The sequence below is a fragment of the Schistocerca americana genome, chromosome 3, assembly GCF_021461395.2.
Source record: "Schistocerca americana isolate TAMUIC-IGC-003095 chromosome 3, iqSchAmer2.1, whole genome shotgun sequence".
Taxonomy (NCBI): Eukaryota; Metazoa; Arthropoda; class Insecta; order Orthoptera; family Acrididae; genus Schistocerca; species Schistocerca americana.
Window position 1 is genome coordinate 483,745,160 of NC_060121.1, and position 144,179 is coordinate 483,889,338.

Sequence of the window (144,179 nt, forward strand, 5' to 3'; positions counted from 1 at the left end):
TTACATTTAAGTAAATAAGAGCAGATATATGACTACTTCTCAGAAGATTCACAAAGAAATACGATCCTGGCCGGATGTCGCCAAGTGTAACGTCCCCAGCAGAAATTGTTTAAGTGGAAATGGACCCAAGTGTAACCTCCTCACACAAAAAATGTTAAATAATAATGAAAAATGTAGCCAAGCGTAACCTCCCCACAAAAATAAAAAAAAATGATAATTGACCATAAACCTCACAATAATATTGATTAAATAATGAACCATGAACCAAATGTAACCTCTCAACAGAAATAATAATATCTGGTAAATTTTATAAGGACAGCAGCGCTGACCTTCGGCCCTGTATTCTGAATAAAAAAGCAAAAATTCTTGCCTCAGTAAAAGACTGCAAATATATCTGCACTTGATTATACATTCTTCGACACAGCTTCGTGCAATGCTGGGGTATATATATTTTTTGATTCTTGGAAGTAATGATAATGCATTGGAGATTGAAATGAATGCTTTTCTTTAAAAGAGTTACTTTATATTATAAAAATTATTATTGGGGCATTTCTTCTGAACAAATTAAATTACAGTTAACATACATTATTAATTATGCGCAAGGCTGCTTCTTTACCTTCTACAACAATACTCATCCTCCAGAACCCTGACCAGAGTCGCGCGCAGAGCACACAGCCGATGCATGCCGACTCCCGCAGACTACAACCGTCCACTCGCTACTACAGCCGACCGACTACTACTGTATCCGACTGACTACTACTGTCGACTCGCGCAGACTAGTACTGTTGACTCGCGCAGACTAGCGACAAGCAACAACTAACAATAAACTACTCTCTGGTCAGAGATTCTGTCATGCTTCGCCCATCGCCGGCGAGGCATACACCTTACAAGCATAATTTTGATCTATGCTTTGTAACAACTAATGAGAAGACACTACCTCTTCAAAGTACTCGTTTTGTATTATAAGACTCCTTCACAGCCAACACCACCAATCTTGATTGAATTGGGACAATCGTCCCACTCACACGAACTTTTCCACGACCTAAATGGAACTTTTTTCTTTTTGGTCATCAGTCTACTGACTGGTTTGATGCGGCCCGCAACGAATTCCTTTCCTGTGCTAACCTCTTCATCTCAGAGTAGCACTTGCAACCTACGTCCTCAATTATTTACTTGACCTATTCCAATCTCTGTCTTCCTCTACAGTTTTTGCACTCTACAGCTCCCTTTTGTACCATGGAAGTCATTCCCTCATGTCTTAGCAGATGTCCTATCATCCTGTCCCTTCTCCTTATCAGTGTTTTCCACATATTCCTTTTCCTCTCCGATTCTGCGTAGAACCTCCTCATTCCTTACCTTATAGTCCACCTAATTTTCAACATTCGTCTATAGCACCACATCTCAAATGCTTCGATTCTCTTCTGTTCCGGTTTTCCCACAGTCCATGTTTCACTGCCATACAATGCTATACTTCAGACGTACATCCTCAGAAATTTCTTCCTCAAATTAAGGCCGGTATTTGATATTATTAGATTTCCCTTCCCAGAAATGCCTTTTTTGTCATAGCGAGTCTGCTTTTGATGTCCTTCTTGCTCCGTCCGTCATTGGTTATTTTACTGCCTAGGTAGCAGAATTCCTTAACTTCATTGACTTCGTGACCATCAATCCTTATGTTAAGTTTCTCGCTGTTCTCATTTCTACTACTTCTCATTACGTTCGTCTTTCTCCGATTTACTCTCAAACCATACTGTGTACTCATTAGACTGTTCATTCCGTTCAGCAGATCATTTAATTCTTCTTCACTTTCACTCAGGATAGCAATGTCATCAGCGAATCGTATCATTGATATCCTTTCACCTTGTATTTTAATTCCACTCCTGAACCTTTCTTTTATTTCCATCCTTGCTTCCTCGATGTACAGATTGAAGAGTAGGGGCGAAAGGCTACAGCCTTGTCTTACACCATTCTTAATACGAGCACTTCGTTCTTGATCGTCCACTCTTATTATTCCTTCTTGGTTGTTGTACTATTGTATATGACCCGTCTATCCCTGTAGCTTACCCCCACCTTTTTCAGAATCTCGAACAGCTTGCACCATTTTATATTGTCGAACGCTTTTTCCAGGTCAACAAATCCCATGAAAGTGTCTTGATTTTTCTTTAGCCTTGCTTCCATTATTAGCCGTAACGTCAGAATTGCCTTTCTCGTCCCTTTACATTTCCTAAAGCCAAACTGATCGTCACCTAGCGCATTCTCAATTTTCTTTTCCATTCTTCTGTATATTATTCTTGTAAGCAGCTTCGATGCATGAGCTGTTAAGCTGATTGTGCGATAATTCTCGCACTTGTGAGCTCTTGCCGTCTTCGGAATTGTGTGGATGATGCTTTTCCGAAAGTCAGATGGTATGTCGCCAGACTCATATATTCTACACACCAACGTGAATAGTCGTTTTGTTGCCACTTCCCCCAATGATTTTAGAAATTCTGATGGAATGTTATCTATCCCTTCTGCCTTATTTGACCGTAAGTCCTCCAAAGCTCTTTTAAATTCCGATTCTAATACTGGATCCCCTATCTCTTCTAGATCGACTGTTTCTTCTGCTATCACATCAGACAAATCTTCACCCTCATAGAGGCTTTCAATGTATTCTTTCCACCTATCTGCTCTCGCCTCTGCATTTAACAGTGGAATTCCCGTTGCACTCTTAATGTTACCACCGTTGCTTTTAATGTCACCAAAGGTTGTTTTGACTTTCCTGTATGCTGAGTCTGTCCTTCCGACAATCATATCTTTTTCGATGTATTCACATTTTTCCTGCAGCCATTTCGTCTTCCTTCCCTGCACTTCCTGTTTTTTTCATTCCTCAGCGACTTGTATTTCTGTATTCCTGATTTTCCCGGAACATGTTTATACTTCCTCCTTTCATCAATCAACTGAAGTATTTCTTCTGTTACCCATGGTTTCTTCGCAGCTACCTTCTTTGTACCTATGTTTTCCTTCCCAACTTCTGTGATGGCCCTTTTTAGAGATGTCCATTCCTCTTCAACTGTACTGCCTACTGCGCTATTCCTTATTGCTGTATCTATAGCGTTAGAGAACTTCATACGTATCTCGTCATTCCTTAGTACTTCCGTATCCCACTTCTTTGCGTATTGATTCTTCCTGACTAATGGTTGGTTGTTCCGGGGAACGAGACCAGACAGCGAGGTCATCGGTCTCATCGGATTAGGGAAGGAGGGGGAAGGAATTCGGCCGTGCCCTTTGAAAGGAACCATCCCGGCATTTGCCTGGAGCGATTTAGGGAAATCACGGAAAACCTAAATCAGGATGGCCGGACGCGGGATTGAACCGTCGTCCTCCCGAATGCGAGTCCAGTGTCTAACCACTGCGCCACCTCGCTCGGTTCCTGACTAATGTCTTGAACTTCAGTCTACTCTTCATCATTACTATATTGTGATCTGAGTCTATATCTGCTCCTGGGTACGCCTTACAACCCAGTATCTGATTTCGGAATCTCTGTCTGACCATGATGTAATCTAATTGACATCTTCCCGTATCTGCCGGCCCTTTCCAAGTATACCTCCTCCTCTTGTGATTCTTGAACAGGGTATTCGCTATTACTAGCTGAAACTTGTTACAGAACCCAATTAGTCTTCTCCTCTTTCATTCCTTGTCCCAAGCCCATATTCTCCTGTAACCTTTTCTTCTACTCCTTCCCCTACAACTGCACCGAGCGAGGTGGCGCAGTGGTTAGCACACTGGACTCGCATTCGGGAGGACGACGGTTCAATCCCGTCTCCAGCCATCCTGATTTAGGTTTTCTGTGATTTCCCTAAATCGTTTCAGGCAAATGCCGGGATGGTTCCTTTGAAAGGGCACGGCCGATTTCCTTCCCCATCCTTCCCTAACCCGAGTTTGCGCTCCGTCTCTAATGATCTCGTTGTCGACGGGACGTTAAAACAACACTAACCTAACCTAACCTACAACTGCATTCCAGTCGCCCACGACTATCAGATTTTCGTCCCCCTTTACATACTGCATTACCCTTTCATTATCCTCATACACTTTCTCTATCTGTTCATCTTCAGCTTGCGACGTCGGCATGTATACTTGAACTATCGTTGTCGGTGTTGGTCTGCTGTCGATTCTGATTAGAACAACCCGGTCACTGAACTGTTCACAGTAGCACACCCTCTGCCCTACCTTCCTATTCATAACGAATCCTACACCTGTTATACCATTTTCTGCTGCTGTTGATATTACCCAATACTCATCTGACCAGAAATCCTTGTCTTCCTTCCACTTCACTTCACTGACCCCTACTATATCTAGATTGAGCCTTTGCATTTCCCTTTTCAGATTTTCTAGTTTCCCTACGACGTTAAAGCTTCTGACATTCCACGCCCCACTCGTAGAACGTTATCGTTTCGTAGATTATTCAATCTTTTTCTCATGGTAACATCCCCCTTGGCAGTCCCCTCCCGGAGATCCGAGTAGGGGACTATTCCGGAATCTTTTACCAATGGAGATATCATCACGACACTTCTTCAATTACAGGCCACATGTCCTGTGGATACACGTTACGTGTCTTTAATGCAGTGGTTTCCATTGCCTTCTGCATCCTCATGTCGTTGATCATTGCTGATTCTTCTGCCTTTAGGGTCAATTTCGCACCCCTAGGACAAGAGAGTGCCCTGAACCTCTATCCGCTCCTCCGCCCTATTTGACAAGGCCGTTGGCAGAATAAGGCTGACTTCTTATGCCGGAAGTCTTCTGCCGCCAGTACTGATTATTTATCAAATTTTAGGTAGTGGCGGGGATCGAACCCGGGACCGAAGACGTTTTGATTATGAATCAACGACGCTACCACTAGACCACGGGTAATATAGAAAATCAAAGTGGAACGTGTTTGCTAAAAATCTGGACAGATCTTGTGGTTGGGTTCCCCAAACAGAAAATAACTATGAGAGGCTTGTTGGCGCTGGTGTAGCAAGCAATCAAGGCGATCTCTGTGGGTTACCACGAGCAGTATGTTCCAGTTTGGAATGAAAATAACAAAAAGCAATACGACGAATTTGTAAAAAGTAGTGTCCCAGATTTAGCGGATAATCTATTACATAACTTCGATACCAACAGACGTACTATGTTTATAGAAATTATTGAGTCTATCAATTTTCAAGCACGAAGGGGAGAAGCATGATCATTCCTGAAGATGTTGGGTTGAAACAAAATAAAATTAAAGAACAACTCTCATATTTTCGGTAATACGATTGCCTCACAGTTGATGACTACCCAGAGCACCAAGGGGTAAAACTTGTGCAAGACACTTTAGATATAGACTTGCATCGCTAGAAACAGAAACACTAATGGGCAATCTGATTTCTCAAGAAATTTATTTGTATCTGAAATTTCTAGTGTTCATAAAAACATAAAACTCCCAGATTTCTCTTGAATTGTAGGAACAACGAAAACGTGGCTGTCGTAATTTTTCTTTGATATTATGGTATCTAGTTCAATTCCAGAAAAAATGAAGAAGGCAAAGATCTTAGCAATACTCTAACCAACTGAGTCATCAGATCTGTCAAAGGACTTTCGCTCAGTTGCACTATCGAGCACTTTAAACTCATTGGAATAATTCTGTAAGTCGGATTAGTCAGTGATCTTTCTGAACCTTCCTACCGAGAAATCTGGATTGCGACCACGAGGGAGCTCCGCTGACTAGGTTTTCATCAATAACAACATTCATTGAACCAGGTTGCCAAATGAAGTAGAAAACACCAGTTGCTTTCGTTGATCTACGTGCAGCCTGTGACGCGGTTTGACGGTATGGGCTGCTTTATAAATTATTATTACCTATTTCATTTACTGTAACTACAATAAATGTAATGAATAATGGCTTACTCCAGAGATCCGCCCTCGTTCCTCTCTTAATATCTGATATTCCTCCAGCACAGTCCAGAAAGTTTGGCTATGTGAATGATTGGGCAATAGCTACCCAAGGCAAAGTCTTCGAAACAACTGAAGAAATCCTAGCTTCTGAGCTCAACGTCTTAAGTCAAAACTTCCGTAAATCGAATTTACAGCCTAACTCAAATAAAAAGAGGTTGCATGTTTTTATCTGTCCAATAGATGGGCACACAGCCCTAGATGTGTATTTTGAGAGAACAAACTTCATCGTAATATCCACCAGAAACACATTTGGATCATGTCTAATTGGACAGATTCTTTTAGGAGCTCTTGACTCGAACATATGCTAAGCACAAAAGCAGAAATAATATTCTTTATGAACTCTGTGGCACTAATTGGGTATTGTCAACAGATACTCTTCGAGTATCGGCACTTGGGCTGGTATATTGAATAGCAAAGTACTCTGCATCTGTCTGGCTTATTAGTCATATATTTAAAAGATTCATGTACCACTTAACGTATCCATGCTCATCTTTACTGGGCCAATACGATCTACTCCAAGATATTGTTTACCTGTCATGAATCACACTCCAGCTCCTTGTATCAGATGTAAGAGTGCACTAGTATGTGAATACTAGAAGACTCGTGATAACACCGACCTTCCAGTGTTAAATCTAATTTTCACTATCATGTCACTGTGGTGCTGAACGGCAGACAGTTGCTCTTGTTGTATAAAAATGTCCTGCAAGTGCCCACACTGTTGCTTTCGAAGATTTCCTGACAGTGACGAATGGAGTGATAAACGCTATAAAGGATTTTGATATTCCTCTAGCTATTGTCATTTGTATTATATTATGCTGAAGGTCTTTGTTGAAGTATTAATATATAGTAGGTAATAATCTTTGTATAAAACCTTAAACGTGGCTGCAATTCAGCGACTGTACGACAGTAAAATCGTAGAGTTCGAAACTATCAGACATCTAGTTGCAAATGCAGATTTATTAGAAGCCTTGACTTAGGTTTCAATAATTGTAAAATTATCTTCTTCAGAAGGTGTAATGGACCCTAAAAGTTGCATTAGTGGTTACAAAAATATTTTAAACATAGCAAAGAGGTAACAACTGCATAAAAAAAACTTGTAAGATAAGCATACTCACTTCTTACATGACATGGGATAAAGTACGCTGAAGAAAACCAAATAGCTTTTGTCACATGAGACATTCATTAATGTAACAAGTGAATATGGTTATCTTACAGCTTTCGGCATCAGCTGTTACTTCCTTGATTTGTTTAAAATATTTTGGTAGCCACTACTGTAACTTTTAGAGTCCATTACATAATCATCGAAAGCTCGGTCAAGTGTTACAATAAAATTGAGTTTGCAACTGGTTTCAACCTCTCCAAATTTCACCGTTGTGTATTTATAGCTATTCTTCTGATTCAAAAACTGTTAATGTATTTGATACGATAGATAAATAAATTAATTAATGTATTGGATGCAGTGCAGAGTTCACCTGCACAGCACACAATATTAAATGAAGTCAGTGCCCTACATAGGGCTAAGGAAAATTAAGAGAGGAGATTTCAAAGCATAGTGCTACTGCGTAAGTGTACGGCACAGGTTCCTGAGAATCAAATAATACTCTTACAAATTGCCCCAGACATGCTTGTTTCTTCTCATTTAATAATAAAGAGGATCCCTATGCAATCAAAACTGACAGACATCAGAGATCAGTGTTAGTTTCAAGAGAAGTTTTTCTACGTTCCTATTGATTAATGCTAGCTGAATATTTGCAAGCTTTTATCCTTCAGATAAATTTAATTAGTACATCGATCCTTACAAGGGTAAACACAAATATTAAAAATGTAGCCATGACTTGTAAGTAAGGATAATATATTTGATGCACAAGAGATGAAAGAAGTATCAAGACTTGAAACCCAACCCTGGTAGACCTAACTCAGATGATGACTGAACTGGCTTAAAACGGATTCACAGCTAACAGTGTAAGTCTTAATATCATGAAGACTCAACTTACGCAACAATGACATTTTAATACCAGGATTAGACACTGACGGATGAATGAAGCATAATGTGTAAAAGTCCTTGGATTCCAGACGGATTACAAGTTAACATGAAGTCCACACGTCGATAAAGTAATCAAGAAACTTAGGTCAGCATGATGTGTCCTTACAAGCGTCTTATATGTTTTGACATAAAGACAATAGCGCTGGCTTAGTTTGAATTTTTTCATTCACTGTTGTTCTACCAGATTATTTTCTTGGAAAGCGCGCCTGAAGTAAATAAAGTAGTTGTTTATCAGAAGCGAAAGCGAACAGAATGAGATTTCCACTCTGCAGAGGATTGTGCGCTGATATGAAACTTCCTGGCAGATTAAAACTATGTGCTTGGCCGAGACTCGAACTCGGGACCTTTGCCTTTCGCGGGCAAGTGCTCTACCATCTGAGCTACCCAAACACGACTCACGCCCCGTCCTCACAGCCTTACTTCTGCCACTACCTCGTCTCCTACCTTCCAAACTTTACATAAGCTCTCCTGCGAACGTTGCAGAACTAGCACTCCTGAAAGAAATGATATTACGGAGACATGGCTTAGCCACAGCCTGGGGGATGTTTCCAGGATGAGATTTTCACTTTACAGCGGAGTGTGCGTTGATATGAAACTTCCTGGCAGATTAATACTGTGTGCCGCACCGAGACTCGAAGGAGAGCTTCTGTAAAGTTTGGAAGGTTGGAGACGAGGTACTGGCAGGAGTAAGGCTGTGAGGAGGGGGCGTGAGTAGTGCTTGGGTAGCTCAGATGGTAGAGCACTTGCCCGCTAAAGGCAAAGGTTCCGAGTTCGAGTCTCGGTCCGGCACACAGTTTTAATCTGCCAGGAAGTTTCAGTAAGTATGTTGTGTAAAGTAGATAACCGTGCATTTTACAATAACCCATTTGAGGATCTTGGAATTCGTAAACTCACATCCCAATATATTTAGCCGTTAATGATTTTTGTGGCTGATAATAAAAGACAGTTTTCACTGAACTTTGATTCACACAGTCACAATAAAAGACACAAAAATAATTTTCATATAGACTTTACTTCCTTTTACAGGGTCAAAACGCAGTTACTTTCTATGGTGGTAAGATATACGTAATGAAATTGAGAAACCCTACGAATTCAAAAGAAATTTCAATGATTTATGATTACCTGGCATTGTTAGTGTTGCAAGAGGCGATCTTTAACGGTGCAGCTGTCTTCTTTTGGGAAAACTTGTCATTTACCAAGATCGTAAGGAAGGACACAACGGTTATTAGTTTCAACCAGTGAACTGACCACTTTCAGATCACATAACAGCAATGTGTACATCGATTACTAAATCTGAGACGCTTTTTCACAATCATGTTTACAATTTAAAACTCAGAAAGTTCTCCAAAAGAAGACTGGAACACTAAATTTAAAAGCACGTATGGTGACTTCGCTTTAGCAGGATGCAACTGAACGACGACACAGTATCAATATAGACGATATATAATCTCAGAAAAAAGAATATGATGTTTGTTATTTCTTAAGTGTTTAATCTGTCTGCTGATGGACTGCTATGTGATTAGATGCCCATGTATGAGATGTTTCGTTTAATAGCAATAAAACAGTATTCACAGTTTATACCTACGTAGTGTTTCATATCGCATGAGTGCTGCTGTGGATTACCTACTCATACTTCACTGGCCACTCTTTCTACAAGTTATCTAAATATCTTGACTCAGGGAATGAAAAGTTCTGTTACCAACATGGCAAGTGGAAATGTTTGTTATGGAGCCGAATGCTAAATAATAATGCACTATAAATGATAATGCACTATATTTTTGGATGTAGAAATTGTCTTCTTTGAAAATACCATTGTAATCAAGTAAACATTAAACTTCTATTAGCAGATAAACAACAACTCTACAATGAATCTGAGAAGGCAACAACTTTCTCAGAGTAGCATCTTCTTTACCAATTAACTCAAATTTAGATGACATAAGCGTCTATAACATTAAGAGGTATAGTGGGAGTGTGTTATTAATTCAGTATACAGATAAAGTTTGTATAAAGTCTTCTTTGTCTTATGTTATATCTATAACTTGAATTGTTCCACAACCCTGAAGGTTCACCTTCATGATGGGGTCCATGGAACACTATGAATTTTTTTCTGAAGTGTCGAATAAAATAATAAAAAAGAACATCTAGAACACTTTGATGAATAGATAAACTATATGTACAGGGTGTTAGATGCAGCTATTTCAATTGATAATTGAGGACAGTGCACTGAACAACATTACATCACTGTTTATGTCATCTACAGGCTAATAATTATAGCTACTACGATTGAAGATTTATTAAATTCGTTTGCTGTTATAATACCCTCATAATTGTAGTGAGCGGTTATATTTTGTGCATACATTTGCGGTGATTTTTGGGACAATCAGTTTCCAGTAATTTTTGTGTTGCTTCTTTCGGATGTGTAATTCACGTCATAAGTTTCAGGGAGCCACGGCATTAAATTTCCGAACCATTAAAACCTTGAGTGGCACAATTTGCACACAGAACACTGACTATAACATTTGATGTAGAGATCTTAAACGAGTGGTCTTGCTGACTGTACATTTGCAACTATGTAAGTCTTGTGGCTACCACCATAACAAAAAGTGCATCTGTTTGTACCATTTACTATTATTTAATCTTATAGGTTATAAGGTGTATTACACTGATTTATGTGACTAACCTGTGCGGCCCTCAGAGGTTATATTTTCATATGCAGGCGCCATATCATTATTATTATTATAATCATTATGATAATTTTTGGTAAATGCGTTTGCTGACGACGCCATTACTGGAATACGTTGAGGCACGTTTTCCTCCAACTGATGTGTTCGCATGCTATTGTACCCCTTTCATATCAAAGGTAGTTGGCTGTAAATGACCTCAGTTTTCTTGAATTATATTGACACGGTTATTCCGTGAAATCTTACTGGCCACTTCATTAGCAGTAATCTATTACTTCATGCTGTAATTGATCTTGTTATTACTTATGTTAATGAGTCTCTTACTTTCCTCAAACTTAAAACTGGCAGTTGGCCATTAGTGTAAATAAAGGGTTACGTGACTATAACTTGCTGTGGTACCTCTCTGCCTGAGATAACCATTATTATGATCCTTGTTCAAATGGTGCTTCCAAAAATTATAATTCTGTACTTTTATCTTTAAGATAGAGAAATAGGTACCCTTATTACTGTGATACGTTTGATGAGGGCCTTAAAGCCATGTCAGAGGCGGTATAGCTGCGTTATGGCGACTTGTCCTTGTAGCTGAATGTAATTAGTTGTCATGGTATTATACCTAAAATTTGTCAGTCAGTCTAAAGATAGAGTTGTATGATCATGAGTGCTGGAGACAAATTGTCTCTTCAATCTGTACGTTAACATTTTAATGAATGTTTTGGCTAACGAGTTATATAATAATGGCTCCAACCTTGCAATACCGATACAGACTATATACACTGAAGAGCCAAAGAAACTGGTACACCCGTCTAAGATCGTGTAGGGGCCCAGCGAACACGCAGAAGTGCCGTAGCACAACCTGACATAGACTCGAAAAAAGTCTGAAGTAGTGCTGGAGGAAACTGACAGCATGAATCCTGCAGGTCTGTCCATAAATCCGTAAGAGTACGAGGGGGTGGAGATCTCTTCTGAAACGCACGTTGCAAGGCATCCGACGTACGCTCAATAATGTTCATGTGTGGGGAATTTGGTAGCCAGTGGAAGTGTTTAAACTTAGAAGAGTGTTCCTGGAGCCTCTCTGCAGCAATTCAGGACGTCTGGGGTGTCGCATTGTCCTGCTGGAATTGCCAACGTCCGTCGGAATGCACAATGGGCATGAATAGATGCAGGTGATCAGACAGGATTCTTACGTACGTGTCACCTGTCAGTGTCATATCTAGACGTATCAGGGGTCCCTTATCACTCCAGCTGCACCCGCCCCTCACCATTACGGAGCCTCCACCAGCTTGAACAGGACCCGGCTGACATGCATGATCCATGGATTCATCAGATTGTCTCCATACCCGTGCACGTCCATCCGCTCGATGCAATTTCAAACGAGACTCGTCCGACCAGGCAACATGTTTCCAGTCAACCAAAGTCCAGTGTCGGTTTCGACGGGCCCAGGCGAGGCGTAAGGCTTTGTGTCGTGCAGTCGTCAAGGGTACACGAGTGGGCCTCCTGCTCCGAAAGCCCATATCGATGATGTTTCGTTGAATGGCTCGCACGCTGACACTTGTTGATGGCCCAGCACTGAAATCTGTAGCAAATTGAGGAAGGGTTGCACTTCTGTCACGCTGAACAATTATCTTCAGTCGTCGTTAGTCCCGTTCTCGCATGATCTTCTTCTGGCCTCAGGGACGTCGGAGATCTGATGTTTTGTCGGATTCCTGATATTCACGGTACAACCGTGGAATGGTCGTACGGGAAAATCCCCACTTTATCGCTACCTCTGAGATGCAGTGTCCCGTCGCTCGTGTGCCGACTATATCACCATGTTCAAATTCACTTAAATCTTGATAGCCTGTCATTGAAGCAGCAGTAACCGATCTATCAACTGCTCCAGCCACTTGTTGTCTTATACAGCGTTGCCGACCGCCGCGCCGTATTCTGCTTGTTTACATGTCTCTATATTTGAATACGCATGCCTATACCACTTTCTTTTGCGCTCCAGCGTAGTAATTGTTTTATACTTTGCAACCAGGTTAACCCCGTGTTGTTTTGGGTCAGGGTAATTTTAATTAATATTTTAATGAAGGGTGTTAAATTATGTTTTCAGGATTTAAATTGCCCAGCATCTTACCACTTACCTCACCAATCCCTACTAGATTGAGTATGTTTTAGGTTGATTAGTACTTCCTAGTACGGACGGCACAAACAAGCTATTATTGTGTATTTTCCCCTGGACAGCAGGTCGAGTATTGAAGTGTAGAAGCATGGACTCAAAACGGATAGCCTATACTGACAGGCATACTTCACATCACAGCGTAGTTGTGACTGAGTAAGAAACATCGTGATTTGTTTGCAAGAAGACCGTTAGACGCAGAGAAAAAACAACTGACTCACTAAAGTGTATACATATTAAGGTAAGATATCGTTTCTGAGATTACTTGTGTCTGCACCTTAACACCATTGAGATATATTACCATCAGCCGGAACATTGTGACCACCATCCTACTGTCAATATAAGCCCGTCCAGAAGAAAGCAGCGTCACATGGCGAGGGATGGCTGCCAGTCAGACGTAAGCCCGGCGCATGTAATATCAGTGAGCGTACTGTCCGTGCATAGAATGGGGAAGGCACGATATTAATCTGAGTTCGACCGAGGGCAGATTATGGTGGTCCGGAGGCTTGGGACGATCATTTCGGGAACTGCACGACATGACGTTTGTTCGAAGAGTGCTGTGGTGAGTCTCTTCAACAAGTGGAAAAACCAAGGTGAAACCACGTCCAGACCCCGTGGGACTGGGCGGCAATGCCTGATTACAGATATCGGATGCCGTAAGCTGGGCAGACTGGTAAAACAAGACAGGCGGCATACTGTTGCGGAAACAACATCAGATTTTACTGCTGGCCAGAGTGCAAGAATGTCTGAACACACAGTTGCACAGTGAACAAAGGGCCTCCGCATCTGAAGACCCATGCATGTGCCAATGTTAACAACACGGCATCGGCAACTACCACTGAAATGGGCATGCGACCATCGGCACTGGGCGTCGGCACAGTGGCACAGAATCGCATGGTCTGATGACTCCCGATGTCTTCTTCATCATGCCGAGTGGAGGGTGCGAATCTGTCGTCTTCCAGCTCCTTGACATCTGTACCACAGGACGGAGACAAGCTGGCGGAGCGTCCATTATGCTTAGGGAAACATTCATGTGGGGTACCCATGGATCCAGTGGAGGTCGTGTTAAGCCCCCTGACGGCTAAGGAGTATCGTACACTGGCTACAGCACACGTACACTCCTCCATGACGATCACAGTTCCTGACGTCAGTGGCATTTTTCAGCAAGATATTGCGCTGTGTTACAAGGACAAGAGTGTGTTGGAGTGGTTCGGTGAATATAACAGCGTGTTCCAATTGATGTCCTGTGCCGCTGATTCACCAGATATAAACCGGATCGAACACATCTGGAATGTGATTGAATGTAGCATCATAACGCATCGCACCCCACTCCGAAATGTACGGAAATTAGTTACCTTGTGAGTGCAGATGTGGGGGCCAACCCCGTCCAGCGACCTACCAAGACGTCATTGCTTCGATGCCACAACGCGTCCGTGTTATCCGTGCCGGAGGTGGAGATACCGGCTATTAGGTAGGTGATCTTAATGTTCTCGCTCATCAGTGTATACACACAGGGTGAAGTAAAAATGCTGCACTTGGCGGTTGCCATGCGATTCCTCGTCCCAGTTTAAGACAAAAGTGTACCTAGCAAAAATTAGTCCAGCCAGTAGGTTTGGTAGAAATGTGATTTAAAAAACGAAGTTTTGGCTATGTTGTGCGTGCAGAGTGGCCAAGAACAGTTAGCATCAACTCTGCACTGTGGCTGAACAGTCTCTGTAGTTCATTGAAACGAGGCAGTGCCGTGGGGAACGGATATGCAGAGTCGCCGATGTTCGAGTCGCGTTCGTATCAAACTGTTGTTTTGTTAAAGTTTCTAATTGTATCCAATTTACTTCTCCACAATGCGATATATTATGTATTTCTATCTGTTCCTGTTACCTATATTTGAACATTAAGACGTAACATGAACTTCTGACAGACGTAAACAACCACTTTGTTTGGGCCATGACACAAATAAAGCTAATAGAAAATAATAGTGGACAAACTAAGATCATGTGTATCCAATGAGCTACATAAAACACAACAAACAGGTTATATTAGACTGGACGTTACACAATAATTTCATTGTGTACGTTTGAGAACCAGGCTTATCTTCACAGTGCCAGTATATTTGCTGGGCCCTATGCAACTCACGTGCATCCATCATTGCCGAAGCGGCATGCGTGCGAGACATTAGATCGTGTACATCCATGAGTAGAGTACTATAAACTTGTTGTTTTAAGTGTCCCTAAAAAATATAAATCGAATGGATGAAAGTCTGGAGATAGTTGAGGCCGGAATATTGGATCTCCACGACTAATCTACACTACTGGCCATTAAAATTGCTACACCACGCAGATGACGTGCTACAGACGCGAAATTTAACCGACAGGAAGAAGATGCTATGATATGCAAATGATTAGCTTTACAGTGGCGCCGGTGGTGACACCTACAACGTGCTGACATGAGGAACGTTTCCAACCCATTTCTCATACACAGACAGCAGTTGACCGACGTTGCCTGGTGAAACATTGCTGTGATACCTCGTTTAAGGAGGAGAAATGCGTACCATCACGTTTCCGACTTTGATACAGGTCGGATTGTAGCCTATCGCGATTGCGGTTTATCGTATCGCGACATTGCTGCTTGCGTTGGTCGAGATCCAATGACTGTTAGCAGAATCGGTGGGTTCAGGAGGGTAATACGGAACGCTGTGCTGGATCCCAACGGCCTCGTATCACTAGCAGTCGAGATGACAGGCATCTTATCCGCATGGCTGTAACGGATCGTGCAGCCACGTCTCGATCCCTGAGTCAACAGATGGGGACGTTTGCAAGACAACAACCATCTGCACGAACAGTTCGACGACGTCTGCAGCAGCTCGGAGACCATGGCTGCGGTTACCCTTGACGCTGCATCACTCACAGGAGCGCCTGCGATGGTGTACTCAACGGCGAACCTGGGTGCACGAATGGCAAAACGTCGTATTTTCGGATGAATCCAGGTTCTGTTTAGAGCATCATGATGGTCGCATCCGTGATTGGCGACATCGCGGGGAACGCACATTGGAAGCGTATATTCGTCATCGCCATACTGGCGTATCACCCGGTGTGCCATTGGTTACACGTCTCGGTCACCTCTTGTTCGAATTGACGGCACTTTGAACAGTGGACGTTACATCTTAGATGTGTTACGACCCGTGGCTCTACCCTTCATTCTATCCCTGCGAAACCCTACATTTCAGCAGGATAATGCACGACCGCATGTTACAGGTCCTGTACGGGCCTGTCTGGATACAGAAAATGTTCGACTGCTGCCCTGGCCAGCACACTCTCCAGGTGTCTCACCAACTGAAAACGTCTGGTCAATGGTGGCCGTGCAACTGGCTCGTCACAATACGCCAGTCACTACTATTGATGAACTGTGGTATCGTGTTGAAGCTGCTCGGGCAGCTGAACCTGTACACGCCATTCTAGCTCTGTTTGACTCAATGCCCACGTGTATCAAGGCAGTTATTACGGCCAGAGGAGGTTGTTCTGGCTACTGATTTCTCAGGATTTATGCACCCAAATTGCGTGAAAATGTAATCACATGTCAGTTGTAGTATAATATATTTGTCCAATGAAAAATACCCGTTTATCATATGCATTTCTTCTCGGTGTAGCAACTTTAATGGCCAGTAGTGTATATAACTGGAAATGCTGCATTTAAATAGTTTCGCACATTCACTCCGAAGAGTGGCAATTTGATTCCTGTTGCGGGTACTGTCAGCTTCAGTTCTGATAAATCCACGTGACATGTGCAACTCAACTCTTTAGAGATACACGACGATATCAAGATTACTGCATACTGCATACATTGATTCGGAATTATATGTGGTTTTTGTTAAATTTCTTGATCCGCTTGAAGTTGACAGGAGGTTATTACGTCACAGTACTCATATCCCATTCACTCATCGCGATTGGTCCTCTAGCATGGTTCTTTTGGCGAATGCAGAAGTGATCTAAACAAATGCTCAGGTCTTTAAAGTTATGCCCGAGGTAGGTTTTCCGTCCTGTTCCCTTATGGGGATATGCAACACATTCGAAGGGAACGCTGGTCTGCTCAACACCGTTTACAGATCCATAGCGGTGTTCAATTGGCACAAAAGACGATTAAAGATATATTCCCTCTCACTTGCACGTATGTGGGTATCCGGTTAATATTACTTACAACGGCGATGAAGGAACCTCTTTATCTGTAATCGGAGGGGTCACGTCCCTACCAATTTTCCGCGTCGGTGGTGGTATCAAAACCTGCTTTCGAACTGCGAAAAAATTTATCTTTAGCGGATCTTCTCCCACAGGATTCTACAGCTCAGCCAACCCCTGTTATTGAGGATCTCTTAGAGGTAATGCTCATGAATTCCCCCGCTGCCCACGTGTAGGGGCATTAACGCCGTCACTCCCGGGGTTCGTTCCCGGGTATTCCAAACAAACGTCGCAGAACACAAGACGATGATGCAGTTGAGGAGCCTTTTACTTTGACTCGCCCTTCGGGTAGCCCTCTATTGATGGATCCTCTTCTCTGGCTTGAGTATGTGAACGAGGAAGCCATGGGTCCCTCTATCGGGACGCTTCCTGATAAGTCTGTCTCCAAGTCGACTCGTCGGCGCCGCCTATTAAGGAATCTGTTTCAGGACCCCACTTGTCTCCCCTGCTCTATAGGATTGTCTCCGCTTCTCATATTAATACTGCGCCTTCTGTCGTGGTCTCCACGTTACAGCCTCATGATGAGCATAACTAGACTGATTCACAAGGGTAGGAGGATCCCATCGTTACTAACTAAATCTCCATACGCGATCCCCTGTCCATCGGCGAGTGGGGCGCGGATGTCTCTCCCTCTCATTCCGTAACTGCATGACCCATCCACACAAACGCATGAGGTGGCAGCAGTTCCGAGAAGCCACTGTGAACAAGGTACCCAGTTTGAGAGAGTCGCATCGCGGAAGAAGGGAAAACAGAAGATGGAGGAAATGTCCACACATCTCCTCCCTATATTTCGTCCTTTTATTCTGCCGTGGATACTGGATGACGGTTTTGTAATTTTGTAGTTTCTGTTCAAGTTAAGTTGTCTGTACACCATATACTTTCCTCACTTGAATGTTAACAATAAAATGGTTCAAATGGCTCTGAGCACTATGGGACTTAACTACTATGGTCATCAGTCCCCTAGAACTTAGAACTACTTAAACCTAACTAACCTAAGGACATCACACACATCCATGCCTGAGGCAGGATTCGAACCTGCGACCGTAGCGGTCGCGCGGCTCCAGACTGTAGCGCCGAGAACCGCTTGGCCACCTCTGCCGGCGAATGTTAACACTCTTTGTTCCCAACGACGTCTCGCTTCTTTGCGACAGTTTATATATGACTTTGGTGCCAATGTAATTTTTTTACAGAACGTATTATTTGACCAGTTTTCAATTACTAGTTTCTCGATCTTTTTTAGGGTGGCTCCCGAACTTTCTACCGGCACTATCTTGTTTCATAGGAAAGGAATTCCATTACGAGATTTCGAAGTTCTCGATGATGGTAGATGTATAGGATGCATCTTTCATGATCCCACTTTACCTCTTCTCTGTGCCCCTTCTGGCTCTGGTCGTTCTATGGAACGTCCGCGTTCCTACAAAGAGGAAATCACTTAACTACTTCGTAAATCCCCTACAAAGATTCTATTGGTTGGCGATTTTAGTTATGTTCCACGGGCAGTGGAACAGTCACCTAAATTTATTTTTAGTACAAAACTCGATAATTTTGTACGCTCCTTGCACTTACATGATGCATGAGTTTGTCGGTACCCTACTCTTGTCTGATACACTTAGATTACTGTACCTCCAGCCGTCGACTTTTTACTTTTCTGTTTTCTTATGAGAGCTGCTTTTGGACGTTGAAGTGATACCTGCCTGTTTTACTGATCATTGTGCTGTAGCCCTCACATTTAATTACATGGAGCATCCAGTAAAACTGTATTGTCTTCTTCGGATGCTCAATACAGACTATCTACAAGACCATTCTCTTAATGTTGTCATTCAGCAAGTATGGCTCGTTGTTCTCGTGCTGTAGAACTGTACTTGCCTACTGTGGAACGGTGGACACTTCATGGCAAGCCACAAATTCGGAAAGCTGCCATCTGTTTTTCTGGCGTAAGGGTAACAGATGGCCAGCGGACCCAAAAATTTTATTACTCCGTATTACTTCAACTTTATGGTAGCGCTAAACGAGCTCCTCTACGAATTATTAATGTACGGCGAATTAAAGCCAAATTATTACAGTTAAAACAGTTTCAGATGAAACGACTCCAGACAAAATGTCAACCACTTTCCATTTTACAAGATGAACTGACTTCACAATACCATACGGGCGCACAGGAAATGCGTTTGCACTGTAATCCTCGATAACGGCAATGATCGAGTGCCAAAGTCCCAGCGTGACATTTTTAACTACTTTAATGAACTGTAAAATGCCCACATTCTGTTTGAAAGTTTTCCTCACGACTTTTCCCCTCCGCCGAATTGCGTCGTCACCCTCGAATTAAATGACGGTTTTCTGAGATATTTCCACAAGGATGATTACATAATGTTGTTACTGGGTCTCAGTCACGCATGTCGTCAGAACTGGATGGTATTCTTAATGAATTTTATGTTCATTTCCGGTCTCTCATAGGTGACACAATAAAATCGATGATCAGTAAAGTAATACGGGGAGTTTCGATTCCTGTTCTGTTCAACAAGGATAAAATGGTCCTTATCCCGAAATTCGAGGGTCGACCTGATCTTGAACGTTCTCCTAAACTATGACTATAAAATTGTCGCTCAAGCTATAAACCCCCTTGTCTCTCTGAGCTCCTCGACAAAATCACTGGTGTTCGCCAAAGTTATGTTCGCACGATACTAACTTCTGTTATCGAATGTCGAGATGTCGTTTCGGTAACTGCACCCACTAATATCTCGGGGGCCTTTCTTTTTCTCGACTTCCACAAGGCATTTAACAGCGTCAGTCATAGTTTTTTAATTAGTGTGTCAATAGCTTTGGGTTTTACTAACGGCGCATGCCAGGTCCTGGCCAACCTTTCCTCTGGTATCCATGGACAGTAGTTGCGAACTGTCTCCTTATCCCCCAAATTTTGATCCGACATAGTCTACGCAGGGAATCCCCTTATCCATGCCACTCTTCGTTCTGCTCTTAGAGCCCTTGCCGTGAGAATACGTGGCTGGAATATATTGAAGAATGATTCTCAGCCTGCGCTTACGCAGATGATGTTATGGTTTTAGTACGAGATGTCGATGATATTTCCGGGATTATTGTTTTCACCTTTCCGTTCCTGCCGTTGCTAGGCTTTAACCAAGTTGTAATTCCTTGGGCATGGTGGTCTTTCGCCACAAGTCTTTAGGGAGCATAGTAGAATGCAACCCGACCAAAATAACGGGACTTGAGTGGCGAGAGGGTTCGACTCAAGTTCAGAGAGCGATTTAAGGACACGAACGCCGTTACCTTAGCCTCCCTCACCAAGTGCGGATCAGTAAAGAGTATTGCATTGCACTTACCTTCCCGCCTCCCGCTATGATGGCCCACAGACTCAAACAATTCTTATGGCGACGACCCCTCTATCGAGTTCAGTACGTAGTGGTGGCCAGGCCTCGAAGCTAGGAAAACTAGGTCGTCGCGGTATTGAAAGGAAGGCTCGATCTTGTTTGCACCACACATGCCGTAATATGTACAAAGGCACAGTATTCTATTACATGTCGTTTATTTTATTGTCTCCAGACGGTCTGTCTGACTCCTCCCATTAATGTTGGACGGCCTAACCTTAAATTGAGTCATATCCACAAATATTTTATTACTCTCAGTTTCTTAGGTGCTAATATCCTTTCAAAGATGCACCTCACTAACGCCGCGTGGTATTAGCCGAGCGGTCAAAGGCGCTGCAGTCATGGACTTTGCGGCTGGTCCCGGCGGAGGTCCGAGTCCTCCCTCGGGCATGGATGTGTGTGTTTGTCCTTAGGATAATTTAGGTTAAGTAGCGTGCAAGCTTAGGGACTGATGACCGTAGCAGTTAAGTCCCATAAGATTTCACACACATTTGAACATTTTGAACCTCACTATCGGAGACTTATTATCTCATTGATGTCAACCATCTTGCCTCTTCCCTGCTGAAGTAGATTCGCCGTAAACATCCTAGGAAACTGTGTGTACTCCTCTTGGTCTTCCTATATTACTGGTGAAGATTGCTTCGTCCTGGTATAGGGGCATTCATCATTTGATACCGAATGGCGGACGTTCTTTTCGCATAGGCCTTCACGCGACTCATAATTATGACGAGTGTCATCACACTGATACCTTACTTCACAGTCTGGGCTGTTGTGGACGGGATCGTCGACACTTTAATTTATCGAGGGTCTGACTCCGTCTTTTCGGATGAATTCCTTATTTGTCCAGACGTATCCTTTTTTCCTCAGACGAAAACTACATTATTGAAGAGGGAACGACCACGATCCCGTGTCTTCTACCAGTGACTGGAGACTGCGCGTTGGAAGTGGCCGTACTTTCCACATTGTCGAGCGCTTTTTGAAAATATGCTTTTTCTGGTTTATAATGGCTATTGTATTGATTAAGTTTCCTTCTGGCCTCTGATTCCTCCTTGTTTCTAGTGGCCAGTCACATAAAGCCTAGATTTATTCACTTTTCTTCCTTACAAACATTAAATTAAAACTAAAATAAAATATATGTAACACATAGAACCCAAATTTAAAAAAATAAACAATAGGTTGTGAGTTAATTTTCTGGTTACTCAAAATCTTTTTCTCTAATCTTGTTACTAATAATTATTTGTGTTCTGAATTTGGAACTCACATTGCATGATGCTTTGCCTTTGAGCGTCTGAATGTTCGTGAAAGTACAAAGTCCACTTGACAAAAAAAAAGTAAAATAAAAAAAAGGAGACGAAGCAATGCCATGAGGAACGAAAAGGATATGCAGAATCGCCGATGTTCGAGTGCCGAACTTTCTTTTTTGTTAAAGCTTCTAATTCTATCCTATTTACATCTCCACAATGCGGTATCTTATGTATTTCCATCTGTTACTGTTACCTTTATTTGAAGACGCAATACGAACTTCTTACAGACGTAAACGACCACTTTGTTTTGACAAGGACACAAATAAAGCTAACAGAAAATAATAGTGGATAAAGTAACATCGTTTGTATCCAATGAGGCAATTAAAACAGAATAGGTAGGCAACACTAGATTTCACGTTATGCTACGCACAATAATTCCATTCATTACATATGACATCCAGACTTTTCTTCACAGCGCCGGTACGTACATGTACGAGCAATATTCACCATAGAGAAGATGTTCTAAGCGACCACATTACATTTGCAAACACTTCGCCACTCTTTGGACCACATTTTGCTGGACCGCACGCAACACACGTGTATCCACCATTGCCAAAGCGGCATGCACACGAGCCATTAGTTCGTGTACATCAATGGGCGGAATACTATAAACTTGTTCTTTTAAGCGCCCCAAAAACAAAAATCTAGTGGATTAGGGTCTGGAGAACGTTGAATCCAGAACGTTGAATCCAGAACGTCGAATCCAGAACGTTGGCCGCGCGGGATTAGCCGAGTGGTCTAGGGCTCTGCAGTCATGGACTGTGCGGGTGGTCCCGGTGGAGGTTCGAGTCCTCCCTCGGGCATGGGTGTGTGTTTTTGTCCTTAGGATAATTTAGGTTAAGTAGTGTGTAAGCTTAGGGACTGATGACCATAGCAGTTAAGTCCCATAAGATTTCACACACACACACACACACACACACCAGAACGTTGGATCTCCGCGACCACTCCATATCTCTGAAAACGTTCATTTAAGTAGTTACGCACATTCGTCCCAAAGTGTGGCGGTGCACTATCATGCTGTCGGTGTCGAACACCAAGTGGAATGTTTATTAATGCGTCAGGCAAAGTACTGCAAAGAAACGTATGATTCAGGGACACATTCAACTTATCTGGCAATAAGTGACGGCCCAAAAGCACTTGCCGGTCGGAGTGGCCGTGCGGTTCTAGGCGCTACAGTCTGCAACCGCGTGACCGCTACGGTCGCAGGTTCGAATCCTGCCTCGGGCATGGATGTGTGTGATGTCCTTAGGTTAGTTAGGTTTAAGTAGTTCTACGTTCTGGGGGACTGATGACCACAGCAGTTAAGTCCCATAGTGCTCAGAACCATTTTGAACCCAAAAGCACTCCTCTCACGATTCCAGCCCACAGGTTTATGCAATAGCGTGTCTGAAAGCGGCGTTTACAGGTGACATGTGGGTTGCGTTCCGACCAATAGTGTTGTTAAGGAGGAAAGCTAGATTCGTCAGTGCATATCACATCATTAATAAAATCTTTGTTATTTTCTACTTGGTGCAAAAGCCATTCACAAAACTGTACCCCTCGAATGCAGACTTCTGGCTGTGTTAACGTGTGAGAGTCAACGGATGCGGGTCTTCGTCGATCAATACTTCAACAACCAGTCTTTGAGATATCCGGAACTGCCTTGCGATACCACGGGTACTTCGTGAAAGTGACTGATGAACGGTTTCAAGAATCACGTCATATTTCTGTGGAGAACGTCTAGTCCTCGGACCGTCTCTGTCTATTACTCGTGGACGAATATTCCCGCTTTCCCGAAGGCGTTGCTCCAGGTGACGAAAAACATGTTTGATCAAAAATATTTTTTTCAAGTGACTGTCAACTGCGTCAATATACTTGGTAAACGCTGTGCTGTCATCAGTATACATGGTAAATACTGTGCCGGCTTCCAATATGTTTATCCACAACCGGTTTCGGTCGTTGATCATCTTCACAGTGCAAAAATATTGTGACAACTTCACATGTCATGGTTTCATTTTACAGTGTTTTGTGTTTGCTTAAGCCGGTATTATGGCGAGAAGTATGTTTTTATGATGTTTGCAAGTCAGTTATGGCATCTTTTCTGGTTAAACAGCATGTATGACATGTGAAGTTGGCACAATATTTTTACACTGTGAAGATGATTAATGATCGAAACCGGTTGTGAATAAATATATTGTACGACAGAACAGTGTTTACCATGAACTTCTTCAAGTTCTTATTAGGACGGACATCTTTGAGGGCACCGTGCAGCATACGCACGAGCCGCAGCAGAACCTTGGTTATCGGATGCACCCAGTACCAAAGTCATATCGACATATTTATCATTTGCGTACTCCATCGGGAAGCCGCCCAACATGAACTTGACAGGACAAGTTATGGTTGTGGAGTGCGCAATTAATAGACACATGCGTGCAGTTTAATAGATCCGACTGTCATGAGGTATACTATTGTCATGTGATAAAATGATGTCCTATTGATAACTGACAAGAACTAGGGGACCAATAGCTAAAAAATAAAAAAGGAAGTGGACGTGGATTCGGGCCATAGCTTCATGGTGGATGTTTGGTCCTTGGTCCAACAGACAATTCAGTGAACTAGGTAGTGCTGGGTGACACTCGTTCCTCTGTACATTCTGGTGCGCTGCACGATGTGACAGTGCTGCCAGCTCCTCGTTTCCATACATGTGTTTTCAAAATGCATCCGATCTGATTTAGCTAGATAAAATTTTGCGTTGACTCTGGATGAGGACTCGGATGCCGACATCCAAGTGCGGCATTTTTTCTTCACCCTGCGTATGTATATATACGCATTTCTGTACCGTTCATCGAACAGCGATGAAACTCCAACTGCGATGAAGCTTGGATGAATTGTCCACGCGACGGAGATGATTTCTGAATTAGTACAACCATTTTACAACAGATAATGAGTGAGTCTTTCCAACAACGAAACTTTGGCGAGTTTAGCCCAATCATCGAAGACGAAAAGAGGGTGAATACTGAAAAATTTCGTGTAGCTGCAAATTTTTGTGTGGTGGTAGACGGAAGTGTCGTGAACAACATATTAAAAATCCTCACCCGCGGGTGTGAGCGTTGGAGTGGGGACTCTTTACAGGTCACTTTTTCGAGCTGTTCTTGAATAACTCGAAAATGTTTCTCAGCACAAAATTAAGCTATGTTGAGTTTACCACAAAAATTTTTCTATTCCCTTTTTCTCTATAACTAATAGTTTCTGAATTGCAAGGGATGGAGAAATCGCACTACACATTAAAAACTATGTTTCAATGGTACAACATCAATGTTGATTGTTAAATGAAGTTGGTTAAGACCAAATATTAAATGACTGTACCATATCTCAGTAAAGCAGAGCAGTTTTGAGGGATAAGTTGTGGTCTGGGGATGTGTCTAGTGGCAGCAAGGGTGAGCGGGGGTGGAGGTAGAAGTGCGAGCGAAGGCAGGCCACCAGAATACTTCATTCACCTGTGCGTCTGTAGAGCGAGCGAGTCTCTTCTCTCTTTAGGGCATTACGTCGTAGGAAACAACTCCACCCCATTTCAGTCATACCGACCATTCCGCAGCACGCCTTGTAAATTACTGTTGACACAATGCGCAGACACAAACGGAGAGTATTTATTTTACACATACGAAGAAAATCTACATCCGAGGTCTGTTCACAAATTTCGGAACATTCGTAATTTCGCGCCAGTGGAGTGTTGGAGCGAAATGCGGTTGGCATCCCTGCACACACCTGTTTTTAATATGTAACTGCCGGAAGTTTCATTGTTGTATGTCTATTAGTTATTGTTCAGCGAACAGTAAGTAGGACGTTGTGTCACACGGTTCGCGAATTTCGAGATGGCAGAGTTAGAGGAGCAATGCGTCTGCTTTAAATTTTGCACGAAAGTCAAGAAAAACTTTACATAGACACATCAAATGATGCAGGACGCTTACGGTGACGAGTACTTAAGCCGTACTCCGTGTTACGAATGGTCCACACGGTTTACAAATGGCAAGACGGTACTTAAAAATGACCCTTGTGCACGATGCCCTTCGCTGCCTACCGACAAAGCTCATCTCAGGAACGTCAACGAAATCGTGCTTGCCAATCGAAGACTGACTGTCCGAGAGATTGCAGAAGAAGGTAACATTTCCTTTGGATACCGTCATGACACAGCATCTTCGAATGCATCGTGTTGCAACCAAGTTCGTCGCACGGTTCATGAGCCATTACCAGAAATACCTTCGCCTCGGCGTCTGTCAAGAGATTTTGGATTGCGCAAATGGGAAAGAGATGTTCCTTAAGAGAATCACAACTGGTAATGAGACGTGGGTCTGCGGTTGTGATGTTGAGATCAAGGTTCAGTCTTCACAATGGGTCAAAAAAGGTTCTACAAGACCAAGAAAAGATCGTGAGGTCAGGACAAATGTCAAAGCCATGCTGATAGTTTTCTTTGACACTGAAGGATGGAGTTCATCATGAGTTCATTCCGCAGGCAGGAACTGTTAATCGATGGCACTATAGGGACGTGTTGCGAAGCCTGCGAGAAAATGTAAGAAGGAAGCGGTCTGAAATGTGGCGAGGCAATTCATGGCTCATGCATCACGATAATGCACCCGTACATTCATCCCTGTTGGTTGTAACTGTTGCAAAAGCGATGTCACTGAGCTGCCTCGTTCCCCGTACTTTCCAGACCTGGCCCTCGGCTTACTTTTTGGTTATTTCAAAGTTCAAAACCCCGTTGAAAGGGCGAAGATTTGCAACAATAGACGATATATAAGGAAATTTTCAGATGGCGCATCGCGCGAGCCAGCAAGAGGCGTACCAAGACTGCTTCCGAAAGTGGAAGCGGGGTTGGGAGCGGCGTATCAATTGTGGAGGAGAGTATTTCGAAGAAGACAATGCACATTAAGTAAAAGGTAAGCACAGAAAAATTTTGTGGACAAAGTTCCGTAAGTTTTGAACAGATCTCGTAAATCTCCGAACACCACCTGGCGCTGCCAGTTGGGAAACTGATTGTTAGTCATTCTGTACGTCTGTCGTGGCTAGCTTCTGTGAAGGATCAGTTCCCACGCCAAGAGAACTACTCGCTCTTCAGTTTACACACAGGATAATCGACTATACCCTCCCCAGCATTTCCTCTGCAGTTCCCGTAAGTGAGTAGACAAAGTAGCTTCAGTGTGCTCATGTTTAAATAGTGCAATGATTTTCAGTTTATTAAGTGAGTACTTATTTGCCGTAACTGAGAGAGTTTCTGTATAAAATGTATTTCTATAAACAATAACTTCTTGATTTCTAGAGATATGCACCTCTAGAAATGAAGAAGTTATTATTTATAGAAACATATTTTGTATAGAAACTCTCTCAGTTACTGCAAATAAGTACTCACTTAATAAACTGGGAGATCCAGGCCTGACAAAACTCTACCATCTGGTGAGCAAGATGTATGAGACAGGCGAAATACCCGCAGACTTCAAGAAGAATATAATAATTCCAATCCAAACGAAAGCAAGTGTTGACAGATGTAAAAATTACCGAACTATCAGTTTAGTAAGCCACGGCTGCTAAATGCTAACACGAATTCTTTACAGACGAATGGAAAAACTGACTGAAGCCGACCTCGGGGAAGATCAGTTTGGATTCCGTAGAAATGCTGGAACACGTGAGGCAATACTTAACCTACGACTTATATTAGAAGATAGATTAAGGAAAGGCAACCATACGTTTCTAGCATTTGTAGACTTAGAGAAAGCTTTTGACAATTTTGACTGTTATACTCTCTTCCAAATTCTGAAGGTGGTAGGGTCAAAATACAGGTAGCGAAAGGCTATTTACAATTTGCACAGAAACCAGATGGCAGTTATAAGAGTCGAGGGACATGAAAGGGAAGCGGTGGTTGTGAAGGGAGTGAGACAGGGTTGTAGCCTATCCCCGATGTTATTCAACCTGTATATTGAGCAACGAGCAACCAGTGTAGGAAACAGAAGAAAAATTCGCAGTAGGAGTTAAAATCCATGGAGAAGAAATAAAAACTTTGAGGTTCGCCTGTGACATTGTAACTTTGTCAGAGACAGCAAAGGACCCGGAAGAACAACTGAGCGGACTGGACAGTGTCTTGAAATGAGGATATAAGATGAACATCAACAAAAGCAAAACGAGGATAATGGACTGTAGTCGAATTAAATCGGGTGATGCTGCGGCAATTAGATTAGGAAATGAGACGCTTAAAGTAGTAAATGAGTTTTGCTATTTGGGGAGCAAAATAACTGATGATGGTCGAAGTAGAGAGGATATAAAATGTAGACTATCAATGACAAGGAAAGCGTTTCTGAAGAAGAGAAATTTTTTAACATCGTTCATAGATTTAAGTGTCAGGAACTCGTTTCTGAAAGTGTTTGTATGAAGTGTAGCAATGTATGGAAGTGAAACTAGGACGATAACTAGTTTAGTCAAGAAGAGAATAGAAGCTTTCGAAATGTGGTGCTACAGAAGAATGCTGAAGATTAGATGGGTAGATCACATAACTAAAGAGGAGCTATTGAATAGAACTGGAGAGAAGAGAAATTTGTTCAAATGGTTCAAATGTCTCTGAGCACTATGGGATTTAACTTCTGAGGTCATCAGTCCCCTAGAACTTAGAACTACTTAAACCTAAGTAACCTAAGGACATCACACACATCCATGCCCGAGGCAGGATTCGAACCTGCGACCGTAGTGGTCGCGCGGTTCCAGACTGAAGCGCCTAGAACCGCTCGGCCACTCCGGCCGGCAGAGAAATTTGTGGCGCAACTTGAGTAGAAGAAGGGATCGGTTGTTAGGGCATAGTCTGAGGCATCAAGGGATCATTTTTGGAGGGCAGCGTGGAGGATAAAAAACCTAGAGGGAAACCAAGAGATGAAACACTAAACAGTTTCAGAAGGATGTATTTTGCAGTACGTACTGGGAGATGAAGAAGCTTGTACAGGATAGAGTAGCATTGAGAGCTGCATCAAACCAGTCTCAGGACTGAAGACCACAACAGCAACAAACAATAACTGCGAAGCGTTTATCTATAGAGTGATTTTAGTGACCTATGCAATGTTCGCGAGGAAGGAATATGCGGATCGGTAAATGCCAGTTATTGGAAAAGATGGGAACAAACAGCATGTGTGATTCATGCATCTTGCAAAAATGAGTAAACAGAGGTATTTGAATTAAAAGATTATCAAGAGACGCTCTTTTCAGAGGAGCAGCCTTCAACATTAGCTGGAGTGAAATGTATGCGTTCAGTTTAAGAGAAATTTAATTCTAAAACTAGCTCTCTGTTTTGTGCGGAAGCTATTGATGATGAATTATTTTATAAACAAAAGATAAAACACCATAAATAGGGGCGAAAGATTTACGGGTTCGATACTTCAGCTGTGTAGTTTGTGTAGTGGAAAGGAGGCTGAATGGGGAGACACCATCCGAACACGTATCTGCTTTCTTGGGAATCTACGTGCTGCAGATGCAAGACATGACGAGGACTGCTATAGAAAGTTCTTTCTAGGCTCAGCGCCTAAATATAGAAAGAAAAGGACGGCTTGCAAGTGAAGGAATTAATGCATTAATGGAGGAAATATTTAATTACACGCAGGGGAATGACGACTATCAGTTCGTGTTAGACAAATTGTTGGAGCAAGTTTCGAGTACATTAACTGATATATATATATATATATATATACAGTCAATGCTAGACCGAGAAAAAGTATGCTGTTTTCAGCACAATCTACACCAGAAAAGATTGTTGTGTGATTTCGTAGTTTGAATGATGCATGGTATTCTTCGAAGTGTGAAGACAAACGACTAGAACGGGAAAGAATTGCAAAAACAGCTGCCATTATAATCTTGGAAGATATTGAGTCAATGGCAATGATAGTTCTGGTTTCCCATCTTATGACAAATTTTGCAGTAGGACTGAGGAAATTGTATCTCGTACACTCAGTGTCTTCACGGATTGCACTTCAACGCAGAAGAGGGTAAAACAGAAAATTGAAAAGAAGCTGACAACTATATCCCACTCCCTTATTCCTGCCATCGACCGTCGATCATTCATAGCACGTACTCTACATGCTGTCACAGTCTTCATCCACAGGAAGTTTGGATCAGAAAATGTGATAGATCTACTTGCTGGTTTAGGATCAGTGGAACGTATTACGAACCACAACAACTGGAGCTACCAATTGTCTGCCACATTAAACAGCCTGCCCCAAGTGGAATATTGTGTCACTATATAATCGATATTGTCGATTTCAACGTCTGCACCATCGATAGCTGGAATACTTTTCACGACATGGAAGGCATCAAATGCATCACCTCAGTTTCATGTCTCCCATCACCTGAAGAGATACAGAAGCTTGAATCGGCTCCCTCTGCCATAGAAGTAGGCCACCTGGGTGTTACGGAATTTCAGGTATTTGAATATCAGCACGGTCTGAACAAACTCCAGTATACTGCATTCTTAAAAGCTGACGAAGTCAAATCCGGATCTTGCCTCACCGCTTCCAACGACAGTAGCTCCGCTCCAGCAGTCTCTTAGAATTTATTTAAGTCAATATTAATTTTTTGCTTTTATATAAAGCTTCATACAACACTATTTCTTGTTGCTTACTCTACATCTACATCTACATTGATACTCCGCAAGCCACCCAACGGTGTGTGGCGGAGGGCACTTTACGTGCCACTGTCATTACCTCCCTTTCCTGTTCCAGTCGCGTATGGTTCGCGGGAAGAACGACTGTCTGAAAGCCTCCGTGCGCGCTCTAATCTCTCTCATTTTACATTCGTGATCTCCTCGGGAGGTATAAGTAGGGGGAAGCAATATATTCGATACCTCATCCAGAAACGCACCCTCTCGAAACCTGGCGAGCAATCTACACCGCGATGCAGAGCGCCTCTCTTGCAGAGTCTGCCACTTGAGTTTATTAAACATCTCCGTAACGCTTTCACGGTTACCAAATAACCCTGTGACGAAACGCGCCGCTCTTCTTTGGATCTTCTCTATCTCCTCCGTCAGACCGATCTGGTACGGATCCCACACTGATGAGCAATACTCAAGTATAGGTCGAACGAGTGTTTTGTAAGCCACCTCCTTTGTTGATGGACTACATTTTCTAAGGACTCTCCCAATGAATCTCAACCTGGTACCCGCCTTACCAACAATTAATTTTATATGATCATTCCACTTCAAATCGTTCCGCACGCATACTCCCAGATGTTTTACAGAAGTAACTGCTACCAGTGTTTGTTCCGCTATCATATAATCATACAATAAAGGATCCTTCTTTCTATGTATTCGCAATACATTACATTTGTCTATGTTAAGGGTCAGTTGCCACTCCCTGCACCAAGTGCCTATCCGCTGCAGATCTTCCTGCATTTCGCTACAATTTTCTAATGCTGCAACTTCTCTGTATACTACAGCATCATCCGCGAAAAGCCGCATGGAACTTCCGACACTATATACTAAGTCATTTATATATATTGTGAAAAGAAATGGTCCCATAACACTCCCCTGTGGCACGCCAGAGGTTACTTTAACGTCTGTAGACGTCTCTCCATTGATAACAACATGCTGTGTCCTGTTTGCTAAAAACTCTTCAATCCAGCCACACAGCTGGTCTGATATTCCGTAGGCTCTTACTTTGTTTATCAGGCGACAGTGCGGAACTGTATCGAACGCCTTCCGGAAGTCAAGAAAAATAGCATCTACCTGGGAGCCTGTATCTAATACTTTCTGGGTCTCATGAACAAATAAAGCGAGTTGGGTCTCACACGATCGCTGTTTCCGGAATCCATGTTGATTCCTACATAGTAGATTCTGGGTTTCCAGAAATGACATGATACGCGAGCAAAAAACCTGTTCTAAAATTCTGCAAGAGGTCGACGTAAGAGATATAGGTCCATAGTTTTGCGCATCTGCTCGACGACCCTTCTTGAAGACTGGGACTATCTGTGCTCTTTTCCAATCATTTGGAACTCTCCGTTCCTCTAGAGACTTGCAGTACACGGCTGTTAGAAGGGGGGCAAGTTCTTTCGCGTACTCTGTGTAGAATCGAATTGGTATCCCGTCAAGTCCAGTGGATTTTCCTCTATTGAGTGATTCCAGTTGCTTTTCTATTCCTTGGACACTTATTTCGATGTCAGCCATTTTTTCGTTTGTGCGAGGATTTAGAGAAGGAACTGCAGTGCGGTCTTCCTCTGTGAAACAGCTTTGGAAAAAGGTGTTTAGTATTTCAATGCCATCATCATCCCGTAGTGTCTGGATATGCTGTTTCGAGCCACTTACTGATTTAACGTAAGACCAGAACTTCCTAGGATTTTCTGTCAAGTCGGTACATAGAATTTTACTTTCGAATTCAATGAACGCTTCACGCATAGCCCTCCTTACGCTAACTTTGACATCGTTTAGCTTCTGTTTGTCTGAGAGGTTTTGGCTGCGTTTAAACTTGGAGTGGAGCTCTCTTTGCTTTCGCAGTAGTTTCCTAACATTGTTGTTGTACCACGGTGGGTTTTTCCCGTCCCTCACAGTTTTACTCGGCACGTACCTGTCTAAAACGCATTTTACGATTGCCTTGAACTTTTTCCATAAACACTCAACATTGTCAGTGTCGGAACCGAAATTTTCGTTTTGATCTGTTAGGTAGTCTGAAATCTGCCTTCTATTACTCTTGCTAAACAGATAAACCTTCCTCCCTTTTTTTATATTCCTATTAACTTCCATATTCAGGGATGCTGCAACGGCCTTATGATCACTGATTCCCTGTTTGGTTACTTATTTACGGATACAACAATGAATCAATAACTACCTACTGCAGACCGAATGGGACAGAACCGAGGGGAGGGTGGATTGCCCTACCGATGACAACCAAAGATCTAGTACCACCTGTACTGAACAATATCTTTTGTCTATGTTCTGCCGGGTATGGGGGACGCTATGGAGGCCGAAAATCCAGCATTACGTGTTTCATGGTTTGGGGAAAGTGCCGCGGTATTAGTATGAATGATGTACTGTTTCTCGATCTGCAAGATGATGACGATGATGATACAGTTGTTAGCTTTTGACGTGTACCCATTCAAGATATGATGTTACTTCATAATAATTAATGCAGATATTCTGATATTTGTAAGTTCAATGGGCATTAAACATTTGTTTTATGCCATTAAAACACTGTTTTTACTAATTTGTTATGTTTCTACTCCCTGCAACGCGGAAACTATTAGTTCCAAAGGAAAAAATAGGACCTTTTTTGTAAAAAATTTAATGTAGTACAATTTTTACCAAGAAATGTTTTCGATAGAAGCCACGGTTTCCTGGTAGTTCAAGAAAATCGTAAAAATATAACTTTTAAAGGCACTCCCCACCACCACCCCAACGTTGCACCCCACAGGTGGAGATTTTCAGTATGTTCTTCACGACACTCTCCCCCATCACTGTGCAAAAATTTTCGACTACATGAGGTTTTTTCCCTAATTCTCTTTCCTTGACTTAACTAGCGTGCAACTGTGACAGTTTTTGAAGTAGTACATGCATGTTACAACAGGTGCACGCGAGTGTTTTCAACAAGTGTGTGCATTACGAGTTATTTCGCTCCAGTTTGTGTGTATCCGCTGTATGAGTGCGCTGATAAATGACGTAATTGAACTGAAGCAAATACAAACAGCGACATTTGAGCTTTAGTTTGATATAACAAGTGCTGTTGATACTAAATTCCAGTTGCCACTTGGCATTACGTAACAGGTATTACACGTATTTGTTGTAGTCATATAAAGCATTAATGTCGGTGTAAATCAATGATGCCAGCAGAAGACACGCGACTGGTTGATCTATGCCCAAGGAGGAAGAGAACAGCCATCAAGAGCTCCAGAAACAGACGAGCAACCGGGAATCAAGACTGCAAACCATTTGGTTGTGTATTGCTTAAGCCTCTTCCTCTGAAACCGTCATGCAACGCCGAAGCAAGACTGGATACTGTTTGAGTATGCGCTGCTCGATTCAGACGAACACTGCACTCTGATTTACACCTAGGTGTATTCCATTATATCGAGAAATATGGGAGTGTTACAGAAATTATATAGGATTTGGGCTGGAAATCATTAAAAGACAGGCGTTTTTCGTTGCGACGGAATCTTCTCACGAAATTCCAATCACCAACTTCCTCCTGCGAATGTGAAAATATTTTGTTGGCACCGACCTACATAGGGAGGAACGATCACCGTGATAAAGTAAGGGAAATCAGAGCTCGTACGGAAAGATATAAGTGTTCATTCTTTCCGCGCGCTATACGAGATTGGAATAACAGAATTGTGAAGGTGGTTCGATGAACCCTCTGTCAGGCACTCAAATGTGATTTGCAGAGTATCCATGTAGATGTAGATTATGACGCTAATTACTATTATGCTCATGTAAGAGTGGGTACTGAGAAAATGGATAAATTATGTATGTATTGCAATGTCCTCATTTGAGAACGAAACGCCAGGAATGTGCTGTACGGGAGGTAACCTGAAACTGCCACTATTACATTCACCACACTAGCCATTAGCAATGTACGTATCAGATGACGAGAGCCCACCAAAATTGTTCTCGGCGAACATGCCCAAGAACAATTGATGTTTTGAAATGACATCGATCGATGTTCGCAATATTGCATACGAGAATCGAGTGACAACATTCAAAGTACAAGAGAAAATTTATCATCGTACAGGATTACCACTCGCACTGACGAACGCGCAGATCTCAAATTCCTTCAAATTTATGTAACGGGGAACACTGATGAATAAATCGATCAACATTATCCGTTCAAAATGGGCAAAAATTTATTATGTACGCACCGGATGGAAAAAAGTATTGTGTATCCAAAAGCACATCATAAACAAAATTTAATTACAAACACTTTCTTCCTGTGAGTGGCATTGCAATACATGCCGGGTATTAGCTGCTCAAATATAAAAGCAAATTTTATGAGAAGTTTAACAATTATTAAAAATAAAATGCAAATGAAACAAAAGAGCTTTAATTCTGTATTTTGTGATTTTATTTGGCATACAAATCAATGAACAGAGGTAAATGGACCGTGTATGTACCAGTATGAGTGGACATGAAGACAACGGATTTCGCTGGGAAACGACACTACGATCCAGTTTTTCCAAGCAGATGTGGGATAGAGACTCCTTGCATATTTTCTTCGTTGATCAGAACGGTATTTGCACAACTGGTGAGCCACTGTAACGAACTCAGTAGATTTATGACTTAATATAACACAAAATTTCCGATATATATTGTTATCGGTAAACTAAACAGTAGTCAGGAGATGAATACTTTTATAAACTTGACAATAGTGAGGTTTTAGCATTGGAAAAGAGGTCATTGGACAACAGGAACGAAAGTTGCCAGCAAATTATTCATACTGCGAGACCTGACCGATTGGGTTCAGTGATAAACATAGAGCTAAGTCTACTGAATATGGATGGAGGGTCACATAATGTGTCAGACTATGGTTTGAGACTCTATGTGAGGTATCTCAGTGTCTGCTGGTTTGTCACACAGTGTCAGTACAAGGACTATGGCTACCACTTGCAATCATTGCCTCTAATGCCTGCCCGTTATAGATTTGTGCCTTTACACACTAATAAGCCAGTGGCTTGACATGCCTCCTGTGCAAAATACGCAGCAGTGAACATCGTCAACTACAACATGCATTGTCTAGTAGTCAAACGCACCAATTGTCTCGAACTAATAGCTGAGAGAGATGACCTTGAGATTATTTTGTTTTCTTAATCTTAATATATGACGAAAATACGTTAACTGTTTGGGAATAGGTTTCTTAAAAGGTAAGACCAGCTATCTATCTGTCGTTCAAGCTAGATACTTTTTGTGGAAAGAAAAACTCTTTTAATTACATTGCTAGTGCTGTTGTCTGATTGTCATTACAAATTTCATACTCAGGTACGGGTTTTACAGTTAATGAATGTTATTCATATAAATTAGCTTTTATTGATTGACAGAAAAGCACATCGTTACAAGAAAACACGGCCTTCGTCTTGTTAGTAATTCAGAGTATTGTTACATATATGGCTGCCAACGTGTAGGTATTAACAACTTCATCACTAGAGTGTTATCGATACTGAACTACTAGTAGTGGTAATGAAAGGACGTGCGGAGGTAACAGAGATTATACATGTGGCAAATAGAAATTAATGGTAATTAATATGAACGTATACATTAGAAAGGCCAGCTTGTAAATAGGATCTTCAGAAGAAGCCAGTCTTGAGAAATAGAGCAGAGGGTGATTTGTTTGCTCCAGTGCGATAAATTTGACTAACATATCGCGATAGTAACATTAATCTTATAGCTGTCACAAAAACTATTGTTACTCCATTTGTAATGAAAACTATCCTGCAGGTACTACTTAATGTCTATGGACTTGGCATCTGCAATGTCTCCTTGCGAGAATTCCAGAATGGAATCTGGGCTTCCTCACGTCGTAATGAAAGGCTAGAAACAGAGCGCAGAGGTCGCACTCCAACTTCCCGGTCCATACCGACCAGCCTGCTAGGACACTCGCCCATCAAGCAGCCACCTAAGGTGCTATCGAAGTGACTTCCGTCTGGACACTTGCTGTGCGATGCTTGTAGGCTGCTGTCGCAGTAGTAGTACCAGTTACAGTTCGACGTATCTGCGAAAATGCCGCTGGAAGGACACGTGAAGTCTGTTCCTGTCCTAGAACACTCGCCCATCAAGCAGCTACCCACGGTGCTATCGAAGTGGCTTCCGTCTGGACACTGACTGTGCGATGCTTGCAGCGTGCTGTCGCAGTAGTAGTACCAGTTGCAGTTCAACGGATCTGCGAAAAAGCCGATGGACGGGCACGTGAAGTGCGAGCTGCTTCCGGGGCAGACTGTTGTGCACTCTCCCTGTAAACACTCTCCAACCGAGCTGTCGAAATGAGTACCACTCGCACACGTAAGCTGCGTCGCTTCCGAAGCATCGCCAACGCAGTAATAGAAAGAGGCACAATCGGCTGGATCTGCAAAAAAGCCCTGCGACGTGCACTGAAACTTGGTGCAGCTGTGGTTGTAACTGATGAAGTATTCGTCAGCGTTGCAGTACGTCGCTTCTGGTGTCGCTCCTGGGCCACTGCAGTAGTAGTAAACGGAACAGTTATTCGCATGTCCGTAATAATAAGTTCCGTTGCATGTAGAGGGCCCAGGCGACTCATTATTGACTGGACAGTCGGGGGCAATACCTATGCAACTGGTCATGTCAACACCGATTGCAGTACCACTAGGACACTTAGTAACAGTTAAGGTCGGTACACTACCAGCGATGTTACACACAAAGTACACAGACGGATTTTCAGGTGGAAATCCGGCAATGCCATCATTATCACAGGCAAAGGAACAGACGGATGGTTGCTGAGTTTTGCTGCAGTCGCCCTGGCAGGAATCGTAGTAGGTGCCGGCGGGACACGGGCTGACGGTCGACGTGTAGCTGCCGTCGCTGTTCTTCGTGCAGTCCACGTAGTAGCCGCAGTCCGTGGGGTCTGGCAGCCGGCCCTCGGCCCCGCAGATGACTCTCGGTGCAGCCAGTTGGCAGCAGGCGAGCTCTGGAAGTGCCGCCAGCGCCAATAGCTGTTTACGACAGAGAATCTCTTTAGGGACAGCAGGAAATTTCGGAAAAATAAAAGTGCACGGTGACTGGTAAAAGAAGCACAACAACCAATATCACTGTAAGACAAAATTAGCCAAATAACTAAGAATCAACGTAATGGAAGATATAAGGTGCCACTGGAAGCCCAAAGCTCGAACTGCCGTAGCTAAAGTAACTGTCAACAGAAAGAGGAAATTACTATCTGTAAAAGGCAGAAAGAGAACACAGGAGAAAAATACAGAAGTATTTCATCTGGAAGTGGCACTATATCGAGCTGTAAACTGGACATGTGGACAACGAGTAGAAAAAAAGAAAGGAGGTTGGAAGCATTTGAGATGTAGATGTAGAGGAGGCTGGAAAGATTTAGGTAGCTATAAGAGCAAATAAAGACTTACTGGAGAGAGTAGGGGAGAAAAGAAGGCTAATGGAATTTATAAGAGAAAGGAAGAAGAAATCGATTGGTCATGTGTTGCGGTAGGACTGATTCATGGATAAAGCGTTGGAATGATTAATGTGCGGGAGAAGAACGAAAGGACGGAAGGAGATCATACACGATGATAGATGAAATGAAAGGAAATGTAAGCTATGTGGAAATGAGAAGAATAGCAGAAGGCAGAGGAAACCGTGTAAAGACTTCCTTCAGCCAGAACACATTATACTGTTTTACTGTTTATGCTAACAAAAATAAATCATTATTCTCTGGTCTCTAGAATTCATGGAACGAACAGAAAATTGTTTGTACACACATCAAAAAAAGTTCTGCGTCACCTCGGTTCCGAGAGTTCCGGAACCTGTACAGAGATCAACATCATCTCAGCCCTTTTTATTGCTCTTGAATCCCACACATTGCACGGTGTACCACCATACAGCGAGACCTTCAGAGGTGGTGACCCAGACTGCTGTACACACCGGCACCTCTAATACCCAGTAGCACGTTAAGCGCTGTCGGGCTAGGCTAGCACTTGGATGGGTGACCATCCGGTCTGCCGAGCGCTGTTGGCAAGCGGGGTGCACTCAGCTGTTGTGAGGCAGACTGAGGAGCTACTTGATTGAGAAGTAGCGGCTCCAGTCCCGGAAACTGACATATGGCCGGGAGAGTGGTGTGCCGACCACTCCTCCATATCCGCATTCAGTCACGCCTGTGGGCTGGGGATGACACGGCGGCCGGTCGGCGCCTTTGGGCCTTCATGGCCTGTTCGGGAGGAGTTTAGTTTTTTTAATACTTTTTTAAATACGTCAGTGTACCAGACCATAGTATTCTCCCCACTTAAACATAAAATGAACGCATCATGACTTTCCTTGTACTTTTCTCTATGTTCCTTAGTACATACATGTAGATTATTAAATTATTTCTAGCTTTTCAATTAAGCATTAAATTTGTCCTTTAAAAAAGATTCTTGTCGGCAACGGTCTTGCCGCTGTGGATTCACCGGTTCCAGTGAGGTCACCGAAGTTAAGCGCTGTCGGGCGTGGTCGGCACTTGGATGGGAAATCATCCAGGCCGACATGCTCTGTTGCCATTTTTTCGGGGTGGACTCAGCCTCGTGATGCCAATTGAGGATCTACTGACCGAATAGTAGCGGCTTCGGTCAAGAATACCATCATAACGACCAGGAGAGCGGTGTGCTGACCCCACGCCCGTCCTATCCGCATCCTCGACTGAGGATGACACAGCGGTCGGATGGTCCCGGTAGGCCACTCGTGGCCTAAAGACGGGAGTTCTTTAAAGATTCTTGTCAGTTTAATTTTAATATATCAGTGGGTACTCCCATTGAAGTGAGTGCAAAGAGACGTGTCTATTCGACAGGTTGCTTTTATTTTTCAGCATGTTTTAACAAGAGTATCTTGGTCAAGCAAGTGTGCATAAATTTCATATTTTATTTAACTCTGCATAAATTACTAGACATAGAGCAATGTATACGGTCTCAGGGACCCGGGAGCAGTGAGCAACCATGAATCGCTTTAGAGTAGCTCATGGATACGTTTCCTGCAAAGTTTATTTTTAAAACTGATGTATTAATGAGAACTAACACCGAAATTGAACATCCCTTTAAATATTTTGATGATACGAAGAACGGGAAGCGGCTAAGGATGAAACGTGGTATTTCTTGCAACTGCTGCAGCCTTATGATGACCGCCTTTTTAGGACGAAATTTAAATAGACAAATTTATATGTCGTAACCATTTTATTGAAAAATTAAACACAAAAACACAGCATGTCAAATTTACATTGAGGATACAGAAGTCTACAAGACCAATTTTTCTATGAAACTAATCATGCAAACGTCACGCTATAGGTGTATGACTTCTGTCTGCAGCCGCGTTTCCGAACTGTCAACAAAGCCGGAAAATCAACTCAACTGCGCAACTCTTTACAAGCTGAATAGCAGTGTCACAACTTGATTTAACTGCAGTTTCATTAACTGAGTGTCTCTCCTGAAAACAAAAATTTATTTTCATAGTCAAAATGTTGGGAAAATTATTGAGACGTTTATTTCTCTGCTCCCATATGATGAATAATTTCTTCTGTCTTATCGCTTAAAAGCGGACCTTTTTTTTCTTTAAAATAATACTTCTGCATCGGCTACTCGCTGTTCACCTTCCGAATGACAGTAATCTTTGCATAGAATCTATTGTAATGTTGGTGTAAACTGAATTTTTTTCGTTGTGTGCACAATTTTCAAGCATATTAATAGATCACTAAGAATAACAAGACACCACGGCATACAACAAACATATGAACCTGGAATCCTGCGCTGATACGTTGATGTTGACGTGTCTGACCGCTCTGAAACTCGTAACCCGACCATTATATTGGTTTTGATCCTTTTCAAAATAAGTACTCAAAACCGGGGGTGTGGGTCACCAAAAGATGCCAAAGATAATTTATGATTTTATCATCATCATGAAGAACCATCTTTACCTTGGCGTAAACTTAAACTGAGAAAAACAAGTTGCAGGATTTCAAAGAAAATCAACGATATAATTCTCAGCCAGTCGTTGGAAATTTAGTTAATACAATGAAGCCCTGTTCAGTACGATCAAGCCGGCCGGAGTGGCCGAGTGATTCTAGGCGCTACAGTCTGGAACCGCGAGACCACTATGGTTGCAGGTTCGACTCCTGCCTCGGGTATGGATGTGCGTGATGTCCTTAGGTTAGTTAGGCTTAAGTAGTTCTAAGTTCTGTTGGACTGATGACCTCAGAGGTTAAGCCCTGTAGTACTCAGAGCCATTTGAAACATTTTGAGAGTACGATCAACAAGCTCCAAGGAAATAGGCACTGGCTTACAATCAGATAACCCTACCACTGCACCTCCTCAAGAAGACTGTGAGTAGATTTCTATTCAGAAAATTCAAGACTGGCGCGGGGACAGGGAAATAGGCTTTAGCCTTCCCAAGAATACGTTGCACGTAGCGACGGACAGGTCGGAGTATCCTACTTCTGTCCATTGCCTACAGTGTCCCACGCTCCGTGCAAATGTCAACACATTTGCCCTCCGTACAAGTGTCACACCTTGAAAGTGTCACAAACTCGTGTGCACAGGATGACGACTCTCCTACTGGTGATGGGCTGCCCTCTGACGCCACCAGACGAAGCTACGTCTCTCCCCTTCTCTACTTCCCGTCAGCATCTACCCACGGATAACGAACGACTTTCACCCACCTGCGTCTGATGCACTTGCCTCCCTTTCTGTGTCTGACGCTACCTGTGAGCGCACCCCTGATAGTGTTCAACCGAACCGGCCTGGTGAGACGCCTGTCTCGTGGGCGGACTTTCAATAGGGAGCAAGTATACCTTCACGAGATTCACCTTGTATGCATCCCATTCTTTTTCGCCTGTGATGTTATGGACTCAAACGAGCATCGCTTGGTGTGTGATGGTATATACAGCGATGCAAGCCCCTTGATGGAGTCGACTCCCTCCATGTCACAATTATGTGCCCTTCCGAGGATGGCTCCCTGTGCTTCTCTCATGTTTGCATCACCTGTTCTCCTGGTGATGGCAGCGTTCCAGACTTCTCTCATAGCCACGGTCAATGTTAGTATCAGTCAACCCACTTCACAATCTGACCTTACTCTGTGAAATGCTGTATTCTGCGGACGTCAACATCCTCCTTCAGGAGATGGACATTGCAACCTGTTGTGCTCCCCATGGATTTACGGCACACATGTCCCATGCTTCCGCTACAGGTAGTGGGGTGGCGATCCTCTTACATGACAGTATTCATGCTGGTACAGTTGCCTATCTCCCTCATCCGAGAGGTATAGCTCTCACGTTTAGTGGCATCAGGACCACAAAACCTATGCACCATCTGGTTCGGGTCGCTGCTGACTCTCTTCCTGGATCAGCAGGTTGCATTGATCATGCGAGGCGACTTTAACTACACCCAGGCGCCCAAAGACCAGCTGCTGCATCACTCTCTATACGTAGCGCTAACGGCAATTCTCCAGCACCTCAACCTTGTGGACCCTTGAGAGCATTTTCATTGTGATCGTCAAGGGTTTACACGTTTCTCTAGCCACTCTTCCACTAGTCTCGACGAGTTCATATTTCCTGCTGGAGTCTGGCCTGTTGCATTCTCTGACCATGATCCATGTATCTGTACCATGAGTTTCTGTCACCAAAGGGTGTGGCGCGGACAGGACTGTGGAAATTGGACGTGGTTCGTCTTACTTCACTCGAGTGCTGGCAGCTCATCGAGGCCACGTGGATAGCGCGTCGTCTGTCCTGGCGCGGTGGGTCATCTATGCAAAGCCTGCCGTCTGCAAGGTCTTGTTTGGTTACAGAAGGGAGGCCGCGGCGTGGCGGCGACGAACCCAGGATTTCTGCTTGAGGATTTCTACTTCGCCATTCTCTGGGAATGTACTGTGATTCCTTATTAGCTAGAGCGTCAGGCGATGGTGAATTGTGCGAAGGCACAGCTCACGTCCCTCTCTCGACGTCATTTTGAAGGAGCTTTGAGCTTTGGTCAGAATGGGCACACATGATTGGTTAACAGAGGGGCGTCCGTCTGTGTACCGTGTGATAGCAGAATGGCGCCACCATCGGTGGACTTTGATTAATGTTCTTACGGTGGCGATTAGATACCCAACGTGGTTTAGGTTCTGCCCTCCATGAACCTTAGGTTATGATGTACTCTGCACTTCATCACCACCATCCCACCATAACGGTACTCTCTCAACTCTCATTTGGGTCGGTTCCTGACGATGAAATGATGAATCTGCTTGCCAGCGTCACAGAGGACGAAATCCATGATGCTATCCAAGCGGCCTTGACGGCCTCGCACTAAATTTTTCCCGTATGTTTCGTACTCTAACTGCTCCATTGGGATCGGAAATTTGTTGGGACCTTACGTCACCTCTGTTGCAGATCTCGACGGTTTCCTTGACGGTATTCCCATCCATAAGTCTCAGGGTACATCAGGGTATATGCGGTTCCCGCCTTGCCGTTATTCGTCAGCGACACGAAGATCTTTACCCCGCTATTGGCCTCACGGCTTAAACGGACGGCCCGGTACGTGGTTTCCCTTGATCAAACTTCTTTAGGAGGTGACAATAACATACGCACTGTTCTCTGTCGCTATCGGGACTGATTCTTATTCACGCTCGTTGTGGGCGTGGACTTGACTTCAGCGAGGCTTTCGATCGGGTCGATCACGACTACTTGGAAGGGGCGCTCCGGATCATAACACCGTCAACGTCGCGATGCGTCTCCTTCGTGGAGCTACGTCCTGTGTACTCTATGAAGGCCGTCTCACACCTCCCATCTAGATCCGTCGTTCGATGCGTCAAGGCTGCCGGTGCTCTGCACTGTTGTATGTTTTCAGCATGGAACCATTGCTCATCGGTCTCTGTCAACGCCTGTCGGGGACGTCTCTCGGTGGCCATGTAATCAGCTGTACTGCTCATGGAGACGATCTCGTCTTCGTTCTTCATAGTGGTGCTGATTCAGGGAGTGATTGCATAAGTTACCACCAACGGCGAAGTTTCTGGTAGCTGTCTAAACGTCTTAAAATCAAGCGCAATGTCATACTGACGGCGCTGCTCCAATGCGTGTAGCCTCTACTATCTGATGATTAGGACCCGATTTCGCAAGTCACTTGCTGCGCACGATTCCCTTCAGCTTCCGACGCCTACTCAACGTTCACTAGCACTGTGTCTTCTTCAACTGATGCAATATGTAAATGTATATTTGACGTCACGTATTCCCCACGTGGTACAGACACTTCCTGTTCCACCTTTCGTGGCCCACGTCATGAAAGCAGCATTCGTACATATCTTTGCCACGGCTTGCTGTTCAAGATAAAGTACGAGATCCTCACCTCCAACATTGCATGGGCGGTTTAGGTCTCTATTATGTCCCTGACAGAGTAATAGCCCTTTTCGTCAGCTCTGAAATGGTGCTGTGGCGCCGTTCTCTACAGACCTTACCAGCCTGTTGCTGGAGGCCCTTGCAGCACGCTCTCTCTCAGCCCCTGTGAACTTTCAGAGTTCCTTTTACTTCCACCTTTTTTTCCTCGAACTGAGCTACGTCCATACTGTAATATCGCCAATGTGCTTGGCATCCACGAAGGCGATCTATGGCTTCCTTCAGCATCACAGGTTACCGAATCTGTTATAGGGGAAGCATCCTCAGGTCGACTGGCGTGCCGTCTGGCGATCAATATCTGCTCTTATCTTGTCACTGGGGTCCAGTCTGCGTGGTACCTTTCTGACAGTGGGAAATAAGTATGCCGGTCGTGCCTTTACGGGATTCACTTTGTCGCCTGCGATGTTCTGGACACAGACGAGCATCGCCTGGCGTGCGGATCAGCGATAGGTGTCTAGTGTCTAGTTCGTGGGTACGACAGATGCAGGCCCTAGTTACCAGTATGCCACCTACCTCCTCACCTGATCCTCTTTCCGCGGATTTGTGGATACGCAACTCACTACTTGTTTGCTGACGGCGAGAAAAGTCTTTGATTGTTGGCATTTCCTCAATTAACGCCACTGTCTAGTTGTCCGCAATCCCAAATACAGACAATTTTTCTCCAATTTTCGCAGTAGTGCAATAGAGCTGGTATGTTTCAGCAATGAGCAGTTGATGGTGATGATGTTTAGTTTGTGGGGAGCTCAAATGCGCGCTCATCAAAGGCCGTACAAAGCCCCAATTTTTACACAGTCCCTTTTTTCCAAATACAATCTAGTCGCTGTCACGAATGATGATGATGATGATGAAATGGTGAGGGCAACACAAACACCTTGTCCCCGGGCAGAGAAATCCCCAATGCGGCCGAGAATCGAACCCGGGACCCCGTGATCCAGAGACAGTAACATTAGCCACTAGACCACCAACTGCGGACGAGGATTTGACCCATGGCTTTTCCACTCTTAGAACCGCTCAGGTTTCGGGATGTTCTCCCTTGAAACACTATACGTCGTTAGTCTCACCCAGCCGGCAACTTGCCGCGGCCTCCTCATCGCGACGTCGGTTTCCTGCTGTTCGCTGTGCTTTTAATAACAATTAAAAAAGGGAAAAATAAATAAAAAAGCATTGATGTTCTTTGTACCTCCATTCTACATTCCCTACTCTGTCCTTGGTTCCTGGGTGGTGGGAACGGGGAATGGTGACTAGGCCTCGGGTTGCGACTCCTACCCACTTTGCCGCCACCCATCCCTTTGAGCGCCAGGACGGTTCCTTTGACAAAAAAAAAAATCCCAGTTTCGAACTCACCACTGCTCAAATTTCGATTATAAATGATCATCTTTGGCGGACGAAGACTTCCGGCATAAGAAGACACACTCACTCTACCAATGGTCTTGTAAAGAGGGCGAAGGAGCGGACAGCGGTTCAGAGCACTCTCTTGCCCTTACGGTGGGAAACTGCATCTAAAGGCGGAAGAATCAGCAATGTTCAACGGCATGAGGATGCAGAAGGAAATGGACACAACTGCTTTCAGGAAACATAATGTGTATCCATAGGACATGCGGCCTGTAGATGAAAAAGTGTTATGATGATCTCTCCATTGACAAAAGATTCCGGGATAGTGCTCCATTCGGATGTCCTGGACGGGACTGCCAAGGGATAGGTGACCAGGAGGAAAAGGTTGAACGCCAACGAAAGGAAAATGGTCTACGCGGTAGATAATATGAAACGGGAAATGCAAAGATTCAATCTAGATGCAACTGCAGTAGAAGATGATATTACGAGAGTAGTGTTCGTTACGAATAGGAAGGTAGGGCAGAGAGTGTGTTACTATGAACACATTAGTGATAATGTTGATCTCATCATATCAACAGCAGACGAACACCGACAACGACAGTTCAGATACACATTCCGAAGTCGTAAGTTGAAAATGAGGAGACACAGAAAGTATATGAGGATATTTAATGGGTAATTCAAGCTGAAGTTTAAGACATTAGTGAGAAAGAATCGGTACGCAATGAAGTGGGACACCGAAGTATTAAGGAATTACGAGATACGCTTGAAGTTTTCTAATGCCATACATACAGCAATAAGGAATAGCTCAGGAGGCAGTACAGTTGAAGAGGAATGGAAATCTCTGAAAAGGGCAATGCAGAAGTTGGAAGGAAAACGTAGGTACAAAGAAGGTAACTGCGAAGAAACCACTGGTATCAGGAGAAATACTTGAGTTGATCGTTGAACGAAGGAAGTACAAAAATGTTCAGGGAAATTCAGAAGTACAGAAATACAAGTCACTGAGGAAAGACATAAACAGAAAGTGCAGAGACCTTAAGATGGAATGGCCGCATGAAAAATGTGAAGAAATAGAAGAATAATGATTGTTGGAAGGACTGTCTCAGCATATGAGAAAGTCAAAACAGCCTTTGGTGAAACTAAAAGCAAGGGTGGTAACATTAAGAGTGCAACCGGACTTCCACTGTTAAATGCGGAAGAGAGAGTGGATAGGTGGAAAGATTACAGCGAAGGCCTGTATGAGGCGGAAGATTTGTCAGATGTGACAGAAGAAGAAACAGGAGTCGATTTAGAAGAGATGAGGGCTCCAGAATTAGAATCATAATTTAAGAGAGCATTGGAGGACTTAGGATCAAAGAAGGCAGAATTTCTAATATCATTGGAGGAAGTGGAAACAAAACGACTACTCACGTTGATTTATAGAATGTGTGAATCTGGCGCCATGCCAACTGACTTTCGGTAAAATATCATCCACGCAATTCCGAAGTGTGCAAGAGCTGACAGATGCGAGAATTATCGCACACTCAGCTTAACAGCTCATGCATCCAAGTTGCTCACAAGAATAATATACAGAAGAATGGAAAAGAATATTGAGGATGTGCTAGATGACGATCAGTTTGGCTTTAGGAAAGGAAAAGGCACCAGAGAGGCAATTCTGACATTGCGACTGATAACGGAAGCAAGAGTAAAGAAAAATCAAGACACGTTCATAAGATTTGTTTACCGGAGAAGCGTTTGATAATGTAAAATGGTGCAAGATGTTAAATTCGGAGAAAGTTACAGGGCGAGACGGATAATAAACAATATGTACAAGTGTCAAGATGGAATAATAACAGTGGACGACCAAGAACGATTTGCTCGGATTAAAAGGATGTTAGACAGGGATGTAGTCATCCACCCCTATTTTCAATCTGCGTGTAGAAGAAGCAATGAAGAAAATAAAAGAAAGGTTCAGGAGTGGTATTACAATTGAAGGTGAAGGTTCTCTGATGGCATTGCTATCCCGAGTGAAAGTGAAGAATTACAGTATTTGCTGAATGTAGTGATCAGTCTAATGAGTACAGAATACGGATTGAGATTAAATCGAAGGAAGACGAAGGCAATTAGAAGTAGCGGAAATGAGAACAGCGAAAAATTTATGAGGATTCATGCTCACGAAGTGGATGAAGTTAGAGAATTCTGCACCCAGGCAGCGAAATAATCAACGATAGACGGAGCAAGGAGGACATCAAAAGCAGACTAGCACTAGCCAAAAGGAAATGTCTTGCCAAGAGAAATCTACTAGTACCAAAACGTAGGCCTTAAGTTGAGGAAGAAACTTCTGAGAATGTACTGCTGGAGCACAACATTATATGATTGTGAAACATAGACTGTGGGAAAACTGGAACAGAAGAGAATCGAAGTATTGGGATATGGTGCTACAGGCGAATGTAGAAAATTAAGTGGATTGACAAGGTAAGGGATGAGGAAGTTTTGCGCAGAATCAGAGAGGAAAGGAATATGTGGGAAACACTGACAACGAGAAGGGACAGGATTATAGGACATCTGTTAAGACATCACGGGATTACTGCCATGGTACTAGAGGGAGTTGTAGAGGACTAAAACAGTAGACGAAGACAGAGATTGGAACACATCCAAGAAATATCTGAGGACGTAAGTTGCAAGTGCTACTCTGGGATGAAGAGGTAAACACAGTAGAGGAATTTGTGAACGGCCGCATCAAACCAGTTAGAATACTGATGTCCCCCCCCCCCCCCCTCCCAAAAAAGAAAAACTCAGTACGTAAACGGGCATGAAAATGTAACAGTCACTCGGGACTGGAATGTGGTTGTGGGGAAGGAGTGAAAGAAAGACTTACGGGAGAACAATGGCTTGGTACAAGCAACGAGAGAGGAGAAAGAATGATCGAGTTCTGCAATAAATTTCAGCTTCTAATAGCGAATACACTGTTCAAGAATCACAAGAGGGTGAGGTATACATGGAAAATGTCGGGAGATACGGGAAGATTTTAGTTAGATTACATCATGATCAGCAGAGACTCCGAAACCAGATACGCGTACACAGGAGCAGATATAGACTCAGATCACAATGTAGTGGTGATGAAGATTAGGCTCCAGTTTAAGACAATAAACAGGAAGAATCAATGCGCAAAGAAATGGGATACCAAGGTCTGAGGAATGAAGAGATACGCTTGAAGTTATCTAAGGCTGTAGATACTGAGATAAGGAATAGCTCAAGAGGCAGTTCAGTTGAAGAGGAATGGACATCATTAAAAAGGGCACTTGCTGACATTGCAGAGAAATACGTAGGTTCGTGGAAGGTAACTGCGAAGAAACCATGGGTTAACAGAAGAAATACTTCAGCTGATGAAAGAATGAAGTACAAAAAAATGTTTTGGGAAACTCAGGAATACAGAAATACAAGTTTATGAATGAAATAAATGGAAAATGCAAGGAAGATAAGGCGAAATAACTACATGAAAAATGTGAAGAAATCGCAAAGGAAATGATTGTTGGAAAAACTGACTCAGCATACAGTAAGGTCAAGTCACCTGTCAAATTAATTAAAAGCAAAGGTGGTAGGTAACATAAGGGATCCAGTATTAGAATTTAAATGAGCGTTGGAAGACTTCACATCGAATAGGGCAGAAGGGAAGGATAACATTCCATCAGAATTTATAGAAGTGGCAATAAAACGACTATTCACGTTGGTGTGTACAGTGTATGAGTCTCGCAATATACTACGTGTCTCACTTTCGAAATATATCATCCATACAGTTCCGAAATGCGCAAGAGCTGACAAGCGCCAGAATTATCGCACCATTAGCTTAACAGTTCATGCATTCAAGTTGCTGACAAGAGTACTGATCAGAAGAATGGAAAAGAAAGTTCAGGATGTGCTAGACGACGATCAGTGTGGTTTTAGGGAAGATTAAGGGACAAGAGAGGCAGTTCTGACGTTGCGTTTGATAATGGAAGCAAGACTAAAGAAAAGTCAACTCACGTTGATAGGATCTGGCGACCTGGTCATATGTGCAAAATGTTTGAAATTCTGAGGAAAATAGGCATGAACTATAGGGAGAGATGGGTAATATACAACATATACAAGAGGGAACAATGAGAGTGGAAGACCAAGAACGAAGTGCTTGGATTAAAAAGCGTGCAACACAGGGACGCAGTCTTTCACCCCAACAGTTCTGTCTATACTCGAAGAAGCCAGTTGGAAATAGAAGAGAGGTTCAAGAGTGGAACTAAAATTGAAGTTGAAAAGATATCAATAAGATTCGTTGACGACATCGCTACCTCCAGTGAAAGTGAAGAAGAATTACAGGATCTGTTGACTGGAATGAACATTCTGATGAGTACAGACTATGGATTGACAGTAAATCGAAGAAAGACGAAAGTAATGAGAAGTAGAAGATACGAGAACAACGAGAAACTTAACATTAGGGTTGACGGTCACGAAGTAGATGATGTGGAGAAATTCTGCGACCTAGGCAGCAAAATAACGTATGATGGACGGAGCAAGGAGGAAATAAAAGGCGGACTAGCACTGACAAAGAGGGAATTCCTGTCAAAGAAAATACTACTAGTATCAAACATAGGCCTTAATTTGAGGAAGAAATTCCTGAGGTTATACGCTTGGAGCAGAGGAACATGGACAGTGGGGAAACCGGATCAGAAGAGAATCGAAGCATTGAGGTGTGGCGCTACAGACGAATGTTGAAAATTAAGTGGACTGGTAAGGAATGAGGAGGTTCTGGGCCGAATCGGAGAGGGAAGGAATGTGTGGAAAACACTGACAAGGAGAAGGGACAGGATGACGGGACTTCTGTTAAGACATCAGGGAATAACTTCCATGGTACTAGACGGAGTTGTAGGGGATAAAAACTATAGAGGAATTCAGAGACTCGAATACATCCAGCAAATAATTTAGGACGTAGGTTGCAAGTGCTACTGTGATGAAGTGGTTGGCACAGGAGAGAAATTTGCAGCAATCCAAATCAGACTAGCAGTGAGACTTACTGTGGTCGCGCTTGCACAGAGCCCTCGGCGTTGTCGGCGTTATCAGCCATATCCATTTTGGTAAATTTGCCTGTCGCGCCAAGTAAAACTAGAGGTGCGGCAGGCGGGCACACGGGTTTACTCTCTCGGATCTCACGTCATTAAAGCTCTGTGTTGTGCATTCATGCAATGGAGAGCTACATACCAAGGAAATTTTGGGAAGATCATTGGGTTTTGGTTAGATCATGGCGGAGGTAAAGGGTTGAACGTCACCTTTATTGATAAAAATAAACACCACCTAGGGAGTGCGGTCGGCAGGCGGGATTTGTGTCAGGTTCTTGTTTCAGTAGACCAGGCAGACAGATGTTTCAGGTTTTAGGTGTAGGATTCGGTGTTGTTTTATTGCGTAATTAGAAAATTTCTTGCTGTTGGCGTGTATGTACTCACCTAGACACGGCTGGCACATTTACTGATCATGAGGTGCGTAATATAGCGATAAGAGTGTGGTCCATTGTCACGTTGACGATTGTATAGAGCCACAGTGGAATTACACTGACCAGCCAGAACATTATGACGACCGACCTACTACAGATATAAAGCCGTCTAGGCGATAGCAGCCTCAACTGGCGAGGAATGACTTCTGGTCAGACACACGCACGGCGTATGTAGAGTCAGTGAGCGTGCTGTCCGTGAGTAGAATGGGGAAGCGCGCTATCTCTCTGAGTTTGACCGAGAGCTGATTGTGATGGCCCGGAGGCTCGGCACGAGCATTTCGGAAACTGCAAGACTTGTCCGGTGTTCGAGAAGTTCTGTGGTGGGTGTGTTTAACACGTGGCGAAACGAAGGTGAAACACGTTAAAATGTCGTGGGATTGGGCGGCCAGCCCTCATTTCTGATGATGGATGTCATAGGCAGACTGGTAAAACGGGACTGGCGGTGAGCTGTAGCAGAAAAAGCATCAGACTTAAATGCTGGGCAGAGTACAAGTGTGTTTGAACACTCAATGCACCGAACTCTCCTTACGTTGGGCCATCGCAGCCGACGACCCATGCATGTGGCCATGTTAACACCGCGATATCGGCATCAACAACTGAAATGCTCACGTGAACATTGCCACTGGACGTTGGCGCAGTGACAGAATGTTGCGTGGTGTGATGAATCCCGACGCCTTCTTCGTCTTTGAGGGGGGCAATTCTTTCACACCTCTACTGCGGGACAAGCTGGCGGCGAATCCATTAGGCTCTAGTGACCATTCATGGGGGCATCCAAGGAGCCAATGGAGCTCGTGCAAGGCCATATGGCGGACAAGAAGTATCATACCCTGGCTGCAGACCACGCGCACCCCTTCATGACTATCATGCTTCCCGGCAGCAGTGGCGTATTTCAGCGAGGTAAGTGCCATGTCACAAAGTAAAGAGTGTGATGGAGTGTTTGAAGGAACAGTTCCAACTGATGCACTGGCGCCCCAACTCGGCAAATCTGATACATATCGAACATACCTTTTATGTGATTAAACGTGGCGTCAGAGCTCATCGCCACCCTTCCCGAAATTTATGGGAATTAGATGACTTGTGAGAGCAGATGTGGTGCCAACTCTCTGCAACGACTTGCCAAGGCATCACTGCTTCCGCGCCACAATCCATCGCCTTGTTACCCGTGCCAAAGATGGACTTACCGCTTGTTAGGCAAGTGGTCGTAATTGTCTAGTTAATAGTTGTAAATAAAGTCCTGCTCATGCATTTTAGAAAGTCTAGTGTTAGTAGTGAAGACACTTTTATTCAAGTTAATGGTTGGTTGACTGTAGCTACTGTAAGAGCAGGTAGTGCTTCTGCTGCTCAAGGCTTGAATTTCGATTCTCGTAATGTGACTGGTTATCGAAATTATCATATTAGCGAGGTAGCGGATGAAGATTTTGCTTGCACTGCCAGAAGCAATTATCGCTCCTGCAGACTCATACCGGATGCCAACTTCCTGTGCGCTTAACGTTATCAGCGTTGCACAACGGCAACCGGTTTAGTGAATGTGCCTGCCACGTCTAGTAGAATATATACAGGCCGACAACGAGAAACGTTCTATGTCCGAATGGCGCTGAGACACGACCGGCTCCAGACCTCAAAAATGGAACATTCTTTGAGACGCGTAACTGATACAGTAAATGGCTCACAATAATGTCATGTAGCGCGAGACACGTCCGCCGACCCTACTCCTTATACTCCTTACGTGAGACACCCAGTTCCGTTGAATGATTTCTTTAGTCGATCGTCTACTAATCGTATCAATTCTATCCCGAAAAAGATGCCACCTTTACCAAGAGACAACTTCCTAGGATGTCTACGACTGTGTGCATGAGCAGGACTTTATTTCATTCCATTACGACTCTAGAAATATACCAACATGACAATGGATCCCATCCTTACCTCTGTCCTATTTCAACTCACGATCAACAAATGTACCTGCTGTGTCTATTAAAATATATCCACTCCAGCACCCAATTTTCTAAACACGATAAACGATAAAGAAGCACAGAATTCTACACCTAAAAAATGAAACATCTCCCTGCTGCGTATAGTAAAACTAGAGAAGTGGCAGATCACACGGATCATCGAGTGTTCTTGGGGTGGGCTCAGAAAAATTTTTTCGCAAGGTCCCCCTATCCATTCTCAATGCGCTGAGGTCTGGTGCTGGAAGCCAGTCGAGAAAAAAAATTCCATTCCGTTCTGCAAACCACTTTCGAATATGATATGTTCGCTGGACACATGCTACTGTAAACAGATGCACCCCTTAGGATATTCACTGCCTGAGAAGAAGAGTGAAGTAACCAGAAGACACGGTCGCATGTCATTGTGGCTTCGCGTACCTAAACACCTACGTAAACGGTTAGAGTTACAGTTCTCTGTCATAGATATAATGGCCACCAGAGTACATTAGTGCTGTTCATTTTAAATGGATCCTGGTAGGATGTATAAGGGGCGTGAAGAGGATGAAATGTTGAGTGATCACACTGTAGGACGCGAAGAAGCCACGTACCCGTGTGAGAACGTGTATCAGTCTTAAAAGCGGCTCGGGATGGGTATCCCTTTGGCTGACTGGTCGAAACGTACAGTATCCAGATTTTTGGGGCACAGGGATGTGACAGTGGCCCAGTAAGGACCACATAGGAACGCGAGGGCAAGCATACTGGTCGCCAAAGTACCGGTCGTCCGTGTCTGCCCACCGCAATGGAGGCTCGCCATATTGGGCACCAAGCACAGACGGATGCCATATTCCTTGACTTCCGGCAAGCGTTTGACTCGGTGCCTCACTGCAGACTCCTAACTAAGGTACGAGCATCTGGGATTGGTTCCCAAACATGTGAGTGGCTCGAAGACTTCTGAAGTAACAGAACCCAGTCCGTTGTCCTCGATGGTGAGTGTTCATCGGAGGTGAGGGTATCATTTGGAGTGCCTCAGGGAAGTGTGGTAGGTCCGCTCTTGTTTTCTATCTACATAAATGAGTGAATAGCAATGTGCGGCTGTTTGCTGATGATGCTGTGGTGTACGGGAAGGTGTCGCCGTTGAGTGACTGTAGGAGGATACGAGATGACTTGGACAGTATTCGTGATTGGTGTAAACAATGGCAGCTAACTCTAAATATAGATAAATGTAAATTAATGCAGATGAATAGGAAAAAGAATCCCGTAATGTTTGAATACTCCATTAGTAGCGTAGCGCTTGACACAGTCACGTAGTCACGTCGGTTAAATATTTGGGCGTAACATTGCAGAGCGATATGAAGTGGGACAAGCATGTAATTGCAGTTGTGGGGAAGGCGGATAGTCGTCTTCGGTTCATTGGTAGAATTTTGGGAAGATGTGGTTCATCTATAAAGGAGACCGCTTATAAAACACTAATACGACCGATTCTTGAATACTGCTCGAGCGTTTGGGATCCCTATCAGGTCGGATTGAGGGAGGACATAGAAGCAATTCAGAGGCGGGCTGCTAGATTTGTTACTGGTAGGTTTGATCATCACGCGAGTGTTACGGAAATGCTTCAGGAACTCGGGTGGGAGTCTCTGGAGGAAAGGAGGCGTTCTTTTCGTGAATCGCTACTGAGGAAATTTAGAGAACCAGCATTTGAGGCTGACTGCAGTATAGTTTTACTGCCGCCAACTTATATTTCGCGGAAAGACCACAAAGATAAGAGAGATTAGGGCTCGTACAGAGGCATATAGGCAGTCATTTTTCCCTCGTTCTGTTTGGGAGTGGAACAGGGAGAGGAGATGCTAGTTGTGGTACGAGGTACCCTCCGCCACGCACCGTATGGTGGAATGCGGAGTATGTATGTAGATGTAGATGTAGATGCACATCATAACCTCTTCACATGTGCACCTGCCATCCGAGAACCAAGTAATGAACTCCCTGGAACTTAGTGTGTCAGCCTGAAACATTGGTCAGAAACTAGCAGCAGCCATATCGCGAAATGCATAGGCTGATGTTAAGTCCACAACGCAAACAGATGCTTGGAGAGTGGTGTCACGACTGGGAACCATGGACTTCTCAAGAATGACATCGCACTGTGTTCAACAATGAATTGCGGTTCTGTGCTAATCCGATGACCATCGTCGACGGGTATGACGGTGACCTGGGGAAAAATCTCGTCCTTCCAATGTTTTGAAGAGGCAGAGCAGGTATTACTTCACGTCACGGTTGGTAGTGACCGAGGGAACTCTGATGGCAAAACAATACGTAACGGATATCCTGCATCCTGACGTGTTACCTCTCATGTGACAGTATGGTAGTGTCATTTTTCAACAGGATAATGTTCATCCACATACAGTCCGTGTTTCCATGAAATATCTGTGTGAAGCCGAGGTACTAAACTTGTCATTAGCAAGATTGCCAGAAATGTTCCCGACAGAGCATGTGTGAGACCAACTCGGACGTCAGCGCCGGTATCCAGACATCAGGGACGAATTACAACAGTTGTGAGCGGGCCAGCTTGCCTCAGAACTATAAACCGAAACAGTGCATGCATCCAGGCCAGAGGTGGTGCATCGACATAATGATAATTGTTCTAATACGGCCAAGCTCTTCGTAATTTTGTCTCGATTTTGTAATCACTGGTATAACATAACATACCCTCTCAGTACATGAAGTTTCAGTTCTTTTCTTTCTTCCCTTCTCGTTGTTTTACTTTTTTTGTCAAGAAGCGTAGTTGGGGAACAGATGGAAGCATAACATTACCAATTACGTGAGTATAATAACCAGCTGCACTTGAACCCAACCAGCCCGAAGGTATCACCGACACACGGCCACTGAGATATGTTACACGGGGGTACTGGAGGTCGAAACAGACAGCCTGCGGCCTAGATACATGTGCTGAACATTAAATTCTCTGTGTAAAACAGTGATTAGTCAGGAAATATTACTTTCGCCCAGTCGTGATGTATATTTCACTCAGAAAAAGTTAATCGGTAGAGTCTATAATCATCATGAAACTTCCCGTTGACAGTCGCGCATTTGCTCTATAGTGAAGCCTTCTGAAATTCGGGCTGAACTGTGTCCACCGACCTGGGAAACGCAAAAGTATGGTTCAACTGCAATGTGTTAAAAAGTTTCTGCAGTGGTGTATTCACAAGTTCAATATCGTGTACTGGTGTTGTTACACGCCAGCTTCAAGTTTCCGCAATCCTACTTTTTTCTGCAGTATTCGTCTTTTCAGAGTGTAATCAGGAAGGTATGCTCCAGCCCCCAACACTGTCACATTATCTACTTGCACAAGAACAATGACACTGTCACGAATAGCCCGTTGACGATGAAACATCGCTCATGAACAAAAAGGTAGGACTCAGAGTGAAGTGGTCGAGTATCTCAGTTCGAAGCGTGTACCGTCGTTGTCTGTTATATAATAATTATAATAGCCTTCCGGTGTGGCCGAGCGGTTCTAGGCGCTTCGGTCTGGAACCGCGAGACCGCTACGGTCGTAGGTCCGAATCCTGCCTCGGGTATGGGTGTGTGTGAAGTCCTTAGGTTAGTTATGTTTAAGTAGTTCTAAGTTCTACGGGACTGATGACCTCCGGTGATAAGTCCTATAGTGCTCAGAGCCATTTGAACCATTTGAATAATTATAATATCATTACAGTAATACAGATCAGATAAAGCAAATTCATAAAGCATTTCATTTGTTACTATCACTCAGGCATTAACTAATTACGTATAGACGCTTTTTCATAAATATCATCCAAGTACTTACAGTCTAACGTAGAAGTGAATCTTTTCCCTTTACAAAGAAAGCCTACAGATTGATCATTCAGCTACAAATTGTGAGCTATATTTCAAATGGTTCAAATGGCTCTAAGCACCTTGGGCCTTAACATGTGATGTCATCAGTCCCCTAGTCTTAGAACTACTTAAACCTAACTAACCTAAAAACATCACACACATCCATGCCCGAGGCAGGATTCGAACCTACGACCATAGCAGCTGCGGTGTTCCGGACTGAAGAGCAATATTTCAAGAAGTCACTTCTCTTCCTTGTGTTTTCAATTTTATCCGGAAAAATTACATATTGCATTTCATTCTCACGTGTGCTGTGCCGCATTGCCTGCGATTTTGCACCTCTACATTTCGTACTGGCAAGTGTACATATGGCGGAAAGTTACGTGGCTTAGGAGCAGAAAATATGTTCACGATACGGAAGACAGAGTAACAGATTTGATAGAACCCTCAATAAATTTAATTTGATCTCACTTGTTATTATCTCTACGTTAAAGTTAATCTTCTCATGATCTCACGATATAATGCGGATGATAAAATCTTAATCGTAGAAGAGCTGACGGGTAATCAGCGAAGCAAAGTTACACAAACATCCCATCGAGTTCAGCAGTAAAGGTCAGAAAATGACGAATACACTGAGGTGACAAACGTCATGGGATGCCTCCTGATATAGTACCGGACCTCCTTTTGTCTGGCATAGTGAAGCAACTCAACGTGGGATGGACTCAACAAGTCGTTCGAAATTCCGTGTAGAAAAACTGAGCCATGCTGCCTCTATAGCCGTCCATAAGTGCGAAAGTGTTGTAAGGATTTTGTACAGGATTTTGTGCACGAACTGACCTCTTGATCATGCCGCGAAAATATTCGATGAGAGGCACGTCGGACGCTCTGGGTGGCCAGATAATTTACTCGAAGTGTCCACAATGTTGTGACATGGCACTTTGTGATCCATAAAATTTCCATCGTTTTTTGGGAACATGAAGTGCGTAAATGGCTGCAGATGGTCTCCGAGTGTAATCACTCCCAGTCAAAGACCCGATCGTACAGTGCCTTCTTGACATCTTGAATCCATGGCTTCGTGGGATCAGCGCCACACTCGCACCCTACCATCAGCTCTAACCAACTGCAATCGGATCTCATCTGAGGAGACCACGGTTTTCCAGTCGTGTAGGGTCCAACTGATATGGTCACGAGCTCAGGAGAGGTGCAGCAGGCGATGTCGTTCTGTTAACAAAGGCGCTAACATAGGTCCTCTGCTGACGTAGCCCATTAACACCAAATTTCTCCGCATTGTCAAAAAAAAAAAAAAAAAGGTTGAAATGGCTCTGAGCACTATGGGACTTAACATCTGTGGCCATCAGTCCTCTAGAACTTAAAACTACTTAAACCTAACTAACCTAAGGACATCACAGACATCCATGCCCGAGGCAGGATTCGAACCTGCAACCGTAGCGGTCACGCAGTTCCAGACTGAAGCGCCTAGAACCGCACGGCCACACCGGCCGGCCTCCGCATTGTCCTGACGGACACGTTCATCGTACGTCCCACATCTTTTTCTGCGGTTATTTCACCTAGTATAGCTCTTTTGTTAGCACTGATAACTCTACGCAATTGCCGCTGCTATTGGTCGTTAAGTGAAGGCTGCCGGACACTGCGTTGCACGTGGTGAAAGGTAATGCCTCAAGTGTTGTATTCTCAGCACACTCTTGCCGCTGTGGAACTCTGAATACTGAATTCCCTAATGATTTTCCGAAATGGAATGTCCCATGCGTCTAGCTCCAACTATCATTCGGCGTTGAAAGTCTATTAATTCCCGTCGTGCGGCCCGAATCACGTTGGAAACCTTTTCATATGAATCAACTGAGTACACATGACAGCTTCACCACTGCATTGAAGTTTTTTTAACTTGTGTACGCGGTACTACAGCCATCCGTGTGTGCGCATTTCGGTATCCCATGACTTTGTTTCACCTCAGTGTATACAACATATGTGCAAATACTGCATACTGGAAAATGGTTGAACGGTGAATATCACAGTGGACCCGATGGAGGAAATGCAGAACAAGCAGATACACCGCATAAAGTAGCAGTGATTGTTTGGCATAGAAAACAAGAAGAAGCTACACGAAAATAATGGAACAAAAGAAATGTGAGATCAAATCATTATATCATGCAACCTTTTTCCTACAGAAGCTACGGTGTTTTCAGACGGATAAAGGAGCATTTTAATTTTCACCGAGCGAGGTGGCGCAGTGGTTTGCACACTGGACTCACATTCGGTGAGGGGGGGGGGGGGGGACGGTTACAATCCGCATCCGACCATCCTGATTTAGGTTTTCCTTCATTTCCCTAAATGGCTTCCGGGAAATTCTGGAAGGACACTGCCGATTTCCTTCCATATCCTTGAAACAATCCGAGCTTGTGGTCCGTCACTGATGGCCTCGTTGTCCACCGTACGTTAAACAATAATCTTTCTTCCTTCATTTCCAATTTGGAATGTGGTCCTTATCATAATCGACTGTCGGTTATGTGCATGTAGTCTCCCACAAGTTGTGTACAAAAACTCGCTATTTTATCAAACTGATTAAAAAATACGTTATCTGAAAAAACAGCCATGGAAGGTAAATAAAAAGAAATCGTGGTCAGACATAAATATCTAGATGAGATCACTTGTGTCGTGAATGAATTTCAGGCGAAAATTAACCAACCATGCAAAAAAAAAAAAAAAAAAAAAAAAAATGGTTCAAATGGCTTTGAGCACTATGGGAATTCACATCTGTGGTCATCAGTCCCCTAGAACTTAGAACTACTTAAACCTAACTAACCTAAGGACATCACACACATCCATGCCCGATGCAGGACTCGAACCTGCGACCGTAGCGGTCACGCGGTTCCAGACTGAAGTGCCCGCATGGCCACACCGGCCGGCAACCAGCCATGCACAGCGATGATGAAAGCACATAATTTGAATAGAAAATTCTTTACCTGGGAAATATAAATCAAGTGCCCTTTAGTATCAGTAACAAAATAAAACAAGAGACACCAAATTCGAATATCGGTGCTGTATAGAGGTTTAATTCCACAGCTTTGATTGTGGCTGGAATGGCACCAGCTCATATATTTCTGCTAATTTAATAGACTTATGAAGCTACTTTAGGTTGGATCTGAAGGTATTACTTTTCGTGGAATCGTGAAGATGATTATACATGACATCATGGAGAATCGCAAAGGTTTTCTGTGGAGGATATGGTAGATAATTTTTAAAATGCTAACACGTAACTATCTCAAACACAACCATGTTCTCTTTTTGCTTTCCAATTTAGAATTCTAGGCAAGCACACAGCTGAGCCTTTCATTAAAATGCAAGATAATAGAAAACTTCAGGCATCAAAATTTTGTTGCAAGACGACATTAGGTGAGGAAATCATTAAAAGGTTTAGTTTTATCAGCAACGTAACCTGCATATAAGAAGGATGCATTCGATCTGTAAAAGAGGATATTGAACACTACAAGGCGAGACACCAGAACAGGATGGCATGTGTTTTGTCATAATTTAAGACACATTTGCATTCTGCATCCAATACGAGTATCCCTGTTACTCGTCTGATTAGACCATAGATTATCCCTCCTATAACCCAGTATCGTTCGTGAACAAACTGTGTTTAGTGGTAGAATACTAATCACTTTCGTTTCCCATGCGAGTGGCGATTGGTAGAGACAGCATTTTCTACCAAGGAATGAGATTCTACAATAAGATGTCCAAGGAGAATTGCATTTTAATTTTTTTAGTAATCTGTTTAAACGCATGTTACATTCTATACCGTGAAGATTTACGTAGATAACACAGACTTGGCGTTTGGTAAAAATGTAATACAAGAAATTTATAATGAGAATAATAATAAAAAATTTGCAGTTTTTTCTTTAATTTTTACAGTGTCTGTTCCTTCAGGCATGCATGTCTGTTGCAACAGACAATATAAAAATTAAACCAATATTCCAAACGCCTGATGGGCGAGAACGACGATAATGGCACTGATCCTAATGTCATGTATTCTCATTGTCATCTTATGGGATTCACTTAATGTGGGAGCATTGAGGGATGTAGACACTGAGTGGCATATGAAAGTTTAGATTGGTCAGCAGAGTGGCCACTGATAGCCGAGGTGTCTCACTCGCGGCCCATTGCTGAGCCTATGTTGACTTGCGGTGCGGTGCGGTGCGTGATGTAGCGACCTGGTTACATAAGCAAGTGTTACTATACTTGTACACTGCGTTCCTAGAGCAGCCATCTAGCTTATAAGTGGTGGCACTTTCTGTTCATCGGCTCTGTGTACTGCTCATGAAGCAGAGGTACCGCTTCGTAACTATAAATCATTTTTATCGATTCGACCGGGAGAAGTACTTTGGTAAGAATACAAGGCATGTACAAACTACGGCTTTGGCAATTCATGACTGGCTGCGTGTTAATTTAAGTATTTCTGGTGCTAATACTGAGTTCATCAAATAAATAGTGAGAAATAGTTTGTTTTTGCTAAATTGCACGGTTCTGTTGCGGTAGACAGAATATTACTGAAACCCAGCGCAACTTTGAATTCCGTCATCGTGATGATTCTCTCAGTACCGTTGACATACACTTAGCAGCCAAAACGTTATGACCACTGGGCACTGCAAAGGGTGGATGCCACCTGGCGGCGTTGTGGGCACGTGACTCAACAGAAAGCCATGTGAGCGGAGCAAAGACGGGTGGGGAATTACCTTAGCGAAGATAAGCGCTGAAAATGGAGAAATCCACTGAAATAAGCGACTTTGCCAAAGAACAGATTTTTACTACGCAGAACCAGCGAACGAATACCTCTAAAACAGCGATGCTGGTCGAATGCTCACGTGTTCCTGTCATTAGAATCTACGGAAAGTGGTAGAAGGGCAGTGATGCTACCATTAGGCGTTTAGTGGTTTGACGTCCACGGCTCTACACAGAGTGTGGGGTCTGGAGGCTTGACTGCTGTGTAATCTAGGATAGATGGCGATCTGTGGCACCAATGGCGAAAGAGCACAGCGCTAATGGGCACACATGTATTTCAGAGCTCAGGAATCAGCGCACACTGTTGAACAAGGGGCTCCGCAGCAGATGACGCTGCGCGTTCACATGTTGGTTCAACGACTTCGTTACTTACGGCTGCAGTGGACTCGGGATCATTGAGATCGGACATTGTATCCCTGGAAACGTGTCGGCTCGCCGGACGAATCACATTTTTGCTTCACCAGGCCGATGGTCGTCTCCACAAACTCCGTCATGCAGGCGAACGGCGGCTCGAAACGTGCACCGCGCCACGGAAGCAGGCTGGTGGGGGTAGTATTAAGGTATGAGAGACATTCCCTGCGCTTGCATGGGATCTGTGGCACTTATCTAACACACCATGTCAGCTGTAGACCACCTGCATCACTTCATGCTTGATGTCTTCCCTAACGCCGATGCCATCTTTCAACAGTGTAACTGTCCGTGTCTCGAAGCCAGAATGATGCTACAGTGGTTCGAGGAGCATGATAGTGAAATTACTTTAATGTCATTCGCCTGATGTGAATCCGATAGTTCCGTTTGCGCCGCTATCGAGCGCCATCATTGCGGTTAGTCGGTTGGTTGGTTTGAGAAAGGGGACCGACCACACAATGAGGTTCTTGGTCCCATCGGATTAGGGAAGGATGGGGGAGGAATTCGGCCGTGCTATTTCAAAGGAACCATCCCGACATTAGGTTGAAGCGATTTAGGGAAATCATAGAAAACCTAAAGCCGGCCGAAGTGGCCGTGCGTTTCTAGGCGCTGCAGTCTGGAACCGCGAGACCGCTACGGTCGCAGGTTAGAATCCTGCCTCGGGCATGGATGTGTGTGATGTCCTTAGGTTAGTTAGGTTTAACTAGTTCTAAGTTCTAGGGGACTCATGACCTCAGAAGTCGAGTCCCATAGTGCTCAGAGCCATTTGAACCACAGAAAACCTAAAACAGGATGGCCGGACGCGGGTTAGAACCGTCGTCCTCCCGAATGCGAGTCCAGTGTGCCGACCACGGCGCCACCTCGATCGGTCAGTTATCTACAGGGAATTACATGAATTGTGTGTACACACCTGGTGCCACAAAACTCCACAAATCTACCAACGAACTGTAGAATCGATGATCCCCAGAATCGGCACAGATACCTAGGAAACAGAAGTCTAACATTACATTGATACAGGGTTGACCCGAAATGGAAACGGGAAATCATGAGGAAACGGTTGTTCCCCAATCCCAACAATCATACATGGCGAGCCCCTTGAGCCGTCCACAGCAGGATTGTTAACATCAACCGATGCAGGACACAACACGTCAGGAAACAACACAAGAACAGCTGAGAGAAACTCAAGCAGCTACTGAAACATGTAAACAGGGAAGTATAGTTTGTCACAGAATACAAAAAACTCTCAGGAAAGGGCGCGGAGGTAAGGAACAACAACCAGAAGGCTACAAAACCTCAAGTTGTTGCGAAGATACCACGCGAGAAAGTCAAATACAGTCGAAATGTGACAAGTAGAAAAAGTAGGAAAAATGCAGAAAGAGAATACGAAGATGACGAGAATGGAGGAACAGAAAGTGAACCTATTGGGAATGACTCTGGTTCAGAAATTAAATTGGGGCATAACAAGGAAAATCAAAACTGAAAAATAAGTTTGCAATGGACAGTACTATAGTGCTGACTCTCCTGAAGCTTCGATGTTACACGGAAAGTAGATTAGCTGCAGGAACAATCATTGGCAACGACACACCTGTAAAATGTAGAAAACAACTTAACCTGGTCACAGGATCTTGAATTGTTGGACGTGAGCATGCAGTCATTTCAAATAGCGACTGTCAACATCAATCGAATTCAATCAGACGTAAAATTAAAATGGGTAACCCTTTATTTATATTCTATGGATGTAGACGTAGTTCTTGGCCAAGAAGTGATCACACCAAATATTTCTGACATATTTGAATTTGATGAGATACTCAGTATTGGTGAAGTATCTGGAACGCCGAGTCTATACAGAAAGGGTGGTATATAATGTGTGGTTCAAGCGTACGTAGAGTCAGGAAGAGGCATTGCTGCCCTGCGTTGGGGATGTGCGCCTTCTCACCATATGCGCTTCAACGAGTACAGATGGTAGGAGAGCGAGAAGTGAGTTATTTCGACACGAAATCAGAGTCATTACTGGTGTATGTCGACATATATACTGAGTGATCAAAAGTATCCGGACACTTCCCTAAACCTACGTTTTTCATATTAGGTGGATTGTGATGCTCCATATCAGCGACCTCAGTAGTCATTAGACATCTTGAGAGAGCAGTATGGCGAAATCTGAGGAACTCACGGACTTCGAACGTGATCAGGTGATTGTGCGTCACTTGTTCCACACACCTGTACCCGAGATTTCCACAATCCTAAACATCCCTATCTCGACAGTTTCCGATGTAATTGTGAATTGGAAACGTGAAGGGACATGTAGAGCACAAAAGCGTACAGTCCGACAACGTCTGTTTACTGACAGAGACCGCCGACAATTGAAGAGGGTCGTAATGTGTAGCAGGCAGACATCTATCCAGACTATCACACAGGAATTCCAGACTGCATCAGGATCCACTGCAAGTACTATGACACGCCGGTCTCGGTGGCCGATCGGTTCTAGGTGCTTCAGTCCGGCTGCTACGGTCGCAGGTTGGAATCCTGCCTCGGGCACGGATGTGTGTGACGTCGTTAGGTTAGTTAGGTTTAGTAGCTCTAAGTCTAGGGGACTGACGATCTGAGATGTTAAATCCCATAGTCCTTAGAGCCATTTGAACCATTTTTGAAGTACTATGACAGTTAGGCAGGACGTGTGAAAACTTGGATTTCATGGTCGAGCGGCTGCTCATAAGCCACACAACACCCAGTAATTGCCAAACGACGCCTCACTTGGTGTAAGGAGAGTAAACATTGGACGATTGAACACTGAAGAAACGTTGTGTGGAGTGACGAATCAAGGTACACGATGTGGCGATCCGATGGCTGGGTGTGGGTACGGCGAATGCCTGGTGAACGTCGTCTGCCAACGTGTGTAGTACTAACAGTAAAATTCGGAAGCGGTGGTGTTATGGTGTGGTCCTGTTTTCATGGAGGGGGCTTGCCTCCCTTGTTGTTCCGTGTGGCACTATCACAGTATAGTCCTACACTGATTTTCTAAGCATCTTCTTGCATCCCACTGTTGAAGAGCAATTCGGGGATGGCGACTGCATCTTTCAACACGATCGAGCACCTGTTGATAATGCGCGGCCTGTGGCGGAGTGGTTACAAGGCAATAACATCGCTGTAATGGACTGGCCTCCACAGAGTCCTGACCTGAATCCTACAGAACACCTTTGGGATGTTTTGGAACGCAGATTCGTGGCAGGCCTCACCGACCGACATCGATACCTCTCCTAAGTACAGCACTCCGTGAAGAATGGGCTGCCATTCCCCAAGAAACCTTCCAGTACCTGACTGAACGTATGCCTGCGAGAGTGGAAGCTACCATCAAGGATAAGGGTGATCCAACACCACGTTGAATTCCAGCATTACCGATGGAGTGCACCACGAACTTAAATTTTCAGCCAAGTGTCCGGATATTTTTGATCACATAGTGTAACAGTCGGAGACTTCTATTAAGTGATAAGGAAATAAGATCAGTTCATGAGCTGTAAATTCTGCCCATAGTTAAAAACTTTAACAGATGGCTTAGAGCTTTAAGGCACCTGGATGTTGTTGTTGTGGTCTTCAGTCCTGAGACTGGTTTGATGCAGCTCTCCATGCTACTCTATCCTGTGCAAGCTTCTTCATCTCCCAGTACCTACTGCAACCTACATCCTACTGAATCTGCTTAGTGTATTCATCTCTTGGTCTCCCTCAACGATTTTTACCCTCCACGGTGCCCTCCAATGCTAAATTTGTCATCCCTTGATGCCTCAAAACATGTCCTACCAAACCTACATACTTCTCTTCTCCCCAATCCTACTCAATACCTCCTCATTAGTTACATGATCTACCCCCTTATCTTCAGCATTCTTCTGTAGCACCACATTTCGAAAGCTTCTATTCTCTTCTTGTCCAAACTAGTTATCGTCCATGTTTCACTTCCATACATGGCTACACTCCATACAAATACTTTCAGAAACGACTTCCTGACACTTAAATCTATACTCGATGTTAACAAATTTCTCTTCTTGAGAAACGCTTTCCTTGCCATTGCCAGTCTACATTCTATATCCTCCCTACTTCGACCATCATCAGTTATTTTACTCCCTAAATAACAAAACTCCTTTACTACTTTAAGTGTCTCATTTCCTAATCTAATTCGTTCAGCATCACCCGACTTAATTTGACTACATTCCATTATCCTCGTTTTGCTTTTGTTGATGTTCATCTTATATCCTCCTTTCAAGACACTGTCCATTCCGTTCAACTGCTCTTCCAAGTCCTTTGCTGTCTCTGACAGAATTACAATGTCATCGGCGAACCTCAAAGTTTTTACTTCTTCTCCATGAATTTTAATACCTACTCCGAATTTTTCTTTTGTTTCCTTTACTGCTTGCTCAATATACAGATTGAATAACATCGGGGAGAGGCTACAACCCTGTCTAACTCCTTTCCCAACCACTGCTTCCCTTTCATGCCCCTCTACTCTTATAACTGCCATCTGGTTTCTGTACAAATTGTAAATAGTCTTTCGCTCCCTGTATTTTGCCCCTGCCACCTTCAGAATTTGAGAGTATTCCAGTTATCATTGTCAAAAGGTTTCTCTAAGTCTACAAATGCTAGAAACGTAGGTTTGCTTTCCTTAATCTTTCTTCTAAGATAAGTCGTAAGGTTAGTATTGCCTCACGTGTTCCAACATTTCTACGGAATCCAAACTGATCTTCCCCGAGGTCCACTTCTACCAGTTTTTCCATTCGTCTGTAAAGAATTCGCGTTAGTATTTTGCAGCTGTGACTTATTAAACTGATAGTTCGGTAATTTTCACATCTGTCAACACCTGCTTTCTTTGGGATTGGAATTATTATATTCTTCTTGAAGTCTGAGGGTATTTCGCCTGTCTCATACATCGTGCTCACTAGATGGTAGAGTTTTGTCATGACTGGCTCTCCCGAGGCCATCAGTAGTTCTAATGGAATGTTGTCTACTCCCGGGGCCTTGTTTCGACTCAGGTCTTTCAGTGCTCTGTCAAACTCTTCACGCAGTATCTTATCTCCCATTTCGTCTTCATCTACATCCTCTTCCATTTCCATAATATTGTCCTCAAGTACATCGCCCTTGTATAAACCCTCTATATACTCCTTCCACCTTTCTGCCTTCCCTTCTTTGCTTAGAACTGGGTTGCCATCTGAGCTCTTGATATTCATAAAAGTGGTTCTCTTCTCTCCAAAGGTCTCTTTAATTTTCCTGTAGGCAATATCTATCTTACCCCTAGTGAGATAACCCTCTACATCCTTACATTTGTTCTCTAGCCATCCCTGCTTAGCCATTTTACACTTCCTGTCGATATCATTTTTGAGACGTTTGTATTCCTTTTTGCCTACTTCATTTACTTTCTCCTTTCATCAATTAAATTCAATATTTCTTCTGTTACCCAAGGATTTCTATTAGCCCTCGTCTTTTTACCTACTTGATCGTCTGCTGCCTTAACTACTTCATCCCTCAGAGCTACCCATTCTTCTTCTACTGTATTTCTTTCCCCCATTCCTGTCAATTGTTCCCTTATGTTCTCCCTGAAACTCTCTACAACCTCTGGTTCTTTCAGTTTATCCTGGTCCCATCTCCTTAAATTCCCACCTTTTTGCAGTTTCTTCAGTTTCAATCTGCAGTTCATAACCAATAGAAGGTGGTCAGAATCCGCATCTGCCCCAGGAAATGTCTTACAATTTAAAACCTGGTTCCTAAATCTCTGTCTTACCATTATATAATCTATCTGATACCTTTTAGTATCTCCAGGATTCTTCCAGGTATACAATCTTCTTTTATGATTCTTGAACCAAGTGTTAGCTATGATTAAGTTATGCTCTGTGCAAAATACTACAAGACGGCTTCCTCTTTCATTCCTTCCCCCCAATCCATATTCACCTACTATGTTTCCTTCTCTCCCTTTTCCTACTGACGAATTCTAGTCACCCATGACTATTAAATTTTCGTCTCCCTTCACTACCTGAATAATTTCTTTTACCTCGTCATACATTTCATCTATTTCTTCATCATCTGCAGAGCTAGTTGGCACATAAACTTGTACTACTGTAGTAGGCATGGGCTTTGTGTCTATCTTGGCCACAACAATACGTTCACTATGCTGTTTGTAGTAGCTAATCCGCACTCCTATTTTTTTATTCATTATTAAACCTACTCCTGCATTACCCCTATTTGATTTTGTATTTATAACCCTGTAATCACCTGACCAAAAATCTTGTTCCTCCTTCCACCGAACTTCACTAATTCCCATTATATCTAACTCTAACCTATCCATTTCCCTTTTTAAATTTTCTAACCTACCTGCCCGATTAAGGGATCTGACATTCCACGCTCCGATCCGTAGAACACCAGTTTTCTTTCTCCAGATAACGACGTCCTCCTGAGTAGTTCCCGCCCGGAATCCGAATGGGGGACTATTTTACCTCCGGAATATTTTACCCAAGAGGACGCCATCATCATTTAATCATACAGTAAAGCTGCATGTCCTCGGGAAAAATTACGGCTGTAGTTTCCCCTTGCTTTCAGCCGTTCGCAGTACCAGCACAGCAAGGCCGTTTTGGTTAATGTTACAAGGCCAGATCAGTCAATCATCCAGACTGTTGCCCCTGCAACTACTGAAAAGGCTGCTGCCCCTCTTCAGGAACCACATGTTTGTCTGGCCGCTCAACAGATACCCCTCCGTTGTGGTTGCACCTACGGTACGGCCATCTGTATCGCTGAGGCACACAAGCATTCCCACCAACGGCAAGGTCCATGGTTCATGGGGGGCACCTGGATGTACCCAGACCTTAATGTTACATGCTACACGTACGTCAATAGCCAGTCTGCCAGTAGACTAGACAGAATTTACTTCTCCAAAGCTACGTTAAATAACCTACGAGATTCTGAGGCCGCTCATCTTTGCCGACCATTGCACTTGCCATGTAACCGTTACGTACACCAGACAGAAAATTTTCTAGGGCGTGGCGCATGGCAGTTGAGTGTGTCGCTACTTGGCGATAACATATTAAGGCAGGAAATTCAAGACATTTGGGAGCATATCTTTCGATAGACGAACAGGCATCGACAAAGAGTGCTACAGTGGACGGACTGAGCAAAGACGCAAATAAAGAAATGTATCATCTAGTTTGTACAGAATAAATCATACTGGAGGAGAAATACTGTCATCTTACTTTACAATTTCACAAGAACTGTGCGATCGACCGGATGCTCTAAGCCCCCCCCCCCCCTTAAAAAAAAGGAATTAAATAGCAAATAACAGCAGCAGTTCGCGAAAGTTTACCTGTTATTAAAGTACGGGCTCCAGATATCAATGACATCAATCATGAAATTGCATCCGTCTATCACATAATAGGAGAAACCAAAAGGATCAAACAAAAATTGATTCCTAAGCTTCTAGATTATGATGGAAATGAATATTTTCAACAAAGCACGATCAAGGAATACGCTGTGAAATATTATACGGATCTCTACTCAGCACCGAATGTAGAAGAGACATCGACAGATTACTTTTTGAACAGTATCACTTCGTGTTCTGAATCAAGAGATAACGAAGAACTAATCGTTAGGATAACAAATCAGGATGTCAAACGTATCGTCATCAACGCTCCGAAGAGAGAAGCTGCTGGATTACAACGATTGCCTATCGAATGTTATGAACAGTTTTAGAAGGAAGGAAGGAAGACTGAGTTTAATGTTCTGTGGACACCTAGGTTATGAGAGACGGAGCACAATCTCGGATTGTGTCATGGATGACGAAGGATATCAGCTGTGCCCTTTTAAAGGAACAATTGCGGCATTTGTCTTGAGCGACTTAGAGAAATCACGGAAAACCTAAATCTGGAGGGCTGGACGCGGGTTTGAACCGTTGTCCTCCCGAATGGTTCGAAAATGGTTCAAATGGCTCTGAGCACTATGGGATTTGACAACGGAGGTCATCAGTCCCCTGGAACTTAGAACTACTTAAACCAAACTAACCTAAAGACATCACACACATCTATGCCCGAGGCAGGATTCGAACCTTCGACCGTAGCGGTCGCGCGATTCCAGAATGAATCGGCCGCTCAGGCCGGCTGTCCTCCCGAATGCAAGTCCATTGTGCTAACCTCTGCGCCACCTCACTCGGTGAACAGTTTTGGGATATGGTAGTTGAGGAACTCACCGAAATGTACGATGAAATCTTAGTAAATATCGTCTTCCTCCGGCAATTTACGAGGGAATCATTATCATATGAAAGACTGCCCAGAGTAATAGGACAAAAATTCCCGTCCTCTTACGTTGCTCAACGTCGACTTAAAAAATTTAACAAACGTTATAAACAGCAGAGTAAAGCAAATAATAGGTAAGGTAATTGGACCGTACCAAATATTCTAGACAAATACAGAGGTATAGTAGATTTAACATGGATATACAAAACGAGATTGAATATGCATGACAACATTAACAACAGCTTTTCTAGATTTTAATAAAGGATTTGGCAGGGCTTATCACCAGGTTTTATTTCAAACTATGGGTCAAATAGGTTTTGGTGATCCGCTTACAAAGCTGATAAAAATGCATAACTGAAATAGGATAGAGACTGAAGATTAATGGGCAGCTGACAGCTTCAGTGACGATTAAACAATGTCGCTGCTCGCCACAGCAGTAGAACATTTATTGAAAAAATTCCATAGTACCCTGCAAAGTCTTGAGACACTTAACATAAGAACAGTTTGCCAAGCTTATGCAGATGACGTGAGTGTGATCGTCAGTTCCAGGGAAGACGTTGACACAATCAAACGAATAATAAAGAAGTTTGAAGATGCAACTGGAGCAAAACTTTTGGGAGCGGTTCCAACATATCAAAAATAAGGCTTCTAGGTTCCCAAACCGATTACATGGACTAAACCCAGCTACAGCCACGAGAGAGATTAAACGTCTAGGGATCACGCCGACCCATAGTCCAAAGTATATGGTCAAAATGATTTGGTGAATGAAACTTTCCCCACTACGGCATCCTGTCAAAGATCACATCTAGCGTAATTTTAATTGAACACAGAGAGTAACCTTTCTCCAAGCGCACTTATTGTATTTAGTAGAATATAACACATAGCTGCGATATTTCCCATTATAACAAATTAGGAAATAAAATACGGGCATTAGCTCTCGCTTATTTATATAACTGGCAAGGGAATATCTTTCAAGTCATGCACAAGAAAACAACCTTAGGGCGACTTCAAACGGATTAGGGATCAAAGAGGTTGAATCACAGTGCACAACTATCTTCACTAGGAGCACAGCTGGAGTACTACGAGACAACCGTCCAAGCATTACAAAAAATTATTTTATATCCGAATTACTTGCGATCGCAACGACAAGAATCCACCAACGAACATCGGCCGCATCAACAAGGCATTGGTATACATCCGCCGATATTTTACAGAAGTAAGTTACAAATTTTTTTAGGAGATAGGTTAAGTAAAGACGAACCTACGTCTATGGTGTTTGTATACTTAGAGAAAGCATTTGACAGTGTTGACTGGATTACCGTCTTTGAAATTCTTCAGTTGAGAGGGGTAAAATACTGGGCGCGAAAGGCTGTTTACAACTTGTAAAGAAACTAGACAGCAGTTGTAAGGGTCGAGGGAAATGAGAGGGAAGCAGTGGTTGAGAAGGGAGACAGGATTTTAACCTGTCCCCGATGTTACTGAAACTATACACTAAGCAAATAGTAAAGGAGACCAAAGAAAAATCTGATGTAAGAATTAAAGTTAATGTTTTCCGATGCCGATGATATTGTAGTTCTGTCAGAGACAGCAAAAGACTTGGAAGAGCAACTGAAAAGACTGGACAAGGTCTTGAAACGAGGATATAAGACGAACGTCAACAAAAGCAAAACAAGTCGAATTGAATCAAGTCATGTTGAAGAAATTAGATTAGCAAACGAGACACTTAAGGCAGTAGACGAGTTTTATTATTTGGGCATCAAAATAGATGATGACGTCGAACTAGAGAGCATAGAAAATGTAGACTGGCAATGGCAAGTAAAGCGTTTTAGCACAAGAGGAATTTGTTAACACTGAATATAGATTTCAGTGTTAGGAAGTCTGTTCTGAAAGTATTTGTGTTGAGTTTAGGGATTTATCAAAGAGAAACATGGACGATAAACAGTTTACGCAAGAAGAGAATAGAAGCTTTAGAAATGTGGTACTACAGAATAATGCTGAAGATTAGGTGGGTAGACCACGTAAGTAATGAGAAGGTACTGAATGTTACGCTGTTTTAAAAAGGCCGACCTGTATTCGGAAGGATGGAGGTTCCAGTCTTCATCTGGCTATTCTAATTCATGTTTTTCGTAGTTAATTACTTCAAGCAAATTTCCACTATATGGACTCGACCTTCTGTCTGTCCTATCTTTGCCCTGTGGGAATGTAAATATCTGTATATGTCTTTTTTCCTTGTTATGAAATTGTAATATCTTGACATGTTCCGTATCTTTGTTAAAGTGTTATGCGGCTCGACAGAATTACTACTACTACTACTACTAATGCATCGAACCTCCTCCCACGCATACACACTGACTCAAATACTGGGTCAAGCACATTAACGTAGATAATTCAATATAACTTACGGCAAAAACTTCTAGTCCAACAAACTTTCGTCGTTCCATTATTACGAGCACAGAGCAACACGTTATGTTCCCGAGCCTCACACGTAACTACTGAGATTCTGAGGAAGCCAGTTAACAGATAAAAGGCGGACGCAAACAACAACTAAAGTACTTTTATCAATTTAGTTGCAATCTTTGAAGCAGGTATCAGATGTGTTGACAGTCGGGCTTATCTCTATACTGAAGAGAGCATAGACTGATATAAATTAATTGTATTCATTGAACTCTGCTAAAATCCTTGTATTAAGATAACTCGTGTTTTTACACTCCCGTTGTCAGTAGTGGCGATAAAATCTAGACAGTTTGTAATCTGAACAACAAAGTTCTTTAGAAAGAACAAATAAATCATAGTGTAAGACCATATACAAGTACAAATATATTCTAATAGGTATTTCTGGTGTACACAAAACCTAATTTTACTTTCACAGCATCGTTCAGCATATCAGAACTACTTCAAAATAAATAGTTTTTCTCATTCGGATTTAACATTTGAAAGCCCTTGTATCTGTATTATGTGACACAGTAATTGTGTCTGGTTATTGTGCAGTGATTTAATTACGAGCAATACTGCGTTTTATAAACCACTACGCTTGTCTTTCGTGGCACATTACTTTTCAGTTCATCTCAGTGCAATCATGTACTCTTTCTGTTCCAATTTTAGACAACGCATTACACCGATATGTCTCAAAACTTTACTGTAGCACTTGACGTTTAGAATATTAAACGTTTATAAAACATAAAGTACCAGAGTTTGAAGATAGTGAGAGTATCACACTATGCCGCGGTGTCTTGGAAAATAAATATTACACCGTCATACAGACATGATTTGCTTCTGCTACTGTTGCACCTATTTATAGTGCTCACGACGCACAGCAATTTATGTCAAAATCACTTCACGTAAACGTAAAGCTGCTACACCTACGAATCGAACAAGCCTCGAAAACTCGAAATTTGAGCACAGGTCGGGACTTTCTATTTATATAGTATGACAATATATAATAAATTTATCAAGCTTATTCCTGTCTCATTTGCATCAGAAGAATTATTCACGCACTCATTACAGAAAAATAGACTGAGAAATATAGCTCATAAAATCATGTTAGTATTTAGTGTTTAAGATTCACATCTGGCAATACACCTTGGTCTTTCATAAATAACCGTTAATACGTTGGTACGTAAGGCAAACAGCAAGTGCTAGCAGGCACCAGTAAACTCATACACACACACACACACACACACACACACACACACACACACACACACACACAGAAAACCCATAGAAAAGGAGCGACTCTGCGGACGAAAGAGAAACTTAAACGTTGCTACACGGGCAACCAATCGATTCGTTCTTGCTAGCGCTTACGAATTGCCTTTATCTACCAGTGCATTAAATTGTGTTCAGAAAAGCCGAAGGCAGACTGCAAAATGTGAACACTATCAGTCTTTAACCCTAAATACTAATAAGATCATAAAGAAAGAATACAATTAAATTGAAATAAGGAATTGTTGTGCTTTTCATATCTAGTCTGACTGTTTATTATGTCTTGAGTAATTTCGAAGGGAGTTGTTAAGGGAAGTTACTTTCGTATTTCATTTCGTATCAGTAAGCAATTCCGTCGAAGGTAGGTGCTGTGTTTGTGAGGGAGTCCACTTATCACCCAAGTGAATTGACTAGTTCGGCATTCAAAATGTAATAGAATAGGTGATGCACGGTTCAAGGTACAACATAAAACTACTGCGATACTTCAGCACAAAAACGGATTCGTTGCTTTTCGCTGAACTGAAATTAGTGACTGTGTTAATCACACTAAACTATCCTGATACAGAAGTGCAGAGAACTGCGTCACTACTTGTGTGTCGCCGGGATCATAATATACTGCCAAGCAGCAAAACGCGGTAAACTCTTATTTCTTCCAACAATATGGTATCGTTCTTTCCATCTGGGACAGATTGTGACCCGAACTCTCAGTGATAGTTACACGTCGCATAGGATGAAAGTTATCATACACAAAACAATTCACCCAAAGTTAATTGACCCACTGAATATTACTGTAGCTTATTTTGTAAAGAATATTAGAGAAAATGTTACTCACTGCCAAGTTAGGACAGGTACATGCCCAGTAGACTCACAGCGCTGTATTTCGTACAACATAGTTAGATATCCTTGTGCAAAACAGAACATTTAGGATGAAAGAAATGCACTCATTCACGACAGCGCACATACAGTACAGTTACGCTTCGTTATCGGAAAACCAGAAATACATATTACAGCAATTAGAACAAATAATGCCAACTACACTAACTACGTGTGTGCAATGTACTGTCATTATGCAATTCATTATTTCAAATGCAAACTGCCGGGAACAATGCTCGGTGGTTCTACTAAATACACTCCTGGAAATGGAAAAAAGAACACATTGACACCGGTGTGTCAGACCCACCATACTTGCTCCGGACACTGCGAGAGGGTTGTACAAGCAATGATCACACGCACGGCACAGCCGACACACCAGGAACCGCGGTGTTGGCCGTCGAATGGCGCTAGCTGCGCAGCATTTGTGCACCGCCGCCGTCAGTGTCAGCCAGTTTGCCGTGGCATACGGAGCTCCATCGCAGTCTTTAACACTGGTAGCATGCCGCGACAGCGTGGACGTGAACCGTATGTGCAGTTGACGGACTTTGAGCGAGGGCGTATAGTGGGCATGCGGGAGGCCGGGTGGACGTACCGCCGAATTGCTCAACACGTGGGGCGTGAGGTCTCCACAGTACATCGATGTTGTCGCCAGTGGTCGGCGGAAGGTGCACGTGCCCGTCGACCTGGGACCGGACTGCAGCGGCGCACGGATGCACGTCAAGACCGTAGGATCCTACGCAGTGCCGTAGGGGACCGCACCGCCACTTCCCAGCAAATTAGGGACACTGTTGCTCCTGGGGTATCGGCGAGGACCATTCGCAACCGTCTCCATGAAGCTGGGCTACGGTCCCGCACACCGTTAGGCCGTCTTCCGCTCACGCCCCAACATCGTGCAGCCCGCCTCCAGTGGTGTCGCGACAGGCGTGAATGGAGGGACGAATGGAGACGTGTCGTCTTCAGCGATGAGAGTCGCTTCTGCCTTGGTGCCAATGATGGTCGTATGCGTGTTTGGCGCCGTGTAGGTGAGCGCCACAATCAGGACCGCATACGACCGAGGCACACAGGGCCAACACCCAGCATCATGGTGTGGGGAGCGATCTCCTACATTGACCGTACACCACTGGTGATCGTCGAGGGGACACTGAATAGTGCACGGTACATCCAAACCGTCATCGAACCCATCGTTTTACCATTCCTAGACCGGCAAGGAAACTTGCTGTTCCAATAGGACAATGCACGTCCGCATGTATCCCGTGCCACCCAACGTGCTCTAGAAGGTGTAAGTCAACTACCCTGGCCAGCAAGATCTCCGGATCTGTTCCCCATTGAGCATGTTTGGGACTGGATGAAGCGTCGTCTCACGCGGTCTGCACGTCCAGCACGAACGCTGGTCCAACTGAGGCGCCAGGTGGAAATGGCATGGCAAGCCGTTCCACAGGACTACATCCAGCATCTCTACAATCGTCTCCATGGGAGAATAGCAGCCTGCATTGCTGCGAAAGGTGGATATACACTGTACTAGTGCCGACATTGTGCATGCTCTGTCGCCTGTGTCTATGTGCCTGTGGTTCTGTCAGTGTGATCATGTGATGTATCTGACCCCAGGAATGTGTCAATAAAGTTTCCCCTTCCTGGGACAATGAATTCACGGTGTTCTTATTTCAATTTCCAGGAGTGTATGTATATACAGGGTGTTACAAAAAGGTACGGCCAAACTTTCAGGAAACATTCCTCACACACAAATAAAGAAAAGATGTTACGTGGACATGTGTCCGGAAACGCTTAATTTCCATGTTAGAGCTCATTTTAGTTTCGTCAGTACGTACTGTACTTCCTCGATTCACAGCCAGTTGGCCCAATTGAAGGAAGGTAATGTTGACTTCGGTGCTTGTGTTGACAAGCGACTCATTGCTCTACAGCATCAAGCACATCAGTACGTAGCATCAACAGTGTATTCGCCCTCAACACACAGCACGCAGATCTCATCCTATATCACAGACTTCATGTTGGGAGCAACCCGGTCAGGAACAGGGTCAGGGTCGGTCAGGACAGCCCATGGTCTTTTCCACTGCTATGAGTGTGAATCCTGAGTCGCTCCTGGTCATCACGAACGTGGTTTTGCAGTCAGTCCAATGTTTACAAATTGCGGAGTTGGCAGATGCCCATTTGATGTATGGAATAGCACGGGACAATAGCCGTGGCGCGGTACGTTTGTATCGAGACAGATTTCCAGAACGAAGGTGTCCCGACAGGAAGACGTTCGAAATAATTGATCGGCGTCTTAGGGAGCACGGAACATTCCAGCCTATGACTCGCGACTGGGGAAGACCTAGAACGACGAGGACACCTGGAATGGACGAAGCAATTCTTTGTGCAGTTGACGATAACCCTAATGTTAGCGTCAGAGAAGTTGCTGCTGTACAAGGTAACGTTGACCACGTCACTGTATGGAGAGTGCTACGGGAGAACCAGTTGTTTCCGTACCATGTACAGCGTGTGCAGGCACTATCAGCAGCTGATTGGCCTCCACGGGTACACTTCTACGAATGGTTCATCCAACAATGTGTCAATCCTCATTTCAGTGCAAATGTTCTCTTTACGGATGAGGCTTCATTCCAACGTGATCAAATTGTAAAATTTCACAATCAACATGTGTGAGCTGACGAGAATCCGCACGCAATTGTGCAATCACGTCATCAACACAGATTTTCTGTGAACGTTTGGGCAGGCATTGTTGGTGATGTCTTGATTGGACCCCATGTTCTTCCACCTACGCTCAATGGAGCACGTTATCATGATTTCATACGGGATACTCTACCTGTGCTGCTAGAACATGTGGCTCTTGCACGATGGAGCTTACGCACATTTCAGTCGAAGTGTTCGTACGCTTCTCAACAACAGATCCGGTGACCGATGGATTGGTAGAGGCGGACCAATTCCATGGCCTCCACGCTCTCCTGACCTCAACCCTCTTGACTTTCATTTATGGGGGCATTTGAAAGCTCTTGTCTACGCAACCCTGGTACCAAATGTAGAGACTCTTCGTGCTCGTATTGTGGACGGCTGTGATACAATACGCCATTCTCCAGGGCTGCATCAGCGCATCAGGGATTCCATGCGACGGAGGGTGGATGCATGTATCCTCGCTAACGGAGGACATTTTGAACATTTCCTGTAACAAAGTGTTTGAAGTCACGCTGGTACGTTCTGTTGCTGTGTGTTTCCATTCCATGATTAATGTGATTTGAAGAGAAGTAATAAAATTAGCTGTAACATGGAAAGTAAGCGTTTCCGGACACATGTAAACGAATTCGTTTTAGCACTCGTGTTTATGACCTCACATTTTTCGTTATTTAGGGTCAACAGACAATTTTCGCGGCCGCGCGGGATTAGCCGAGCGGTTTAAGGCGCTGCAGTCATGGATTGTGCGGCTGGTACCGGCGGAGGTTCGAATCCTCTTCCGGGCATGGGTGTGTGTGTTTGTCCTTAGGATAATTTTGGTTAAGCAGTGTGTAAGCTTAGGAACTGACGACTTAGCAGTTGAGTCCCATAAGATTTCACACACATTTGAACATCTGAACAATTTTCACACCATTCAGATATCTTTTCTAAATCGTTCTGCAATTTTTTTGATCTTCTGTCGATAAACAACAGCGTCATCTTCAGACAACATAAGACGACTGCTCAGATCTTCTCCCAAATTGTTTATATAGATAAGGAACAGCAAAGGACCTGTAACACTACCTTGGGGAACGCCAGAAATCACTTCTGTGTTATTTGATGACTTTCCATCAAATACTACGAACTGTGAGCTCTCAAACATGAAGTCACAAATCCAGTCACATAACTGAGACGATATTCCATAACCACGCAATTTCGCTACAAGTCGCTTGTGTGGTACAGTGTCAAAAGCCTTCCGGAACTCCAGAAATACTGAATCGGTCTGAAACTCAATACTTCATTCGAATAAAGAGCTAGTTGTGTTTCACAAGAACGATGTTTTCTAAACCCATGTTGACTGTGTGTCAGTAGACCGTTTTCTTCGAGGTAACACAACCTTCGAACACATTATATGTTCCAAAATTCTGCTGCATGTCGACGTTAATGATGTGGGCCTGTAATTACTCCTACCACCATTCTTGAATATTGATGTGATCTGTGCAACATTGCAGTCTTTGGGTATGCATCTTTCGTCGAGCGAACGGTTGTATACGATTGTTAAGTATGGAGCTAATGCATCAGCATACTCTGAAAGGAACCTAATTGGTATACAAGCTGGATAAGAAGATTTTCTTATTTTAAGTGATTTGAGTTGCTTGAGATTAAAATTGCTTCACTACTCCGAGGATATTTACTTCTACGTTACTCACATTGGCAGCTGTTCTTGATTCCAATTCTGGAATAATTACTTCTTCTTCTTTTGTGAAGGCATTTCAGAAGGCTGTGTTTAGTAACTCCGCTTTGGCAGCACTGTCTTCGACAGTATCTCCACTGCTGTCGCGCAGAGAAGGCATTGATTGTTTCTTGCCGCTAACATACTTCTCATACGACCAGAGTGTCTTTGGATTTTCTGCAAGGTTACGAGACAAAGTTTCGCTGTGGAAACTGTTATAAGTATCTCTCACTGAAGTCCGCGCTAAATTTCGTGCTTCTGTAAAAGATCGCAAATCTTGGGGATTTTACGTCTATTTTAATTTTGCATGTTTGTTCCGTTGTTTCTGCAACAGTGTTCAGACCCGTTTTGTGTACCAAGGAGGATCAACTCCGTCATTTGTCAATTTTTTTGGAAAAAATCTCTCAATTGCTACTGATACTATTTCTTTGAATTAAAGCCACATCAGGTCTACACTTATATTATTAATTTGGAAGAAGTGTAGATTCTCTCTCAGGAAGGCGTCATGTGAATGTTTATCTGATTTTTTGAATAGGTATATTTTTCGTTTATTTTTGGAGGATTTGGGGGTTACACTATTCAGACTCGCTACGACAACCCTGTGTTCACTGATCCCTGCATCCGTTTTGATGCTCGTTATTAACCCAGTATTATTTGTTGCTAAGAGGTCCAGTGTGTTTTCATCGGTGCGGCGCTAGCCTTCTCACTGGTAGGATATAATAGGCGATACTATGGGCGATGCGACTCGCAATACGACAACCAACACAACTGCACGAATCACGTCCCTATTTCAGTTTCAACTGCAATCATGAGTTCCTCTGAGCAGAAAGCTTTTGTGGCTTATCATTATTTAAAGCCCAAGAAACTGAAAAAGAAAATGAAGTATTCGGTCGACCCTTACAATGCTACAAATATCAAACATCGTTCGCCTGTGGTTTCTCGTCAGGACTCTCAGCAAGTGCACAAACTCCACAAATTCTGCAGAACAAGTCTAGACAGTTTAGAGCAAGAAAATATCAGCCGCTCTGACAAAGCAGGACATAGATCTTCGACTTGCTGTTCGAGGTAGTCATTACAATAGGATAAGTTGGAGAAAGTAAGTGAATGAATGCCATCATGAAAAGTTTATCTTCACTTAGAGCACCTAGTATTGTACCTTATTCGGTGAATATATAACTAATGTTTACAAGTTAATGATGCTGGGATAGTAATTCTACCAATGTTTAATTTCACAAAGGAGAATATGATTGAGCTTGAGAACCCTTCACAAGAGCCGCTGCATTGAGTGGAGTCAAAGAAAGTTTTCGATGGAGCTGAACCACTATCATGCAATATTGTGTATCCTGCAATTATCTTCTCTACTGTCTAGATTTCGTCTTTTATCCCGTTATCGAATACAATGCTAAAAGTTCTTACACCATTAACACGTATCTGTCAAGACTGTTGGAAGAGGGTAAACAAGACTTATTTACCTGCGTTGAGTGCCTTAACGGATATGGCACGTTAATGGTCCAAGAACTGTTAACATTGTACTCGATAATGGCGTAAAAGCCAAAATATACATTACAGAAAAGAGATACGGTAACACAACCAAAGGGCGCTTTATTCTTTTTTTTATGAAAGAAACAATGTGATCTGTCACCATCGGAGGTGTAGCAATGAGTGGTGAACTTTGTGAAGGGGTAGACAAAGTGTTTATGGAAAGGAAAGAAAGTCATGATGTTAAGGAAAATCCTGGCATGTCCTTCTCGGCTCTGTCCAACTGCTCATTCAAAAGTAACAGGAATTTAGCTCTCAGTTCCCTTTTACGCCTGTCACAAAATTTCCTGAAATCAGGGAACATAGACTGAAAAAAACACTGAGTCAGCATCATGAGCTGACTCCCCGTCTCTTTTCAAACAGTAAGGTTTTCATTTCCATCTTTGGTTTGGATCGGCAGCATATGAAAAACAGGAACATGAGTCAGCCCCGCAATCTGAAAAGTAGGTCATAGAAGGCGACGATAGTCTCAGGTGTGGCGGGTAGCTGCCAACCTCGTCACGGACAACCTTCATTACATCTCATGTGTTTTCCCGAGAATGTTATGAGATATCTCTCTCCTTTCACGGTTGAAAACAATTTGCAGGAATGCATGACATAAAACCCACCAAACTTAAATTGGCCACCGACTACATTCTTCAACGTAAACGTTTCAAAACATGCCCGATAGTTTACCTATTTGCGACGCACCGCAATAAGCATGGGCAAAATAACAAGAAAATCAGTTCATTATTAGTCTGCGATGTGAAAAGATCAATTTTTTTACCGAAGAATTTCTTAAGAATGAAAAATATTATAATAATAAACTTTATGGCTCACAAGTTGAGCATATTTACATTATTTAACACAGAGGTCTGTGATTGATTTCACACGGGTTTTACCCGTTAGTATGTGGTATCGGTCACAACGTTTTCCACAGAGTTCACATATGCATATCGAGTCTGGGTTATGTTATGTCTTCGTCCTGCAGATTATGTGATCGTAGCCGTGGACCGCCATGGAATTTATGAAGTGTCCAGCTCCTGGTTTGTGCCGGTCCATGCTCTGTTCATCACGGCCTCTGAAGAGTAGAACTCTGGCTATATCTCTTTCTTTTTCTTCTCCTTCTCTAGCCGCAGTTTCTTCCAGTTGCCTGTGTAGGGCAAGTTGAATTTCCATCTCAGGTCCTCTACTAGAAATGTTTCTCTCCCGAGTTCGTACGCTAATCTTGACTTGGCGTACTTGGAAATTTCGAGGCTGCCTTCAGGAATTACGCTTTCGCTTTTTCCATTCGTAGTAGGTCTCCATAGCTTAGCTTTTCCCATGTTATCTCTGTTCCATATGTTAGAATAGGAACGATTTTGGCTTCGAAGAGGGCCAAGGCTGTATCCAGAGACAGTTTGCTTAATGACTTGACGTCGTAGATAGCTTTGTTTGCGGCTGCTGCTCGTTGTGTGGCGTGGATTCTGTATGAGTGTGCTGTTGTCTGAACCGTTACGCCCAGATGTTTGAAGCTGTTCGTAGTTCGTAGAGGTTCTTGTTTGAGGTATATTTTGTCCGTGGATAGTCGTCCTCCTTTCCTCAAGACCATGTGTACAGAACGAATGGAAAAACTGGTAGAAGCTGACCTCGGGGAAGATCAGTTTGGATTCCGTAGAAATGTTGGAACACGTGAGGCAATACTGATCCTACGACTTATCTTAGAAGAAATATTAAGGAAAGGCAAACCTACGTTTCTAGCATTTGTAGACTTAGAGAAAGCTTTTGACAATGTTGACTGGAATACTCTCTTCCAAATTCTGAAGGTGGCAGGGGTAAAATACAGGGAGCGAAAGGCTATTTACAATTTGTACAGATACCAGATGGCAATTATAAGAGTCGAGGGACATGAAAGGGAAGCAGTGGTTGGGAAGGGAGTGAGACAGGGTTGTAGCCTCTCCCCGATGCTATTCAATCTGTATATTGAGCAAGCAGTAAAGGAAACAAAAGAAAAGTTCGAAGTAGGTATTAAAATCCATGGAGAAGAAATAAAAACTTTGAGGTTTGCCGATGACATTCTAATTCTGTCAGAGACAGCAAAGGACTTGGAAGAGCAGTTGAACGGAATGGACAGTGTCTTGAAAGGAGGGTATAAGATGAACATCAACAAAAGCAAAACGAAGACAACGGAATGTAGTCAAATTAAATCGGGTGATGCTGAGGGAATTAGATTAGGAAATGAGACACTTAAAGTAGTAAATGAGTTTTGGTATTTGGGGAGCAAAATAACCGATGATGGTCGAGGTAGAGATGATATAAAATGTAGACTGGCAATGGCAAGGAAAGCGTTTCTGAAGAAGAGAAATTTGTTTACATTGAGTATAGATTTAAGTGTCAGGAAGTCGTTTCTGAAAGTATTTGTATGGAGTGTAGCCATGTATGGAAGTGAAACATGGACGAAAAATAGTTTAGACAAGAAGAGAATAGAAGCTTTCGAAATGTGGTGCTACAGAAGAATGCTGAGGATTAGATGGGTGGATCACATAACTAATGATGAGGTATTGAACGGAATTGGGGAGAAAAGGAGTTTGTGGCACAACTTGACTGGAAGAAGGGATCGGTTGGTAGGACATGTTCTGAGGCATCAAGGGATCACCAATTTGGTACTGGAGGGCAGTGTGGAGGATAAAAATCGTAGAGGGAGACCAAGAGATGAATACACTAAGCGGGTTCAGAGGGATGTAGGCTGCAGTAGGTACTGGGAGATGAAGAAGCTTGCACAGGATAGAGTAGCATGCAGAGCTGCATCAAACCAGTCTCAGGACTGAAGACCACAACAACAACATATTTACAGACTTTTCAGCGTTTATCTGCAGTCCGTTGTGTTCAGCCCATGTTCCAACAGCATTTATTCCTTTCTCTAGTTCATTTGTATAGTGTGACCCTACCATCAAGTCGTCAGCAAATATATAGATCTTGAGGGTCGGAGCCGAAGTTCTTATTGCTAGGACCACGTCGTGTGTGGCTACGTTGAACAGAAGGGACTGAGCGGGTCTCCTTGTAACACTCCATTTGTCTGTGTACTTTTTTTCGAGGTTATTACCTTGTCTGATATTAAGATGGCGTTTTTTCTTAGGATGCTGTTTGTCAAGAGCTTAGTTCCTTGTTTTGTTCCACCATATGTGGCGCTTGTTATGGTCCTTTTGAGATTGTCAAACGCCTTTGTGAAATGGACGAATACTGTGTGGAATTTTCTTTCGGGAGTCTTATTTTCTCTTCCGTGTCTAGTATGAGGGTTTTGACTGCGTGTAGCGTGCTTTGGCATTTCCTGAATCCAAATTGTTTCTCTGGAATCTTGTTGTCGATTTCTTCTCTTAGTCTTATCTTCATTAGGATCCTCGGTATTTTGAGGAGGTAGTGGTCTAGTGCGAATCCCCTGTACGAGTTTGGGTCATGTGGCTCTCCTTTCCTCTTGTGCAGCATTCTGGTTGTCGCTGTTTTCCATCTATCCAGGAGTCATCCAGGGTGCAGACATAAGTTCATCATGTCCGCGAGTGCTGGAATTAAAACTTCCGGGGCTGCCTTGATGTGTTCGCTGAATATCCCGTCTGGCCCTGCTGCCTTCTTGGTCTTCAGTGCTAATACAATGTTTTTAATAGCCTCTGCCGTGAATCTTCTGATGTCTTCGTACTGTATTGTTGTTTCGTGAGCTTCGTTGACTATTTGTTGATTTAGGATGTTGGTGAAGTGGTCCTCCCCCGGACTGGCGGCTCTTTTTTCCACATTGTCTGTGATTGTCGTGGCTTTAGAGCTGTGTAGGGATTTCCTTCTGCTTCTTCCACCATTCTTCTAGCCTCGAGTTCTGTGGAATCGTCTCGTTTTTTCTTTAGGAGGTTCTTGCATTCTTTTCTGAGTCTACTATATCTGATCAGATAGTCCTGTTTTTGTGAGCATTTGGCCATGTGGAGGGCTAATAAGACTCTCTTTCTCTCTGTGTAGCATTCTTGATCGAACCATTTCTTTGCCTTTCTCTCGTTGGTTGTGGTGGTTGCGGTTTTAATTATGTCTTCTAGTGCTGTAGCTGCAGCATCTAGGTCGTTTTCCTGTATTTTGTTTTCAAATACGGTATTTCATTCTTGTCTATCTTTCTGGAGGTTTTTCTCATGTGCTTTCTTTTCTGTTGTGATGCATTTAGATTCATTCATTTTGAAGGTAGCTGTCACTGAGCAGTGTTTCTTTATTGGTGTCTTCGCGGCGGAGTATATCACCTTGCGGTCCGTTACTTCAAGATCGTTGCCTTTGTAAAGGATTATGTCTATGGTGCTGCTCCCACTGTGTGTGAATTATGTGTCGTTTTCTCTGTTGTTAACCAGTGTGAATCGCTCTTCAGCCATCATCTGTAGTAGTTCCCTAATTCTGCAGTTGTGCTTATCTAGTCTGCAGTTTAGGTCTCCCACTATAATAATAATTATTCCAGGGGTTGTCTTTCCTAGAGTGGTCATCACGCTTGCTATGACGTCCTCAATCGGGGTCAGGGGTTCGATGTAGAGACCTGTGAAAGTCACTCTCTCAGTCTCCATTATTATGGTGTCTTCTTGTTCATAGACGTAAGATGCTATTGCTATCGTTGGTTTGTAGATGCAGGATATTCCTTTTGTAGGTCTTACTCTCGGTCCTTTTTTCACAGGAATGTGTTTTGAGTAGAAACTGGGGATTTCTGTATTGTCCGTCGCGAATGTCTGTGTCGGGATGAGTATGTCATGGCTTCTTGGAAGCTCGCCTTCCGTCAAAACTAAGGCGCTTCTTAGCCTTTCTACGTTCCAAAGAAGTAGGTTCACTTCGAGTTAGGCACCTCGGCTTGCGGGGCGATAAAACCGGTATCTTGTAATTAGGGCCGCTTCAGACCATTTTTTTTGTTTTTGTTTTGGGTCTGTGATATTGTGAAGCTCGTTTAGTGGTGTGCCTACTTTGTAGGCTTTTAGTGTTCCTCAGGATTTTATTTCCTCGTGTTCTATTATTTCCATCACCTTCAGTTTTCCGAGGTGTCAGATAAGTTTTTCCGGCGTGGAGTTGCAGTGTAGCCGTCCTACGTAGAGCCTGGAGTGCGCCATCTGTGGAGTCCGCTTCTTGTTGGGGTTGTTGCTGCGTGCCCACGGCTATTGAGGTCATCGTCTGTTGATTCCTTTGGCGGTTCCTTCACGCGACATCAATCCATGCTTGATTATTTTCGTCGCCGGTTGTTTCGACGTAGTCTGCTTTCCTTTTGTCGTTCCTTGGTGTGGTCTCCTCGTCTTTCTTGTCGTTGTTTGTGACTCCTTGTGTAGTTGGCGGGTTGGGGACTTTTCGCGTTCTTTTGGTTTGGTTCCGCTTGGTACGGTCTCAGCTGCGGCTTTTTCTGTGGCACCGGACCCTGATAAGTGTGTTATTTCGGTTCTGATGTTTTCATCTGTTAAACTTCTTAGATTGTTGGTGAGATGCTCCATCATGGCTTCCGTATTTCGTGTTAGTTTTTGTGAAATTTTTTCTTCTAGTTTGTCTTCATCTTCTCTTTCCAACTCGTTTGTTTTCGCTGGTTGTTGAGTATCACGTCGTATCTTCTTGCTTTCTTTGCTGAATGGGTTGCCCTGGTAGTCGCTAGGTGTCGGCACTGCTAGGTTGCTGCCCGACGGTTGGTGTGTGTGTGTGGCTACTTGGTGTCGCCTCTTGTTTGCTGTGAGTGCTCCGCTGTGTGGCACGTGTCGCTGTCATCTGATTTCCGTACGCTGTTTCTTGCTTCGGGTCACTAGTTGCCGCTAGTTGTCCTTTTGAGTAACTGTCGTCTTCCTCTATATCAATTTTTTTTTTAATTTACTTGTCAAGTTCCCTAGGAAAATATTGAGGAGCAAATCTCCAGGGTCATGGAACGTGTCAGTACGTGAAATTACAACATAAAAGTAATAACACATAAAAATAAATGTTTATGAACCTGAAAACAATCAAACCATAAGTTTAAGTAAACGCAATCGACAATAAGAAACAGCTTAAATTTTCAAGGAACTCCTCGACGGAACAGAAGCTGTGACCCATGATGAAACTCTTCTGTTTCGATTTGAAGCGCGTGGATTACTGTTAAGATTTTTGATTTCGATTGGTAGCTTATTGAAAACTGATGCAACTGTATACTGCACACCTTTCGACGCAAGAGTTAAGGAAGCCTGATCCAAATGCAGTTTTGATTTCTGCCTAATATTAACCGAGTGAAAGCTACATATTCTTGGGAATAAGGTAATATTGTTAACAAGAAATGACAGTAAGGAATATATAAATATATTTACAGGCCAATGTCAAAATACCCAGACTCGTGAACAGGGGTCGACAAGAGGTTCGTGGACTTACACCACTTATTGCCCGGACCGGCCGTTTCTGAGCCAAAATGGAAATCAGCGTAAGGCATGGTGGGCAGGGAGTCCGCCATGTGGAGAAGTTCGGTCGCCGAGGGCAAGTACTCATTGCATTCGATGCCACATCGGGCGATTTGCGCGTCGGAGATGGGGACGAAATGATGATGAGGACAATACATCACTCAGTCCCTGAGAGGAGAAAATCTCCTGCCCCAGCCAGTAATCGAACCCGGGCCCCTTGGCGTTGAGCCAAAAATATCCTTTTAGAATGGAAGACTTACCCCAAAATATAATACCAAGCAAATACCTAAGCAAATGAAAATAACACAAGTAGACTAATTTTGGTGTCGAACAATCACTCACTTCAGATACCGTTCGAATAGTAAGAATGGCAGTATTTAGTCTTTGAACAAGATCCTGAACCTGAGCTTTCCACATCTGAACTAGAAATCTGAACTGTTCAGTTCCACTAAATACATGCCCGTTCTGTGATATTAAAACATAAGGTTTAGTTGTGTGTTAGAAACTGTAAAAACTGAGTCTTCTGTGATTTTGCGTTAGTTTAGTTTCTACAAGCAATGAACGTTGCCCATGTACTGCACTATTTGAAACCGAGCCAATGTTGTACACAAGTTCCTTCATCGCAAAGCTAGTGTCATCAGCAAACAGAAATATTTCAGAGTTACCTGTAATAAATACGGAACAGGAGTGGCCCCAACACTGGTCCCTGGGGCACCTGTGAGCTAATCCCTGTATTCCGCAATGGTCAAACCTCTGCAGCAATATTTTGTAATTCACACAATCAAATGCTTAGTTAAATCAAAAAACATACCAAGTGTTCGAAACCTTTTGTTTAACCCATCCCGTACCTCACAGAGAAAAGAGAATATAGCATTTTGAGTTGTTAAACGACCTCTATAGCAAATCGTGTGATATAAAATGATCAATTATCCTTAAATACAAAGCCTTTTCAATAACTTTTACAAACACTAATGGCATAGAAACAGGTCTAAAATTTTCTACATTATCCCTTTCTCCCTTTTTATAAAGCGGCTTTACTAATGAGTACTTTAATCGTTCAGGAAACCGACCATTCCTGAAGGAAAAATTACAAATATGGCTAAATACAGTGCTAAATGTGCAGCATAGTACTTTAATCTTCTGATACGCACTCCATCATAACCATGAGAATTCTTAGTCTTCAGTGATTTAATTATTGACTCAATCTCTCTCTTGTGTGTATCACATAGGAGCATTTCAGAAATCAATCTCGGAAAGGCATTTGCCAAGAAAGTTGTACGATTCCCTGTAGGAACTAAATTTTTATTTAATTCACCTGCAGTGCTCAGAAAATGATTGTTAAAAACTGTACATATATCTGATTATCACTAACAGAAATAGGTTTACTGTGAACTTGCTTTATATCGTCGACCTTTTAATAACAGTATAGCGTACAGTACCACTGTTGTTACTGACTTTTGTATGTTTTGTTTAGTGTAGCTCAGTGTCGGTTGGACCATAAGTGAGAGAGCACCTTTAGTTCCTGCTGCTAATAAGCTGAGTGCACCGTTCGTTTGTTACATATTTTTACGAGCTTCAGAGAGGAGTGACTTCTGTAATGGATAGGAACTGTGACTGCTGTGTACAGATGCGAGCTGAGTTCGTGACCCTTCGCTCATAGCTCCAGGCATTGTTGGCTTCCATCACACAGCATGAGGCTGCTGTCAAGGAGCATCACTGTGGGGGATCGGACGCTGGCATGCAGGGAATGTCGAGCAGGTCCAACATGTCTCCTGATGGGTCCACTGCTGTGGCCACCCCGGGTATTGCCTGCACTGAGGTTGACCCCTCACTCATGGTCGAGTGGGAGATCATTCCAAAGTCTAGCAGGCAGTGAAGGACCTTCCAAGGGGCCAATCGTAGTGCCTCCCCAGTGCGTTTGGCGAACAGGGTTTGGGCGTTATCTGTGGCTGACGAAGTCTCTAGGCTGGATGCAGTCGTCCACCCTGTTCCAGAGGAAGCTTCTCGGCCCGCTAGGTATGGACAGTCGCAGAGCGTGGGTTTGCTGGTAGTTAAGAGCTCAAACATTAGGCGCCTATGGGGCCCTTTAGGAAAATGGCTGCCAAGAAGGGGAAGGAATTCAGTGTGCACTCCACGTGCATATCGGGAAGAGTCATTATGGATGTGGGAAGAATGCTTCCGAATCCCATGAAGAGTACGAGGTGCAGCCAATTGCAGGTGTTGGCTCATGTCAGTACCAATGACGTGTGTCACTTTGGATCGGAGGAGATTCTCTCTGATTTCAGGCGGCTAGTAGAAATGGTAAAGACTGCCAGTATTGCTCACAAGAATAAGGTGGAGCGATCCATCTGCAGCATCGTGGATACACCCAACTGTTGTCCTTTGGTGCAGAGCCGAGAGGAGGGTCTGAATCAGAGACTAAGGCGGTTTGGTGACCGTGTAGGTAGCAGATTCCTTGATTTGCGCCATTGGGTGGTGGGTTTCCAGGTTCTGCTTAATAGGTCAGGACTCCACTAGACACAGGAGGCGGCTGCAAGGGTAGCGGGGGCTGTGTGGAAGGGACTGGGCGGTTTTAGGTTAGAGGGTCTCAGGAAACCACAGAAAGGGCAGGCAAAGCATAGTAAGGTACTTGTAGCATCAATCGGTATTGTAGTTGTAAGTTGTCGTAGCTGTGTTGGGAAAGAACCAGAGCTCCAAGCCCCAATAGAAATCACTAAAGCTCAAATAGTTACAGGTATGGAAAGCTGTTAAAGCTGAAAATACGCTCAGCTGAAATTTTTGCAAACGACCTAAGAGTGCTCAGAAAGGATAGATTAAATACAGTTGGTGGTGTAGTACTAATTGCTGTCAGAAGTAATTTACCTTATAGTGAAACTGAAGTGGATAGTTCCTGCGAAATAGTATGGCTAGAGGCTATGCTTGATAATCGGACTAAACTATCAACTGGATCGTTGTACCGATCCCGACTCAGAAGATATAGTTACTGGACAGATCAAAGAAAACTTGAGTCTCATTTCAAGTAGGTAATTCACTCATAAAGTTACAGTCGGTGGTGACTTCAGTCTACATTCAATCTGCTGGAAAAATTATACGTTTATAGCCGGCGGTAGGCATAAAACGTCATCCGAAATTATACTGAATACTTTCCCACAAAATTATTTTGAACAATTAGTTCATGAGCCCACTCGAAGCGTAAATGGTTGCGAAAGCTTACTTGACCTCCTAGAACAAATAACCTGGAGAAATAGGGAGTATCATAACGGATATAGGGATTAGCGACCACAAGGCAGTTGCTGTTAGGCTGGATACCGTAACACCTGCAACCATCAAAAAGCAACGCAAAGTACATCTACTTAAAAAAGCTCATAAAAATGCTCTTAACGCCTATTTAAGAGACAGTCTCCACTCCTTCCGATCTCATAATGTAAGCGTAGAAAAGATGTGGAATGATTTCTAAGAGATAGTATCGACAGCAATTGAGAGATATATATCACATAAATTAATAAGTGATGGCACTGGTCCCCCATGGTACAGAAGACGGGTCAAATCGCTGTTGCAGAAGCAACGAAAAAAGCACGACATATATAAAATAATGCAAAATCCCAAGGTTGGCAAAGTTTTGCAGATGTTCGAAATATAGCGCGCACTTCAATGCGAGATGCTTTTAATAATTTACACAACCAGACTCTGTATCGGAAACTGGCAGAAAACTTAGAGAGATTCTGGTTATACATAAAGCGCAACAGTGCCAAGACACAATCAATACCTTCACTATGTGATAACAACAGTGAAGTCACTGATGACAGTGCCACGAAAACAGAGTTAGTAAACACAGTTTCCCGAAACTCCTTCACCAAAGAAGACGAAGTAAATATTCCTGAATTCCAATCAAGAACAGCTCCCTAGAGGAACAGCGCAAGATATCCTCGGTGTAGGAATGCAGCTTAAATCTCTTAATAAAGTCAAGGCCTCCGGTCCAGCAGTCAGGTTCCTTTCAAAATATGCTGATACAATAGCTCCATAATTTAGCAACTATATACAGCCGCTCGCTCATAGAAAGACCCGTACCTAAAGACTGGAAAATAGTTCAAGTCACACCAATACCCAGAAAAGGAAATAGGAGTAATCTGATGAATTACAGGGCCATATCACTAACGTCGATTTGCAGTAAGGTTTTAGAAAATATACTGTGTTCCAGCACTATGAATTACCTCGAAGAAAAAAAAAAAAAAAACGATTTATCGACACATAGTCAGCACGGATTCAAAAAATATCGTTTTTGTGAAACACAACTAACTCTTTATACTCATGAAGTAATGAGCACTATAGACAGGAGATGTGAAATTGATTCCATATTTTTAGATTTCCAGAAGGCTTTCGACACAGTTCCTCACAAGCGTCCTCTAACCAAACTGCGTGACTATGGAATATCGTCTCAGTTGTGCGACTGTATTCGTGATATCCTGTCAGAAAGGTCACAGTTCGTAGTAACAGACGGAAAGTCATCGAGGAAAACAGAAGTTATATACGGCGTTCCACAAGGACGAGTTATGGGCTCTCTGTTGTTCCTGATTTATATTCACGACATAGGAGACAACCTGAGTAGCCGTCTTAGATTGTCTGCAGATGATGGTGTCATTTACCGGCTTGTAAAGTCATCACATGACCGAAACGAATTGCAAAACGATTTAGATAAAATGTCTGAATGGTGCGAAAACTGGCAATTGACCGTGACTAAAGAAAAGTGTGAAGTTATTCACATGAGTGTTGAAAGAAATCCGCTAAATTTCGATTACACGATAAATCACACAAATGTGAAGGCTGTAAATTCAGCTAAGTACTTAGGGATTACAGTTACAAATAACCTAAATAGGAACAGTCACGTAGATAATGTTGTGGGTAGAGCAAACCAAAGACTGCGATTCATTGGCAGAACACTTAGATGGTGAAACAGGTCTACTAAAGAGACTGCTTACACCATTCTTGTTCGCCCTATCCTGGAGTACTGCTGTTCGGTGTGAGATTGCCATCATGTGGAACTGACGGATCACATCGAAGAAGTTCAAAGAAGGGCAGCTCGTTTTGTATTACTGCGAAATAGGGAAGATAGTGCCACAGACATGATACGTGAATTGGAATGGCAATCATTATAACAGAGGCGTTTTTCGTTGCGATTGGATCTTCTCATGAAATTCAAGTCACCAGTTTTCTCCTCCGATTGCGAAAACATTCTGTTGGCACCTACGCACGAGAAATGATCATCACAATAAAAGAAGGGAAATTAGGGCTCGCACAGAAAGATTTAAGTGTTGGCTTTTCCCGCGCGCCATTCGAGAGAGGAACGGTAGAGAGACAGCTTGAAGGTGGTTCATTGAACCCATGGACAGGCACTTTATTGTGAACAGCAGAATAACCATGTAGATGTAGATGTACATGAATATTCCTACATTCCATCCTGGATTTTCCGTAGAATTGGGTGAAAGAAAGGAAGATCACAAGGGAATCAAAAAATCCTGGTTTGTAACTTTGTACGCAAAAATTAAAAGTTTGACTGGGCAAGTAAGTGGAGAGAAGGACGCAGAAATTTTTTTCGAGCTACTTTTTTTAGTCATCAGTCTTCTGACTGGTTTGATATGTACCTCCGCGCATTCCTCTCCCGTGGCAACCTCTTCATCTCAGAGCAGCACTTGGAAGCTACGTCATCAATTATTTGCTGGCTATATTTCAGTCTCTGTCTTCCTCTATAGTCTTTGCTCTCTATGGATCCATCTAGTACCATGGAAGTCATTTCCTAATGTCTTATCGGATGTCCTGTCATCCTGCCCTTTCTCCTTGTCAGTGCTTTTACACATGTTCCTTTCCTCTCCGATTCTGTGCAGACCTCCTCGTTCCTCACCATATCCGTCCACCCAATTTTCAACATTCACCTGTAGCACCTCATCTCTTCTGTTCCGGTTTCCCCACAGTCCATGTTTCACTGCCAAACCATACTGTGCTGCAGATGCACTTTCTCAGATATTTCTTCCCCAAATTAAGGCCTAGTTTGATACTAGCAGATTTCTCTTGGCCAGGAAAGCTCTTTTTTCCAGTGCTAGTTTGCTTTTGATGTCCACTTTGTTCCGTACGTCATTGATTATTTTGCTGCCTAGGTAGCAGTATTCCTTAACTTCATGTACTTCGTGACCATCAGTTCTGATGTTAAGTTTCACGCTATTCTCTTTTCCGCTGCTTCTCAATACTTTCGTCTTTCTTCGATTTACTCCCAGTCCATATTCAATATCATTCGACTATTCATACCCTTCAGCAGATCAAAAAATTCTTCTTTGCTTTCAGTCAGGATAGCAATCTCATCAGCGAGTCTTATCATTGATATCCTTTCAGCTTGATTTTTAAATCCAGTCTTGAATCTTTCTTTTAATTCCATCATTGCTTCTTCGATGTACGAATTGAACAGGAGGGAGAAAGACTGCGTCACTGAAGGATGCCTCACTGTCTTACACCCTTTTTAATCGGAGCCCTTCGTTCTTGATCGTCCACACTCGTTTTTTCCTCTTGGATCTTGTACATATTGTACATTACGCGTCTCTCCCTATACATTTCTTCTGTTTTTCTCAGAATTTCGAACATCTTGCACCATTTTACACTGTCGAACGCTTTTTCCAGGTCGAGAAATCCTACGAACGTGTCTTGATTTTTCCTCAGTCTTGCTTCTATTATCAACCGCAACGTCTGAATTGCCTCTGTAATGCCTTTACCTTTTCTAAACCCAAACTGATCGCCATCTAGCACATCCTAAATTTTCTTTTCCATTCTTCTGTATATTATTCTTGTAAGCAACTTGAATGCTTGAGCTGTTAAGCTGATTGTGCGACAATTCTCGCACATGTCAGCTCTCGCAGTCTTCGGAACTGCGTGGATGATATTTCTCCGAAAGTGAAACGGTATGTCGCCAGATTCATTCATTCTAGACACCAACATGGATAGTCGTTTCGTTGCCACGTCTCCCAATGATATTACAAATTTTGATGGAATTTTATCTACCCTTCTGCCATATTTGCTCTTGTGTCCTCCAAAGCTCTCTTAAAATCCGATTCTAATACTGGATTCCTATCTCCTCTAATTCGAGTCCTTTTTCTTCTTCTATCACATTCGAAAAATCTTCCTCTGCGTAGAGGCCTTCAGTGTACTCTTTCCATCTATCCATCCTGTCCCCTGCATTTACCAGTGGAATTCTGGTTGGACTCTTAATGTTACCACCCTTTCTTTTAATGTCACCGAAGGTTGTTTCGGCTGTCCTATACGCTGAATCAGTCCTTCCGACGATTATTTCTTTTTTCGATTTCTTCGCATTTTTCTTGCAGTCATTCCGTTCAAACTTCCCTGCACTTCCTAGTTATTTCAATCTCCAGCGATTTACATTTCTGTGTTACTGAATTTCCCTGAACGTGTTTGTACTTCCTTCTTTCATTGATCGACTGAAGTATTTCTTCCGCTACCCATGATTCCTTCGCAGTTATCTTCTTTGTACCTATGTTTTTCTTTCCAATTTCTGTGATTGCCCTTTTTAGACATGTCCATTCGTCTTCAACTGGACTGCCTACTGAGCTATTCCATACTGATGTATCTATAGCCTAAAGAACTTCAAGCATGTCTCGTCATTCCTTAATATTTCTGTATCCCACTTCTTTGCTTATTGATTGTTCCTGACTAATCTCTTTCACTTCAGCCTACTCTTCAGCCTAATGTCTGAGCATGATGTAAGCTAACTGAAATATCTCCGTACCATCCGGTCTTTTCCAAGTATACCTCCTTCTCTTGCGATTCTTGAACAGAATATTGGCTACTACTAGCTGAAATTTAATACAGAACTCAATTAGTCTTTCTCCTCTCTCATTCCTCGTCCCAAGCCCATAGTCTGCTGTAACCCTTTCTTCATCTCCTTCCCCTACAGCTGCTTTCAAGTCCCCGATGGCTATTAGATTTGCACCACCCTTTATGTACTGTATGACCCTTTCAATATCCTCACGTACTTCCTCTATCACTTCATCTTCAGCTTGCGACGTCAGAATGTATACCTGAACTGTCGTTCTTTTCTGTCGATTATGACAAGGCTAACTCAACCACTGAAGTGTTATTGTAACAAACTCTTCGCCCTACCTTTGTATTCATAACGAATCCTACTCCCGTTATACCATTTTCTGCTTCTGTTGATATTACCCTACACTCATCTGACAAGAAATCCCTGTCTTATTTCCACTTCTTTCACTGAGTCCTACTGTATCTAGATTGAGCCTTTGCATATCCATTTTCACATGTTCTAGGTTCCCTACTTCTTGTGAGTCGTAATTTGCATCGTACGGTACAGGTCCGTGGAGCAGCGCAGCAAGTTCTGTTGACCCGGGCGAAGGGTAGGTGTATGTGACGGTGTCGTACCGCGTTCGAGTCGCATCGCGTATCAAATCACATCAGTGGGAACACCGCATTACCGAGGCAAGGGAGACCCTGTCTGTGTGGGTCCTTAATTAACTTGCTCCTTTTAGGAGACCAATTTATCTACATGGCCAGAAGTCCGAATGGTGCATTGTGTAATGTTAACACCTAAACAACAATAAGATCACGAAGCTGCCATTACCTTAGCAGAAATCAACGCCACCATACGAACCTGCAAGTGTACCTGCAGAAGCAAACAGGGTGAAGAAACAGAAAACTAGATTGCTACAAAGTTGGAAAGACAGATAAGAAACAAACGTAGAAAAGGCAGCTCAAAAGCTAACTGGCCCTCAGTCTACCGTTTACCATCACCCACGAAGTGAAAAGAGGTGGGGAAAAAGCAATAAATGTCGTTAACAGGTTGTCCTAGGCGCTATCAAATGTGATACTGCGATAAGTAACTGTCGAGGACCTAGATGCTCACAGTGTCCGTGACATGCTAAAGCCGCACCTGCCTGCTTTGCCGTGCCAACTGGCGGATACCTCTGGCGGTTCCGTCGCTGCGCACTGGGCACGTGTTCGGCGAAACCGGCGTTCACGAGTTAGAGATTGTTGAACATTGTCAGTCCTCAAAACCGCAAGCTTCAGCAACGCAGCGGTGGAACGTTGAGCCTCACACGGAGCAGGGATCTTGGCTTTACAACCTGGACCACATGATCCACTTGCCGCACTGTACTTGTATGAGGCTTCCCCAGAAAAGACATGCATGCATGTCCGAAGGAATTTTGCTTTATACTTCTGGACAGTCCAGACACTGCAATATCATATTTATCCGCCGAAACTGGGCAATCGACTTTCGACTTAAATGTGTCCCTTGTACGGGAATATACATAATGAGTGTAGGAGTACAGGTTGTAGAGGCATGGTTGACGGCATGTGACAGTTTGGGTTTGGCCGTGAGTCGTGCATGGACAGCCAAATCTAAGTCGACCGCTCGCAAAAAAGCGGGAAATTGGAGGTTCGAGTCCGGGTCCAGCACTAATTTTCATTATTGTCATTCCATTATACAGATGATGATTGTCTACTTTCACAACTGCGAATACATTTCATGTACCTAAGAGAAAAGCAGTTGTCATCGTACTTTTCAACTTCATCTGGGGGGCTCGACAGTCTCCCGACTCCCAGAGGAAAGTCGTTACAAGTCGCCTCCCTGTTCTTTAAATCTGTGAAGGAGCAAAAATCCGAATTTAGTCATCGCTGTGTCCCATTTACTAGCTCCGCAAACTGGAACTGATTGTCAACCATCTCCATTCTTGAAAACGGCTATACAACGGGCGTTCTACCTAGACATCTAACTAATAAGTGCGTTTATAGAGTAGGCCTGTAGTACTAACATCCACCGTGATTCAGAGCCGTCTTCCCGCCTCTGTAGGATACTTCCATGTTCTTTTAAATACCGAGTCGGAGACGACGTCTCTGACCAATCGAACAAGGAAACCGTCTCCCTAATGGTAGTGTGCTAGTGAACTATCTTTAAACTCCAGAATGAGATTTTCACTCTGCAGCGGAGCGTGCGCTGATATGAAACTTCCTGGCAGATTAAAACTGTGTGCTGGACCGAGACCCGAACTCGGCACACAGTTTTAATCTGCCAAGAAGTATCTTTAAACTGTTAGGCGTGCTGCATCACGAGGCAGTTTGGCTGAGCATCGTGCATTTAAAGCCAATACTGTACCATGTTCTGCGATGTGGCTCGTGAAACGCCACTTAACGTTAGGCAGCGACTCTTCAAGCCGCAACAAGCGCATAAAACAATATCAGTTCCAAAGAAGCATACCTAACTTACCGTTGCTCTTTGACAAATGGAATGACTTTTCAGTTATCTATTGTAAGTAACGAAACCTTTTGAGATTCTTCCGTTTTAGAATGAATGTAGGTGGTTTTAAAGTTTTACATCCTGGTCAAAACGGCCGGCCGGTGTGGCCGTGCGGTTAAAGGCGCTTCAGTCTGGAACCGCGTGACCGCTACGGTCGCAGGTTCGAATCCTGCCTCGGGCATGGATGTGTGTGATGTCCTTAGGTTAGTTAGGTTTAATTAGTTCTAAGTTCTAGGCAACTGATGACCTCAGAAGTTAAGTCGCATAGTGCTCAGAGCCATTTGACCCATTTTGAACTGGTCAAAATAGATCTCCACGTTGGCTTCTAAAGAGGTAGCGAATTATTTTAGATTACGACAAACTTTTACAGGAAAGTACTCGAGTTTTAACTTTTAAGTTTGTTTATTGTATCATTTCACAGAGTTGTCACGGTCTCAGTACAGTACACACCGATGGTTCGAAGTAAGTCTTTACGATTCAAGTTCCCAATTGATACATTGCATTTAGTGCAGAATTACGTGCGGTTCTGAACGTGCTGTAGCTGATGGGGTGTGTCCTTCACGTATTGCAGCAAAGTAGTGCAGTGGCGTCAATGGCACAAATATACAGGACACATTCTTCTTCTCCAGCAGCAGGAGAAGCATGAGTCAGTCTTCTAAGAACCGGACATACGAAAGTCTGGGGAAACGAGCCAGCCAGTCAGATAAATAGACATGGGGAGCACACAATATGGTACAATGTGCAGTACTCCTACGGACTGTCATCTCACATTACACTACCATGTAACTGCGAGAGGAGGATTGACTGATTGTTGGCGAAGCCAGTCATCCAGCCGTAGCATACGTCATTTCACTGACTCCGACGGGACACAGTCTCTCTGACCGGCATCAGAATGGTTTGTAGTTCATTAACGCACGACTCCATATTTCAGGAAAGTCCCCCCCCCCCCAATCTGTGACGTGCAAATTACTGTACGCGACGTTTTAAACGAGTGGATTTTATTTCTTGACGAGAGGGCACAAGCGAATTTAAATCGGAAACTGTATTCTATTTTAACCGATGGGCCGTACGCATTAAATCTCTTAATGTTTGTATAGTATTTCGGCTGCAGAATATAGTTACGGCGAAGGTTTAGTGAGTTGCAAAGTAGCTGGATCATACACTTTTTATTTCAGTGAACAGCCAGCCACATTTGTCCGTTATTCCATATTAGATGCTGATGCTGAGTAAGTGTTGAAGACCAAACAATGATGGTCGTCAGTCTGCTATTCACCCCGCACGACGGAAGCTGTATACTCAATCTGTCTCAATCTGTCCGTGTATAGAGTAAATTCTGTGTCGTGCACGTATGAAAAAGTGTTTTACATGTTTGCACAGCACGTATCTGAGGCAGAACATGGGAATGAACCCGGTATTCCCCTTCTGGGATGTGCGAAACCGCCTAAAAAGAAAATCAAAGCTTGCCAGCATACTGTCACCTTAATGTTAATCCTCTGGACGGATTCGATCCGAGGTCGGCATGCCTTCCTGTTATCAGAAGTGACCCATTAACATGTACGGCTACCCAGGCAGGAGATCCGTATCAGCTCTTCTCATTGACTGTTTTAGAAAACAATGTTTTAGGATTCCACTGTGTATGTGTGTGTGTGTGTGTGTATGCGTGTAAGGGCTTGCGCAAGTGCGTGCATGTGCGCGTGGAGGCTGTTTACATATGGCGTCCTACATAGTACACCAAGCATGTAGGGCCTTCTGTGTTCCTAATTCGCCACCATTCACCGCTGTTACCCAACAACCACTGGAACGTTGGTTCGACAACAATACACAGATAATACGACTATTTGGGATCAATGCAAGGAAGAGCCTTAAGATTAATGGGTTGATGCAATAGTGCTCAAAGCCAGGAATGGATTAGGTGGCCGCGCGGGATTAGCCGAGCGGTTTGGGCGCTGCAGTCATGGACCGTGCGGCTGGTCCCGGCGGTGGCTCGAGCCCTCCCTCGGGCATGGGTGTGTGTGAACAGCCTTTGTCCTTAGGATAATTTAGGTCAAGTATTGTATAAGCTTAGGGACTGATGACCTTGGCTGTTGAGTCCCATACGATTTCACACACATTTGTACATATGGATTAGGTGGTCCCTTCGTTAAGTAAGAGGCACAAGTTAATTTCAGAACTGAAGCTACACAGGAAGCCCAAAACCTAGACGACATTTTAAAAAATTTAATGAAATTTTCAAGCTACGCCCGGATTTTATTTGTGTTTACAGTAGTGGGTCTATGTAGGTTTTTATCTGTGGTTCATTCGTGTTATGTGAATGTATCTTCAACGTAGTGCTTTCAGAGCAGCTTTCTATCCACTATGCAGAAATGTTCGCTATCCTGAGAGCAATCAAACAAGTGAAACAACATCATGGGAAGAAAATCGTCATCTGTTCTCATTCCCAAATTGCTCCTGTCGATTATTCATTTGTTTGATTAAAATACCATCGTTATATTAATTATTATTGTTGACGATGGCATCTCCGAGACACGCAGAGGCAAATTATTTATTCTGTGAAAGGTTACACACTTCCTCAGGCTCAACTCTGATGCTGTTAATTGTTCATATAAAATACTTGATCGATTTCAGAACTTACATTCCATCACCAGATGTATCCGTGAATCCAGCCACATATCGATTCAGTGAAATACGTCTATGCGTGGAAAGCCGATGACCATCACCACGTTACCACATAGATAAAATCACTTAAAGTTGCGTGACAACTTTTCTTTTGGTTTAGAGCACATACGAATCCCAACCTGACTGCGGAGGGTACCAACCGAAACTGAGGTCCAACAAAAGGGGCACGTGCCACATGTGGTGTATGAAAGGGAACGTAATTTTGTATAACCTAATTAGCGATTTTACGAACGTGCTGAAGTGGAATGGCAGGGTACTGGTGGCTATCCATACACAGACATCTTTCCCTCACATAAAACTGACTGGATTCTCAAACGATCAGATGATTCAATGACTGTTCAAAAATGTATCATGTGCATTGTATTAATTATCGACATAAATAAAGTACAGCTTCAGGAAGTCTGTAATTCTTCACATTATTAAATCTTATTATTGTTATGGGTCACCATCTCGAACTTTTCTTATCTGTTCTATGAATAATTAAAGAAAGTAGTTTCTTGCTACCTTTAGTATCTACTCAGTTGGCTGCAATATCATTGTCAGGTAGTAGATAGCTCATTGGCAAGGTCAAATATGATGGTGGAAGTGTTCCAACCTAAGCTGATTGAGAGTGATCAGCAGGCTGGCGAAGCTTGTTTACGGCTCCACTTCAGGAAGGTCAGTTTCCACACCAGCTTAGTGTAACTTCTGCACGGCTCATAAAAGAGGGTGTAGCTGTGGTATTTGATTGAAATCATACTAACCGTGCGTTGGTGAAGCATGGGTTTATTAATCCCACGTCTGGCTGCCCAACATCCTAGCCACAGTGATAATACCAGTCCTCATCAGATCACAGCGAGGTCACAGACAATCAGAGCAATTTCTGAGTAAATCTGCTTCTTAGAAAATATATATATATATATATATATATATATATATATCTCAAAGTACCACAACTCCTCATCATCCATACATATTTCTAAAAGATCATTAAGCATAGATAAAAAAGACCTTGTGACAAGATACATTACCTTATCCATCTAGATTCTTTGGACAATGGTGACCATATACTTCATAATTATGTACCTGTCATTCATTTGTAATCAAAAAATCAGTATTATTGTCATCTTGATGAAATTGAATGTCAGTATTCTTTTGCCATAACGAAAATGCTGCATTTGTTACTTGTAATACCTTTTTAGTTGCACCTTTATAATACCATTTTATATATTTTTTATTCCTTTTACACATAGTAATTCTATAAGCAGTATTAATGTTTTTTTACACCACATTGAGGCTCGACCATAAAATTTAAAGTTTCTAAATTCGACTCACCAGTAATTTCAAGAACATATGTCTCCTGAAAAATCATTGATGCTTCTCCAGACTGTATGTGTAGTCTTCTGACTGCATCAGGATCTCATTGCTTTATTTCTGTCATTTGTAACTGCTATTTTCATATACTACCACAGTAGAATTAAATTAATTTATGTATAATTAAAACATTATTACAATTTTTAACTAGGGTTAACTTAAAAATGAGGAGTGGTTGACAAATATTATTTGATTAAATTTGAAACCGACATAATTGGTTTACATTAATTCTGTTAATTACTCATAGTGGAATAGAAGACAAAATTTATTCTCCCCATGAATGATGATGACTTATAAATGAAACAATATTATCCTTCTTTGAAAGAAGGGAAATATATTTGGATATGTAACTGATCAACCAAAATGAGGATTAACTGGTTAAATATGAAATAAAGATAAATTAATTTTAAGGTTGAATTAATTTTTAATCAACTTCTTTGATATGAAGGTCAATAAATTAACTTTAAAATGGACTTAATTGGTTAAATTTTAAAGAAAATGAATTAATTTACATTGAAGTGAACATAATATTAATGAACTTAGAAATTAAGATTGAGATTACATATGTAATAGGACAATAAACCTTCTGTTTTAACCATTTATCAAAACATTTGTTACGAAAAATACGATTACAGTTTGTTTATACATACTGAATATTTCAATCACTCATGCATATAGAACACTGACTTCATTCTGAAGAATCCATTATTTCACAATGTTTCGTTGTGTTTTGCAAGAATGATACTGATGGATTTTGACATTTTAAAACTTTTCCCAGTTATCTTTATCCTTAAATTATATTATAAACTCTTCAGACAATATTTGATCAATTGAGGTAACATCCCAATTATTTTATGTTGAAAATCTCTCTTAAAACGTTCAATCAGTTTTTGATAAAATGATATTTAATTCCAGTTCTATTTATCTTGGAATTCTGTTATAAAATCATCAGAGAATTTTTGGAAGACAGATTACTTTATCCTGAAATTCCATTACAAAAGTTTCAGATAATATTTGATTTCATGATATATTATTCCAGTCTAATTATTTTTTCAGGTATTTCATAACCTCTTAGTATACATTCCGAATCTAATTTATTATAAAATTCTTTCATAAATTTTTCAGGTAATTCATAAAATCTTGAAAGTGGATGTTTCCATTTAGCTTAAGCAATGGATTTTCCTTTTTAATATAAAGAACAACTAGTACTCCATGTGTTTCATTTGTTAAAAACAATTCATATAATTCTTTAAAACTAAAATTTTTACACATACAATGCATCACTTGAATAAGTGGTTCTTCTCTAGCTTTTTGTTCATTCAATTCAACCCTATTATTTTTGTGATTGTTAACATTGTTATTATTAATAACATCAATAAGTCATTGTTTTTCATTTTAGAATATCCTTTAAGCCCTGTTGATTTTACTTTTACTTTTAATTTGCTGGCTTTTAAACTATTTAGGTTTTCCCTTTCATAGAAAAATAAAAAACCGAAAATCATATCCCATTTAATATTCATTACTAAAATCTTCAGTTAAATTTTTGATGACCTGAAAATCTTCATAAATAAACAATAAAGATTATGAAATTGATATGTCTGTCTGATTGTCTGTTTACTGAAGGTAAACCTCGCAAAGCATAAAGGAGGAATAATAAAATGTGATCATTTGACTGACTTGTTGAACGAATCAATGCATCTGTTTGACTGATTGTTTACTGAAGGTTTACCTAATACTAAACAAAGAATAAGAAAGTAAATTAATTAATTAATTTAGATTTAAAATTTGTTTCGAATTTATTTATTTATCTTTTTTGCAAGTTGATTAACGGTCCTCAGACAGTGAGGCACAATAACAAATTTGGTTGAATTTATTAATTTCATATTAGTTTCTGCTCTACAGCATACATGAAAATTGATTGAAATAGCTTTGGACTTTCAGGGTACAGTAGGACGTATCCTGTAACTGGAACTGGAATTTCAGGGTTCTCGAAGAAACCCCCAGTAACATTGAAAAAGTTTACTCAAATTTTTGTGACAAACTGCCTATTTGCGTCTGTCTCAGGTTCCTTGGCCGACGTTCATCTGATGGTTTTACTAACATTTTGCCAGCATAAGTGGCTGGGGTTGTCAGAGTTCACCCTCCATTGCTGGTGAGGAACTGGATTGGGCAGGGTTGTTTTGGGGCAGGAGACCAGGCAGCGAGGTCATCGGTCTCATCAGATTAGGGAAGGATGGGGAAGGAAGTCGGCCGTGCCCTTTCAAAGGAACCATCCCGGCATTTGCCTGGAGCTATTTAGGGAAATCACGGAAAACCTAGATCAGGATGGCCGGATGCAGGATTGAACCGTCATCCTCCCGAATGCGAGTCCAGTGTCTAACCACTGCGCCACCTCGCTTGGTGGGGAACTGGAGCAGAGCTAGCGGCGCAGACTATATGTACCTGGCGCGCCTACATCCAAGGGCACGTGCAATCATTTTGCAATAAACTTTTCCACATGTGCATGGTATGCGGTATATTCCCGACATTGCAAATGGGTCCCTTTTCTCCTTTGCCGATCTAAGACACACTTCAATCGTCCTTGTCGATTTTAAAATCGTCTTTATGCCGTGTTTGCGCAATGTATGGCCGATTCTGTCAGTCACTCTAGGAATGTATGGGAGAAAGGCAGTACCTGACATTTCTCTTCCTGATTTCTTGCTTCGCCGAGTGTTTGGCTCTGTTACACTTCTAATATAATTTGTGGAGTACCCATTGCTCCTCAGGTGTTGCATTTCGCTCTGAGGTGCTGCACCTCAGATATTCGTGTTGCTCGCGTTACGAGCATATTAATCAAACCTCTTTTTTCACTCATGTGGTGGTTTGATAGTTTGTGCAGGCCCATGTGTGTCGTTTTCGATATACGCCCTGCCCCAGGTTTTCGCCATCCCTTGTGACCAGCACATCTAGAAATGGCAGTTTTTGTCCTTTTCTACTTCCATCGTAAATTTTATGATGGCATGGAGACTGTTCAAGTTCTTAGCAAGTCACTGAGCTGTTCTTCACCATGGCTCCACACAGTGAAAGTATCACCGACGTATCTGTACCACACCTAAGGTTTACAAGTCACCAAGTCGAGTGAATGTACTTCGAAATGATCCATGAAGAAGTGGGCGACCACTGGACTACGTAGACTAACATGGAGACACGTTCCAGCTATTCGTAGAAATTGCCATTCCACATGAAATAGCTTGTGGTGAGATATGCATGAAAGAGCTTTGTGATGTGTTGCAGGAAAATGGAACCGATGTGCTGGAGAGCGTCACTGAGTGTGCACTTTCGTAAACAAAGAAATAACATAAAAGCTGACCAGAATGTCGTTTGGTGCAAGTTCCAGTTTCTTCAGCTTGTCAGTGAAATGTCCTGAGTCCTTTATGTATGTGTCGGTCTTCCCCATGTGTGGCTGGAGCAGAGAGGCCAAGTGTTTTGCCACTTTATACATCGGTGAGCTTGGAGCACTAACAATCAGTATTAGTGGAACGTTGTTGTTATGGATCTTAGGTAATCCATGCAGCTGAGGTGGTAGGGCTTCTGCAGTGAACGACCATCACAGGTAGCAAGAGGGGAATCGCACTGCAAATGACTGTGGAGAAGCCCTCGGACACCAGGTACATATAGTCTGTGGCGGCGAACTTGGCTTACCACTGGCAATGGAGGGTGAAGTTTTAACAATGCCAGCCACTCGTGCTGGCGAAAGATCAGTAAAGTCATCACATCAATGATGGCTGCAGAAGTTGAGAGAAGCCAATAGGCAGTTTGTCTACAAGTGCTCATGAAAGCCTTAACAATTTTGTGTCAAATTTTAGTATTTTTTCAATATGGAATTTCAGTGAGTGCGGTTACACTCTCTGGAAACTTAAAACCAGTCAGAATCTTTAAAAAATTCCTGATATAAAAAATAATAGTCCACTTGCTTTAGATTATAATGTTAGAAGTTGAGAATTATGGCGTAACCAGCACCTACACTTACATTCAAATACACTTCTTGTCAGTGAATTTGGATTTTAAAAATAACATTCTAATAAAAAATGTTTTCTTTAAATGGCAGCTATTATATCTGAATCTATGATGTATATATTTGATTTATTAAAATAATAATATTTGATACAATGATAAACAAGTCTGTGTAATTATTGATGAAAATAATGTTTCTTGTGACGGCTGAAGGTGTATCTTGGTTCAAAGGTGCAGCCATAGCTGTAATATTAGAATATAAAGACGCTGATAAAGCTGTTAAATATGACATAGATACTGTTGATAGAATAAAATGTGAAAACTTTTAAAATCTACCTGTCAAGTGGGTATAACTAATAATGAAACACAAACAATATTTTAAACCCCACCTCAGAGGTGAAGTTGAGAGTTATGAAAAATCTTTGGTAGTTACCAGTGAATCAAGCTTACAAAAACAAAAATCTAATAAAAACTATTTTCTTTAAATGGCAGCTATAGTGAGTGAAAATTTAAGAAATATTAAAAGAAATTTTGTAAAAAATATAAAAAAATTATAATTTAGAATGTACAGAAATAAAATACAGTGATCCTTTGACTTAAGAATACGAATATATAGAAAACGAAATTAAACAATTGAGACCTACTAATATAGTTCACAAAACATGGATTACATTATCTACTGAAAATTATAAAAAATTTATCTAAGGACTAAGGTTGCTGATGAATGAGACTATTATGTTACCGTAGAAAAAAATTCTATTCAGTTACCTAAAATGTGCAGCATTTTTTGAAAAAGTTAAATTTAAACAGCTTCAAAAAATTTGAAAATAAAAAAACAAGAAAAAGACACAGAATCTTTACATTTAAAAGATTTATTAATTCATGTAATAGAAATGAAAAAACAAGAGATAATGTATATTGCAACTACCAAAACTTATTCCATAAAATATTACTTTAATTTATGTGGACTTCAATCTTCATTTCTCTTACAAGGTCGTATTTCAACTTGTAATAGTGTACAAATTATTTTACGTATCTATTAAGGAATAGTATATTACCAACTTAGTTGAAAACATAGTTGCAAAATATCTAGGTGTGCATAAAGATAATAAAGTAAAAGAAATGTATCAAATTCACTTTGGTGGTTTATCACATTATATTCGATTATTTTCTGGAGATACTAATAAAGACATTGATTTAATCAGTTTGGATAGAAATATAATTTGTTCTAATATTGTATATATAGAACCTATAGAACTTGATGCAACTGTTATTGAAGTTGTATTACAGTTGAAGACTAGAAAGGAAAAACATAAAATAAAAACTACTATGTTGGCTAATTTGCCTAAAGTAAAAGTAGCTATAGTTAATTCTGAAATTTATTAAGAATACCCAGACAAATATAATGTGATTTAAGAAACAGTCAAACTGAATGAAAGTGATATAAAATTAAGGGGCGATAAAGATATGGACGAGATAGTGAATATTTTAAGAATAAACTTTACATGGTAATCAGTGCCAGCTAAAGCGGGTTCTGGTATGTGGCCTGTTTGTTAAAGTATTAACAAATAAAACATGTTTGTTCTCCATATGGATTGTATAAATAGCTCACATTCTGATCAGTTAACTGATTTATGAATTTAGAGACTATATCTTCTTCATCATTAAGATAACATGAAGACGTAATACATGAACGTGTTAATTTTGTCAATACCTTTATATAAACTTTTTTGCCAATATTTATAAATTAATCTTTATGTTTATTTAGCCAACTGTTGTTTGAATTATTAAATCCTAGCCATTTAATATATATTTTATCTCCTGTTTTTCTCAAAACTTTTACAACTAGATAATTGTTTTACCATAATACACAATCATAAAAATTTCCCTTTACTTCTTCACCATCAAAATCTTTTACAGTGTTTCTTTACGTTTACTAGTCCCCATTTTATCTCCTGTTTTTAAATTTACATTCAGCATTAGCTATAGTGGCAGCTGGTTCATAATACTTTTCATTAACTCCCTTTACTATCATGATTGTTGTTGAATGCTTTGTCTTATTATATTCATCAAGTAATTTTTTAAACGAAATCAGTTACTGTAAAGAGCAAGTATTCTTTCCATTTTTCCTTCCAGTTTTCTATTAAATTTTTAAACAACAGATGCTTTTAATTCTTTTAAAGTTGTATAATGATAAATTTTATATTCTTCATAAGTTCTAAAATATCTTTATTATAGAATTCTTTATTCTTATCTGTCCATAAATTTCTTCAACGATGTATTTCGAATATTTTTTCAAAAGAAGCTGCCTTATTATTCCCAGTTTTATCTTTAACTTTAATAGCCCAAGCAAATTTTGAAAACACATCATAACAGTTAATTGAAATTTCTAACCTTCATTAACTTTTGTAATTCCTTTCAAATTACCTGCATCCATTTCTACTAGATATGCTTGCCATGAATCATCTATACTGGGAATCATCTATACTGCATTTCTTCATTTAAATTTTTTTGTCATCTGTTTATGCAATTCATTACTAATTTCCTCACATATTGGAATTAGTACATTTTCAATATTCATATTAATGCTCTACAAGCAGTTACCTACAAATTTTTAACAAGTATACTCTTTTAAGTTTCACAAGCTGTAAAAATTCTTTCAATCTTCAGTCTTCCATTTTTAGTTGTTGTCTATAAGGATTATGTGTGTCTGTAAATTACTTACACTTCAAAAAATATATGATCCAATGATATAGATAAAAAATTTAATAAATCTTAAATTATTGTTCCATTCTATCATAATCATTTGATTTAAAATCAGTACTCCCGGCATAAATAGTTCACCTGAAACAGGTACAGTTTTAACAAATTAATTTAAAGACATAAATTTTTACCTTACATTCTCATTTCAAGTGAAGGATTACTGAATTGTGTTGGATATAAAATATGTAATTCATCGTCTTTAAATCTTTTATCTCTGTTTTGAAATCGGTAGGCATCAATTTCCAAAAATGACTATCTATTAAATACAAAATATCATTAAATTCATAATTATCAGATAATAATTTTAACAGAAATAAACATTAATGACAACAAATAAACTCATTAGAATTCTGTACTCTTTCAACATTTTGGTATATTTCCACCAAATAAACCAAAAACAAATTTCGCTTTATAATAAAAATGCAATGAGTACCAACATATCAAATGTATCTAGATTAACTATTCCAAATTTAAGATTTTTTGGGTTATTAGTGGTAGTGGAAGCATTCTTAGGACTACTGACTTCCGAAGCTGTCTTCAGAATATGTCCATGTGGAGGCAATTCATCAATTGTGAATGCACATCTAGCATACTTAACTTTAAATTATTTAACTAATTCTTCTATATCAAAATTAGATAAAGGATTAATATATTTTAATTATATCTGCATTTTTTACCTTTTTCAGTCATTCTCCATTGCTGGGTTGTCTTTTTTATGCTTTTAATTCCTTCTAATTTCCTTTATTATGACTGCATTTACAATAACTATGGAACGACTAGCTAGTGAACCAGTTGTTATAGATGTGGTATTGCAGCCAATATTAATGGAAAAAAATCCATCTTTATGTGTTGTTAACCCTGAAACTTCTTTCTTTTTTGTTAGATATTCAATAATTTTTTTGACAACATGAACACCCAAAGTTATGATTACTTTTCCAACAGCTTTGTATCGTCCTTATGGGCTTTTGAAACTTCGTCTTTACCCTCTGTCTTTTTTTAAGCATCGGTTAAAAATTGATAAGTCCTATTTATTTAGTTTGATTTTAATTGACTTTACTGCAGTCTTGCAAATAGGTAACAATTTGTGATCAATGCTATATTTTCGTTTTATATAGAAACACTTTATTAATATTTTCATAATCCCTATCCATTTTCATCAGTGTCAGTAGCCATACCTAATTTTAATTTTCCAAATATCATTCCTCTAAATGTTATTGCTGCCAAATTTTCTCCTAATGAAGCATCTTTCTTCTCTTGCACCTAACTGAAGTTCTTTATTTGCTTCATGTCATTTTCTTACATCTTTATTACCTCTGTAGGCAGAAACATGTTTTTATGAACTTTGTCTAATAGATTAATTCCTTTATCACCTGTAGATAATTCTTCTTATAATTTTGTTCCAGTACCACAATAATTAAAACCAGAAAGATTAATTTCGAAAGGTACTTTGTTAATTATTGTATTTACTAATCCTGTATAATATTTTTCACCTTTCCAAAATGTGTGAGGTTGATTATAAAAAAATCTCATCAAATGAGAAATTTCAATGGATTCTTTATTAAAAAATCATTAAATTTGCTAGTTAACATCTCTGTTATTCCAACTTTTTCATTATGATAATTTTTATTTCTAGCTACTTCTTCTCCATAAATTACTGCTAATTTGTGGAATAAATTTCTAACATGATTGATCCAAACATAGTTTCTCTGTATATTTTTCAATTAAACTTTCACCTAGTCTTGGGCTGAGGTCTACTTCATCTGGCGATGTATATTCTACAGAATTTGGATTGATGGTATCTGATGTAATTTTTGTAAATCAAAATCAGCAATTTCCTTCATCAGTTTATTATATTTTTCCCCATTATGTGATTTTATTTTAGTTTTGATTAATTTCAGAATATAGTGCTCCTGCATGGAACAATACATGTGCATAATTTGACAAATCAATATTAGTAAGTTATATAGCCTTATCATCATTAGTAATCTGTATTTTAGCTTTGGCTTCATATACTTTTCCACCAATTATTAAGTTATCTGCTTTGAATTCATCTGGCGAACGACCAATATATTTAAATTCACCAACAGAATGCCGGACGGAGTGGCCGTGCGGTTCTAGGCGCTACAGTCTGGAGCCGAGCGACCGCTACAGTTGCAGGTTCGAATCCTGCCTCGGGCATGGAAGTTTGTGATGTCCTTAGGTTAGTTAGGTTTAGTTAGTTCTAAGTTCTAGGCGACTGATGACCTCAGAAGTTAAGTTGCCATTTAAACCATTTCACCAACAGAATTTAAACCAAAAACTGTATCTTCAGTATTGTTCATAAATTCTAACATTCCTTCACTCATATTTATTTGTTTAACATTACTCTGAGCTTTACATTTAACTCTTTTCTACCTTTGGTCTCTCCTCATATTTCCTTTTTTCTACTTTTACCTTCTTCTTCCTATTTATTCAGCATACCTTGTATTTCAGATTCACTTAATGTATAGTCATACAAAGCAGGGTTATCATCAGACTATTCATACTTTTGACTTAAATATCCTGGTACATCTCCAAATCCTTCTAAATGTCTATGAAAGTAGAAAACCATGTGTTTTTCAGCCTCTATTTGCTTCAATAACTTTCAAAACACTATCACCCAAGTATAAAATGCCTTGTTTTACTTGTTCTATGGTGTTGATAACTGGTTGATCTTCTTCCTGATATTTTTTATAATGTGATCTTGGTTGTTTCTTCCAAAAACTTGAATTATTCTTTCATTTCTCAACTTTTATTTTGTTTAGCTTTCTTAAGAATCTTGGGTCATCTTTCCAAAATATTTAATACAGATTACAAAAACATTAAGAAATTACTTTTAACATTTATTTATGATGAACAATTCATTCGCCTCACATTAGGAATTTTTGAATTTTATCTCTCAACTTATCTTCATTAGGAGTTCTAGTCATATCTATCATATGAAATTTAAACTCAACATTCCAGCATTTACTACATATTTCTTTAAAATCATCAAACTTAAAATTTCCGCCAACTGAGTCCTGGTGAATTCAATTTACATTTGTGTTATCCAGTTTCACAATATTTAAAAATAAGATTTTCTCTGACTAATTGTTTTGGTATTTTTGAGTAAGTTTGAGCTAAATGGAAAAAATATGTTCTTTTATATATTCCTATAATTAAATATTCTCTAACTACATCCTGATTTTCAAGAGTGAAATCATCAGTATCTACAAGGGAATTATCCTGGCATTGATCTAGCAGTATAATTTCGTCGTTATTTGCAGTAACAATAGCAATCTTCTCATTATACCTGTCTTCAACTTTTTGCACAATTTTATAAATCCTTGATCTTTCATTTCGTTCAAACTTTTAGAATAAACATGTAAATGACTGCTTTTATTCCAATTGAACCATCCTAGTGCCCAAATATAACTGTTGATCATTAATGTCATTTCTCCACAACCACTTAATACTATTATTGCACGTAAAATAGGATTTAGTAAAAGTTTACAATGTTTATATTTTGATTTATTCTCTGGACTTCTTATTTTTGGTCCCCAATCAGTGAATTTAATTAAAATAAATTTTATTGATGTAAATGAGTAGATTGATACTATCTGAAGTCATTTGTTTTCACAAAAAGATTTACTGTATCTACATAAGTCAGCAATACTAATGTAGCAACAGTTGGTGTTTGTACAACTTTTTATCTCCAAAGATTACAAAAAAATAAACCTTACTGTCAATTAGAAACAATCGCAAATCCTGTTGTCACTATTTTAACAGGAATTACTATTGAGAATGTTGTTAAGTTGTACTGTAATATAAGAGATAGTACTGGAAGTGTGGTATGATTTAGTTACCAAATTACTGAATCTGATAAAAACACTGTAGCTAATGATATTTCTACAATTATTTCAGTCGAAGTAATCAGCATAAATTTTAATCTGGCTGATGGAATGTTTGTAAAACATACTGACCTCTTTCATCAAGAGACTAATGCCACTGCTTCATTCAAGCCTAATGCTGAATTTGGTGGAAGAATAATTCATAAATAACATTATCCTGTATATATTCCGATGTTTTAACCTATAATCGATTTGGAAATTACTATAACTGATGAAAACGACAGTTTGATTGACTTTAATTGTGCTTGTGTAACAGTTGTTTTAGTAATGTCTTAGTCCTTAATTAATTTTTCACAAAATCCAAAGTTGTAAATGCTGCTCCTTCTCTGTGAAAGAGAAATTTAAAAGTAATTTATATGTTCCACTCAAGGATACAAAGATTAGTGTAAGTAGTGGCGTTGAGTGGGTTCATCTTAGCCATGCTCAATTATACATGAGCTTCGATATTACTGGAACTGGTGGTACAGATTCTCCAACATGTTGTTACAGTCTTCAGTCCTGTCAAGTTGTGCCACAAACTCCTCTTCTCCCCACTTCTATTCAATATCTCCTCATTAGTTATGTGATCTACCCATCTAATTTTCAACATTCTTCTGTAGCACCACATTTCGAAAGCTTATATTCTCTTCTTGTCTAAACTATTTATTGTCCATGTTTCAATTCCATACATGGCTACACTCCTTACAAATACTTTCAGAAACGACTTCCTGATACTTAAATCTATACTTGATGTGAACAAATTTCTCTTCTTCAGAAACGCTTTTCTTGCCATTGCTAGTCTGCCTTTTATATCCTCTCTACTTCGACCATCATCAGTTATTTTGCTCCCCAAATAGCAAAACTTCTTTACTACTTTGAGTGTCTTATTTCCTAATCTAATTCCCTCAGCATCACCAGACTTAATTCGACTACATTCCATTATCCTCATCTTGCTTTTGTTGATGTTGATCTTATATCCTCCTTTCAAGACACTGTCCATTCCATTCAACTGCTCTTCCAAGTCCTTTGCAGTCTCTGACAGAATTACAATGTCATCGGCAAACCTAAAAATTTTTATTTCTTCTCCATGGATTTTAATACCTACTCCGAATTTTTCTTTTGTTTCCTTTACTGCTTGCCCAATATACAGATTGAATAAGATCAGGGACAGGCTACAACACTGTCTCACTCCCTTCCCAACAGCTGCTTCCCTTTCATGTCCCTCGACTCTTATAACTGCCATCTGGTTCCTGTACAAATTGTAAATAGCCTTTCGCTCCCTGTATTTTACCCCTGCCACCTTTAGAATTTGAAAGAGAGTATTCCAGTCAACATTGTCAAAAGCTTTCTCTAAGTCTACAAATGCTAGAAACGTAGGTTTGCCTTTCCTTAATATTTCTTCTAAGATAAGTCGTAGGGTCAGTATTGCCTCACGTGTTCCAACATATGATGGAAAATCCAACAAAATTAATTGATAATTGTGTGACTAAGCTATTCGACTTTGTAACCATAAAGAAAGGAAATATTATTTCATCTAGAATAGAACTACCTTTTTGTATTTGATTTCATCTGTTACGGATAAAGGAAGTATGGAAGGACATATGCTTAAAAAGGAAAAATAAAGAATAAGATAAATGAAGTGCTTTATCCACTGGATGTGTTTGGTGATCTCTTTATGGACCATAGATAAATATTATGGCGAGGAGATCTTACTGTATTTTTATTTGAATTTCCAGTTCTGGAGTGGTCTTATTAGATGGTCTGACTACAATCAGTTTGGAGACCAAATAAAAGATACACATCAGAAAGAAGGAAAAATTGTTGTAGAATCTATGGAAATTGGTGTTCCAGTTGTTAAGTGTGAGCCCAATTACGAGTTATAACAATGAGAAAATGTACTGGAAAAACCCAAAATTCCAATGACATTTTATGAACCGCAAACTGTAGAAGTTGCTGGATTAAATGGTATAAAGATTTTTGAATTGCATATTAAGAATTTCTATAACTTTGTGGAATTTAATATGTGACCCTTTGTATTTGTTACATTCCAGACTAATTATAAAAATAGTCAGCTGCTGGACTCTTAATTATTTGATCAAGGATATATCCAGAAAATGTACCTAAAAATGGAAGAAACGAAATTTTCCCAGAGAAAATGTGGAATATTAATCCACCTAATAATTTTCTCTAACCGTATGATGCATTTCTCGATTTTAAAAGAGTTACACTACTCAAAACAGACACTGAAATAAGTCGACAAAATCTCATAACGAACGATCCTATCTATGTGGTTAACATGACTTGTAGAAAAAATATTGTAACAATTCAGTAGAAAATTAGTTGCAACTTTTAATCCTTGCAGATACTTTAGCATACATTGTCATGTATGGCAAAAATATGCTCACTTACGACGCATGACACAGAATATTAACTAAGAATTTTTAAACTAAAAAACTGTGTACCTAATTTTAATGGTCGTTTTCATGTAGATTATGTAGTATTTTGAATTTTTAAAAGCGTTTGAAAAACAGCTGTCACGTGAATTAGCAGTTTCCTCAGCGTGAACGGTAATGGAAGATAAAAGCCAGCTGCCGACTCGAGGCCAAGGCTGAGTGAGATAAGATAGTAGCTCCTGCCTCTGCACAGACTCAAGACAGACTGAGAGCAGCTTGAATTCTGTCCGCAGTGCTTTATCAAACCATAGTTTCCTGGTTCAGGAAACTACTAACAGATGTCTCATTTCTGTTCTCGAGTCGACTTCGTTCTTCATATAACAACTACATATAAAATTTGTGACTATTAGTTGTTTGCCGTGGGCGTTACTGCTGAATAGCTATAGGACTGGTTCGGCTGGCCAATAGTATTGTTATTATGCATAGTCGTCCACAGCTCGAGCCTATCTACAAGAAGACATGAACATCCATCGTCAGCATATCTACGAGTACCATTTGCATTCATTACTGACAAGACGCTGCCAGAAGAAGTTGGGTAAATGGTGGTTAGCATTCAAGTAGCAGTATAGCAGCAACGTTCAGCAAAAAAAGACCCCTGAGGGTAATGAAATAAAGGGAGTACCATCAGCATAAATTCGTAGAGGGCTTTCCTTCATAAGGCGACGAAGGTTTTTCTGAAAATTTGTATAATTTTAGGACTTGAATTACTTTTTTAATGAATTCTATTGCGTACAACAAAAAGTTTGGGTAAATATGATACATACGTAATAAGAGGATTCGTTTCTCTGCTTTTTTAAGTTCAAATTTCTTTTTCTACATTCAACTTTTTTCGGGAATAATTATGTTTGTTTTCTCATGTTCACCATTTCAGAAAAAAATCGAAATTTTATAAGAAAAGTGGTGAACCAGAGGTGAAAAATGGGATAACGTAGATCAGTTCAGTAGGTTCTGGGTACGCTTTTTATAAGAAAGCAAGTGAGCAACTGAATGAGCGAACAAGTTTCCTTATTTAAAGCTGAGCCATAACCTGCTGAATGGATCTACTGCTGCTCAGTACAGAATGTCAAATCAGAAACCTTCCAGTCGTCTAAATTTCCAAACTGTTGCTTTATATGTCGACAGGTGATTTTTGAAGTGACCGCTGTATCAAACAGAAATCTAGAGATATCAGTCTTTGTATTCTAGCCTCTATTGTGACCAGAAACGAGGTTGGAATCTTCCTACAAGTCGTTCACGGGGCCTCAAGATGGCGTGATATATCCCCGAACTGGTAGCTCAATAAAATATCAGTTTGGCGAGTGAAAGGTGTTTGATTCGAGATTCCGTAAACATTTTTGATTTTCACAGTGGTTTCCATTTCGCGACCGATCGGACCTTATTTTCCGAATAGACCTCCTAGTTTCCGTTTATTGAGAACTTATTTACAGTAGTTACGTGTGCTTTTAAGTGAAATACATTACTATAAACATTGGGTGAGAAGTGTTTAATTTGTAAGTGTTAAGTTTTCAGTGTCTCATTTAGTGTTTGTAGGAAAGCGATTGAACTGGTGAAATGATGCTGTATATCGTTGACATCGTATCGTGAAGCCGTCTTGCTGTGTTGCAGCCACGTAGTGGTGAATCAATGAATGACCAGAAAGTTATTGCACTTCTGTCACCGTTAATTATTAGTCTTAGACTACATAAATATCACTCATTTTGTAACTGCTTTCACTGGTATAGAGGGTTGCGTATGGCTTGAGTTAACACATAGATGACATAGTTCTGACACAGAGGGAGCGAATTTAAATATCTGAGCCACTTCAGATGTTGAGAGATCAGAGACCGGAAGAATGCATTTGATATACATCGTGTTTCGAGAATTATTCCAGCCATTGATAGTGGAAAGAAAGAAATTGACACTGTCGAATACACTTGACAGCATGTTACACTCCGGACGGGTTCTTCAGTGCGGTAGACAACTGACAGCTCCAGCTGTTGAGCTTTCCTACACAACGGCTCACGCAACAACTGCAAATAAGTACTCTCCTAATAAAATGAAATTAAATCCACTATATAAACAAGAGCAGGAGTCACTGCAGATCTCCCGATTACCTGAATCGAGATGAACAACTATTTTCACACTTATTTTGCCATCTAGAATATTAGAAACCTCTCCGGATGTGCTGAGAAAGTTTTACCTGCGCTGGTATTCACTACACAATTGTGGCGAACTTGTAACGGCAACTGTGCTTCAGCATGGTGTACCGACAATCCTCTCTGCGCGCAGCAAGACTTAACTGTGGACATGAAGCGACAAATGACAATCCCTGTGGTAGTGGAATGGAATCTCGGCAGTGATCTAAAGGTGAAATATAAGAAATTTCCTCCGACCCCTCTCCAACCTACACACGGATGCATTTCGTTTATTTAAGTCATTCCTTCGTATTCTTACTTATGTGATAGACTACCTGTGTGTTAATAAAGTTCCCTTCATTCAGCACAGCTTATGTAAGTCGTGTATTTCTGGTTCTTTTGTACTACTGTTATACATAGCCTGTTTACGATGGACTATCTGCAGCTTATTTGAGATGCAACCAGTCTATGCCGAGGCATCCTATTTACTGTTCCACTCGTCAACATCACTGTCCTTGTGCAGCTGACAACAGTCACTTACATCCTGTTTTGGGTCCATCTTACTTCGTACCCTTGAGGTGAACAATCCGACAACCACTGAAATGCAATAACTCTTAACTTCTGATATCCATAGTCATAAAACGTGAACCGAAATGATTTTATGATTGTACTTATAGTACGTGTTATATATCATTTACATCATGATACCTATGTTAGTAAACGTACTCAAAAACAAAGACAATGCCTAAAGAACTATATATTTACATTGTAAGTAGGCTGTTTAGGTTTTTGTATTGTTAACGCCAAGTAGCGCTCTGTATGAAAACCACTGGCTGTGCTGTGTGCAGTCTGTGGCTGGTTTCCATTGTTGGAATATTCATTATTGTAGTGATGGGCAGTTGGATGTGAACAGCGCGTAGCGTTGCACAGTTTGAGGTGAGCCGCCAGCAGTGGTGGATGTGGGGAGTGAGATGGCGGAGTTTTGAGAGCGGATGATCTAGTCGTGTGTCCATCAGAGAAAGTAAATTTGTAAGACTGAATTTCATGAACTGATATACACTCCTGGAAATTGAAATAAGAACACCGTGAATTCATTGTCCCAGGAAGGGGAAACTTTATTGACACATTCCTGGGGTCAGTTACATCACATGATCACACTGACAGAACCACAGGCACATAGACACAGGCAACAGAGCATGCACAATGTCGCCACTAGTACAGTGTATATCCACCTTTCGCAGCAATGCCGGCTGGTATTCTGCCATGGAGACGATCGTAGAGATGCTGGATGTAGTCCTGTGGAACGGCTTGCCATGCCATTTCCACCTGGCGCCTCAGTTGGACCAGCGTTCGTGCTGGACGTGCAGACCGCGTGAGACGACGCTTCATCCAGTCCCAAACATGCTCAATAGGGGACAGATCCGGAGATCTTGCTGGCCAGGGTAGTTGACTTACACCTTCTAGAGCACGTTGGGTGGCACGGGATACATGCGGACGTGCATTGTCCTGTTGGAACAGCAAGTTCCCTTGCCGGTCTAGGAATGGTAGAACGATGGGTTCGATGACGGTTTGGATGTACCGTGCACTATTCAGTGTCCCCTCGACGATCACCAGTGGTGTACGGCCAGTGTAGGAGATCGCTCCCCACACCATGATGCCGGGTGTTGGCCCTGTGTGCCTCGGTCGTATGCAGTCCTGATTGTGGCGCTCACCTGCACGGCGCCAAACACACATACGACCATCATTGGCACCAAGGCAGAAGCGACTCTCATCGCTGAAGACGACACGTCTCGATTCGTCCCTCCATTCACGCCTGTCGCGACACCACTGGAGGCGGGCTGCACGATGTTGGGGCGTGAGCGGAAGACGGCCTAACGGTATGCGGGGCCGTAGCCCAGCTTCGTGGAGACGGTTGCGAATGGTCCTCGCCGATACCCCAGGAGCAACAGTGTCCCTTATTTGCTGGGAAGTGGCGGTGCGGTCCCCTACGGCACTGCGTAGGATCCTACGGTCTTGGCGTGCATCCGTGCGTCGCTGCGGTCCGGTCCCAGGTCGACGGGCACGTGCACCTTCCGCCGACCACTGGCGACAACATCGATGTACTGTGGAGACCTCACGCCCCACGTGTTGAGCAATTCGGCGGTACGTCCACCCGGCCTCCCGCATGCCCACTATACGCCCTCGCTCAAAGTCCGTCAACTGCACATACGGCTCACGTCCACGCTGTCGCGGCATGCTACCAGTGTTAAAGACTGCGATGGAGCTCCGTATGCCACGGCAAACTGGCTGACACTGACGGCGGCGGTGCACAAATGCTGCGCAGCTAGCGCCATTCGACGGCCAACACCGCGGTTCCTGGTGTGTCCGCTGTGCCGTGCGTGTGATCATTGCTTGTACAGACCTCTCGCAGTGTCCGGAGCAAGTATGGTGGGTCTGACACACCGGTGTCAATGTGTTCTTTTTTCCATTTCCAGGAGTGTGTATATATATATATATATATATATATATATATATATATATATATATATATATATATAAAATGACTTTTGAACACTATTAAGCCAAATACATTGTTTGTTCTCCATCAAAATCTTTCATTTGCTAACTGTACCTATCAGTAGTTAGTGCCTTCAGTAGTTAGAATCTTTTATTCAGCTGGCAGTATTGGCGCTCGCTGTATTGCAGTAGTCCGAGTAACGAAGAATTTTGTGAGGTAAGTGATTCATGAAAGGTATAGGTTATTGTTAGTCAGGGCGATTCTTTTGTAGGGATTTTTGAAAGTCAGATTGCATTGCGCTAAAAATTTGTGTGTCAGTTTAGTGTTGATCAAAATAAGTAAAGAGAGTGATGTCTGAATACGTTCAGTTTTGCTAAACTGTTTGAAAATCAAATAACGTAGAGGTTTATCAGCACAGTAATTCATAAATTTTTATAAGGGGGCGTTTTATATGTCGATCCTTAGCCGGGGATACCTCACTGGAATCTTCTGATTTTTTCTTGTACTTTGTGTAATTAGTGTAGCTATTGTTTACTGCTAGTGCAAAATTGTAGAGAGAATCTTCTTTGTAGTTGTAGTTTTTCATTATTGTACAGTAAAATATGTGGCATGCATGTAGATTTGCACCAAGTATTTGCAGCTGTGCTTGCAATTAATTAGATATTATTTTCAATGCTATGTTAATGTTTTTCTTATTTTGCTCTTCAAATTGTGCTTTTCTGTGTTATCGTGTGAAATATTGTGATAATAATGGCTTGTGAAAAACGTAATACTAGGCTCCAAAGTAAGCTGAGAAATGACAGTGAAGACGAATGCAGTGTGTTAGTACCACCGTGTAATGAATTAACTAATGTTCAACATAGTAATTTGGTAACTGTGCACAGGGGAATGGATCAAGCAATAAATAATCGTGTACACAGTGAAACAGCTATTGTAGAGGGTAGTACTGTCGATCGGTCGGTCAGCAACAGCTTACCACAGGGATCCGAAATGACAGGACACAATTTTGCAAATACTGTAGATTCAGGTTTTGCGTCATTACCCGTTTCTCAATCAAGTCAAGGCACATTTTCTGCTTTTGAAAATGAGAATACTGGCTTTTCAAGTGTACTGCCGAAAAGCACTGAGGAACATGTTTCAGACACCAGTGCATTGTTATTACAATTAATGCAACAAATAGGGCAAAAGCTTCAAAAGTTAGACACAATGGAACAAAATCTTCAAACGTTAGGCACAATGGAACAGAATCAGAGACAAACACAGCAACAGTTAGACACGATGGAACAAAATAGAGACAAACACAGCACAAGCTTCAAAAGTTGGTCTCAATGGAACAAACGCTTGACAAACACGTGAAGGTTTAAATACTGAGTTACTTAAAATCGAATCGAAATGTCAAAAAGTTTGTAATGACGTAAAAACACAAATTTGTGAGCATTTTCAACCTATTTTTTCGCCTCATGAATATGCATTACAGAATCACGAAGCAGCCATAAAAGAACTGCAAACTATTGTTCATGAAAATCACGACACCTTGGAAGCTAAAATTGACTCAGCTGCATCTACCGATTTGGTTACGAAACTTGCAAAAACTCAGGAAAACTTAAAGCACACAGTAGACACAGTGAAAATTAGTTCAGAAAGACACATGGAGGAAATTATTTCATTATCAGAGCAAGTAGTCGAACTATTGGATTAGCTAAATAATTTATCTGAAAAGGTAGATGATAATCTAAATGACACAAGACCGGTAGTCTTTAATGACAAAGAAGAGTATGAACAAATTAGGAAATTCAAACAAAATCAAAATCAATCAATACACAGTGCAAAAGAGAAATCTAGGAACTACAAGATCAGTTGACACAGGTAATACAAGAATTATCTATTTCAGAGGACACTTCCGCTCCAATACGGGAAGGGGGACATAGAAATACGGAACAGTAACAAAATAATAACACAGGGGACTTCGGAAACTATGAAAGAAATTGGCAAGGTACACCGAATTTTGAGATGGAACCGCCGAAACGAAGTAACAATGACCGATATGCGACTCGCCGACATGATGATTTTGACTATACGCTGTTCATTACTACACGTAAATTCAAAACATTTAAGAATGCTGGCAACGACATTCATCAACAAGCATCGCTTTATCAATTCTCTCATTGTTTTCCTCCCAACTGGTCATTGGAGCACAAGTGAGAATTTATGTGCAGCTACTTAGAGAATGAATCAGCTGTAAAGAATGCGATCGGTCATTCACGATTGTCACAGTGAAGTAGAATTTTATCACGCCTTCCTCTCAGCATATTGGTCTCAAGCTACACAAGACTGAGTAAAACATAGCATCATAATAATGAAACATTTCGAACAAACTGAATTGTCCAGTCTTGTGAAATATTTTGAAGACGTGTTGCACAATAATCAGTATCTGTCAAACCCATACAGCCCCTCAGAACTCATCCGCATTTGCTTAATCAAATTGCCAGGACATTTACGACATATTATTTTGGCAGGACGTTGCAAAGACGACATTGAAGCTTTTCAGGGACTCTTACAAGAATTAGAAATTGACACAGACAGTCACGGGATGCGAAAACAGGAAAACAATCATTACAGGTCACATCCGACACAATTCCGCTGTGGACACGTCAAAGCTATTCTTACAACGCAAATCGTGACCAAAACAGTCATCACCCGTATGACAACCGTTGGCAGAGTAAAACTAATTACAGAGAAAGAATGCATTTCCATAGTAATGAATGTGACAGAGACAACCATAAAAACAGACAATATAGGAAACAATACAATTATTATCAAGGGAGACAGTATAACTTCAGACGCAACAGTTTAGCGCGCAGTTACGATTCAGGGGTAAATTCACCACGTGCCCGACAAGAAAGAAACTATGGAATCTACCGACATGACTACAGACGATATAATCGTAACGACAGACATTAGTTTCATCAGAACTGGCGGTATTCAAACAGGGCAGGGCCCACTCGGCAAGATGAAATTATAGAAATCTCCAAATCCAAATAATGATGCGCGCCAACAAAGGGACAGACAATGACTCGCACCGCAGGCAGCCACGTGCGCCGGCTGGCTAAGAGAATAACAACATAGACGCTAACACTGAGAAAAATTGTAGCATTCCTTACCAACCTATACAACACGATAATTGCTTTGAAGTTGAAACTCTGTGTACTAGGAAGGGTAAAGGATTGCACCACATTTCACATGTAAAACCGTTTATTGAGAGATAATCTGCTTTTTAACTTAGTCTTTGCTATAAAATTTTTCACTTCACATTACTAGTATGCTTTGACACAATTAGAAACTGTTAACATGCAACAATGATTTAAAGTTAACTATCCAGTCAAGAACCTAGGCAACTTATTTAGACAGTAATTACGAATGCATTATTATAGTGAACAGACGACACAGTGTTGTAGTGTGTACATTCTTCCTTGTTCGTTGCATGATTACGTAATGACTATAAAGCTTACATACTTAGAACATATACCGGTACTGCTAATGACATTGTAATGCTACATTTGGGTTTACTTGAAAATACATTATCGATTTAAAGTACTTCCTGAGAGATACCAGATGACACAGTGGTTAGTTTATTTGACAGCTACACGATTATATCACGATGCTACTAATGAGTGACACAGACTATATTATTGCTTTTGCAGTGTATCTGTTTCGTATCTGCACAGTTTTTCTGAATTTTTCTCGAAAGTAAAACATGTTTTAGTAGTAACTTTTGTGGTATAGCTGCAATGAGACAGCCTTATTCGCAGCACAGCAATACATTACAGTATAGTACTTTCTTGATCACGGTAATATACATAATGACTACGATATCTCTACGCATAGCATTTCACTTTGTTTATTACGAGGTAAGTAGATTGAATTCTACAGAACTTTGATTAGGGACGACGATAATTACGACACTTGGCAAATTTTTTACCCTTAAGTAGTGACAGAGATTATCTTACAACAGGACGCACAGTTTAGCGCTACAGTACACGTATTTGAGTGATTAATTTTGTACTTAAAACATTTATTTTTAAAGATTTTTGAAATACAAAGATACAAAGGTGATGTCTTTCAGCATCCCTAGAGATGTCGGTCGATCACGATACACTTGCGACTTCAGGTAACCCCAAAACCAATAATCGCACGGACTGAGGTCTGGGGACCTGGGAGGCCAAGCATGACGAAAGTGGCTGCTGAGCACACGATCATCACCAAACGACGCGCGCAAGAGATCTTTCACGCGTCTAGTAATACGGGGTGTAGCGCCATCCTGCATTAACACCGTACGTTCCAGCAGGTGTTTATCAGCCAGGCTGGGGATGATGCGATTCTGTAACATATCGGCGTACCTCTCCCCCGTCACGGTAGCATTTACAAAACCAGAATCACGCATTTCCTCGAAGAAAAAAGGCCCGATAACGGTAGATATGGTAAATCCAACCCATACCGTGATTTTCTCGTCGTGCAATGGAGTTTCCACGACAGTTCTAGAATTTTCGGTAGCCCAAATTCTGCAGTTGTTGCCGTTGACAGACCCTCGGAGTGTGAAACGAGCTCCGGCCGCGGTGGACGTGCAGTTCTAGACACTGCAGTCCGGAACTGCGAGACTGCTACGGTCGCAGGTTCGAATCCCGCCTCGGGCATGGATGTGTGTGATGTCCTTAGGTTAGTTGGGTTTAAGTAGTTCTAAGTTCTAGGGGACTGATGACCTAAGATGTTGAGTCCCATTGTGCTCAGAGCCATTTTTGTGAAATGAGCACCAGCGGTCCACAACACGTTACTCAACCAATCGTAATCTTCCGCCATCATTGAAACGCCCACACCGCAAATGCCCTCCGCTTCACTAAATCGTCAGGTAACAGTTCATGATGCCGATGGATTTTGTACGGATACCATCGGAGGGTACGCCTCAGTGCCAACCAAACAGTAGCGTATGGAATGCGGCACGACGTGCGACTGCACGAGCGCTGACTTCCCCGTGCATAGACGAAGCCGCTACAGTCTCCATTTCTTCCTGAACTGTTTCAGCAGCATTACGCCTTGTGCTCGGTTGGCCTCTACGGGGTCTATCGTCTAAACAACCTGTGGCTTCGAACTTCGAAATCATTCTCGCCACAACTGCATTTGTCAACGGACCTTTACCCTTTCGAATCCCCTTCCTATGGCGATAGGATCGTAACGCTGAACTAGCACGTTCCCCATTCTGATAATACAGCTTCACTAAAAGCGCCTTTTCAGGTAACGTCAACATGCTGCTACTGCTGGCGCATCTGATTCTCATTACAGCTCCTTTTATACACGATTGTCATGCGCAGTCACTGACGTTTTGCTGTCCAGCGCCATCTGCCGGATATTTTGTGAACTTTGTCTTTTATTTTTTTGTTCTAATAAAACCCCATGTCATTCCAAGCATGTGTGTCAATTTGTACCTCTCTATCTACATTATTCCGTGGTTTATTAATTTTTCAAATTTATACTGACTTTTTTATCACCCGGTAGGTGTCTATGATGCAGTTTTATGTTGCAACAACTGAAATAATGCAGAATTGAAGTGCTGAAGAGAGTTAGTTATCTGTTTACAACAAAAGCTTTTTACACCATCAACGAGTAGAACACTTTATTTTATGACTTTGTGTTAAAGTCTGGGTTTAATTCTACGTTCAGGACTATATGTAAGTAGATGTCCCCCCCACCCCCCCCCCACCCTTCCCATTTGGGGGAAATCAACAAGAAACCTGAGAAAGACTGCGATGGAGCCTTCAGACTTTATCAGTAGTTAAAGACGTCACATATCAGTACAAAATACGAAGTTGGGACAAGTCTCGGCCGAATGATGGAGGTACAAACGCAGAGTGGAATTTTCGCAAATACCTCCGATGTGTTGCATGTGTGTGTGTGTGTGTGTGTGTGTGTGTGTGTGTGTGTGTATGGGAGCTCACATAGTTAGCAGCGGCGTTTTCAAGCAAGACAATGTCACCTCTTTCAGCTAGTAATGGGGGTCTTCAGAGTTTAACATTGGGGAAAGATGTTAAGGACATTACAAAATCAGCTCATATTTAATTAAAATTTGGTATAAACTTCTGCACAAATAATGACCGTTTAGTTGTCGTTCTTAGAAACTTAACAAAACATACAGCTCAGGCAAAGTGGCATCTGCCATTTGTTTTTCAATCCTCTGCGTGAGCAGTTATAAAATTCTTTTATTTTACGTAAACAATATCGAAACGCCCCTTGGAAAAATTTATGAGTTACTGTGCTGATAAACCCACGACGCATTACTTAGCTTTCAAACCGAAATATTTACGACAGCAGTTTCCTCTACAGTGACAGTCTCATTCAAAAAGTTTCACAGATCGAAAAATTACAGTAGAAATGCGTAGAAACAAAATCTCATGAATAGCAGTGTTGTGATACATTCAGTCATTGACACGTAAGTCATACCTCTTAAAGTACGATTCTTGGTTTCCAACATCCTTTTTCATAAACCAGAGTCCCTAACTTCTGTTAATTATTCATAGACATATAAACACGTAATCACATTCCTCATATACGGTAGCATCATCTTATTGATCATAAACATACCACAACATCATAATACACATCATCGTCGTAATTATAACATCATAGAACCTCAGCCAAATCTCAAAAACGTTGTAGCTTTCTGCAATAATTTCAAAACATAAAAAAATTCTCTGCTGATTTCAGTAGTGTCATCTACCTCAAACGAACTTTAAAAATCATGATCCCATACCAGATACATCATTAAAAGCTGTCATAGTATCACAATGGTTCCAAAAAAATATGAACAGTTCACAAAATACAGACAAAATGCAATTTCATAAGTGTGAAGTTATCCAACTGTGTAATTTGTAAACATGTGTCACTGACATAGTAAAAAAAAAGTTTGTCTCTCAGTTAAATGGTCAGATAGCTGTGTAATTCTGCGTTACAGAAATGTGGTACCGATGTGTAAAGTCGCATAAGCAAATACCATATTAGCTGGGGCTCCTAGCGGTCGCCACGCTTAGTACACAAAGTAGGCGTGTACTCCATGAGGATTAATGTTATTGTACCCTCCGGTGTTACAGATTACAGCAATGGAATGCTATTTGTAGACATCATCAGTTACTTCAATAACTGCAATCCTCAGTGATGAATTATGATTAATAGTATCCAGTGTCTCATTCATCAGAGCCCGCTTGCGTTTACAACACCTGTCAGAACAGTAATCGTTCTGCGGTTGTCCTACGTTTAAATCCTGTGATAAAGTGATATCTTGTGGCTAATTACAACACCGATATCAATATTTGTTTCACATTAAAATGATATCCATAATAATTATGTAGAAATATTAATGGATACTGGAGTGGATTATATGAATGGTGTGTCTCAGCAATGCGTTGTAGTCCGACTCTTCTTAGTTGTACAATTGTCACGGCTTGTGTTTTCATTGTCCACAATTACAAGGGCGACTTCGTCCATCTGAGGTGCACTAAATCGACGATCGTGTTCCCCAGGTAGTCTATCGGCTCGATTTATAACTTCATAGTCATCGGAAATCATTCGATCTAGTGCTGTTCTGAATATGTGAATCAGTTGACTGTATTTGTGTAAGATCCTCTGCACACCCTGGACTACTTCTCGTCTCAACCGTGCATCTTGATCAATTTCTGTGTCTCCATTTCTCACGAAATATACTTGCGGAAATGTATGGTCTTCGTTGGGTAGTTGTACTTAATGATCCCATGTTGTTAGAGACTTGTCTTTGGATGGAAAAATCGATTTTATCTCTGTTAGTGTTGATCGAAGTTACATCGAAAGAAGTCACTTGGAAGCAGGCTTGTAAGCTTTTATATTTTGAAGAAAGTATTTTGTTTCGGGAGCTTCCCCGGTCATCTAATGTAAAAATTCCTGCGGAGGTGCTTCCAGTGGCGAAAATCTAATGTTTCCATTCATGTAACAGAATCCTGGTGTTTCTTCGCATTGCAAAATTAGCAGATGTTATCCACATTTCCGACTACTACGTGTTTGTCATATTCTTCCGTCCGTGGAATGCATCATTTGTTGGGTTGTACTGTTTACATGTCCTCCCCCGCATTTCGCGTAGGTTGATCTTTCCATGGGTGGCTTGAGTTCGCAGTCTCTTGTTATAAGACTGGGTTGCCATTCTTGATTCTTCAGTCCGCTCATTTCCCTGTTCTTTGTTTCTCTGCTTATCACAGTGCTAGCTCTCCTTCGTTGGGAACTTAAACGTGCTTCACACTCTTCGTCTGTTTCGTTTCTTCGCTGTTCTTTTTGTTTTCGCTGTTTTGCTTCAAAACTGGCCAGATCTTCTCTTTTATGTTTGCAAATTGTCTAAAATATAAATGAGATCAACTTTTTATTAACGAATACATTAAGTACACTTTAAACACTTCTCACGGTACTACTTCTTCGGTTCCTCAATTCGACACTGATAAGAAACTAACATTAAAACCCATGACGGGTCTTGCTTTAATTACCCCTACCAATGGGCAGCCTCACCAGTAACGAATTCCAGAACATAACACAAAGGTGAACATATCACAAAGGTTTCAAATGACCACAACGTTACAGAACATTTCCAAACATCTAGAGAGTTCTGGAATGTTCCGAAATGATCTGGGATATCCATGAATGTTCCTCAACATTTTGGAACATTTCTGAATGTTCCAGACTATTCCCGAACATCCCAGGATATCCCGGGTGATTGTGGAACATTACGGAACATTCTGGAATGTTGTGGAATGTTCTCTAATACTCTCAAGTGTTCTGGAATGTTATCGAATACTCTTGAATGTTCCGGAATGCTCTCGGAATTTCTAGAGGGGGAAACCAGCCCTTATATCTTCAAAAGCAGGCCTTTTAGATAAAATGGGGAACCTGGAAGAAGGATAGAGGGCTACCATGCCTTGTAACTCCCTTGATTGTACCGGGACTCATTTCTGAGTTTCAGTGGCATGCACTTACTTAATTTCATAATATATGATTACTCGACATTTTCTCTTACCTCCATTACCTATAAAATTGAAAGTATGTATCGTCAAATTTACTCTGATCGTCAGGCGTACATTCCTGAAAGGATTCAGTCTTGTCTGCTCGATCGTTTGAATCCGAGAATACTCATCTGCGTTGCCGTCACTGTACAATGTGTAGTGGGGAGGGTACACTGTTTACTGATGCGGCTGTTTGGGCGCCCTTCACTACGACGTCTTTCATTTAGTTTGAGTTTGTTATAATATAGTGTTACAATCAACTACCTGTCATCTCACTTTTTTGTCAGTCCTTGACGGTGTTGCAGTTTCTTTCCGGCAGTGTATATGGTCTATTTATAACTTCTGACATTGGTCATCTTTGGTTGTATGTTGGCGGTACTTGTTTTCGGTGTGCTTGTTGTCTTCCTGAGTAGGCCATTTTTGCTTTATCGCCGTAGCGCAATTTACCAGCAATTCAAAATTTACTGGCACATCTCCCTCTTGTTGCATTTGTGCCTTGGAAATGACAGGATGTTCACATGTTGAAATATCGCAGACTGGCGCTTCTGGCAACAAGGGGTGAAGTAAAATGCGTTTTAGTAATTCAGTGGTATTAACCGAATTCAGTGAATATAATTATCTTGCAGCCTGTTGTAGCCTCCGCTGTATACAGGATGAGTTAGGAGGAAACGTGCATGCTATGTGGTGATTATGAGCAAAACAGTTTCTGGTATATATCTTCTCAAACACTAAGAGTACTCACACGGTACCTATTTTAGCGTAAAATAACAACGCCACATGCTGGCGTTTGTCAGAATCTTGTTGTTTAAACTTTACTTGCGTGGTTGTCTGTCTAAGTACCTGTGGAAATTACGTGTGTACTTCTCAGCGAAATAAACATTGTAAGTTTGACTGTGCATCAAAAATATCTCGGAGATGTGTCTCAGCGTTGATTAACTTTTATTGACGATTAATAATAAATCACGGCTGACAACAGAACAAAATATTTACATGAAATCTTTAAATAGTTTTCGCGCAGGCGGTTCAGACGGATCCAAAGGTAAATGGCAGGCTGTTGATCCCGTTCTCAGTGTTCCCGAAAATAATTAACTGTGGTATGGTACATCCCACAGTATCTCGTGGCTACAACTGTTTGTCATCTTCAAGCGGTGGTGGATACTGTTGTCACTGTTTCAAGACGTGAAGGCTGATAACCACGCGTCTGCGTCGAAATTTATCAGGTCATGAGGTAATACGCGTGCGCAGGAAGATACTCGCAGTTGAGGAAAGAGGCGCTCATAGTGCCCTCTACTGGTAGCCTCTGAAAGGCCTTCCGAACGTGCGCTGTGGGCATAGACCGTGCGGCCGGACGCTCTTATGGTTAAATTCTGAATTAAATCTCAGCACTTCTTGTTTCTTCTGTTTCAATTTAATGCCAGTTAGCGCTGGATTCCAGGCGGCACCTAACTGAAAACCTACATCGCTTTTGATGAGATTGTCCACCGTACGGATATGTATGGCCTCCTTAACAGCACAGTCCCAGAAAGTGTTCTCGTAAACTATGCGATGCCCCGTGTCCAGAGAATACTCCGCTACTGCTGACAGATCAGGTTTCCCTAGGCTTGTATGACGATGGTGTTCAACAAAATGTTCTTGCACTGTTCGGCATATCTGCCCAATATAAGATCACCCACTTTGGCATGGGACCTTATATACGCCACTTTTCTGAATTCCAAGATCGTCTTTGACAGACCATAATTAATTCAAGTTGTTAGTGGCCGAAAAACATACCTGATATCGTCTCTTTTGAGGATTATTTCTATTCTTGAGAAAATGACTCCAAAATGCGGCAAGGACTCCCTCCGAATCTTCACTTACATCCCTGGTCTGAACTTGCTTCGGACGGAATGCATGACGTATCTGTCTATCAGAATAGCAGTTGTGTTGGAAGACCGTTCTAGGTTTTGTGGCTCACCAGGCAGACTGTCGGTATCTGAGACAAAATGTGCTCTATGGGCCAACGAGCGTAAGACATTACCGGGTTGTTCAGGATAATGATAACTTGTGGCCTGCAAATACAACTCTGTGTGAGTTGATTTGCGTTAGACACTATGTCTCAGTGTGCCGTTGGCTTTTCTTCTAAGCATGACATCCAGGAATGGTAACGTGCCACCTTTTTCCACTTTCATGGTGAACTGAATATTCGGGAGGAGCAGGTTCTGATGCCGGAGAAGCATTCTCTATTCCGTGGGGCCACACCGCAAATGTATCTTCTACATACCTACAGAAGCAAGAAGGTTGGAGACTTGCCGACTGCAGTACTTTTTCCTCAGAGTCTTCCATAAGACAGTTGGCCATCATGTGAGACAGAGGACTTCCCGTAGTGACACCGTCCACTTGTTCAAAATATTGGTTATCGAATAAGAAACAAGTTGAGATAAGCAAATGTTTAAACAGTGGCACAATGTTTTTCTCAAACTTGCCACTGATAAACTCTAGCGAGTCCTGTAAAAGTACTTTCATAAATGCAGATACCACGTCAAAGCTAACCAAGAGGTCCGACGTTTGTAGCTTAAGTGGCTTCCGGCGGTCTATGAAGTCCTATGAATTCCGGATGTGATGGTCATATTTATCTACGAGCGATCCCAACAGAAGTAAGATTACGAATTAGGTAGGAGCCACAGTGTTGAACTGGACGAAGAGAAGACCTATCCTTATATATCTTCGGTAGGCCGTTAAAGCCTTGGCGGAACAGCAAAGGCCCTTCATTATTTTTGTCGGAATAGAACTCTTCTTTATACTCTAGCAGGGGGCACTATGAGGTTTGCCTTTCTTCAACTGTGACTGTCTTCCCACGCGCGCGTATTGCCTGCTACTGGCCTGGTAAATTTCGACGCCACAGCGCGATTATCATCGGTCTCGTCTTGTAGCAGTGACAATAGCATCTACCACCATCAGAAGATGCCTAGAACTAGTATTAAGGAAATATTGTGGGATTTACACAATATGATCCAACGGTAAACCTGAGAACTGTATTTGCGCTAAATAGGGTTTAACGTTCCGTCGACATCGAGGTCACCTGTACAGCTGAGATTGTTTCGAGAATAAGGCAGGAAATTGTTTGTACCCTTTGAAAGGAAACATCCCGGCATTTTACTGAGGTGATTTAGACAAATCACGATGAACCAAAATCATGATGTGGACGCGAATTAGGACCGTCGTCCTCCCGAATTACAGCCCACTGTGCTGACCACTGAGCCACCTCCCTCGGTGCTGTGATTCAGATTAAAATTCTGTACCTGACGGTGGTTTAGCACGTTACAACAGCCCACTGTTGCGTGAGCAGTATAATCATCATTACAATCATCATCATCTGCTTTCATGGATTATGTTCGAGGAACCCGTTTCGGTTTCAGTTTCTTAGCGCCATCGTTTCCCGGGCCGACCTACGTCCCATTACACCTCTAAATTTACAGGGTGGTTCCATGAGGATGTTACAAACTTTCATGGATGATAGACAAGGATAAATGTATCAATTTCAGGTGAGGGATCCTAGTCCAGGAACGAACTACTCAAAAGTAATAAGCCCAAGTCGTTCAGATACCTCTGATAGTAGACCTCTTCAACAGCAAGCTCTTCCATTTACACATTTTTCGCGGTAGTACTAATGGTCAAAACAAGAGGAAACTGTCCAGTAAGTATGGGCTCTAAAGTGCTATCTTAAGAGCTATGAGCTCATCTTTGCTATGAAACGCATTTCTTCTACTGAACAAGTGCTCATACCTATTATGGCATGCGTTTTAGAACCCTTTTTTACTGGACAATTTTTTCTTCCTTGGATCCATACTAAAACCGCAAAAAAGGTGAAAAGCAAAGAACTTGCAGTAGAAGAAGCCCACTGTCAGAAGTATCAGAACGATTTTCGGTTATAACTTTAGACTCGGTAGTTTCTGGCCCAGGATAAAAATTGATACATTTGGCCTTCTCCATCACCCCTAAAAGTTTTTAACATCATCACGGAATCACCGGGGATATTGGGAAGCTTTCTTAGGATACCTGTATTGTTGAATTCTGCTTACATTCTTCTACTACTTCTGCTGATATGTGTCGATTTTAAATGGCGTTGCACATATTTTAAGCTCGTGTGCATATCATCGTTTCTTAACGCATCTTGTAGTTTACGTCCTTTAACGGATATGCTGAAGTTCAGCTCTGATCTCATAAAATCTCAGATCCGTAAAGTAGTAATGGAATGCTAGTATTTTATAGAATTAGCGTTGTATTCCTTTATTTATCTTTTTGTTTTATGTTATTTTTATTGTTCCACAGACACACTGGAATTTTACTGTCTTGTTCTTTATATTTTTATCAAAATAAAAATAAATGTCTGAATGCATGGTCTCGCTGCGACATGAATTAATAATATCTTCTCGTGCTTCCAGCAGTATCAGGTGGTTAAAATCACCTGACACAGCAGGAAGCACGAGATAATTCTGTTAAAAATACCTTTTCTTTATGTACAAGCAATAAGCATGTATTAAGCACAAACACAATTTTTCTAAAGATGAAACTTATTTAGACATGCATGGTGATTGATTTCAGTTTTGATGTGAGGAACGAGGAAAAAAAAATTAAATAATAAAGCTAGCACTGTACTTACCTGGCAATTGGCTGTTAGCTGCAACAAGCTCATCATTAGTGATAGATGATTGTGAAGGTGGTTCGATGAACCCTCTGACAGGCATTTAAATGTGATTCTCAGAGTATCCATGTAGATGCAGATGTAGATTATTCACACGGGGGCGCAGCCAGAATGTTCTGCCGCTGTTTCAATGTACTTTTAATTTTTGCCGCAGTTCTGCATTGAAGGCACCATGAAATTGTTCCTAACATTGTTTTTAAATCAAATGAGAAACAATATGACATAAATTCTATTCTGTTTAAAATTGTGTTTTTGAGAAAAAAATATGAAACATAATGAAAATTACGTTAAGTTTAAGTTCTAAAAACACCGTGTAAATACCACCTCAAGCTATAATCGTACAATATTACCTTCATTTTGAATTTTATTTCAGAATTCTAGTTTGAATAGTTTATGAGCTACGTGTCTCAGAATACCTTGATCTTATTAAGTTACGATAACATTGACCCTTAAAAAATCCAGATGGACTTGTTTGTCACAGCTGCGAGTTAGCCTAAGATTGTAACCTCCCCACAAAAAAATTGTAATTATAATAATTATTATGGATAGCTATTCTAATTTTAGTGTAACCTCAGAACAAAATTGTTTCCCATTTATAACCTCCCTACAGAAATTCATTCACATTTAACCTCCACACAAAATTTGTTTCCCATTTAATGTAAGCTCGAAACAGAAAAATTCCTAAACCTCGTAATAAAAAATAAATTCAGTAACCTGGTAGAATTTGGACGACAGCAGCGCTGCGTCATGGCCCTGTAAGATCTTTCTGAATAAAAAGGAAAAATTATTACCTCAATAAAAACGGCGAATATATCTGCTCTTATAAAAAAAAAATTCCGGGACAGCTCCGTGCAATGCTGGCCGATAGATTTGTCATTTATGAGAGGAAGCAACTGATTTTTGTTTTGCTACAATAGGAATGATCATGGATTGAAGAAATTAGTAAATTCTTTAAATTAAAATGAGTGTTTGTTAGAAATTACTTTATATCACAAAGATTATTATTAGGACATTTTTAAAAGATTTACATGGGACTTCACATAACATTACTAGATATGCGCGAGGTTGCTTTTTATCTTATACAATAATACTCAGGCTCCGGCATCGCTGCACCGCGACCGGCCCAGCCAACATGATACACCAGACTGTACTGACAAGCGCAGACAGGCGACTGCTCGCTAGCAACAACTTACTGCTACTGCTACACAGTTCGTACTGCAGTCAACACTGCTCTTTGGTCTCAGATTCTCTTATAGCTTACATATCGCAGGCAGCACATACCTCTTACAAGATATTAACTTAACGGTTACTTTCGATGACAGAAAACTGAACGCACAAAGATGCAGGGTTTCTTGCTGTCCAGCTCATGTATCCCCTGGCTACAACGGCTTTCATAGCAGGAAGCTCAGTAAGACCATACGGCGTAGACACCTGTCGGTCTCGCACGATGACCTCGCTTCGTCCGCCTGCTGGGCGCCTACCGCTCTCTCTCTTCTTCTTCGACTAATTTTTATGTCTGGTGTGCTTACCATGGTCGGCTGCTTGAAACCTTTTACATAAAAGTTAAAAATTGTAGTACTGGGACTAATATAAGAAATATTGAAGTCGCTGCTTCATTGAGCTCATCTTGTTGACCTCAGCGCTCTGCTGTAAACGGTGCAGGTGGACCTGATACCGCGCAGCCTCACTGAAACGAGTGAAATCTGGTGTAGACAGATGGGATGCTGTTAGCTTCTTCAGTAAATCTTGTTTGTGCTAATGGCGTAGGTCGTGCAGCTGGTTTAGCTGTTGTTGCTCAGTTTATTGCAGCTGAGTCTGTTCTATGAGTTTTGGCAACGTTCCTGGTTTGTGGAAGTGCAAATCTCTCGACGTTACTGTTACTGCTTAACTTTGCCCGTTTGGTATCGGCAAATACACTAAGCACCAGCAGGGTCTGTGGTTGATTCTGGTAGTATAAGTTGATAGGTAATATGATAGGTTAAGACTAAAGGAGGATTAGAAGTCCATCTCAGTAGCTGAGTGGTCAACGCAGCGAATTGCTAGGAGAAGGATCTCAGGTTCGATTCCCGGCTGGTTAGGAGATTTTCTCCGCTCGAGACTGGGTGTTGCATTCTCCTTACGTTCTCATCGCGATAATTGACATTGCACTATTGACATGGCTGAATGTGGAAGTCAATAAACTGAAGAAAAAAGGATGATTGGGACCGTACTACAATGAAGACCCAAGACTTGAACAGTTGTCGGGTATCCCACCGGGTAGCATCGTAATTTCTCCACAATATTTCGGCAGACGTACACGCTGCCATCTTCTGGTGGTTCCTGACGAATGCTGTGCTCTTCATCCCGGCGCCCTATATATACTAGCCGTTACCCCCTCCATCGTTCCTCTCCTGGTGTCTTTGGTGCGCCCGACGCGGTGGCTACTGGAGGTGGTGGGGGAAGAGGCGCCTGTGTCTGAACTGGGGTCTGCAGTCTCCGCATCTTTCTCTCCAGGCCGAGTGCAGGGTTCAAAGCCTGACTAAGTTGAAGGCCGCTGTCTTTATTAATTAGATCGTCCAGTAGTCGGATTTAGATGGCCTCTTTAATAACGCAGTCCCAGAAGTAGGAGGATTGACAGAGTATTTTTGTTTTTTCATAGTCCATAGTATGGCCAGTCTTTATACAATGGTCGGCCACGGCTGATTTAGTAGCCTGGCGTAATTCGGTATGGCGCTTGTGTTCGCGACATCTCTCTTTTACAGTGCGGACCGTCTCCCCAATGTATGATTTTTAGCATTGACAGGGAATTTGATAAACACCTGGTTTTCGAAGGCCTAGGTCATCTTTCACTGAAAGTAGTGGAGACAAGGTTTTTGCAGAGGGTTGTAATACGCATTCCGCCTGCCGCAGTGGCCGTGCGGTTCTAGGCGCTACAGTCTGGAACCACGAGACCGCTACGGTCGCAGGTTCGAATCCTGCCTCGGGAATGGATGTGTGTGATCTCCTTAGGTTAGCTAGGTTTAAGTAGTTCTAAATTCAACGGGACTGATGACCTCAGAATTTAAGTCCCATAGTGCTCAGAGCCATTTGAACCAATACACATTTCACATTGTGTTTCACCAGGATTCTACCGATTTTTCTTGAGGTGTTTCCGACAAACGGAATGCACGCCAATGACTTGTGTTCTTCTGTTTCTTCATCTTGTTCTCTTGGCGCAGTCTAAGTGCGTTTCTTATTTGCTTCTGGTTGTACCCATTTTTCCGAAATGTTGTCTCGAGGTGCTGCAGTTCTGCTGGAAGACTCTCCTGATCGCAGATCGATCGTGCCCTGTGAACAAGTGTGCGCAAAACGCCTTCACGCTTGGATTTATGGTGGCAACTGAAGGCATTTAGGTACAAATTGGTGCGTGTAGGTTTTCTATATACACTGTGTCCCAGCTTGCCGTCAGGTTTTCGTTTCACCAGGACGTCAAGAAACAGTAGGGCAACATCCTGCTCCACCTCCATCGTGAACTGTATGTTGGGGTGCAGCGAGTTGAGTGTTCGAGGAATTCATTTGAGCTGTCCCGTCCATGTGGCCAAACAACGAACGTGTCATCCACGTAGCGGAAGAAACAAGTTGGGTTTTGTTTGGCTTGTTCTAGTGCCTTCTCCTCGAAATTCTCCATAAAAAAAGTTGGCTACAACCGCTGAAAGCCGGCATCCCATGGCGACGCCAACTGTCTGTTCATAATAATTTCCGTCGAACAGGAAGTATGTTGAGGTGAGCACGAACTCGAAGAGCCTTGTTAGGTTGTTGAATTTCTTGCTTATCAGATCGATGGAGTCTTTTCAGTGATACCCTAGTGAAGAGGGACACTACGTCGTAGCTCACTAATAAGTCACTATCCTGGAGCCGAAGTTCTTGTATACGCTGCACAAAGTGGATGGAATTGGGGACGCTGCCCGGTCGGATACCCGAGAACTGTTCAAATTGGAAATACGCCGGGAAAACTTCAGATCGCAAGAGCCAAGACATTTCAATCATTGCCCATGGCGAGAGTGTATACCGTCTCGTGATGGTGCGATCAGTATAAAATCAGGGCTGAGACTTATGAGAAATTACTGTAGAGACGGAAAGACCTACACATGTAGAAACCACTGACATGAACGACTTTCACCAAGGAGAGATTGTTATGACTCGTTGCTTGGGAAACAGCATCTTGGAAGTGGCAAAGCTGGTCTGCTGTTCGCGGGTTAATGTTATGAGAATCAATGGCAAGTGGTTGAAGGACAGTGAAATTAAGAATAGGCGACAAGGTATGCACGTCCACGCCTCATCGTTGAACGTGGAAGATGAAGTGTTTTTCATTCCGTAAATTAGGAATGGCAGTGGTCTGGAACATAGTAACCATCATATACAACCGCTCGCTCGTAGAAAGGTCCGTACCCAAAGACTAGAAAGTTGCTCAAGTCTCACTAATACCAAGAAAGGAAATAGTAGTAATCCGCTGAATTAGGGACCTGTATCACTTATGTTGATTAACAGTAGAATTTTGAAACGTATACTGCACTCGAACATAATGAATCACCTCCAAGAAAAAGATTTATTGACAAATAGCCAACACGGATTCAGAAAATATCGTTCTTGTGAGACACTACGCGGTGTTTATTGTCACGAGGTAATGAGCGCTATCGACAGGGGACGTCAAATTGATTCCATGGTTTTAGATTTCGAGGAGGCTTTTGACACGATTCCTCACAAGCGATTTCTAATTAAATTGCGTATCGTCTCGCTTGTGTGACTGGATTTGCGATTTCCTTTCAGAAAGGCCACAGTTTGTAATAATTGACGGTAAAACAGAGGCAACGTCTGACATTCCACAAGGAAGTTTTACAAGCTCTCTGTGGTTCTTAATCTACATACATGATTTAGGAGACAATCTGAGCAGTCTTCTCCGATTGTTTGCAGATGATGCTGTCATGTATCGTAATGTAAAGTCATAAAATGATCGAAACGAACTTGCAAAGTGATTTAGACCAGATATCTGTGTGGCGCAAAACGTGGCAATTGATTCTATATCTCGAAAAGTGCGGAGTCATCCACAAGAGCACGAAAACGAATCCACTAAATTTCAGTTCACGACAAATTACACAAATGCAAAGGATGTAAATTCAGCTAAATGTTTAGAGTTACAGATATGAGTAACTTAAAGAACGATCATATAGACGATGTTGTGGGGAAAGCAAACTAAAGACTGCGATTTATTGCCAGAACACACTGTAAAAGGTCAACTAAAGAGACTGCTTACACTGCGCTTTTCCGCCCGCTTCTGGAATACTGCAGCGCGATGTGGAATCCGCATCAGGTAGAACTGACGTAGGACATCGAAGAAGTTCAAAGGAAAGGAAGTTTTGTACTATCACGAAATAAGGGAGAGAATGCCATGCATATGAGACACGAACTGGGGTGGCAGGCACCAAAACAGAGGCGATTTTCGCTCCGGCAAGAAATTATCTTAAATTTTTATTCACTTCTTCCTCCTGAGAACGTAAAAACTTTCTTTTAACGCCCACCTACACAGGGAAAAATGATCATTACAATGAAAGAAGAGAAATCAGAGCTCACACGGAAAAATTTAAGTGTTCGTTCTTCCCATGTGTTGTTCGAGAGTGGAACGGTAGAGAGATAGCATGAAAGTGGTTCGATGAACAACTTAATTGTGAACTGCAGAACAGGCAGGTTGATATAGATTGTACGCGCACAGTGCTGGTCAGGGTACAGTTGTTTCCGAGCACAGCGTCCAGCGCATGTTGTTAATAAGGGGTTGCACAAAAGATGGCGTATGCTGACACAACGATGCAGTCAGTTGCTATTGCAGAGGGCACAAAATCATCGAAATTGGATCGTAGATCAATACAAACGCTTCGCCTGCTTGGACGACATTAGGTTATGGTAACGTGAGGAAATGCTGTCTTTCAAGCGAATCGCTGCTAGAAACAGTCACCGCGCTGCAGACGTAGGCCAGTGAGGTCAGTATCATGCTATGGCGGACATTCACCAGAACTTTAGTTAACAATCGCTGACAGCATGACAGCTGTGGACAACGTGAACACTAATGCGAAACGGCTACGGGGTCGTCCTCTGTCTTGCGGTGTCATGTGGATGCTGTATGGAGGGGCATGTGGTCATCTCACCGCAATCCCGGCCATTTTGCAGACTTTTAAGACCGTGGAGCCGCTACTACCCGGTCAAGTAGCTCTTCATTTGGTATCACGAGGCTGAGCGCACTCCGTACCAGACCTCCCACTAAGGAAAAAACCATGGTAGCACCGGGAAACGAACCGGGTTCTCCGATTGGCAGCCATCTGCGCTGACCACTCAGCCGCAGAGGTGAACTTTTGCAAGGAATGGACAAAAATATGGCAACACAAAAAAAAAAAAAAATGCTTTAGCATGCCTAATGCGGTGTAGGAAAATATTTGGCATTCAAATCGCCGGCCGGAGTGGCCGAGCGGTTAAAGGCGCTACAGTCTGGAACCGCACGACCGCTACGGTCGCAGGTTCGAATCCTGCCTCGGGCATGGATGTGTGTAATGTCCTTAGGTTAGTTATGTTTAAGTAGTTCTAAGTTATCGGGGACTTATGACCACAGCAGTTGAGTCTCATAGTGCTCAGAGCCATTTGAACCATTTTTTGCATTCAAATCAGCTTCCAGTCAACTCGGAATAGGTAAAAAAGTACAGGTCCTGTATGACTTTCAAGGAATCTTCTACCATTCTTACTGAAAAGTGATGCCAAGTTGAGGTAACGATGATGGAGGTCTGTGGTGATCACTCATCCTTCTCTGCAAAGTACACCCTAAACAGTGAGATCTGTTAACTGTGGTGGCAAGAGACACGCGATGAATCATTCTCGTGCTCACAAAACTAGCCATGGATGATGCACATTGTATGAATAGGGCCCTGTCGTCTTGGAACGCATCATGACCATTGGAGGACAAACATTGTACCATGGGTCGAACTGATTAGCCAAAATGATCACGTAATCCTTGGCAGTAATAAAACCTTTCAGAGTAGACGTGAGGCCCATGGAATACAAGATAAGGCTGCCGAAATCATCACCGAATCCCTGCTTTCTTTCACTCTTGGGACGAGACCTTGGCCGGAAGTTTGTAACATTGTGAAACAAAATTCATCCTACCAAATTACTTCCTTCCATTGCTTCATAGTTGAGGTTTTATGTCTTCGACGGAACGTTTTCCCGTTAAGGGCATTTCAGTGATGGTGAGTCGGTTTGGAAACCCAGCTCTTAATGCAATTCCCTACTTACGGAGCTCCCTTCGTGTTATTTTGGTGCTGAAAGGGTTCGCGAGAGTGTCATTCAGTTCTGTAGCAACTTTTGCAGCAATCGTCCCTTTATTTTTTGCCAAAATCCTCTTCGATGACCGTCTGTAACGTTCACACAACATATATATAAATCTTCGATTCTGTGGCTCTTGAAGCACCAAAAAATTCGTTACGGAAGGACCCACCATATGAGCACCAACAATTTACCTGCGTTCGACTTAACTCCGACAAAACGCACTCACAAGTAGACCACCGTTCTTACAACATCTAACACTAGCAACATACTGAGGACATAGCACAGGCACCGTTCGTGGTCAAATACAACAGAACAACCTGAAGGCTTGGATAGCATCTGCATTTATGTTCAAGCATGCATTTCTCACGCTGGTTGTATATTTTTGTCCATCCCCTGTATTCCGCAACGAAGACTGTATCTTCCAGCAAAATAACTGTCCGTGTCACAGATAATTATCTTTCTACATTGATTTGTAGAACATATTAAAGAACTGACATTGATGTAAGGCCCCCTAATTTGAAGTCTCTGAACACGATCGGACATATTTCAGACGCTATTGTGTGACAGGTTCGCCCGGGAAAACCATCGGCCCATAATTGCGCGACCTGTTCATAGACATAAACGCCGGACACTTCTGGGAACTTTCCACGCACTTCTGGAAAGCATGCCACGCAGAATCGCCGTTGTGTTGAGTTCCGTGAGTGGACCACCAAGTTTTTAAGGAGGTGACGATAGTTTTTTGGCTCATCAGTGCTGCTGTCTTCGCTTAAGACGTTATACGAATAAGAGCACAGCGCTACACTTAGAACTACAAAAGATTATCATCCCGGCCTCCTCTGTCAAAAATATTGCAGTAAATTCTGTCATCGCCGCGCGGTATTAGCCGAGCGGTCTAAGGGCGCTGCAGTCATGGATTGCACGGCTGATCCCGGCGGAGGTTCGAGTCCTCCCTCGGGCATGGGTGTGTGTGTTTGTCCTTAGGGTAATTTAGGTTAAATAGTGTGTAAGCTTAGGGACTGATTACCTTAGCAGTTAAGTCCCATAAGATTTCACACACATTTGAACAATTTCTGTCATCGGATCTATTACTTTCCTTTTGTTTAAGAAAGACTAATATCTGATCGACGTCGAAGTATCCTAATGTTTAATTGGGTGAAAATCGATTGTTCACTGAACACGTGGACGTTATGATTAGCTGCAGGTCAGTTGCGCACTAGGCAAAGACATTTCTGTTTACAAAAGGTCCAAAGAATCATTTTTCAAGTTAATAACGAACTACTCCCAATTTATAATGTACCTCATAAAATAATCTGCGACAGGCTATTGATAAGCTGAAATGTGTTTCGTATATTCTGATACTCAAAAGTTTTGAATATTTTTTGCAGTACTCACAGTCAGCAGTGCTGTTTTCAACTGCTAAGCGGTCGATATTAGATGAAGCCAATAAATTATTTCATATGAAACTTAGGGAAGATGAATCCATATCAAAATACAACAGCATAACTTAGGTATGAGAACTGATCTTCATGCTAAGAGAAGCGACATAGCGCAAACGAGAACTACACGTAAATGTTCAAACTGCAGTTAAGATTCTTGCGTCAAATATGTGGGACAGTATGTACTCTTTTAGATTAGCATTTGAGGAGAATCCAGTAATACTCTCAAACTGCCTCCGCTATGTTCATTTATTATAAGTTAGTAAACAACGGAAGCTCGTTGTTGAAAATAAGGTAGATATAAACATAAATTTCTTGAGACTTTCATAGGGTTACCGGATATGAATAACTCAAAAATACGAACCTTTCTACATTATGTCATACATTTCCTGAGAACAATTTCTTCTGCCAGTGTTAAGTCTGTAGATTTCTCAAAAAAAGTAAAACAGTATAGCTAATAGGTAAGAGTATCGAACAGTTTGCGAATGCACAAGATCTAAGCGGGTGCATCTGATGTGGTGAAAATCAACAGTCAAAACAATCATCTAGAACTAATGTGGATTGAGCAAGTGAAACAAATGAAATTCGGTCACAGAGATTAGAAAAGCTGATATGTCTCTCTTTTATTACTAAGGTAAACAAATTACATAATTTTTGTTACACATGTTACGTTATGATTTAGATTTATAGGCTAAGGCCATAGGATTGTACCCTGTGAAGTAAACTATGTCCTGCTAATCAAATTATGGAGCTGGAACAAATGGAAAATGAAAATATATTTTTGCTTAACAAAGAAAAGGTGAAGCAATATTGATATTTAGGGAAGTTGTATTGGCAGAAAATGAAATGTAAATGTGAGTCGTGAGTCGTACCTACATAACTCATTCGATAAGAGGACTGCCTGTAGTAGGCAAGGTTCCAGGTTCGATCCCTGGTCCAGCGTACAGCTTTTCCTGCCAGGAAGTACCCCTACTCCCATATATTCGTAGTTTAAAGAAGATCAGGTACCTATGACGGAAGGTATAGGAAGCGTGAAGAGAAAACTAGGATGTAGGAACAGGTTAAAATGTGGTTTGCATCCTCCAATGTGATAAATAGTTATCACATAAATTGTATCATGTATATACAACGAAATCATATCAAACCACTAGAAATGGCGTCCCTTCAGTCGCCTAAAGCTGGGTAGCTACAGAGTTACCACGTGCAATATGTCGTCATCAAAATTCCAGAGTAAAATCTATGCTTCCTGACGTTGCAATGAACAGTTGGAAATAGAGCTCAGAAGTCCCAATTCAACGACCAGGAACATTCAGACCATCCTTTTGGAACAGCTACCCATCATGCAGCCACCGACAACACTATCAAAGTGGCTTCCGTCTGGACAGTCGATGTGCGTTGCTTCTAGGATGCTGTCGCAGTAATAGTATGAGCTACAGCTCAAAGGATCCGCGAAGAAGCCGCTGGAGGGGCACCTGAAATATGAGCTGCTGCTTCCGGGGCAGACTGTTGTGCACAATCCCATCATGCATCCTCCAACCGAGCTGTCAAAGTGACTACCATCCGGACACAGAACATGCGTCTTGACATAACCCGACCCATCTCTGGAGCAGTAATAGCATCGGGAACAATTGGCTGGGTCAGCGAACCAGCCCTCTGATGTGCAATAAAACTCGACACAGCTGTGGTTATATGACAAGTAGTACTGATCAGTACCGCATTCCCCCAGATCTGGTGTCGCACCTGCGCCACTGCAGTGATAGAAAACGGAACAGTTCTTTTCATCTCCATAATAATAAGTACCGTTACAGCTGGAGCCCCCAGCTGTTGAATTATTGACTGGGCAGCTAACTGAAATATTGCAATTGTCACATTTACTAACATTGAAGTACGACCCTGTAGCATTAATAATACACACAAAATACACAGACGGATTTTCAGGTGAAATAGTTATAGCACCATTAATACTACAGGGAAAGGAACAGTTGGGTGGTTGCTGAGTGAGGCTGCAGTTGCCCTGGCACGAGTTGTAGTAGGTTCCGGCAGGACACGGAGTGATGGTCTGCGTGTAGCTGCCGTCGCCGTTGCTCGTGCAGTCCATGTAGTAGCCGCAGTCCGTGGGGTCGGGGAATCGACCCTCGGCCCCACAGAGGACAACAGAGAGCGCCTTGGGTCCTGATAGCTGGCAGCAGGCGAACTCTGGAAGCGCCGCCAGCGCCATCATCTGTTGAGGACAAAGAATCTATTCAGGGACAGCACTAAACTGCGCCAAAGAGGAGGGTTCACTGCGAGAAAAACGAATTCTGCCTTCTAGGTATGATAATAAGAGAACGGGACCTGTTATACAAAGTTACATCTCACAGGTAGCAACGATTACTCAATGATATCCATAAAGCTGAGAACGATCAAAAAATGAATAATAATACGAAATAATACACTGACGGAAAACGGTCGCAGTACCAAGAAGGGCTTGTGAGACATAAACCAAAGTTGGTAGGTGTGATTCAACATCTGAAAGATGATGTCTAAGCAGTTTTCAGGCCAGTCGGTTTAGAATGGTGTTATTAGGTCCAGTATGAGGATGCAAATCATGTTTGATTTAAATACACGTTGTAACGGTCATGAGCCTCAGTTACCTTTGAGATACGACATGGTAAGTTGAGAATGTCGACTCGAAACACCTTTCAGGTGTCTAAATTTCCACCTGTTATTTTATTGCGAATCAGTTTCGGCTGTATATTACGCCATCTTCAGGTCTCCTGACTAACGTACAGGAGGATTTCCACCACAGGTCCAGTCAAAGCAGGGACCAGGATTCAGTGACTCGTGTCCGTTGATTTTGGACGCAGTGACTCCAGCGTTCATCACTTGTTGACGAAAAAATGCCGTGATATATAGCCGAAAGTGGTTGCTCAATAAAATAGCAAGTGGAAATTTAGACGGCT

The 144,179-nt window shown here is 42.0% G+C and overlaps 2 protein-coding genes across 2 annotated transcripts in view; both read right to left on the minus strand.

Annotated features, from left to right (window-relative positions):
* Positions 1-34,881: 34,881 nt before the first annotated feature.
* Positions 34,882-72,301, minus strand: LOC124607105. The gene is made up of 2 exons (XM_047139302.1): positions 72,230-72,301; positions 34,882-37,387 (listed from the first exon to the last, which is right to left on the minus strand). The coding sequence occupies exons 1-2, from the start codon at positions 72,266-72,268 to the stop codon at positions 36,173-36,175; spliced, it is 1,254 nt and encodes a 417-aa protein (XP_046995258.1). The 5' UTR covers positions 72,269-72,301; the 3' UTR covers positions 34,882-36,172.
* A 69,544-nt stretch (positions 72,302-141,845) lies between these two features.
* Positions 141,846-144,179, minus strand: part of LOC124607289 (protein psiG-like) — a 9,562-nt gene continuing 7,228 nt past the window's right edge. The window contains exon 2 of the mRNA XM_047139575.1: positions 141,846-143,458. Within this exon, the coding sequence (XP_046995531.1) occupies positions 142,547-143,458 (912 nt within the window). The 3' untranslated portion in view covers positions 141,846-142,546. The remainder of the gene's footprint in view (positions 143,459-144,179) is intronic.

Excerpts from the sequence above, each read along its gene's own strand:
- LOC124607105 (XM_047139302.1), bottom strand. The coding sequence starts at position 72,268 with ATGGAACGACGAAAGTTTGTTGGACTAGAAGTTTTTGCC. Across the intron at positions 37,388-72,229 it reads TTGGACTAGAAGTTTTTGCC|CTATTGGCGCTGGCGGCACT; the intron begins GTAAGTTATATT and ends TGTCGTAAACAG.